This window comes from Rhinoraja longicauda, chromosome 26, assembly GCF_053455715.1.
Source record: "Rhinoraja longicauda isolate Sanriku21f chromosome 26, sRhiLon1.1, whole genome shotgun sequence".
In the NCBI taxonomy this organism is placed as follows: Eukaryota; Metazoa; Chordata; class Chondrichthyes; order Rajiformes; family Arhynchobatidae; genus Rhinoraja; species Rhinoraja longicauda.
In genome coordinates this window covers 5,503,948-5,644,265 of record NC_135978.1, presented here as the reverse complement: position 1 = coordinate 5,644,265, position 140,318 = coordinate 5,503,948, and the positions used below count along the sequence as shown (strand labels likewise).

Here is a 140,318-nt window from a genome sequence, read left to right as displayed (position 1 = left end):
CTCTGTGATTTCTCCTGCCCTCCTACTCTCCCTCTATCTTCCTGTCTCCACCTATATCCTTCCTTTGTCCCACCCCCGACATCAGTCTGAAGAAGGGTCTCGACCCGAAACGTCATCCATTCCTTCTCTCCCGAGATGCTGCCTGACCTGCTGAGTTACTCCAGCATTTTGTAAATAAATCGATTTGTACCAGCATCTGCAGTTATTTTCTTATACTACTGGTTGCTCCACTGCGATTTCTCTTCGAGGTATGTCCACTTTGAAGAAGTTCTCCTCCTCTCTTCGACGAGAGTTCAGTAACATGCTCTCTCGCTGCTCCCCCTCTGTGATTTCTCCTGCCCTCCTACTCTCCCTCTATCTTCCTGTCTCCACCTATATCCTTCCTTTGTCCCACCCCCGACATCAGTCTGAAGAAGGGTCTCGACCCGAAACGTCACCCATTCCTTCTCTCCCGAGATGCTGCCTGACCTGCTGAGTTACTCCAGCATTTTGTGAATAAATCGATTTGTACCAGCATCTGCAGTTATTTTCTTATAATATTGGATAAAATTGGAAATCCTTCGACACATTTGCTAAAAGTGTGTTCCTCAGATTTCACATGCATGTGCTTACAAAGGTCAAGACAAGAAGTCAAGAGAGGTTGTCATATACACCAGAATAGATCAATGAAATTCTTACCTGTTGGCACTTTGTAGGCACATTAACACAACAACATAACAAATAAGCATACAATGAACAATAACACAATAAATTATTGGTTATACCAGGTAACCTGACCATAATAGTGCAAATCGAAGTATGTGGTAGAACCTTTCTAAGTTCATAGTATTTCAGTTCTTGGTTGGGTTGTTATTTTTGTGCAGTGTAGTTCAAGAGCCTCATGGTTGATGGGAAGATGCTATTTTGTGAACCTGGAGGTAATGGTTCTCAGGCTCCTGTTCCTTCTTCCCTCTTCGCCTTGAGATGAAAGCGTAGCCAGGGTGCTGTGGGACAGCTGCCATCTTACTCCAACACTGCTGAGGGCCATTATCACTGCTTCAAAGCACTTCATTAAGGCTGATAATAGAGCTAATGCTCAGTAATTATTAAGATAGGTTGCTTTATTTTTCTTGGGGACTGGAATGATGGAGGTCGCCTTGAAGCAGATGGGGACTGTTTGAAGTGAAAGGTTGAAAATGTCTGTGAAAAAAGTGGCCATATAATATTTGTGTGTTGATTGATTTTCTTTTAATACTGTTAATTACGTATGTTTTTCAAAAATGAATTGATCATAGTTTTAATTGCGCTGCTACACAATACAATCCCAATTATTTTAATTGATCCAATGGAAAACACTTCGTTTAAACGTGAATGGACCATAAAATATGCGTTTATAACACAGATATAATTTCAAATTTGTAGGAAGGTTAGGAAACAATGATTAGTGAAGGGAGAAGCATGATGTAGAGGTTTTGAATAGTGGGGGTTGGTTGTGTTGATGGGTGGATTGGTCAATATTAAAGGCAGTAATGAACGATTATGGATTCTTATGAAAATGTTACTTTTTCCTGTAAACTATTGACATCCCTGACGTGTGTTTTTTCACTCATGTTTAATCAATTTAGGATATGATGCTGTCTGGGATTATTCATTTTTGATGTCCTTAAGTTTTTAGTAATTGTCGTCAGCAAATGCACAGCTTCTGCTTAATCTCTCTTCTATTTCTACTTTTATTCTTTCCTTGAGTCAAGGTGAAGAAACTGATTTTGTACTATTAGATGTATAAAACTGAAAGATTATTGCAGTATGAGTATCAAAAACAGGCTATCCAATACTGCAAAATTAGATAACTCCTTTTAAAATTCTATTAAATTACAGAAGATAAATTGACCAGTGGAAAGCAACCCGGTGGACAGGCCGCTGAGAGCAATGAGAGACCTGGCGGGGAGCTGCCGAGAGCAAAGAGGGATCCATTATGGGGCCACTGGGAACAAAGAGGGACCCGGGGGGGGGGAACTAAGTGGGACCTGCCGGGGGGCCACCGAGAACTAAGAGAGACCTGGTGGGAGCTGCCAAAAACTAAGAGGGACTCAACGGGGGGGCCGCCACAAGAAGATAACATTGTATTAAAAACCTTTGAAACTTTGTCGCACCCGAAACGTAGAGACTCCTTATGTACTGCCTAGGTGAAGTCTGCTGTGTGATTTTACTGGAATGTATGCAAAAACAAAGAATTTCACTGTACCTAGCTAGGTACATGTACCAATAAAATATAATTGAATCTCCACTTGAGTTGCTTTTCTGCAAAGTAATTGCAGAAGCTCAGGTATAATTCATTTCTTAACTGCTTCTTAAATGAGAGAATTTTTATTTTATTTGTTCCTTTAGACATTGCGAAACCATCCATGTGATCATTGATATAAAATATAGTTGGAATGGATCAATTATCTTCTCTGTTCAGTATGGAAAAATCCAGATCATTTAGTTAATTAAATATATCTTCCAGGAATGCAAAGCTGGAAAGACTTGAAGTCATGAAGACCTATGCTATGTCCTTTTTCTTATGGGAAATAGTCAACTTACTTTTTAATTCATAAATCTTCCACATTAGTATAGCAGTAGAGCCAAAGAACACCAAATAAATGCATGTGCTCAATATCTTTTCCCAACAAAAAGAAAACAAATGCATTGTCAAAATGCCGAGAATTCAAATGTTGTGTGAAGTTCAGTTATGACGCTGGTTTTAGCTGATACATCTTCCTGTGTAGAAATCAGTCATTTCTTGCTGTGTGCTTTTGAAAATATTATTTGCAAAATTCCTGAATGGTTTGTGTTATTCCAGTAACTCCTAACAGTTGTAATACAATTGTACCAGGTCAATCATGCAAATGCTAATTATGCGGTGCAACAAATATATCAGCAGTAATATTAGTTGGTAAATCTACACTAAAACAGATGTGTTCTTGAAAATCATGTGTGAATCACATTATCTCAAAAGATAAAGTGCTTTGATCTTTAGATTCATCTAAATGTAAAGCAAATCAGCCACTGCACATGTTTGCAGTTTGATTTCTCTTAGATATACATACTCGATTTTAAATCACTGAAACCAAAGGAACTGTTACGTTTTTTTAAGTGCTGGAGTAACACAGCAGGTCAGGCAGTATCTCCGGAGAACATCAATAGGTGATATTTCCGGTCATGACCCTTCTGTTATTTTTTTGTTGCTCATGACTATCCCAACAATTAATTCCACACACCTGCTGCTAACAGAATGTAAAATTTATCTTCTCTGTGAGAGTGTCAGCTTTTTAATACTTTGCAATGTAGAATATGATGAGTTAGGAATGATGCATAGTAAGGGAAAGAAAGCATTTACGTATTGAATTATTTTGCAGTGTCTCCAGATCATGAGATTTTTATTTTAAAAGTGAAACTGCTTGTCTTGATAGCAACATTGCCCCACATTTTTTTTGCAGACAGGACATCATTTGTGATTACCTAACTTTCAAGACGTTTTTGAAGACCTAGGTTGGTACTTGCAACTGCAATTGGAGAATTTAAGGATTTGTGTCTTTCATTGTCCATTGACTCATTGAGATTAAATTGCACATTTTACCCTGGAAGTACTTAATATTTCTACCATAACTCCAAAGTTCTTCCATTTCCCATTGTAATATTGTTTATGATTGGTTAATTGGAGGACATCTGCATGCTTAAATAAATTCATGAATGCACATATATTATCAAATCCATTTTTAACTTAAATGGAGCAATTAAAAACTTATAGTTTTAGCTCTACTTGAACTCCCTTTCTAGTAGAAGTTCCTTGTATTTACACATTAGTGAAGTTTGTTAGAAACTTCACAATTGATGAAGGAACTGACCTGATTCGGTTTCAAACATCCCCTTCCTCCTTTATCTGATTATTTGACAGAAGATAGACACAAAATGCTGAAGTAACTCAGCTGGACAGGCAGCTTCTCTGGATGAAAGGAATGTTTCAGGTCGAGACCTTTCGTCAGAAGTTACCTCTATCCAGAGATTCTGCCTGTCCCGCTGAGTTACTCTAGCATAATGTGTCTATTGTCAGTGTAAAACAGCATCTGCAGTTCCTTCCTACACAGATTTATTGACAGCTTCTACCTAGGCATTTTAGACAATCAGGCCAGCCAACACCTAAATGAGTATCTCAGGGCAATCAATTTTCCGTTTTTGTGAGTTTGAATAATAATTCATACTGGATTTATAAGCCTGATCCAAAACTAATGCAGGAATTCAAATAATCATCATTCTTTCTGCTGACTGGTTAGCACACAACAAAAGCTTTTCCCTGTATCACAGTATACATGACAATAAGCTAAACTAAACATCACTTTCAAATATGCCTTTTAAGGTATTTCTGATAGTTCAACAATATTTCAGTAATGTTTGAATACTGCATTTTTACATTCCAAAATTTGGCTAATTTTCTATGAAACTAAACATTCAATCAATTAATAACCTGAAACCTGTAAAATGAATTGACTACCAGCCTTTGTGGAATATCTTGAAACTATCTGTTGCCCACTAGTAGGTTACTTTCACATTGCTCAGGAAAACTGTACTTTTTTCCAATTTATGTGCATATTTTCTCATCATGCATGAAGTCATCTTACCATAACAATATTTTGGGTACAATAAACCTGTGACGTGGTAATATTGGTGTCTGTTTTGATTTACAGCACTGAGATTACTGTTGACACTGCTAAAGATTTTCCGTCTCCTGAGGAAGGGATGCTGACCCGAAGCTTTGGCTGGTTTCTCTTTCCACAGATGCTGCTCGACAGGCTGAGTTCTTCCAGCATTTCAGTTTTTGTTGATAATTGATAATTATTTCTTTATATGCCTATTAAACAGCTCCAACAATGGCTGCCTCACCAACATTCTATCTGTCCCTTCCTTCTTTTTATGTGATAGTATGTGTCAAATGTATGTTTTGGTGTTCTTTAGCTTGCATTATGTGGGGCGGTTAGGGGAAACTTTTTTGAATCCCTTACCTCGACGGAGATGCGATTTAAAAAAAAAATTAAAATTCTGTATATCTCCGTCTGCACTGCGGCCTAACATCGAGAGGTTGGCGGCCTCTGCTGAAGATTGACTTCGGGAGTTCCAACTGCGGGAGTCTGCGGGACTTGACATCGTGGAGCTGGCGGTCCCTGTCGAGGATCGATCTTGGAGCTCCAACCACGGGAGCCTGCGGACTTAACATCATGGAGCTAGTGTTCTCTGGTTAGAGACCGACTTCGGGAGCTCCAAGCCGCAGGAGCTTCCACCGCCCCCCGACACGGGAGCTTCGATCGCTGGGTGCGGGAGCGGATGGTTCGACTGCCCTGGCTGCAGGAGAATAAAGACGAAGATTACACTTTATTGCCTTCCATCACAGTGAGGAATGTGGCAAATCTGATGTGGTGGATGTTTATGTTAACTTTTATGTAGTTTTGCATCTTGTTGCTTTTTTTAGTATGGCTGTATGGTAAATCGAATTTCACTGGACCTTAATTGGTACATGTGACAATAAACTGACCTTGAAACAGCTGCAATGCCACCCTGTGATCATGCTGGTTTTCAAGATTTGCCCATTGCATTTCATGTACAAAATGGCCTTCCTTGGGTCTTTCACCGCAATCAAAATAAATTAGCAATAAGTATTTCAAGCAGATTTTTGAAGGTCCACATTTCTCTCGTTCCTCTGGTCAGTCTGAAGAAGGGTCCCGACCCATAACGCCGTCTGTCTATTCTCTCCACAGATACTATTTGACCCGCTGTTTCTCCAGCACTTTGTTCTTTGCTCAAGATTCCAGCATCTGTTGTTTTGTGTGTCTCCACCTCAGATTTTGTGTCTGAGAATGTTAATGCAACGTTTGCTGTAGAGTAGTCATCCTCCCAGAGGTGGAAACAATTAAACATCCTATTTAGTTTCCCCGAAACAGTTGATCCTGCATTTATCTCTTTGCTCTGCTCTAATATAACATGCTGCACACAGAAGACTTTTTACCTCAACCAAATAAAAGCTGCAGACAGTATTTTTTCTGATCTTTTGTCATTTCTTTGCTTGCATCATTAAGAGAAATGACATCCCAAACTAATGCATGCCTCATCTCCAGCTCACAAGAACCCTATCACTGTTGTCTCTGTGTGTAGAGCCATTGATCAAAAGCTGCCTCCTTGGAGTTACATTTTTGGAGGCTGTGTAACTATTTGCCAGAAATCTAGAAAAAAAACATATTCCCTCTGGATTGGAAGTTAAGACATTTATCAATGGGAAGGATTATTTTCAGGCTGGAGAAGTGACATTAGATTTCCAGCCTTTACTTGTCTGGAATAACTCGTCTTGCATGTATTGACTCATCTCTCTATAATTCTCTGTTGAAGTCATTCTATCTGCCTGAGTTCTCAATAAGGGGAATTCCAAAAAGGAATATCCTTGGTATTCACAAAGTTATCTCTCTCAGGCAACATGATTTCAGTGAGACCCAAGAGACTGCTGTTGCTAGAAACGTGAGCAATAAACAGACTGCTGGAGTAACTCAGTGGGTTAGACAGCTCATGTGGAGGGAAGTGGACAGCAATGTTTTGGGTCGGGGCATGCATGCTGCCTGACCCGCTGAATTCCTCCACCAGTTATTCTTTGGCACATAATTTTTATGATGCGGAGCTAAACTTCAGTTCAGTTTAGTTTATTGTCATGTGTACCGAGGTTCAGTGAAAAGCTTTTGTTGCATGCTAACCAGCCAGCGGAAAGACAATACATGTTTACAATCGACCCATTCGCAGTGTACAGATACACGATAAGTGAATAACGTTTAGTCCAAGATAAAGCCAGTAAAGTCTGATCAAAGATAGTTCGAGGGTCCCCGATGAGCTTGATAGTAGTTCAGGACTGCTCTCTGGTTGCGGTAGGATGGTTCAGTTGCCTGATAACAGTTGAGAAGAAACTGTTCCTGAATCTGGAGACTTCAACTATGCACATTTAAGAAATGTGTAATTGCACTGCTTTTCTTAGACTATCCTCGATCGTAATGCTGATAAGAATAGATAATGTAAACATTCTGGTAATGGGGAAGAGGAATATAATCAATCTTCAAGCAAAGAATTTGGAACAAAATTTGTATTAATTCTTCACAGATACTTCAATTAATATTGACTAGCAGAAATATATTTATAAAACATCAACAAATCTGAAATGAATAAGTGAACAAGCGATACAATGAACAATTAACAACATAAAACTTGCTTTCTCTATTCCAGAAATAGTAAATAATGCTTTTCTCATTATCCCCATGGATACGTTACAAGCTGAGTTGCATTTAAATTAATGCCTGTGTGGTTTTAGTTTATGTTGCTAATGTTTTATATCACTAAACATAAATAAGAGTGCAGCAAGGTGTGTCATGTAAAAGTTGAGATGTTGACATATCAAGAATCAAGATTGCTTAATTATCATATGCACCAGGAACAGAGCCATGTAATCCTTCCTGCTGTTTTACAGACATATTAATGCAACAACATAGCAAATAAATATACTATAAACAATATTACAATAAATTATCAATTATGTTGGTTAACTAGATGATAATAAGGCAAGCCAATTTATTTCACAAAATGCTGGAGTAACTCAGCAGGTCAGGCAGCATCTCAGGAGAGAAGGAATGGGTGACGTTTCGGGTCGAGACCCTTCTTCAGACTGAAGAAGGGTCTCGACCCGAAACGTCACCCATTCCTTCTCTCCTGAGATGCTGCCTGACCTGCTGAGTTACTCCAGCAATTTGTGAAATAAATACCTTCGATTTGTACCAGCATCTGTAGTTATTTTCTTACACATAATGCAAGCCAAAGTACATAGTCCACAGTAGTTTTGTGCTGAGGTAGGCTTGTGCAGTGTAGTTCAAGAGCTTGATTCTGCCAATTCAAAGAGTTTTCACATCTGGAAAAACAAACTTCAATTCAAGGCTTAATACAAAGGTAGATTCTAACTAATAAGGGTTATTAATGGCTTAAAAAGAAAAGTAATTTGTACCAAGAAGTTAAATTATTTTCTTGACATTATTACACAACTCGGAGCTTACGATTGAGTTAGACATTTTAAATTCTGCTGGTCAAACAACCGCCATACGACACACCAACCCTATAACTTTCCAATCGTGAAAATGACCATGATTAATTACAATATATGACATTAATAAAACAGCATAATGACATTAATAAACAGCATAAATCATCAATTTATTGATCCATTGGTCAACTTCTGCTTTACTCTGATGGTCAACAAGCTGTATGAGAGAAAGGTTGCAATCCTATCTAGCAGACAGTAGAACCTAATCTAAAACGACATTTCAGTAACCCAAATTCGACCCTCAGTAGTTTACCAATGATATTTTTAGGGTCAACATGGATAATTACATCCTGACTATAAGTCAGTAGCCTGAAAAATTAATCTTGTTTCTCTCCCTGTAGATGCAACCTGACCTGCTGAATATAGGATTCTTCAGATTTCTAATATATATATATATATATATATATATATATTTATACAAACACACACATATGTGTGTGTATATATATGTATATAACAATTTGCTTTCGTAGATAAAATTAACTAATTTGGACTACAAGAGAAACAACAGCAATATAATAAAAGCACACTAATTAAATGTTATATTCTTGTAAGCACAAAGGGTCCTGATCTGATAAGGGGACTAGAGGTAAAAGAGCCATTAGGAGGCAGTGATCACAACATGATAAGTTTTACTCTGCAAATGGAAAGGCAGAAGGGAAAATCGGAAGTGTCGGTATTACAGTATAGCAAAGGGGATTACAGAGGCATGAGGCAGGAGCTGGCCAAAATTGACTGGAAGGAGGCCCTAGCAGGGAAGACGGTAGAACAGCAATGGCAGGTATTCCTGGGAATAATGCAGAGGTTGCAGGATCAATTTATTCCAAAGAGGTGGAAAGACTCTAAGGGGAGTAAGAGACACCTGTGGCTGACAAGGGAAGTCAGGGACAGCATAAAAATTAAGGAGAGGAAGTATAACATAGCAAAGAAGAGTGGGAAGACAGAGGATTGGGACTCTTTTAAAGAGCAACAAAAGTTAACTAAAAAGGCAATACGGGGAGAAAAGATGAGGTACGAGGGTAAACTAGCCAATAATATAAAGGAGGATAGCAAAAGTTTTTTTAGGTACGTGAAGAGGAAAAAAATAGTCAAGGCAAATGTGGGTCCCTTGAAGACAGAAGCAGGGGAATTTATTATGGGGAACAAAGAAATGGCAGACGAGTTAAACCGTTACTTTGGATCTGTCTTCACTGAGGAAGATACACACAATCTCCCAAATGTTCTAGGGGCCGGAGAACCTAGGGTGATGGAGGAACTGAAGGAAATCCACATTAGGCAGGAAATGGTTTTGGGTAGACTGATGGGACTGAAGGCTGATAAATCCCCAGGGCCTGATGGTCTGCATCCCAGAGTACTTAAGGAGGTGGCTCTAGAAATAGTGGAAGCATTGGAGATCATTTTTCAATGTTCTATAGATTCAGGATCAGTTCCTGTGGATTGGAGGATAGCAAATGTTATCCCACTTTTTAAGAAAGGAGGGAGAGAGAAAACGGGTAATTATAGACCAGTTAGTCTGACATCAGTGGTGGGGAAGATGCTGGAGTCAATTATAAAAGACGAAATTGCTGAGCATTTGGATAGCAGTAACGGGATCATTCCGAGTCAGCATGGATTTACGAAGGGGAAATCATGCTTGACAAATCTACTGGATTTTTTTGAGGATGTAACTAGTAAAATTGACAAGGGAGAGTCAGTGGATGTGGTGTACCTCGACTTTCAGAAAGCCTTCGACAAGGTCCCACATAGGAGATTAGTGGGCAAAATTAGGGCACATGGTATTGGGGGTAGGGTACTGACATGGATAGAAAATTGATTGACAGACAGAAAGCAAAGAGTGGGGATAAATGGGTCCCTTTCGGAATGGCAGGCAGTGACCAGTGGGGTACCGCAAGGTTCGGTGCTGGGACCCCAGCTATTTACGATATACATTAATGACTTAGACGAAGGGATTAAAAGTACCATTAGCAAATTTGCAGATGATACTAAGTTGGGGGGTAGTGTGAATTGTGAGGAAGATGCAATAAGGCTGCAGGGTGACTTGGACAGGTTGTGTGAGTGGGCGGATACATGGCAGATGCAGTTTAATGTAGATAAGTGTGAGGTTATTCACTTTGGAAGTAAGAATAGAAAGGCAGATTATTATCTGAATGGTGTCAAGTTAGGAGGAGGGGGAGTTCAACGAGATCTGGGTGTCCTAGTGCATCAGTCAATGAAAGGAAGCATGCAGGTACAGCAGGCAGTGAAGAAAGCTAATGGAATGTTGGCCTTCGTAACAAGAGGAGTTGAGTATAGGAGCAAAGAGGTCCTTCTACAGTTGTACCGGGCCCTGGTGAGACCGCACCTGGAGTACTGTGTGCAGTTTTGGTCTCCAAATTTGAGGAAGGATATTCTTGCTATGGAGGGCGTGCAGCGTAGGTTCACTAGGTTAATTCCCGGAATGGCGGGACTGTCGTATGTTGAAAGGCTGGAGCGATTGGGCTTGTATACACTGGAATTTAGAAGGATGAGGGGGGATCTTATTGAAACATATAAGATAATTAGGGGATTGGACACATTAGAGGCAGATAACATGTTCCCAATGTTGGGGGAGTCCAGAACAAGGGGCCACAGTTTAAGAATAAGGGGTAGGCCATTTAGAACGGAGATGAGGAAGAACTTTTTTAGTCAGAGGGTGGTGAAGGTGTGGAATTCTCTGCCTCAGAAGGCAGTGGAGGCCAGTTCGTTGGATGCTTTCAAGAGAGAGCTGGATAGAGCTCTTAAGGATAGCGGAGTGAGGGGGTATGGGGAGAAGGCAGGAACGGGGTACTGATTGAGAGTGATCAGCCATGATCGCATTGAATGGCGGTGCTGGCTCGAAGGGCTGAATGGCCTACTCCTGCACCTATTGTCTATTGTCTATTGTCTATTGGGTCATAAAAGAGCAACAATGACTTTGGACCTTCTTGATCAATATCCAATCTTTGCACTGGAGACATTGCATGTGCCTGCTATCAAATTAATAGCACATTTAAATTAATTAAATAGATGTTTTTGTGCATTCTAGACTAAACATAAATCAAATTTTATTGCCGAAATTTTATTTTTATACTTGGCTTGATTTTAATCAACCAGTATATATTTTTCAATGGACTACTTTTCTTTTCACCCACTTTGATCCGTGCACTTTCCTTTAAACAATGGCAGGTAAAATACCATTCTTAATTTAATCACATTGAATATCTCCTCAGCTTGGAGGTTATCACAATTTGGCAGTCTTAAATTTCTAAATTAACAATCTATAAAGGTATTGAGTATTTATTTTATGTGATTACATTCACACAACCAACATAAATGAATATTCCCATCTTAGTTACTCTCTTTTGCCTTGCCATGCTCCCTGTTCTGAGGTATGTTTACAGAGGAACCACTACTTTTAGAAACTTTGCCCAATTTGCACTTTTCATATATTAGTGAGTTTGTCTATTTAATGTATTAGTCAGTTTGATGTAAAGGGCAACTCCTCTGTGTCCATGCATGTATTCCTGTCAGATCTAACTGGAATTGGAATGGAATATTATTACCAGGAATAACAAAGCAAATTGTATCCTCACTCAAATCAATTGGTTCAATACAAATCATATATGTTATATTCGAAAATACTGGAAATAATCAGCAAAATAGACAACATCTGCACACTTGGCGAGGTCAACATTTTGCATTGATATTTTTTTGCATAATATTTCAAAAGTATATCCCATTACCAGAATATACATTTTGATCATTTTGAAATTGATAATAGGGTGTTTGTGTGCAGTTAATGTTTATTGCTTTAAAGTCAATTTTCAGCGGTCTTAAAGATGCATTTACTAAACTATCAACCATCCAAGCATGAATAGTATTTTAAATGTTGTCAACCAGAAACTGGGAGTGAATGACAGTCATTAAAAATGGAGTGGCTGAAATATTTCAGGGACTGCCAGATCCTAATATTTATTTGCTATACCTTCCACCTTTCTTTGTATCCTAGGCTGAAGGCCAGCTGAAGTGGATTTAGAGGATGATGTGTGAGAGGTTGTGTGGAGATGTTGGGGAGGTGCAATGCGCTGAATTGAAGGAGACAGGGGAGATAGGGCATGGAAGTGGGAAAACACCCCAGGAACAGTGAGGGCAGCAAATTGGGTGAATGAGAGAAGATGATGGATGGGGGAAAGAAAAATAAAGCATATGAAATCACAATTAATGGGGTGAGATGACATGGGTAATAATAAGGTGACAATATAAACAGAGATATTTGAAAAACAAAGGTTGCCACTATCAGAATGAGGCCCAACTTAAATTGGAGGACAGCACCTCATATTTCGCTTGAGCAGCTTACAACCCAGTTGTATCACATTTGATTTCTCTAACTTCAAGTAACCCTTGCTTTCCCTCTCCTTCCCTCCCCCACTCTAGTCTCCAACTAGTTTCACCGTCCTTCTGGTTAATTTTACTGATTGTATGCCTCGTTGTCACCTTCCCCGTAGCTAACAATGAACCATTCTACATTTCCTTGATCAACATCTGCTTTGATCTGTCATTTTCACACCTGACCCTTCTGAAGAAGGTTTTGACACGAAACGTCACCCATTCCTTCTCTCCCGAGATGCTGCCTGACCCGCTGAGGTACTCTGGCATTTTGTGTCTACCTTACCCTTCCATATCTTTAGTCTCCCTCTCCTGGCCCTCAGTCTGAAGAAGGGTCTTGACCCGAAACGTCACCCATTCCTTCTCTCCAGAGATACTGCCTGTCCCGCTGAGTTACTCCAGCATTTTGTGTCTATTAAAAGTCACCATTGTTAGAGCTAGGTAGGTGGGAACAGGCTGCATGTGACTTTGATCCTTAATAACTAAGCGCCTGTCCATTTTGAAAAGCACCAAGATTATGAGAATTGTGCAGCGCCCTTCAATTTGCCACTTTGTTTCCTGCTCATGGCCCATAAAATGCAGGGAGCATCCAACCAAGGAGAAGACACAAAGGCGGAAAAGCCTGAAGCACAAGGGAAGAAAAATTAAACATTCAGACGAAAATGAATAACTTCACTGGAGAAGCTTCTCTAACGCAAAAATTGGTCAGCCATAGAGTCATAGATTGATACAGTGTGGAAACAGGCCCTTCGGCCCAACTCATCCACACCGGCTAACAATGTCCCAGCTACCCTAGTCCCACTTGCCTGCGCCTGGTCTATAACCCTCCAAACCTGTCCTATCCATGTACCTGTCCAACTATTTCTTAAACGATGGGATAGTTCCAACCTCATCTACCTCCTCTGGCAGCTTGTTCCATACACCCACCACCCTCTGTGTGAAAATGTTACCCCATCGGATTCCCATTAAATCTTTTCCCCTTCACCTTGAACCTATGTCCTCTGGTCCACGATTCCCCTACTCTGGGTAAAAGACTCTGTGCATTACCCGATCTATTCCCCTCATGATTTTATATACTTCTATAAGATCTCCCCTCATCCTCCTACGCTCCATGGAATAGAGACCTAGCCTACTTAACCTTTCCCTATAGCTCACACCCTCTAGTCCTGGCAACATCCTCGTAAATCTTTTCTGAACCCTTTCAAGCTTGACAATATCTTTCCTATAACATGGTGCCCAGAACTGAACACGATATTCTAAATGCAGTCTCACCAATGTCTCACCAACTGCAACATGACCTCCCAACTTCTATACTCAATACTCTGACTGATGAAGGCCAAAGTGCCAAAAGCCTTTTTGACCACCTTATCTACCTAGTGGTCTTCCACTAACCCATTTAGTGGTCGCATTTTCAATGTCTGCCTCATGAATTAGATTGTGATGTTTAACAATTATACAATAACAAATTCCAACCAGTGTGTACAGTAACCGACTAGTGAATAAACATAGGAGGCTATAAAAACTGCTCGGTCGGGGACGAGCTGTCTGTCCGTGGGCGTGGGGAAGAGAGTGGAAGTTTTGTTGCCTCCATCACAGTGAGGGGGTGTTTGGAGTCACTGTGATGGACGTTTGTGTTGGGGCTATGTGTCTTGTGTTCTTTTTTTTTTCTTTTTTTTCTATGACTGCTATGTAGTTTCGTTCGGTACTTCGGTACCGAACGACAAATAAAGCTCTGTTATGTTACTGTTATAAGTAAACTTTGCCGTTAAATTACAAGAATGAAAATCAGGTGAAATTTTCTTGAAGTATTCAACAAAACTGACACAAATCACTTTAATATATCAAGATTTCTGTGCTTGGCATTGGCAGTTACTTCATAGGAACATTATCAGTCAAAATATGATAAAGAGACACATAAAAAAATATTAAAAAGAAGATAGACATAAAATGCTGGAGTATCTCAGCGGGACACACAGCATATCTGGATAAAAGGAATGGGTGATGTTTCGGGTCGAGACCCTTCTTCAGACTCGGGAGAGGGAGCCAGAGAAATGGAAAAGTAAGGTGTGAAAAAGAGACATCAAAGGGGACGAAGGTTAAGGAAAATGTAGAATGGATCATTGTTAGCTAGGGGAAGGTGACAACGAAACATACAAAGATAAAATTTAATCAGGAGGACAGTCAGACTGGTCGGAGAATTAGGATGGGGGAGGGATGGAGAGAGGGAAAGCAAAGGTTACTTGAAGTTAGAGAAGTTAATATTCATACTGCTGGGTTGTAAGATGCCCAAGCGAAATATGAGGTGCTGTTCCTCCAATTTGTGTTGGGCCTCACTCTGACAATGGAGGAGGCCCCGGACAGAAGGGTCAGTGTGGGAATGGGAAGGGGAGTTAAATTGACTCAATCTCATTTTCAGCCACCATCTTCTTTTGTCAGTAAAATGAAGAAAAAGTCAACTGTATACTTGGTGGTCTAGAATAATGAAGGAGCAAGCTGTAGGTACTTCAGTTTCCTGTCTTTGACAATCTAAACCACTAGATGTCACATTTTACTAAAGCAAGTCATTGGATGTCAGGTTAAGCACTGTTTCATATATTAATGTATAGTGAGTCAAGCTGCCTGATATTTTAAACAAGGATATGGATCAAAACATTATCTTGTCTACTGTATCCCCTGATATTATCTAACTTGCTGAGGATCTGCAAGAGCTTCTGTTTTGATTTCTGTTTTGCAACATTTCCAGATTTTCAATGTATAAATCTGGAGTAGTACATTATCCTGACAGATAACAAACCAATCCTCTATACCATTCTAAAGTTATTTTCCGTTCTAGCATTGTTTTTTGGATTTAAATATGATCCATTGTATATTTCTTAGTCTAATTTATTCTTTCTAATGGGAAGAGAAATAGAATCGACCTTTTCAAGTTGTGGATTTCAGCAGAACTAGGTTTTCGGTCTGAAAGGTTCATTCTACTTCACTTCCCACAGATGAGGCCTGACCTGCTGAGTATTTCCAGCAATTTTTATATTTGCATTTTTTTAAACTTTCATTCTGTCTGATACTTCAAATGCAAAGAATTTCTCACTTCAATGAACCAGTTTCATTTTTAAAAACCTCCTTATATCATCTAAACGTTTTATCCTTTCATAAGCACTCAGGAAGTGGTGGCGCTGCGCAGCAGCTGCGGCTCACCTGCAGTCCGTTTGTCTTTTGTGTTTTTTGTTGTTTTTTGTCTTAATTGTAGTGTTTAGATGTGATGTAGTGTTTTTTGTGGTTGTGTACTATGTGTGGGGGGGAACTGTAAAATTGTCTCTTCCGAACGGAGACCCGACCTTTTTTTCTGGGCCGTGTCTCCGTTCCCGCTGCGGCTTACCATCGGCCAAACACCTGGAGCTGGCAGCCTCCAGCTGGGACCACCTGGACTCTGGTTCACAGAGCCCGCGGACCGGACTTTACCATCTGCGGAGCTGGCTGCCTTCGGAGGCTGTGGTGGCGCTGCAAGTGCGGCTGCGACTCGCCTTCGGAGGTTGCGGAGATATCAGAAGCTCTCAGGCCCCTGGGTGGGGGCCGACATCGGGAGCTCCAGCAGTGGGTCGGCCCGCTATGGGCCTTTCACCGTCTGGCACGGCCTGAAATAGGCCGCGGGATTTTTCTCCGCCCGGTGGGGGCTTCAATGTCGGGAGCCACGACCGCCCCGACATGCAGCGGCAGCATCTTCGCCCGTCCCGAATCACGGGGCTTGGGTCGGCCCGCTGCGGATCTTTCACCGTCCGGTGCGGCCTGGAACAGGCTGCGGGATTTTTCTCTGCCCGGCGGGGGCTTCAATGTCGGGAGCCCCGACCGCTCCGATGTGGCAACTTCAAACAGCCTGACCGCGGGAGAAGACAGCAGGGGAAGAGAAAAGACATTCTGGCCTTCCATCACAGTGAGGAGGTGACTGGAGGAGACTCACTATGATGGATGTTTCCTTTTTTTTTTTTGTGTTCTTTTGTGATTGTGTGTGTTATTGCCTATTTTCATTGCTCTTATTGTTGGAATGTGGGTAATGGAATTTCGTCCAAAAGACTTGTTTTTTTGGATGACAATAAAAGTTATTCTGATTCTGATGTTCTGTACTATATGCCTTGCTTCTGCAGCAAAGTTGCACTAAACGTTATTCCCTTTATCGTACACCTGTACACTGTGGATGAGTCAATTATAATCATGTATAGTTTTTTCTGCTGAATGGTTAGCACGCAAGAAAAGCTTTTCACTGTACCTTGGTACATGTGACAATAAACTAGGCTAACTAAAGTTTGTAACTGTGCAATTACATGTCAGATCACTTAATTTTGTCGATGCCATCAAATATATGGATTTATTATATAAATTCCCCCAAATTCAATTTGCATCAAATGTGACCAGCATCGAAGTTAATTTGTCACTTTCGGTATTATGCTGTTTTTGACATCAATTATCAAAATTGATTCAGTTAATAAACCGTACAACAGATTACAGAAGGATATTAATAAATGTAGAAAGGGTAAATAATTAGAAAATGAACATCAAAATACATTCTGAGTTCCATATTTCCTTTTGGCATAGAAAGAGGCCACTTAAGTTTATCAGTCCGTCAGCTCCCAGTAACCAATTCTTCCCAACTGCCTCCAGATTCTATTACCCACTATTACAGAGGCAGCACAGTGGCACAGCATTAGAGTTTCTGCCTTACAGCGGCAGAGACCCAGGTTCAATCCTGACTATGGATGCTGTCTGTACATGCTCCCTGTGACCACATGTGTTTTCTCCGCACATTGAAAAGACGTGCAGGTTTGTAAATTAATTGGCTCTGGAAACTGTCCCTGGTGCGTTGGATAGAATTAGTGTACGGGTGATTGTTGGTCAGCATGGACTCAGTGGGCCAAAGGGCATATTTCAAAGCGTACAGTCTAAACTAAACAAACCTAAGCCTACACGCTAAGGGCAATTTACAGTGGCTGATTAGTTTACCAACCAACAATTCTTAGGGATGTGGGAGGAAACTCACAGGGTCACAGAGAGAACATGTAAACTCCGCATGGACAGCAACAAAAGCTAGTATTACACCCAGTTCACCGGAGCTATGTGGCAATAGTTCTTCCATGTCTTCATAACTGCTTGCTATTCCTGCATGTTAGCTTTGTCACTTTTGCACAAGATCACCTATATCCCTTTGTACATTATTACCTAATCTATGTGTAAGAAAATAACTGCAGATGCTGGTATAAATCGAAGGTATTTATTCACAAAATGCTGGAGTAACTCAGCAGGTCAGGCAGCATCTCAGGAGAGAAGGAATGGGCGACGTTTTGGGTCGAAACCCTTCAGACTGTGTTCTTATGTTCTAACTAATTATGTTCTTTTAAATGTACTCCTTTTTTCTCTTTTATGTACCCAAGTTGAATAATGTTTACAATGTTATTTTGCATCAGTTTGTATCTCCTTGAAGCCTCTTTATATCTTCCTCCCATTTCTCCATCCCACCTAGTTTTGTATCATCAACAAATTTGTAAATATGATAGTTGGTGTCCTCAGCCAAATCCTTAATATAGGTATGAACGTCTGCAGCCCAAGCAGCAAACCCTCACCAGCATCTGCTTGCAACCTGATAAAGATTCATTTACAGACACAAAAAGCTGGGGTAACTCAGCGGGTCAGGCAGCATCGCAAGAGAAAAGGAATAGGTAACATATCGGGTCGAGACCCTTCTCCAGACTGCAAGTCAGGGGAAAGGGAAACAAAAGATTTAGATGGTGATTGACAGAGATATAGAACAAAGAAATGAAAGATATGCAACTTTCTCTTTCAATTAATTTCTTCAAGAACCAACAAAAAGACACAAAGTGCTGGAGTAACTCAGCGGGTGTGGCAGAATCTCTGGAAAACATGGGTAGGTGACCGGAACGCGCCCCGGTAGGCCCGACTCGCCCCACAGGCCGCCAAGGGGACTATGGTGAAGCCGGGCGGCGAGGCTGGTCTGAGCCGAAGGAGCCTCAGGTGGCGGCGATAGGAGACTCGGTGGCGGGACAGCGGGAGACACGGCGGCAGCGGGAGCCCCAGCCACAACATGGCGATCGATGAGCGTGAGGGGGGAGGGGAAGGCAATGGGGACCCGGCGTGGGGAGGACCACCGTGAAGAACAATGGAAGATGTGGTGTGCGGGGACCGCCTTGTCAAACAATGGGGACCCGGCATTGGGGGACCGCCGTGAGGGAGGGTAGGAGACCAAAGGTGGACCCGGATGGGGGGGGGGGACTCTAGAATCCTCTGCCCAGGGGATAAATCTGTGTTTATTTGTTCCGGTGAAGTCGCTGTGAACATGGCAGCCAGCCAACAGTCGCTTGTCTTTTTCTTTTTCTTTTCACTTTTAATTTCAAGTTTTTGTGCACCTTGTGCATTGTAAATATGATAGTTGGTGTCCTCAGCCAAATCCTTAATATAGGTGTGAACGTCTGCAGCCCAAGCAGCAAACCCTCACCAGCATCTGCTTGCAACCTGATAAAGATTCATTTACAGACACAAAAAGCTGGGGTAACTCAGCGGGTCAGGCAGCATCGCAAGAGAAAAGGAATAGGTAACATATCGGATCGAGACCCTTCTTCAGACTGCAAGTCAGGGGAAAGGGAAACAAAAGATGTAGATGGTGATATACAGAGATATAGAACAAAGAAATGAAAGATATGCAACTTTCTCTTTCAATTAATTTCTTCAAGAACCAACTTCTTAAATTGGTAACAAAAAGACACAAAGTGCTGGAGTAACTCAGCGGGTGTGGCAGAATCTCTGGAGAACATGGTTAGGTGAGCGGAACGCGCCCCGGTAGGCCCGACTCGCCCCACAGGCCTCCAAGGGGACTACGGTGAAGCCGGGCGACGAGGCCTGTCTGGGCTGAAGGAGCCTCACTCAGGTGGCGGCGATAGGAGACTCGGTGGCGGGACAGCGGGAGATTCGGCGGCAGCGGGAGCCCCAGCCACAACATGACGGTCGATGAGCGTGAGGGGAAGGCAATGGGAACCCGGCGTGGGGGGGACCACCGTGAAGAACAATGGAAGATGTGGTGTGCGGGGACCGCCTTGACAAACAATGGGGACCCGGTATTGGGGGACCGCCGTGAGGGACGGTAGGAGACCAAAGGTGGACCCGGAGGGTGGGGGGGGGGGACTCTAGAATCCTCTGCCCAGGGGATAAATCTGTGTTTGTTTGTTCATTTGTTCCGGTGAAGGCGCTGTGCACACGGCAGCCAGCCAACAGTCGCTTGTCTTTTTCTTTTTCTTTACACTTTTAATTTCAAGATTTTGTGCACCTTGTGCATTGTGACTGTCGGCAGGCCAATTTCCTTCCGGGGATGAATAAAGTTTTATCGGATCGTGAAGGGTCTCGACCCGAAACGTCACCCATTCCTTCTCTCCCGAGATGCTGCCTGACCCGCTGAGTTACTCCAGTACTTTGTCTCTTTTTTTTTAGACATCTGCAGTTCCTTGTTACTACATCTTGAGCTAATGTAGTTTTTCTGGTGAAGGTAATCTTGGTGTTATTGGGTAGAAACCTTCTGAATTAAGATCCAGCAAAGATGAAGGCATGGTGATATAATTCTAATGGCAGGGTAGGTAGTGTGTGACTTGGAAGGAAATGTTTAACAATGTTTAAAAACTGAAGATGCTGAAAATCTGAAATAAAGCAGAAATTTGCATATCACTGTACCTTAATTGGTACACGTGACAATAAAAGACCTTCGAAAATGCTGGACAAGCTCAGAATTAAAATGGCTAAAACGGTTTTGTAATTCTGTAAATTTATGACATAAATGTGTCTGAAGAAGGGTCCCAACCTGAACTGTCACCTGTTTATGTTCTCCAGGGACCAGCTGAGTTACTCCAGCACTTTGTATCTTCTTTTTGTAAACCAGCATCTCCTGTTCCTTGTTCCTATAACATAATTGTGAGGTCATATAAAAATTGACAACTAGAACTAATTTCTGAAAATAAATTAAGAAGTTTGCACAATTAAATGGCTAATTCTGTCTCCTGTGACGCCTTCCCTAGGCTCAGGATATTTGTATTTAAGAATTGAATTTGTAATGAAGGGTCACACGATGATGGAACAACAGGCTAAAGAAAAAGCAGTTGCAAAGAATATTTATTTTTCGGTGGGTTGGTTGGAAATAATACCATTACATAAGTAGATTTAAATGTTGGAAAACCAAACTAGGAACTTTTGCAGAATAAAGATGTTAAAATGCAGACATTTTAATATTAGCACATAATTATATTCTGGAAAAGAACCATTGTGATGGAATGTGCATTTATTATGTACAGTCATATAAGCACTATCACCCCTCGGTGTATTATGACAAACTGATGCAGTTGGTGCAGGCAAAATGTAGAAACAAAAAAACCCTGCAGAGGCTGGTTAATACACAAAAGGACTCAAAGTGCTGGAGTAACTCAGCGGGTCAGGCAGCATCCCTGGAGAACGTGGATAGGTGACGTTCCGGGTGGGGGGGACCCTTCTTCAGACCACACAGAACTTTCTGAAGGGGTCGCGACCAGAATCATCAGCTATTCGTGTTCTCCAAAAATGCTGCTTGACCGCTGTGAGTAACTCCAGTATGTGGAGCTGACGGTTCAGGACTCGAGTAACAGCCAAACAGGAGAACCAGAGGGCGTTCTGCTCCCTTGACTCCGCAGGACAAACAGAGGCAGAGAGACACAGATCACCGCTATGCAAATAACCCGTGGGTTGTGTTTTAAGGAGGCGGGTTCTGTCACTTCTCTTACTGCCTTATTATTTGGTTTTCCAACATTGACTGCAGCCACCCGCAATCTGCGAGGCTCAAATACGCTTTTTGTTCAGCGGATTAAGAGCCACAAATTAAATGCTTGGCGGGCAGGTGATTAAATCCGTCGGGTAATTGGATCCCAACCAATACATGTTAACGTTTCCTTTGCCTTAGCTCCTCACGCCGACAAATATGCGTTGGAGAGTTTTAGTTTATGTGCCAAACATTATCGGTGAGTGGATTTTTTTTCCTTCAGATTTATGACATTTCTATGTATTATATATATGTTGATAATATCTTTATTAATATGTAACAACGCGGATTTGATGTGTGTTTGCAGAGTGTGACTGAGGCGCTGTGGGAAGGAAATGAATGGGATTAATATTTCAGGCTGTGTGCTGTAACCTGACCTGCCGTTTCTGCACGTTTATGGGTTTATTATCACCTGGATTGTGCCCAGATAATTAACGTTTATTAATGTGCTGCAACACACAGTTTCCTGTTGGAAAATGTCTTTGCAAGAACCCCTTAATATGTTTTTTTCATCCCATATTCGAATGGAGTAGTGATTTAATTTGATGTCCACCGGTCAGCGATAAAAGTCTGTGTTCATGTTCTCTGGTTTGTTTTATGTGGGGTTGGGGTTGGGGGTTTGGAGTTGGGAGGGGGTCTGGGGATTTTTTTTTCAACCTCTTACCTTGCCGGAGATAGACAATAGGTGCAGGAGGAGGCCATTCGGCCCTTCGAGAAGCCAGCACCGCCATTCAATGTGACCATGGCTGATCATTCTCAATCAGATGCGATTTTTTTTGTTTCTCTCCGGGTCGTATCTCCCTTCGCTCTGCAGTCTAACATCATGAAGCTGGCGGCCCTCCCTTGCTCCAGACTGACTTTGAGCCCCACCGCGGGGCCATGGACTTACCATCGGATTCCCTTACCAGGCGACCCCTTGCCTGGGATCGACGCTACAACCGCGGCCTGCGTATTTCCAACATCGAGGAGCTCGCAGTCTCGGGTGGAGACTGATGTCGGGAAGCTCCAAAGTCGCAGGAGCCCCGACCCGGGGTCTGATCGCCCGGCGCTGGGGAGTAAATTGCTGCTCCCTCAATTTCTTGGCTAGTGAGACCTTAGTATGCGATTTAAAACAGAAGATGCAGAAATAGGATGAACAGACAAGTATAACCCATTAAGTTACATTTAAACGTGGTGTTTTTTGTACCGAGCAAACTACCTGGTGTGACAAGTGAAACATTTTGGTTTGATCCTCTAATTAAAAGTACATTGCAGCACATTTTAAAATCGCTTAGTCATTATTAGTTTTCCACTGCATTAGCTGGAAAAACCTGTTTGTACAAAGTGTCCTCGACTGTCCAGGTGGCAGTTACAAACTGTCAGCAAAATTCTACTAATAGATGAGGCACCAGCTCTGACACCTCATACCCACCCCCTGACCACGACTGTTAATTAGTACGGGTGTCGGGGGTTATGGGGAGGAGGCTTGAGAATGGGGTTGAAAGGGAAAGATAGATCAGCCATGATTGAATGGCGGACAGGACGATGGGCCGAATGTCCTAATTCTGCTCCCATGAACTTATGAACCACCAGTCACCATCTCCCAGATCATCACCAATCTCATCTTTGGCATCCTCTCTCCCACAGCCACTAACTTGGTTCCCTGACTGCCCATTTCTATCTCCCTCCCAACATTCACAAGCAGGATTGCCCTGGCAGATGCTTTGGGCAGCACAGTGGCACAGCGGTAGAGTTGCTGCCTTGCCGCACCAGAGACCCGGGTTCAATAGACAATAGGTGCAGGAGGAGGCCATTCGGCCCTTCGAACCAGCACCGCCATTCAATGTGATCATGGCTGATCATTCTCAATCAGTACCCCGTTCCTGCCTTCTCCCCATACCCCCTGGGTTCAATCCTTGTTACGGGTGCTGTCTGTGCGTTCTCCCCGTGGCCTCGTCGGTTTTCTCCGGGTGCTCCAATTTCCTACTGATTTTACAGGAGCCTGAGGGGTAACTGTTCCACACAGAGGGTGGTAGAACGAGATTCCAGAGTAAGTAGTTGAGCATATGCAATAACGACATTTATAGGCCGTTTGGAGACGTACTCGGATAGGAAAGGTTTGGAGCGATATGGGCCAAATGTGGGTAAATGCGACTGGTTTGGATGGGGCATCTTGGTCAGCATGGATGTTGGGCAAAAGGGCCTTTTTCCTTTCTGTATGACTGTGACACTGTTGAAAATACTCCACAATACTTCAAATGTGTGTCTATTAAATGGAGTTACTGCTTTAGCCAATGACCTTTCATCAGAACTGAGAGAAGTTGGATGAAAAGCAAGCTTTAAGTTGGAGGGTAGATCTAAAAGGGAGAAACAGAATATTTGCACTTCCCAGAAGAAAGAGGAATATAAAGAACTAAATATTTGGAATGTGACATAGTGAGATTTTATTGATAGCTGGTAAATTACACCTGAGTTTTGTACTCCCTTTTTTATAATAGTGAGCCAAACCGTGAATACCTTCTGTGAACAGGTTTTTGCAGCATAGGCAGTTGTTAATTAATAACAAGTGAGCTATTCTAAAGATGTTCAACAACATATTTTCCAAGAGAATCCAAAGCATGTTTTATTCTCATTTCACCATGTTTTTGATCAAAATTAAAAGGGTCACTCGTTTTTAAATTGGAGTCTTTAATTATCCATTTTCCCCATCCAATTTCTACATCTTCCATTGTTAAACTACATGCCTGGGTTCAACTTCTCAAGAAACAGCAGAACTAATTCAAACCACTTCTGCAAGAATGGAAATAAAAGGCAAAACCAATGAGGTTCTGAGGAAAGCTGCTTAATTGAAAATGTTGAACTCCATTTGGTTTAGTTTAGTTTAGCAGCATAGAAACAGGCCCTTCGGTCCATCAAGTCCACGTTGACCATCGATCACCCATTGACATTAGATCCACATTATCTCACTTTCTCATCCACTCCCTACACATTAGGGGCAATTTTGGAGGCTAATTAAGCTGCAAACCTGCACATCTTTGAGATGTGGGAGAAAACTGGAACACAAGGCCATAAGTGATAGGAGCAGAATTAGGCCATTCGGCCCATCAAGTCTGCTCCGCCATTCAATCATGGCTGATCTATCCCTCTCTCCTAACCCCCTTCTACCCTGATGCCCGTACATGAAGGAAACCCACATGGTCACAGGGAGAATGTGCAAACTTCACAGAGACAGTACCTGAGGTGAGTATCGAACCCAGGTCTCTGGCACTGTGAGGCAGCGGCTCTACCAGCTGCACTACAGCGTCACCCTGTAGAGTCCTGAAAGCTGCAATGTACTTGGTCATGCGAAATAATGTTTCCCAATCTACTTGTGGAGGTTCATTGGAACATCATTGGAAGTTGAGCGTAAGAATCAATGTGACAAGAACTGGGAGCTCAGGCTTGTATTCCAGGACTGAATGGAGGTGTTCTGCAGAACGATCACCCAATCTACATTTAGTTTTCCCAAAGTAGAGACTGTTGGACCATAAGCAGCAAATGCTCTAATAAATTGTAAGTTGTACATGTAAAACATGTGGACATGCAAATTAAAAATATTGTGGCAACTTTTAATTTTGATCAACTACACAAAGAAACATTATTCGCATTTGTGGATGGTGAGATGGAAGGAATGAAATTCCAGGTGTGGTATCTTCTGCAACTGCGCAGGGATGTGCCATGGGAAGACAGCGAGCAAATGTTGAAGGAGCTGGAAGTCGACTCTTGTACATTGGCGAGACCAAACGTAGATACAGCGATCATTTCGCTCAGTTCGCCCGGACCTACCTGACCTCTCCCGGTTGCCGAACACTTTAATTCCCATTCCCACACTGACCTTTCTGTCCTAGGCCTCCATTGTCAGAGTGAGGCCAAATACAAATTGGAGGAACAGCATCTCATTTCGCTTGGGCAGCTTACAACCCAGTGGTATGAATTTGATTTCTCCAACTTCAAGTAACCCTTGCATCCCCTCTCTATCCCTCACGCACCCAAGTCGTACCAGTTTCAAAGTCATCTTCTTGAGTCTCATTGTCTGTACTCGTTTTCACCTAGCACACAGCTAGCAATGGCCATTTTCCTTTATCATCGTTACTTTTTTGCATGTCTTTCATTCATTTGTTCTCTCTACATCATCTATATCTCTCGTTTCCCATTTACCTGACTCAGTCTGAAGAAGGGTCTCGACCCGAAACGTCACCTTTTCTCTAGAGATGCTGTCTGACCCGCTGAGTTACTCCAGCTTTTTGTGTCTATCTTCGGTTTCTTGAGAATGCTGGCCAGGGAGAGGAATGTGTGTCTGGTGGTGATGTGTCTAATCCAACTGTAATGAGGTATGGAGCAATGTGATTCTAGTGACAACAAAACTCTACCCTCCACCACTTTGATAAATTGAAAGCTGACTAGGCGGTAATTGTTGATCGCACAATGTTCAATTCCATTGGCAACTTCACAGTGAATAAAACAATCCATCCCTGTGTGCAAGACTCTTCTGGCACATTAGCTAGTTTTAGGATAATTGGCCTCTGTAAATTGATCCTAGAGTGTCGGGAGTAGATGCGAAGGTGGGATAATATAGAACTAGTGTGAACAGGTGATTGATGGTTGGCGTGGACACGGTGGTTCAAAGCACCTATTTCATTGTTTCAAACAATCAAGACCTAGACATCATTCGATCATGGCTGATAAATGGCCAATAACAATTTTGATACAATGGCCATCTCCAAAACAATAGTCTGATCACCTTTTCAAGACATGTGGCGGCATTGTGGCGCAACGGTTCTAGTTGTTGCCTTACAGCTCCAGAGACCCCGGTTCGATCCTGACTACGTGTGCTGCCTGTACAGAGTTTGTACGCTCTCCCCGTGACCTGCGCGGGTTTTCACTCCAAAATTCTGTGTTACTCTCCACAGGTTTGTAGACTAATTGGCCTGGTAACATTGCATGGTATAAATGGTTTGGGCTTGTGTAAGAGCAATGAATACTAAGTTTGGTCATGGCGTCAAATTTGGCAGTGTAGTCATTAGAAAGGAAGAATATTTGCTGCAGAAAGACATTAATGGACAGGTCAGGTGAGCAGAAGTGATGAATGGAATTTAATCCAAGGAAGTCTGAGGTAAAGCATTTGGAGCATACAACATGACAAAGTAAAATATCTGAAAAGTAAGATAGTCATGCAGCATGGAAACGTGCCCTTTGGCCTAACTTGCCATGCCAAACAAGATGTCCCACTTGCCCAAGTGTGGCACATATCCCTCCAAACCTTTCCTATCCATGTACCTGCCTGAATGTCTTTTAAATATTGTTGCAACACTTGCCTCAGCTACCTCCTCTGGCAGCTCGTTCCATACACCCACCACCCTCCATGTGAAAGGGAGCCAAGTGCAATGATACTTAGTATAGAGCGCATGTCCACAGATTCCAAGTTGGCAAGACTATTTATGTTAAGAAGGCACGAGAAATAGTGTCCTTTGTTTGATAAAGCAGAGGAGAGAGGTTAAACTGGAACCATACAAATGCATTAGTCAGGAAACATTAGGAGCATAATGGGCCATTCCAGTCAACACGTAACAGGCAGAATGTTACGAAATGAGAGCTTGCCGAACAGATTCATGATGATGATTTTGGGGGTGGCAAATGTTAGCTCAAAAATTAACATTGACGGGTTTATTATCTGATGTTCATAAGTTCATAAGAGCAGAATTAGGCCATTTGGCCCATCAAATGTACCCCGCCATTCAATCATTGGCTGATCTATCTTTCCTTCTTAATCACATTCTCTTGCCTTCTCCCCATAACCCCTGATACCTGTCCTAATCAAAAGTACAGGTGAGGTGGAGCCATAATCAACTGACGTATTCTGGGATGGCAACAGTCCAATGGGAGTAGGATCGCAGGTGGTTTGATTTGTGCACAAATTGGCATATCTCCCCAGACTCTGCTAATGAACCTTGAATTAGTTGCGTTTTGCTTGTAGAATCATTGAGTCTTGCAGCGTGGAAACAGGCCCTTTGGCCCAACTTGCCCACACAAGTCAACATGTTCTTTCTACACTAGTCCCACCTGCCTGCATTTGGCCCATATCCCTCTAAACCTGTCCTATCCTTGTACACATCCAAATGTTTCTTAAACATTGCGATAGTACCTGCTTCAACTATCTCTTCCGGCAGCTCGTTCCATACGCCCACCAACCTTTGTGTGAAAAAATTACCCCTCGGGTTCCTATTAAATCTTTCCCCCCTCACCTTAAACTTATGTCCTCTGGTTCTCGATTCCCCTACTATGGCCAAGATACTATACTTGATCAATTCCTTTCATGATTTCGTAATATAACTAATAAATAGTTAAACTTTTTTTAATGTCTGTGTGGTTTTACAAATGTTTTTGCGCTAATTCATGGACATTTTGTAAACATTTACCCTCGGTACAATTGGAGTGATCAAAGCATGAAGGACACATGCACTATGTTCTGATTATTCCGGTATCAGTATGCACTGTCTCCATACAAACAAGTTCTGGTTGTATTCATTAAAAAACAGTTTACAAGAACATTTGAAACCCAAATATATCTGTGGCCTTAAATTTAAAGTTCTGTCCTTGACAGAAATTGAGATTGTAACTAAGTCAGCTGTGCTTTGGAGAACAGAAATTTCTGCCTAACAATGTATACTACATTGGCAATGTTAGTCAAGAAAAACTAAGAGTGCAAATTGCATAAAACAAATGCTACAAATGGCATACTCCATTGCGGAAGAAAGAACTTTTAATCTGTAACTCAGTCGTGCTAATTTTAAACTGAAAACATTATTGCCACTTTATGAATTTAATGGCCTAGACTTAAGGGTATAAAGCTACAATTTCTAAATTTGTGGACAACACAAAACTTAGTAATACTGTGAACTGTGGAGAGGATTATGATAAATGGGTATTTTTAAAATTGAGATTGACAGATTCTTGATTAGTACGGGTATCCAAACTTTTGGGAGAAGGCAGGAGAATGGGATTGAGAGGGCAAGATAAATCAGCCATGATTGAATGGCGGAGTAGACTTAATGGGCCGAATGGCCTAATTCTGCTCCTTAATCTTTTCTAGAGGTGTACAAACTCATGAGAGAAATAGATCGGCTAGATGCACAGAGTCTTTTGCCCAGAATAGGGGAATCAAGAACCAGAGGACATAGATTTAAGGTGAGAGGTGACAGATTTAATAGGAACCTGAGGGGTAACTTTTTCACACAGAGGTGGTGGGTGTATGGAACGAGCTGCCGGAGGAGGTAGTTGAGGTAGGTACTGTGACTACTTTAAAAACATTTGGAGGGATATGGGCCAAACACGGGCAGGTGCGCATAGTGTAGATGGGACGTGTTTTTCGGTGTGGGTAAGATGGGCCGAAGGGCCTGTTTCAGCACTCAATGACTCTATCACTCTATGACTCCATCACTCTATGACTTATGAACTTAACAATGGAAGGAGATTAGAAAGGCTGTGAAACGGGCAAGAAAATGGCAGATAAAGTTGGAAAAAAGATAAATATAGATGTGATAAAAAGGGAGAGAGAATATAGAACAAGGGATATTTTTCTACAGGTGCCTGGAAGAGGTATGGGTACATAAGTCATTGGAGGTGGCAGAGCAGGTGGGAAACTGATTAATGAGCCACACACAAATCTGGGGATAGAGATGTAAATCTTCGGAGCGGCTAGTGGGGGAGTTGATCCACCAGGTGAAGGATCAAAGACTAAAGATCCTGGGGATAAAAACATTAAAGGAAATTAAATGTAATTTGAGTACGGAGCCAATGTGGACAAGATGTGATGAATGGGTTCAGGATAGGACACCATTCTGTAACTTGGCAGTCCTTTGGGAAGGTAGTAAAAAGTATATTTTAAAGCAAACTTGAGCAAGTGTTCAGGGAATATTGACTTTGCTTTGTTTTATTATGTAAAGTTCCAATAAAAGAATGTGGGATGGAACAGGGAGAAGTTTATTATGTTAACATTCTCCTCTTTATCTAAATCCAGGTGTTTCTTTTACATTTTCAGGTTACATAAGGCTATTTTTTCTACTGATTGGCTGGTGGACTTTCAATTATCCTATATTTTTTATTCCTTGCTATCTGACATCTGTTATTCTTGATGGTAAGTGTTCATCTTTAAAATGTATCCTTTGGAGGAAGGAGAAGCTTTAACATAACCTGAATTTGCTTCAATTTAGTTTAGTTAGAGATACAGTGTGGATACAGGCCCTTTGTCCCATGGAGTCCACACTGACCAGCGATCCTTGCATGTTTACGTTATCCTACACTAGGGACAATTAAAAAAAAAAAGTTTATACCAAGCCAATTAAACCTGTACGTCTTTGGAGCGTGGGAGAAAACTGATGTTCTTGGAGAAAACCCATGGGGAGGACAATAGACAATAGGTGCAGGAGGAGGCCATTCGGCCCTTCGAGCCAGCACCGCCATTCAATGTGATCATGGCTGATCATTCTCAATCAGTACCCCGTTCCTGCCTTCTCCCCATACCCCCTGACTCCGCTATCCTTAAGAACGTAGAAACTCTGTACAGACAAGCACCTGTAGCCAGGATTGAACCTGGGTGTCTAGTACTGTAGGACAGCAACTCTACCGCTGTGCCAAGATTTCTTATCTTGGGGTTATGTAGCTATCAGATGTTGCTAGTTCTCATAAATTGTGGGTTCTACCGCGTCTGTTGTTTTCTTGTTAGTAAAACACAAACTTCCTTTTATTAATAATGAAAATAAAACTTCCCTTTAGCTCTTAAAACACAAACTGCAGCTTAAACACTTCAAAATAGTGTATATAGTTTTTTTGTTCGTGGAGGGTTTTATTTTTTAAATAACACTTTTTTCAGTTTGAGACACGAGAGACTGCCGATGCTGAAATCTTAAGCAAAACACAAGATGCTGGAGGAACTCAGTAGGTCAGATAGCATCTTTAGTTTAGTTTCTTGTCTGGTGGACTGAGGCACAGTGAAAAGCTGCTTTTTGTTGCATTCTATCCAGTCAGTGGAAAGACCTCTGTGGTGGGAATGGACAGGAGAAAGGACAGGATGTCCCGACCTGAAACATCGCCTGTGCATTCCCTCTACTCTTTCAGCTCAGGTTTCACTAATTGAGGTATAATTCATTATCCAATCTTCATTTATTACTGAAGTTATCATTTGTTAATCCTGTGAACATTTAACTTTATGAACAGATATAATCTTTGGATGCTCATGATCAGTATGTTCACATTTGTTTTGTATTCTCCTCTGTTGCTCTTGTCCCTGGATTTAAGCTTGGGGTCTCTTCTAACACAGTTCCCAGTTAACCATGTTCACAAGAGGCATTGCACGATATGTCGGCATTGCATGGTATGTATTGCAAGGCCTGGATAGAGGGAATGTGGAGAGGATGTTTCCACTAGTGGGAGAATTTAGGACCAGAGGTCATAGCCTCAGAATTGAAGGACGTTCCATTAGGAAGGAGATGAGCAGGAATTTCTTTAGTCATTGGGTGGTCAATCTGTGGAATTCATTACCGCAGAAGGCTGTGGAGGCCAAGTTAATGGATATTTTTAAGGGATAGATAGATATATAGTGGATTAGTACGGATGTCAGGGGTTTTGGGGAGAAAGCAGGAGAATGGGGTTAGGCGGGAGAGATAGATCAGCCATGATTGAATGGCGGAGTAGACGATGGGTCGAATGGCCTAATTCTGCTCCTACTTATGAACTGTTATCAGTCAAACCACACTTTTTTCTTGTCCTAAGACTTTTAATCAAAGCTCCCCACGAAACTAAACTGCACTTGGATGGTAAACTAATACTAAACTATATCCAGTCACATTTTACAGAAACTAGAGCACTGGAAAGACAGTAAAACCTTTGCATGCAGGGGAAATTTATCATCAGTATGTGCTCCTAATGTGTCCAGCTGACTGCGTGAATTGGCATTATTTAACTAGATTTAAATAATTAATTGACATTTTTAATGGGTGTTTATACCAAATGTTGCCTTTTTCAGGATGATGGGGTAATTTAATATTCTGTAATTCCATATAAAGTTTGTCAATGTTGTATTCTCTTTCTATTATCACATTTTAAGTTATTAACATTGGGTCTTATCTCTCGGGAAACAACATTTAAGCTTCCCCAGTGGTTCAGTTTGAGTTGATGCATTAAGTTGCTCTTGCTATTTGAAACTCAGTCATAGTTGGTTTTTAATTTCTTTCTTACTCCCTATTCTTTTCCCTCTTCTCCCCTCTCCCATTGGGCAAAAAGTGCAGAACTGTGAAAACACAGCCTCCAGATTCAGGGAGTTTCTTCCCAGCTGTTTATCAGGCAACTGAACCATCCTACCACGTCCTGAACTACTAGCTACCTCATTGGTGACCCTCGGACTATCTTTGATCGGACTTTGCTGGCTTTATCCTGCACTTAACCTCATTCTCTTATCATGTATCTGTACCCTGTGAACGGCTCGATTGTAATCATGTATTGTCTTTCTGCTGACTGGGTAGCACGCAACAAAAGCCTTTCACTGCCCCTCGGTACATGTAACAATAAACTAAACTGAACTGATCGTTCAAAGATATTGTGCTCAAAATTTTACACAATATTCTGAATTATCTTGTGGTTTTGTTTTCCACAGAAACAATTTCAAATGTTAGGTTTGAGAGAAAAAAATATTTGAATATTGTTTTAAAGCACAGGACGGAGGAACAGTTTAAGTGCTAGGAATTTGGTGATGTAGTTTGTTCTCCAAAGTTTAAAAGTAAGCAATAGCAATTAGGTTCATAGGAAAATAACTGCAGATGCTGGTTGACACAAAATGCTGGAGTAACCTCAGCGGGTCAGGCAGCATCTCAGGAGAGAAGGAATGGGTGACGTTTCGGGTCAAGACCCTTCTTCAGCCAATTAGGTTAATAATCAATAACTGCCTCGAGCATTGAACCCAGAGGGCAGTGGTTCTGGGCACTTTACAGGATTGTCTGGCGTACTTTCTTACTTCTAGTTATTTACCACAGTGCTGCCCTAAGTGTGAATATATTTTTGCATTTAATTTACAAGCTGGACCAAATATTGGCTCGGCCGCGAGACGTTTCAGCGCCCGGTGTGGCTTGGCCGCAGGGACTTCCATCCCCTTGCGGGGACTGTGCGGGTCGGTCGGGGACGAGCTGTCTGTCCGTGGGGAAGAGAGTGGAAGTTTTGTTGCCTCCATCACAGTGAGGGGGTGTTTGGAGTCACTGTGATGGACGTTTGTGTTGGGGTCATGTGTCTTGTGTTTTTTTTGTTTTTTTTGTGTGACTGCTATGTAATTTCGTTCGGTACCTTGGTACCGAATGACAAATAAAGCTCTGTTAACTGTTGACTGTTGACAACTGCAAAACACTGTCATGCGAAATATTTTAATTGTGTGATTAATTATATAAAGGACATGATCATGATTGGAAGCTTGCAATTTTAGTGAAGTAGGATGTCATGAGGGAAGCCTGATTCTTTCTTTGTGCTCTTTTCAAAATTCTGAAGATGTCCCAATGAAACTTACTGGTCCTTTGACAACTGAAGACTTTCACTCAGATATCTTGCCCAGTGATCGTACAGAACGTTCAATTCATTCTGTGCCAGATGGTGTATTTTCATATTATTACTAATTAATCTAGCAAGGCTGGTTATCGGTAAAGATTTAAATGGAATATTTCAACGGGTGGCAAAAGGAGAGAAACTAAGTAGAGTACAGCAAGGAAAATCCAGGAGCCAAGTGGATTTACAGTGACAAATGTTTATAAATAGCTTCCATGCTGAGTACTGTATTAAACGTGGTATGGAATAAGGTCTATATGCCAACACTAACCCGGGTAATATGTGTGTACAAGATTGACTAGCTAATTTAACAGCCATAAATAGCACTCATCATCAGTCTTCCATATATTTACCATGAGATATTGATTTACAAAATGTTTCAACTATTGCAGGTTTTGATGGATTTGCAGCTCGCCGGTTAAACCAGGTATCTCAATTTGGAGCCTGGTTTGATGTGCTGATTGACAACATTGGGCGTAGCATGATGTGGAATTTGCTCTATAATGTAAGTGCACAACAGGTATTAGCTATGAAAACAACTGTGGGCAACAGAGCACAAAATTAGCCCATTTCAATTGACTTGCATGGCCATTTCTTCCAATATGCTTCAGGTGAAGGAAAAGGGGAACGATGCACATGTTAAATAAAGAGAGAACTTACCACAGTAGCTCTAGCAAGATCTCTCCTGAGGGTGGAAGCTGTAATAATGATGTGTGATTTTGCATAAATGAGATACTTCTACTGGAATAGAGAAAACCGTGCACTATTTAATGGAGATTGTAAAATTACCACCACAGAGACATTTATTCACTTCAGAGAGTCTCTAAGGCAACATCGATCACTTTAACATCCTGACTAGGAGTGAGGAGAGGTTGTAGGAAATGTAGTTTCAGAGTGGGTTGTTATATCAATGAACATCTTGATGCTAAGATTGGTTGAGATGGTGATAATTTTTTTTCTTTGATGGAAAAAGTAAACAAACACTAAGAAACTACAGAAGTTAGACTCAGCGACAGATCAAAGTAGTTTTGGAAATCAAAGTACCATGGCTGCTGTAGATTTAAATTAAGAAAAGCAGGAAATAGTGTGTCACAAAGCATTTATGAAAAGCGATTTAAAAATTAACGTTTCAGATTGATTTTTAGATTTAGATTATTTTTTTTTTTAGAAATTAGAGATACAGCGTGGAAACAGGCCCTTCGGCCCACCGAGTCCGCGCCGCCCAGCGATCCCCGCACATTAACACCATCCTACACACACTAGGGACAATTTTTATATTTACCCAGTCAATTAACCTACAAACCTGTACGTCTTTGGAGTGTGGGAGGAAACCGAAGATCTCGGAGAAAACCCACGCAGGTCACGGAGAGAACATACAAACTCCGTACAGACAGCGCCCGTAGTCAGGATCGAACCTGAGTCTCCGGTGCTACATTCGCTGTAAGGCAGCAACTCTACCGCTGCACCACCGTGCCGCCTATGATGATTTAGACTTTAGAGATACAGCATGGAAATAAACCTTTTGGCCCACTGAGTCTGCGCCGACCAGCGATCACCCTGTGCACTAACACTATCCTACAGAGTACCGTTGGTTTATAATTTACAGAAGCCAATTAACCTACAAACCTGTGTGTCTTTGGGGCTTGGGAGGAAACCAGGGCACCTGGGGAAAACCCACACGATCACAACGTACAAACTCCGTACAGACAGCACCCTTAGTCAGGAGCGAATCCAGGTCTCTGGTGATGTAAAGCAGCAACTCTACCACAACTCTACCCTGTTCATCATGAATGAAAATATAATTTTCATCATTTTCAATAAAAAAGAGCCACTTCACCTGTCCATTCCCTCCAGAGATGCTGCCTGACCTGCTGAGGTACTCCAGCACTTTGTGTGTTTTGTTATGGATATGGAAAATTGGTCACCTCCTTGTAAACTATCGATTGAATGAAAAAGATTGCAGATAACTGCTTGTTTTTATTTTATTTTCCAGTGGGGCCATTTTATGAGCAGCTTAGAGTGGTGTGTTTTCGTCTGTACACACTGCTCCATGGGCGCTGACTGGAAGAAGAAGTTTGAGAAGAGTCCTTGGTGGGTCCAGAAAACCATGTCAAAAGGTACCATGACTACTTTATTAATTTATTAGCAGATTTACATTTACATGGAAAATTACAATTTCAGTCTGGTTGTCAACTAGTAAAAAGGTTTGGTTTAGATATACAGCATGGAAGTAGGCCCTTCGGCCCACAGAGTCTATGCTGGCCAGCGATCCCCATACACTAACACAATCCTTTCCATTGGGAAAATTTACAATTTTTTAAAATCAAAACCAATTAACCTACAAACCTGTATGCCGTTGAAGTGTGGGAGGAAACCAGAACACCCGGAGAAAACCCACGTGGTCACTGGTAGAATGTACAAACTCCATACAAACAGCACCCATAGTCAGGATTGAACCTTGGTCTCTGGCGTTGTAAGGGAGCAACTCTGCCGCTGCTCCACCGTGCAGCCCTTTTAATTTTAATTAGGGATGCTTCAAACAAGAAGTTTAGACATACTCTATTTTTGCTATCATCGTGAAGGATTTTTTTTCTAGAAAGTTAGTCCGAAGAACAGCAGACGTTCGGATCATTTTAAATAAACAAGCCTTTAAGGGCATTTAAGAAGCTATTAGATAGGCACATGGATTTGCAGGGAATGGAGGGATATGGATACCGTAGAGGCAGAGATTATTTTAAATTAGCACCATGTTCAGCAGGGACATTGTGGGCTGATGGGCCTGTTCCTGTGCTGTATTGTTCAAAGTTCTTAATCAATTTGATACAATTGGGCGCACGGCAGTGCAGCGGGAGAGTTGCTGCCTTACAACCCCAGAGACCTGGGTTCGATCCTGACTACGGGTTCTGTCTGTACAGAGGTTGTACGTTCTCCCTCTGAGCGCTTGGGTTTTCTCCGGGTGCTCCGGTCTCCTCCCACACTCCAAAGACACAGGTTTGCAGGTTCATTGGCTTTGGTTAAAACAAATTGTAAATTGGCCCTAGTATGTAGGATAATGTATGGGGATCGCTGGTTGGCGTGGATTCGGTGGTCTGTAGGGCATGTTTTCGTGCTGTATCTCTGAACTAAACAATTTCTCATCGTGTTGTTATAAAACCTTTTAGGATCCTTGGTTCTGTACAATTGTTTCACCTGCCACAGATTGTTTAGCTTGCAGATGTTAGTCTGGTGAGCAGTTGTACTTCATGTCTGGGAGAGCACGATTGTGACCGATGTATCAGAACTAAGGATAGACACAAAATGCAGGAGTAACTCAATGGGACAGGCAGCACCTCTGGATAGAAGGAATGGGTGACATTTCGGGTCGAGACCCTTCTTCAGACTGATAGAAGGGTCTTGATCCAAAACATCACCCATTCCTTCTATCCAGTGATGCTGCCTGTCCTGCTGAGTTACTCCAGCATTTTGTGTCTATCTTCAGTGAAAACCAGCATCTGCAGTTCATTCCTACACTATCGGAACTAAGGGTTGATTGTTGAAGCTAAGCCTGTAAATCCATCCACAGATGGTTGACAGCATTTTGATTTAAAAGACACTATGTCAACATGTAGACTATTCAAACGGCATCCGTGAGTGGAGAACCTCTATCAGGCCTCCTGTGTTTGCTTGCAAACTGTGCTTGAGTTGAGATTTTCTTTTCAAGCAAAGCGCACATTCTCTCTTGTTTTATTTGCTTATTTTTAAAAAAGGGTTTAAAAGTATTCTCAATATGAATGTGTATCAATTACCTTGTAAGTTACTCTATTGAGTGTAGCCCTCTATTAACTTAATTGAGAAACCCTGCATTGTGGCAAAGTTACACTTTGAGTTGACAACCTTTCATTCAGAACTGGATATGTAGGAAAGCAAGTGTGTTTTCTCCTCTTCTCTTCAACTTGCAACAGAGGGATGTCTGTGAAGGGGTGCAGACCACAAGGACATAGGTGATGGAAAAGCTGCTGTCTAGAGGAGGTGGGTCAATGTTAATGGTAGATAGACTGTCTGAAGGAGGTTAAATGGAGGTCGGAAGAGGAAAGTAACATACTGGGACTGTGAAACAAAGAGCTCGTTGGAAATCTGAAGGGAATGCTCAAATCATGATGCGAGAGTGGGATAACATGACTGGTGATCGAAGACTTGCAGACTGAATGCACAACACCTCCTCTCTGGCACCCAATCTGGATTTTCCTAAGGGGAGATGCTATCACAATCTCTGAGTGCAGTACACACAATGGGAAGATGAGGAAGTAAATTGTTTTTTTTTACATGGAAGGACTGTTTAAGTCCCTGGAAGGTGGGAAAGGAGGATGTACAAGGGGCAGGTGTTGCATCTCTACTGATTGCATAGGAGAGTAGCATGCTGAAAGCAGAGAGGAGATGGGTCTGGTGGCAGCAACAGAGAATGACTCGCTGACTATGGAGGTTGGCAGGGTGGAGGTGAGGACAAGAGGAACCTCCCTCATGGGGCCAACAAGAACTTCCAATATTCTCTACTAGAAGGCACACAAATTACAATACTTCTTTCTAGATATCCTTAGCTGACAATAAAGACACACTTACTTATGAGAAAGGAAATCATTATACCCTTTAGTATTTTCCACTTTCTTCTCCCCCTGCACTCATCATGACAAGGTGCTTGGCCATGCGTAGTTATTGCTTTCCCAAGTGTTTGAGGTGCAAATTGTTTTTTTTTAATGTGTTATAGGTTGCAGTAACTTCCCTGACGGCTTTAGGCATATCTGCAAGTCTACAGATACTGGAATCTGTACATGGCCATACATTTTAATCTGTGTGCAGGCTAACTACTTATGAAGAGCATAGATGCCTTGCATTAGTTTTTCCAAATGGAGCATCTCGCAATTAACTCTTAATATATTGTCTCCATTTGCAGGTAAATTGCCAAACTAGCTAAAGGATTAAAAGTCTAAAAATGAATCACCTAAGAACTGTTAGGTTCTTATGATCGCTGATGAGCAGAAACGATTATTTTTAAATGATGAAACCCATGAAGGAAAACACATTTAATTTTTTTCTATCCCAAACCAATCTTTGACACATACTTTATGTCTCTCTACATTTCAACATTTTCATTTACCCTCCTGCATATTCCTTCCTCTTTCTTAAAAAATTCCCCTCAATCAAAAGCCACACATTTGGTTGATCTTGAAGTTCAGGATTCCCATTGGCTTTGCTCTGGCATTTAGGGTTTACCCTCCTGCCAATTTAAGAGCATAAATAGTTTTCTCTAAAGGCAATGGGTTAATAACTGAATGCATTTATAAGATTCCCTGCCTCAGGAGATACCAGTCAAGTTAATAATAAGTGCATATTTACTCGTTCTGAAACCGTAATCGTTTAGTAGAACAATGACAATGTGTTGTCTGAAGAAAAGTCTTGATTTGAAATGTCAGTCATCTACGTTCATCTGACCTGCTGAGTTACTCCAGCACTTAATGCCCTTTGGCGTTAGCGTATTGGAGAGACGGGAAATCTCAACAGAGTGCTGCATGAATCAAAGGGCAGGGGGTAGAATATTGTTTCTATGTTAAAGACAATTCTTCAACTGCATTGTTTCAAATTAAATGCTATTAAAACAAAAGGTTGAGTTTCACCACATGGAAGAAATGTCCTCTATGGGAGATTGAGAACGTTAATTTATAATTTAAACAGAGGAAAGCCATAGTAAAGAAGTGTTTCTAAACCCATTTTTGCAGTTAAGGAACAAAATTAATCCCAGTAATAGTTCACAAATAATAAGCTCAATGATAATGGGGAAATAGTGGTTAATTCTGCTTAGAATCTTAACTTGATCAATCTTACACAAATGTGTGAACTGATTTTATTTCATGTTATATTTAAAAAATTGATTCCAAATTTGCCTTTTAAACTTGGATTAAAATGATATCATAGTCTGAAGTTATTGGTTGGACTGCTTATCAGAGGAGGGGGAAAAAGTAGCCATTGGTAAACTTGAAGCTTGTCAAGTTTAAAATAGAAAAATGGTGAGTACATGATGGTGAATTATTTTTATATATGAAATCTGACCTTCGGACTATGGACTGTCTCGGTGCTGAACTCTTGGCCATGTTGATGTACATTTTTTTATATGTTTCACTTCTGTAGAACCAGTGTATATGAAGTAAAACATGTGGATAATTTTGTTGTTTGCACCTTGAGATGGAATTGGTATTGTGGTAAAATAAACCCTTTCTGCTGCAGAACTGAAAGTAGGCAGAATATAGAATATAGAAGTGGGTAAGTCCTTAGTCCCCAGGTACCGCATGCGTTATTGCTGAAATAAGCCGTTTCCTCTTTAGACGGGTTGTAGGAAGAAGTAACGCAACTAGTGGTTAGGTTCTCTTGCAGTTGTAATGCAGCTGAACCCCACAGGTGAAAATATGTACAATAGGGGAATGTGCTTGATCAACACAAAATACTGGAGTAACTCAGCAGGACAGGCAGCATCTCTGGGACAGGCAGTATCTCTGGATAGAAGGAATTGGTGATGTTTCAGGTCGAGACCCTTCTTCAGACTGAGAGTCGGGAGAGAGGGAGACGGAGATAAGGAAGGGTAAGGTGTGAGAATGAGACATTAAAAGAGATGGGGATCAAGGAAAATGTAGAGTAGAGCATTGTTAGTTAGGAGAAGGTGACAACAAAGATAAAATGTAATTGGGAATAGTCAGACTTGTCACAGAACTAGGAAGGGGGAGGGATGGAGAGAGAGGGATAGCAAGGGTTACTTGAAGTTAGAGAAGTCAATATTCATACCACTGGCTCTTGCTTCTAATAATAATAATAATAATAATATTCATTTATTGTCATTGCAACGAGTACAACGAAATTAAAAAATAGCCAATCCTGACGGTGCGTACAAACATATATGCAATAAATGCAAAAACAAATAAATACATAAATACAATTATATTAAGTACAAGATTTTTTAACGGTGTTGCCTAGTGCAAAGGTAGTGTTCAGTTCTCGTATGGCCCTGGGGTAAAAACTGTTCTTAAGTCTGTTTGTTCGGGATTTGATCGACCTGAAACGTCGACCAGAGGGCAGATGAACAAACAGACGGTGGCCGGGGTGGGATGGATCTTTTATTATTTTGCCTGCTCTACTGAGGCAGCGTAGGCTGAACAGGTGCTCCAGGGAGGGCAGTGAGCAGCCGATGATCTTCTGGGCCGTCGTGATGACCCTCTGAAGGGCCTTCCTGTCCTTTTCTGAGCAGCTGGCATACCATGTGGTTATACAGTATGCCAGCACACTCTCGATGGAGCAGCGATAGAAGGACAACATGAGCTTCTCCTGCAGGTTGGTTTTCCTGAGGATTCTCAGGAAGTGGAGTCTCTGCTGTGCCTTCTTTACTGTGGTGATGGTGTTGGTAGACCAGGTAAGATCCTCTGCGATGTGCGTACCCAGGAACCTGAAAGCTGGTACCCTTTCCACACAGACCCCATTGATGTAGAGTGGGTCGTAGTCTACACTGGTTTTTCTAAAGTCAATTATAAGTTCCTTTGTTTTGGAGGGGTTCAGGACCAGATTGTTCACTGAACACCATGCTGCCAACCTTTGGATTTCATCCCTATAGGCTGTCTCATCTCCTTCTGAGATGAGTCCAACCACAGTCGTGTCATCCGCGAACTTGATGATGGTGTTGGTGGGATGGGTGGGGGCGCAGTCGTGAGTGTAGAGGGAGTAAAGGATGGGGCTCAACACACAGCCCTGTGGTGAGCCGGTGCTCAGTGTAATGGTGGAGGAGAGGTGAGGGCCTATTTGCACTCCTGATGTAGGATGTCCATGGTTGAAAGTTTGACCCTGCATTGGCACCCTGGGATAAAAATGAGCCTTTGCAGATTGTATTTTGCATAATGGTCAAGATGCATTCAAAGGAGTGCTAACGTACTTGCTGATAACAATTCAATGTGGCATTGTGTATAGAGATCTGTGTTGCTGAGATTGTTGCATGAAACCTGTTATGCATCATCCCAAGGCATGATGTGGAGAGATCACTTGCGAGGGTGGGTATGTGGTGAGTGGTGTGGCCGCTCGGTGTTTAGAGCTTTGTCAGGACGGTGCGTGCATTTATGATTTGGGTTGGGCAATTGCATGGATATTGTTAGCACATATGTTCAGCGGCGCAGGTAAAGAAATGGAGAGGCAGCAATATCCAACTAGACATGATGAAAGAAATAGGATCCAGACAAACATTCATTGTACTGGTCAGTGCACAGACCTCACCCCTGTATCTCACTGCTAAGCAGTCACTCCACCAACACCAGTCCTGCTGGCAACCTCTCCTCCCCCACCCAAACAGTGGCTGATTCACTGCTGGGGAACATAATGGAGGGCAGGCATTCACTCCGGATTCCCAGCACAAACTGAGAGGCTACCAATGTGATCCACATTAGTAACACTTTCAAGAGGTTGAACAAATTAAAACTTTAAAGTGGAAAGGCGGGTCAGGCAGCATGTGTAGGAAGGAATGCAGATACTGGTTTATACCGAGGATAAACACAAAATGCAGGAGTAACTCAGCAGGTCAGGCAGCATCTCTGGAGGAAAAGGATGGTTGACGTTTCGGTTTGGAACCCTTCTTCAGACCTGTGACTGATTCGCTGAGTTACTTCTGAACTTTGTCCTTCCTTGGTAAACCAGCATCTGCAGTTCCTCGTTTCTGCAGAACTTTAAACCGACAGCTTTGCCAACCAACTCTCTCCAATGATGATAGTTTGAGTGTCAGGGGTTATGGGGAGAAGGCAGGGGAATGGGGTTAGGAGGGAGAGATAGGTCAGCCATGATTAAATGGCAGAGTAGACTTGATGGGCCAAATGGCCTAATTCTGCTCCTATCACTTATGACCTTAGTATCCGCTGAAGCATGCCCGTGGCCTGTAATGCTGAGTGCGTGGCAGAAGCCCAGGAGTCTATAGTGACAAAAATACTGCCTGGGCCAGGAGGGAGCTTTGCTCTCTCTCCTGCCCAAAGGCTGTGGAACATTATCATAATCTAGGGAATGGGTGCCGAAATATAGACCTACATTCAGGTTGGTTTTCTAATTTATTCAACTGAAATATTAAATATTTGAACTATTTGAGTTGTACTTTAACCTCACATGGTGGTTAAAAACTATATAAATTATTGTGGTTTTCTTTTTGAGATATGAGATTCTAATTTAATACTTCCAAAAATTGAAAAATTACTTCTGTATTTTGCAATTGTGTGGGGAGGAAAAAGAGTCAACTTTCTCTCTGGGAATTGACCTCTCTCATTACTGGCCACGATACAGGTTTTTACTGATCGGGGTGTAGTTGGCCGACAACTTGGCATTCCAATGCACTTTCGTGGAAGGATTCCTTCAAGCCACTCCCAGCCCTGCTGCCTTTTGGAACGAGCAGGGCAGGGCTCCCCGCGTGTGTCTGAGTGAGAGAGCAAGAGACCCAAGCACACACTAACAGTAGTTTCCACGCCCACGCTGAGGGACTGGGAAGTCATATCATATCATATCATATCTATACAGCCGGAAACAGGCCTATTCGGCCCTCCAAGTCCGTGCCGCCCAGCGATCCCCGCACATTAACACTATCCTACACCCACTAGGGACAATTTTTACATTTACCCAGCCAATTAACCTACATACCTGTACGTCTTTGGAGTGTGGGAGGAAACCGAAGATCTCGGAGAAAACCCACGCAGGTCACGGGGAGAACGTACAAACTCCTTACAGTGCAGCACCCGTAGTCAGGATCGAACCTGAGTCTCCGGCGCTGCATTCGCTGTAAAGCAGCAACTCTACCGCTGCGCTACCGTGCCGCCCTTAAAGTCGTCCAAAGAAATCTAATGCAACTTGGCTCAAGGACAATACTGTGGAAAAAAAAGTCAACACTATTTCTCCCAAGGATAGATTGGAAGGAATTTTGAACTAATTGATAAGATAAAATATGATAAAGGGGTGTATTGATATATAATTTTCTGATTTTGCTAGGTTGTACAATGTAACTTTTGGCAGATCTGGTGCCTTGTGTGAATGTCCGGTCCCTGTCTCACTGGCCGAGCTCCGATGATTTCCTGGCTCTGGACACCCAGTGAAATCCAATGACTGAGCGCGAGCCTGCTGAGATTCCCCAGCACTTAAACCCCATTAATGCACGACCTGTTCATTTCAGCAGGGAATCATAATATTGCATGGCAATTTAAAACAGGCCACTTTTCTCTTTAAATGTTCGATATGGTTAAATGTGTGGTTAAAGTTTTCAAAGCATTTCATTGTTACCTGTAACTTTGCAGACGTTTACAGTTTGGAGAGCAAAGCCAGGGGGTACGGCTTTACTGTACATCAAAGGTTTGCAAGGAATTTTTTGGGTGAGGTTTGTTGTGCTCTACCCTTGCCACATGTAACTAAAGGTCCCACCGCAACTTGAGGTGGGGGGATGACTGTACCTTACAGCTAGACTTCAGCAGCACCAAGCTAGCTTTACGCTACGGCCCTGGTCCTGCTGGTTTACTGGCTGTTCAGTTTAGAGAGATACAGCGCGGAATCAGGTCCTTCAGCCCACCGAGTCGATCAGCGATCCCCGCACATTAATGCTATCCTCCACCCACTAGGGATAATTTGCATTTACACCAAGCCGATTAACCTACTAACCTGTAGGAGGAAACTGAAGATCTGAGAAAAGGAACACAGGTCATTAATGCACATCCAGGTCCCTTTTAAACATGATGAGAGTCTCTACATCCATTGTCTCCACATCCAATGAGTTCCAGACCCATGCCCATCTGCATAGGATTTTTTTTTGTTGCAAATTTCCCTCAAGTCCTCCTGCCACTGAGGTTAAATCAATGTTCCACATTTACAGACCGAGTTAAGGGAGATATGCTCTTGCTCTGCACCTTATCTCAGCCTCAATTTCTCAACCTTCAATTACAACCTCCATCGGTCACTTTTTCCAATATTCATATCATCCAGTTAGCTTGGGAAAACTGCTGATGTTTCTTTGCTATTCCTGAGAGGAAGGAAGAAGCCAAGTAATTGTAGACCTATCAGTACACTAAGAGTTGTTGGAATGTACTTACCTAAAATACACCATGTGTTCACCAGGGTTTATAATTAAAAGCTCAAATTCACACTGCTTACGTAAAGTGGAGGCATAATCGACATATTTGGGTGAGAACATAGTGCAAGATTAGCAAGTTTGCTGATGATGCAAAAGTGAGTGGTTTTGCAGATAGTGAAGATGGTTGTGAAAGATTGCAGCAGGATCTGGATCGATTGGCCAGCGAAGTGTGAGGTGTTGCATTTTGGGACGTCTACCAAGGGCAGGACCTACACATTGAATGGTAGGCCTCTGGGGAGTGTTGTAGAGCAGAGGGATCTAGGAGTGCAGGTGCATGGTTCTTTGAAGGTCAAGTCGCAGGTAGATAAGGTGGTCAAAAAGGCTTTTGGTACATTGGCCTTCATCAGTCAGAGTATTGAGTATAGAAGTTGAGAGGTCATGTTGCAGTTGTATAAGATGTTGGTGAGACTGCATTTAGAGTATTGTGTTCAGTTCTGGGCACCATGCTATAGGAGAGATATTATCAAGCTTGAAAGGGGTTCAGCGAAGACTTACGAGGATGTTGCCAGGACTAGATGGTCTGAGCCATAGGGAGAGGTTGAGTAGACTGGGACTCTATTCCTTGGAGCGCTGTAGGATGAGGGGTGATCTTGTGTATAAGATCATGAAAGGAATAGATCGGGGAGATGCACAGAGTCTCTTGTCCAGAGGAAATAGGTTCAAGGTGAAGGGGAAAAGATTTAATAGAAATCTGAGGGGTTACTTTTTCACACAAAGGGTGGTATGCATATAGAACAAGCTGCCAGAGGAGGTAGTTGAGGCTGGGACTATCCCAACGTTTAAGAAACATTTAGACCCGTACATGGATAGGACACGTTTCGAGGGATATGGACCAAGCGCAGGCAGGTGGGATTAGTGTAGCTGGGACATGTTGGCCAGTGTGGGCAAGTTGGACCGCAGGGCCTGTTTCCACACTGTATCACTCTATGAAAAATATAAAGGGAAACGGAAGCAAAAAATCTATTCTGTATAAATGGGGAGCATGCCTTTCACCATCAAACTGGTTTGTTAATAATCCCTCATCCAATCCTTCAATATGCTGCCCCATTTTCCTTCCTTGATGAAGAGTTAAGGTGGTTTTGTTTTGATAGGCATTCACCAAATTTCAAGTAGTTGAAATTCAATCAAAAAATTAGATGCTCTTAATAAAATCAATATTAGATCTTTTAAGAACTGAGGAAAACAGGTGCGGTAATGCATTTGTTCAGGGAAGGACTGCTCATGCTGGTTTAAACCCAAGACAGACGCAAGTTGCTGGAGTAACTCAGTGGCTCAGGTAGCATCTCTGGAGAAAAGGAATAAAGAAGGGTCTCAACCCAAAACCTCACCTATTTCTTTTCTCCAGAGATGCTGCCTGATGTGCTGAGTTACTCCAGTCTATTGTGTCTGTCTCGGGTAAAGCAACTGTATTCTTGAAATCCATTTAGAAATTACCTTTCTAACAAAAAAATTATAACACCATGGTCAAATGTGTAAATGTTCTCTTCAGATTTCAAGTCTATTCTAGGAACATGGGCCATCTGTGGATTACACGTACTTCCCATTTGGTTGTATGGATACCAGAAACTGATTTTAACAGAAACACTACTGCTGCCTTTAACTGATGCCTCTGTCTACTGCCAGTGGTCTGTAACAGCATTACTCATTTCTGGAAGGCTACTTTGTATGGCTGTGGAGGTAAGAAAAACGCTGGCATTTAAAGATTAACAAGAAAAGCATATTTCTAGAGCAGTTAATTGAGAGATTTGTTTCCATTTACAGCTCTGGTGTATCTGGATCCATATTGTATTCCTTCTACAAAATGAAGACAAAGGAAAATAATGGACAGATTATCTATTCACTCAAGACTAGTTTACTCAGGAACTCGACTCTGTTGAATTAAGGTAGTTGGACACTGCAATACAATTACGCATAATCCAAGATTCAAAATGTTTTCACTGAACTTGTTTGTGTTAGTCCATTTGTTTGTGGGAGAGTTTAAAATTCTTGAACATTTTCACCAGGACAAACCAACATGTCAATAGCAGTATTTTCCACACTTCCAATTGAAACTTTCAAAAGATATTAAATGTTATTTGCTTTAATTTGCTTTCAACTGAAGATGTGTCTGAATGGTAGCAACATCACCTAGTGGTCACCCCCAAGAACAACACCAGTCAATTGTAGTGCAAACCTTAGGGATTGTAACATCTAGTCCTACTAATCAATTGCAAGTCTTGATTATGGATTAATACTAAGGTTACTGCATGATTCTATTTTTTAAGTAAATAGCTAGAAAAAGTGCAGAGATTTACAAGGATGTTGCCAGGACTTGAGAGTCTAAGTTAAAGGGAGAGGTTGGGCAGGCTAAGACTTTATTTATTGGAGTGTGGGAGAATGAAGGGGTAATTTGGGGGGTGTATAATGAGGGGCAGAAAGGGCGAATGCACGTAGTGTTTTTTCCCAGGTAGGGGAAAATCAAGAACTACAGGGCATTGGTTTCAAGTGAGAACTTTTTCCATACAGTGTGGTGGGTATGTGGAACGAAGTTGCAGAGGAAGTAGTTGAGGCAAGTACAAGGACATTTAAAAGATATTGGGAGGAAAGGTGGAATGGAGTCTTTTGGTCTCCACTTATCTCTTCTCCATCCTTCCCTGCTGCACTAGCTTTATCTGCCAATCAAGCCCTCCTCGCCTGTATCCACCTATCACTCATGAGCTCGTGTCAAACCTCCACCACTTTACACTGGCCACTCTCCAACTCCATACTCTGTGTAGATGAAGTGTCTCAACCCAAAACATTGATCAGGCAGCATCGGTGGAGGGAAATAGTTAAGAGTTCTCTAGCTGCTCTCCATCGCTTGCAACAGTTTCCAGCATTTGCAGTCTCCTGTACCTGCAACCACCTTGAGTCGAGTTTGAGCACTGGACATTTTGTTTTCAATTGATTAATGCAGTGTTCATTTCATTTTTTTCCCCCTTGAATTCAGCTAGGAAACCAAACTAGCTTTGCAGCTGTGAGTCATAGAAGAGTGTAAGGAAATAGGAGTAGTAAGCCACCTGTAATAAGGACATTCGTGTCCTTATATTTATAGGAAGGAACTCCAGATGCTGATTATACACTGAAGATGACACAAAATGCCAGATTAATTTAGCTGGACAGGCAGCATCTCTGGAGAGAAGGAATGCATGTTGTCTGCCTCATTGAGTTACTATCTGTAATAGCTGGACTGCTTCAGGTCTCATCATTGTTTCTGTCCCCGTTCCCCATGTCCCTCAATCTTCTACACTCCCAATGATATTGATCTAAAATTTTCAGCTGCTCCTAATGGGTGATTACATTCAATGAGAAATAATCTTCACTGCTCTCCTTCAGAATGCCAAGTACCCAGCGGGAAGTCTTCTAGAATGATTGGATTATCGCAATGCGTTTGCTGGTACGAGTGGGATAACAAGCACCAATGTAACTGGGGAAGTTGTTCCAATCTCCATTGTTTGTTTTACTGTCATCTCACTGCCTTGCAGGGGAATCAATGGGTGACCCTAGGTGCTTTCAGTTCGGAAGCTGTTATTGCCAATGTAACCATTTGGAACAGCAGCGGGGCTGCAAATGACAGAAAGTGGGAATTAGTGTAGAGAATCTACTCTCCTAAAATAAACCAGCTTGCCACTATAGTTAAAGGGGCATGTAATTTTCCTTTAAAAAATAATTCTATCTGTCCATTAGTTGTGAAATTCTTAGACCAGCTGGCATTTCAACACGCGAGGACGTACATGGAACAGTACAGCACAGGAATCGGCCTTCCAGCACACAATATCCACCCCGAACATGATGCCAAGTTAAATTAATCATGCATGCAATCCACATCTCTCCATTCCTTGCAAACTTTAGGGAAACTTTAGTGTTAGGCATTATCTTTGAATTAATATTGTTCACAATATATATTAACCAATGTATATTGTTGTTTTGAACTGAGTTAGTAATACTACATGTGTAGGAAAGAACTGCAGATGCTGGTTTTAAATCGAAGGTTGACCCAAAATGTAGGAGTAACTCAGCGGGACAGGCAGCATCTCTGGAGAGAAGGAATGGGTGACGTTTCGGGTCAAGACCCTTCTTCAGACTGATGGCAAAAGGGTCTCGATCCGAAACGTCACCCATTCCTTCTCTCCAGAGATGCTGCCTGTCCCGCTGAGTTACTCCAGTATTTTGTGTCTACCTAGTAATACTACATTTACCTTGTGATAGGAGAAACTATCAATTTTAAGTAAAACGCCACAGTGCTGGAGGAATTCAGCAGAACAGGCTGCATCTGTGGAGGGAATAGACAGGATTTTGGGTCAGAACTCCTCAGACCAAATAAGGGTCCCGTCCCCAAATGTCTGTCCATTCACTCCACCAATGCTGCCTGACCCACTGAATTACTCCAGTACTTTATGAATTGTTGAAGATTCCAGAATCTGCAGTGCCTCATGTATACATTTTAAGTCTGTTTCACTTATTCATGATTCATCTTAAAAGCAATTACATCACCAAACATTTTTATTTTTCCTCTTCAACAGCTAAGACTAAAAAGCAGCGTTTCATTATGTATTAAGCTTACGAGTTAGATATTCAATTCTAATAGCAGCACAGCAGATAGCTCTAATATTGCTTCTCATAGAAAGAAAAGGCAAACAAATCTATTTCCAGACTTTTGTTATTCACTGTTAGAAGCTGGCAGGACAAGACATTGTAGCTTATTCCAGAACAAGTTATAATCTGAAAATAAAGGGGAAATTTTAACAACAATAAATTATTTAACATGATAAACAATGTTTGCTCTTTGATCATCAAGTTTACTGGGGATTCAAATTGACTGCATTACTGCTGAATGTTTATTTATACTTCCTTGAACTGAAGCAAAAATGTCGGCCATGAGCATGTTAATAAAATCAGTTATTAAAACATTGTAGAAATGACAATGTTTATAAGATTCCCAACTTAAATCCTGGAGGTATATAACAGCGAGAGATATGTTCTTGAAGAATTGCAGATAATGAATTTATATCATCATGTTCTTAATTCGCACAAGTGTTCACAGAGCAAGTGCTGATTGACCAGGACCACTTGGTGAAAGCCAGGTTTGGGGTGAGACATACTACGATAAACCATGGGATCACCTGTCTACAATTAAACTCCCCAGTGCAAAAACTGTTCCAAGCAATTTTATGACAAAAAGACAGCAAAACAACTATGAACCATTCTGTAGGAACAACCACGGGATGATGCACCTCACTATAATTCCGTTTTTTAAAAAAGTGGGCCAAAATAGATGCTGCCTGACCTGCTGAGTTACTCCAGCATTTTGTGATACCTTCGATTTGTACCAGCATCTGCAGTTATTTTCCTACACCTGGCCAAATCATTAATATTGCTTTGACCCAAACTTAACATATTCGAAGGTCCTATACAGAAGGCACGATTGATAAAACACGTCTTAATAATTCATCTCCATTAGCTTTTAGTTTAGATACAGTGCGGAAATAGGCCCTTTCGGCCCACGCAGAGCAGCATTCCCCGTATATTAACACTATCCTACACCCACCAGGGACAATTTGCACATTTACCAAGCCAATGAACCTATATACTTGCAGGTCTTGAGTGTGGGAGGAAACCGAAGATCTCGCAGAAAACCCACGCAGGTCACGGGGAGAACGTACAAACTCCGTACAGACGGCACCCGTAGTCGGGAATGAACCCGGGTCTCCGGCGCTGCATTCGCTGTAAGGCAGCAACTCTACCGCTGCGCCACCGTGCCGCCCTTGTAGCTTGCAACAACTGAGTAACATAAACCTTTAAAGCTGTAAAGTAGGAAATAATTCTATGGTAGATAATCAGTAAAAGCACGATTAAGACTTGGGCCAATTAATCAAGACACCAGAAGAAAAAGTGTTTGCAATTGGTTCACTGTTAAACGATATAGCTCCAATTTATATCAACATTAAAAGGTATTCATCTTTGATAAATCAGCAATATTGCCAAAAAAAGTCCTTGGAACAACAAATAATATTACCTGTGCCCTTAGTGAAAGTCAGAAGCAGCAGGAGGACAAGGAACCTGGTGTACTTACTTTTTTTCATTTTAGATGTATATTTCTACTTGATGCATTAAGCATAGAAGGTACCCGAGAATACAATGCATATTTCTTTGCAGACGAAAATACTTTTGAGTATGCAGCAAATCTAAACTCTTGCTGCAAAACTCTCAACTTCAGTATCAAGACAATACGATTTCCTGGCTACTTAATTCCAAAATGTATTACCAGTGCTATTATTTGATGAATCAACACAAGCTTTTAACTTGCCATTAGGAAACAGTTAATGGAGCTTTAAATCCTAATAGGGTTTTTTTAATTCAGCAGTTTTATGCTAACCGCCCTAAATAAAACCTCAAACCTGCTTAAGACTATTTTCCAACCAACATGTGGCCATACCAACCAAACAATCTGCGGTAGAGGCAAAATGGTCTTCATTATCCACAAATATCTAGCAATTGTTGCACTTGCTGGGAATTAAGTGAGACTGTACTATCTTGTCCCAAACTCTTGTCATGCTACAAATACATTACTGTGGTTACATAATCTTGGAAGAAATGCCTTGGCAGCACATCACTAATGTCATTCTGACAATAAAGGTGTAAATAGTAATGGCTCCTTACAAGCACAGCAGCGGCAAGAGGACATTTGAGATAGCAATTTGAAGACCTGGTTTTATTCTGATTTTATAATGCCCTTTTCACTCAATACAAAACATGCTCGTAATCTTGCAATGCCCACCTCCCTTTAAAAAAACATGCACTGCTCTTAATTTCTTTGATGCAGATGTTTTGCATTTAAACATTTTCTAGGCACAATTTAGGAAAATCATTGCCATTTCATGTTGGTTTACCTCATGTATTCAAAAAGAGAACAAACTGGCAGATGCTGGAAATCTGAAAGAAAATGAAAAATAGCTGGAAACACTTAAGGGAGGACAAACAGCATCTGAGGGATGAGAAAGAGTTCCTGTGTCAGGTCAAGTACCTTTTGTGAGGACAATGCAAACTCAACACATGTAAGTACACGCACACTAGGAGCAAAAGGAATCCACTTCAATCGGTTTCACCAGTCTGCAAGGACATGACTGATCTGATTGTATTTCTAATTCTTCACCCTCTTGCTAATCAAGAATCTAGCCACTGCTGCCTTAAAAATATTCAAAGACCTCAGAAGGTGGTGCAAACAAAGTTCCAAAGACTTGGCATACCAAGAGGAAAATGTTCTGCCTCATGTTAAATTTGAAATTCAGTTTTAGTGACACTACACTTCCCAAGTTCTAGATTCTCACCATTCACCCTCACAACTCGTCAGGATCTTATATTCAATAAAATCACCCCTCACTCTTCTAAACTCAACAGATACAAAGTTTAGCCTGCCTTGTAACAGAACCCTGAAGGGTCACGACCCAATACGTCACCAATTCCTTCTCTCCAGAGATGCTGCCTGCCCCGCTGAGTTACTCCAACATTTTGTGTCTACCTTGTAAGTGAACCCATCCATTCCAGACCCTTTTCCGAACTGCTTCCAGTGGATTTACACCTATCCTTAAATCTGATGACCAATAACAAACACAGTACTGCAGAGGTGGTCTCATCAGCACATATGATAACTGGAGCACAACCTCCCTACTCAGGTATTTTGTTTTTGGTTTAGTTTAGATACAGCGTGGAAACAGGCCCTTAGGCCCACCGGGTCCGCGGCGACCAGCATTCCCTGCCCACGATCACGATCCTCTGGACAATTTACATTTATACCAAGCCAATTAGCCTACAAACCTGTACGTCTTTGGAGTGTGGGAGGAAACCGGAGCTTCCCAGAGAAAATCCACGCAGTTCACGGGGAGAAAGTACAGACAGCACCCGTAGTCAGGAACAAGTCGGGTCTCTGACGCTGGAAGGCTGCAGCTCTGCTGCTGCCCACATTGTTAGCAATAAAGAATAACACGGTTAGCTTTCCAAGTTCCTTCATCCTCACCATCTGAATCATCTTTGAAGACATCCTTTGATAGTAAAAGCTTTTTTAGGTATGTGAAGAGGAAAAAATAGTCAAGGCAAATGTGGGTCCCTTGAAGACAGAAGCAGGGGAATTTATTATGGGGAACAAGGAAATGGCAGAAGAGTTGAACCGGTACTTTGGATCTGTCTTCACTGAGGAGGATACAAACAATCTCCCAGATGGGACATAGATACAGGGTAAGGGGAGGGAGGTTTCGGGGGGATGTGAGAAAGAACTTTTTCACCCAGAGGGTGGTTGGAGTCTGGAACTCATTGCCTGGGGTGGTGGTGGAGGCGGGAACACTCACAACGTTTAAGAGGCATTTGGATGGGCACTTGAAATGCTAGAACATTCAGGACTACGGTCCAAATGCGGGAAAATGGGATTGAAATTAGACTGTGTTTGGTAACGGGCGGCGCGGACACGATGGGCCGAACGGCCTCTTTCTGTGCTGTAGGACTCTATGACTATGTTCTAGTGGCCAGAGATCCTAGGGTGACAGAGGAACTGGAGGAAATCCACATTAGGCAGGAAAAAGTTTTGGGTAGACTAATGGGACTCAAGGCCGATAAATCCCCAGGGCCTGATGGTCTGCATCCCAGGGTGCTTAAGGAGGTGGCTCTAGAAATTGTGGACGCATTAGTAATGATTTTCCAATGTTCTATAGATTCCGGGTTAGTTCTTGTGGATTGGAGGGTAGCTAATGTTATCCCACTTTTCAAGAAAGGAGGGGGAGAGAAAACGGGAAATTATAGACCAGTTAGTCTGACATCAGTGGTGGGGAAGATGCTGGAGTCAATTATAAAAGACGAAATTGCGGAGCATTTCGATCGCAGTAACAGGATCGTTCCGAGTCAGCATGGATTTACGAAGGGGAAATCGTGCTTGACTAATCGACTGGAATTTTTTGAGCATGTAACTAGGAAAATTGACAGGGGAGAGCCGGTGGATGTGGTGTACCTCGACTTTCAGAAAGCCTTCGACAAGGTCCCACATAGGAGATTGGTGGGCAAAATTAGAGCACATGGTATTGGAGGTAGGGTACTGACATGGATAGAAAGTTGGTTGACAGACAGAAAGCAAAGAGTGGGGATAAATGGGTCCCTTTCAGAATGGCAGGCAGTGACTAGTGGGGTACCGCAAGGCTCGGTGTTGGGACCGCAGCTATTTACAATATACATCAATGACTTGAATGAAGGGATTAAAAGTACCATTAGCAAATTTGCCGATGATACAAAGCTAGGTGGCAGTGTGAACTGTGAGGAAGATGCTATGAGGTTGCAGGGTGACTTGGACAGGTTGTGTGAGTGGGCGGATGCATGGCAGATGCAGTTTAATGTGGATAAGTGTGAGGTTATCCACTTTGGTGGTAAGAATAGGAAGGCAGATTATTATTTGAATGGTGTCAAGTTAGGAAAAGGGGACGTACAACGTGATCTGGGTGTCTTAGTGCATCAGTCACTGAAAGGAAGCATGCAGGTACAGCAGGCAGTGAAGAAAGCCAATGGAATGTTGGCATTCATAACAAGAGGAGTTGAGTATAGGAGCAAAGAGGTCCTTCTGCAGTTGTACAGGGCCCTAGTGAGACCGCACCTGGAGTACTGTGTGCAGTTTTGGTCTCCAAATTTGAGGAAGGATATTCTTGCTATTGAGGGCGTGCAGCGTAGGTTTACTAGGTTAATTCCCGGAATGGCGGGACTGTCATATGTTGAAAGACTGGAGCGACTAGGTTTGTATACACTGGAATTTAGAAGGATGAGAGGGGATCTTATCGAAACGTATAAGATTATTAAGGGGTTGGACATGTTAGAGGCAGGAAACATGTTCCCAATGTTGGGGGAGTCCAGAACCAGGGGCCACAGTTTAAGAATAAGGGGTAGGCCATTTAGAACAGAGATGAGGAAGAACCTTTTTAGTCAGAAAGTTGTGAATCTGTGGAATTCTCTGCCTCAGGGGGCAGTGGAGGCCAATTCTCTGAATACATTCAAGAGAGAGCTAGATAGAGTTCTTAAGGATAGCGGAGTCAGGGGGTATGGGGAGAAAGCAGGAACGGGGTACTGATTGAGAAGGGCCGAATGGCCTACTCCTGCACCTATTGTCTATTGTCGATTGTCCAGAACCTTCTGCAGCTTGGAGCTCTGGAATTTATCACCATTCAAATAATGCTTTTTCTTTATATTTTTTTCCTGCCAAACATGAAGAAATCTGCATTTTTCTACACTTGTATTCCATTTGCCAGATCTTTGTCCACTCATAACCTGCTTAAAATTCTTTGGTAGCCTCCCTCTCTCCTTTCCAGAATGCAACTTTTCCATCTATTTTTGTCAACAGCAAACTTAGCAACCACACCTTTGATACTTTCACCCAGGTCATTCATATAAATGGTAAATAGTAAAATAGATGGTAAAAAGTCAAGATGATTAATAGTAATAAATGGTGGAAAGTCAAGATCCTAGCAGATCCTGTTGCGCACCATACATTAAGTCCATTAATTACCATGTTCCCATGCTAACTGTAAGCAAACTAGTCTTATATCCTTGCCAATGTGCTACCTCCTACACCATAAGTATAATTTTACACAATTACCTTAAATACTGCACCATATCAATGATATCATGCATGTCCATTGGATTCCCTTCATCCACAATGAATGGATCATCCTCCAAGAACCGAACAAATTGGTTAAAACACATTCCCCTTCTTCACAATCACGTTGGCCTCGCCTAATTTTCTCGTTTTTCTAAATGTCCAACACTTTAATAACAGCTTTTAACAGTTTTAGCATTAGTTTAGTTTACTGTAATGCATACCGAGGTACAGTGAAAAACTTTTTTGTTGCATGTTATCCAGTCAGTGGAAAGAGTATACATGATTACAATCAGGTCATCCACAGTGTATGGCTCGATTATAATCATGTATAGTCTTTCCACTAACTGAATAGCACACAACAAAATAAAAAGCTTATCAGTGGTAGGTGTTAAGCTAATTGGCCTGTGATTTCCTGGTTTCTGGTTGCACTCTTTCTTGAATAAGTTATTGAGTCAGAGTCATACAACACGAAACTGATCCTTTGACCCAACTCGTCCATGCCGACTAGGCTGATCCCATTTGCCTGCATTTGGCCCATATCCCTCAAATTAAATTTGCTCCTCTCCAATTCCCACACCAACCATCTCACTAGCCACTTTTCGTTTTAAGCACAAGGTCCATCAGAACACGAGGACTGATCAGCCCAAGTTCCAATTCGTTGGTGGGAGCAATTTTTTCCTGAGTTTGCCCCATCCTTTAGTCTACAGCTCTCAACTTCCCCGTGGATTGTGTGGTGCCTGCAGTCATGTGAAAGAAAGGTACCATGTCTTGAAATACCAGTGATTGAACAATCAGCTGAGAAGCAAAGACTGAGGTTGTGCATGAACACTATATTTAGCAGATCAATAATATTTTGTAGTAGTAGACAGTTACAGAATATCACAATGTTTGTTACAAACAAGCAATACTGGCTTGATGGTTGCACATAATATTGGCCGCTGCAGCCTGTTACGTCGTTACACTAAAGGTTTCTGTACACAAATAATGAAATTAAAACAACAAAATTATGATGTTGTACAAATTCAGCGTGGCACCATTACAGGAGTTCCTGCTCAAGTATCAAGGAAGTGTCTGTCTGTGGTCTTGCTTTTAACAGCAGAGGCTGAATTTGGTAATAGTGTTTAGCAACTGCTGTCAACACAATTCAGGAAAATACAAAAATACTGTTTACTTAAATGTGCAATAAAATGAACACAGTTGACTTTTTTTTCATTTCCATGTCCACAAATGTTATCAAAACTTTATTTACTTAATGTGGAATATGGCAACATTATTCCCAATGAGGAATATAAATTGAATTTTAAAAATTGGATGACACAAATGGTACCTAAAAACATCAGTTAGTGATCTGACACTGAACGTGCACCACAAACCAACTTCTAGATATATTCCTTTAATACTTCAGTTTAAAAAAAAATGTGCACTTCAACAAATTCACTAAGGCCACCCATGCTATAGATACCTAGGAATATAATGACATACTGTAATGTACAGCAAACCTATCACTGTGCCCTTAAGGTTGTCATTTTGGAAATTGTGATGTAAGCAAAATAATGAGTCTTTGTGGAGACTCGCAGTGCAATGGCACCTGTTAGCATACTTGACATGGAAATGTGGTAACTTTCAAGATGCAAAACAAAAATAGGTAAAAAGGCCTGAATGTTTTAAATCCACTTGCACATCTTGAACTCTTATACAAAGAAATATTTGAATTATTATTCAAAAATTACTTTTGATCAGCAGCAAATGATTTGAAATATAATTAAAATATTAAAGGCTGCAGCTGCAAAAAAAATGTTCACTTGCTGAGACAAATCCTCCACCCCATCAGCATTTGCAAACTTTACGATACAATGACACGTCATGGCAACTGCTTCTGGTCAGATCGTTCCTAGTCTCGGATCCATTACATTAATTTTTTTTCTTCCCGTTGCCTTTACCTTGGAGCTTAACACCTAAAAGAAAATAATTACCCTAACGGTATTAAGTGTAGTTACTGGATTGTTTCACAGTATGCTTCTCCCTTTCAGTCCAGGGAACAAAGACTGCACGTGACCATTTATTCCTGTCATGATTCTCAGCATCCCTGTCCATTCGTAGGCTGAGCTAACAGAAATGATCGGACTACTTCCTCTGTGGACTGAGTACTGCCATTAACGTCCTCGAGGGCATCACTGATGGCAAACTGTCGATCTCGCAGTCGGTTCCAGTTGGACAGAATATTATGGTATTCAAATACCTTCTCAAAATTGCCAACAGAGTTGTAGAGTTTGATGAGACCTCTGTAATCATATTCCAGTCCGCTGTAACCTTCGCCAAATAACTTCTTTCCTGCAAGCAAACATAAAGAACTGTGTAAGAAAATAACTGCAGATGCTGGTACAAATCGAAGGTATTTATTCACAAAATGCTGGGGTAACTCAGCAGCTCAGGCAGCATCTCAGGAGAGAAGGAATTCTCTCCTGAGATGCTGCCTGACCTGCTGAGTTACTCCAGCATTTTGTGAATAAACATAAAGAACTTGTTATTTGCCGAGTAAAACAAGTTTGATTCTTTGAGAAACGAATCAAGACACTGTTCAATCTGAAATCAAAAAAGATGGTAATTTATATTTGAATCAGAGTAAGTGACCTTCAGTAATATGGACAATAAGAAACTCAAGAGCAAAGTTTTAGACTGGGTTACATCCAGATCCTGATCAACTTACAACCTGTACTAATGTAATAAAATATTCACAATATTTCACAGCTTAATGCTCAACTCAAATAAAAGAAAAATTAAGAAAGGTGACAACAGTAGGTAGAAATTAAGCAAAATCTTATTCTTTACATTGTTTTCTTTTCATTGAAAGTTATACATAGAGCTATACAGTACTGAACTAACCCTTCAGCCCACTATGAGATTATATTTCTTGTGACATAGGAGGCGGCAAATTGACTCACCGCCAGTTTCCACGATAATTCACACTTCTATATAGCCTATTCTCCCACATGCTCATCAACTTCATGATTATCCTACTGCCTATCTATATTTGGGATAATGTACTGGACTAACCAGCACATTTTTGGGATGTGTGAGGAAACCAGAGATCTTGGACAAAAGTCAGAATAAACTCCACAGACTGCAGCAAGCACACAGAGGTCAGGACTGAACCATGATCGCTGGAGTTGTGAGGCAGCAGCAATGCTCTTCTGTCACCGAGGAAGGTTAGTGCAAGAAAGAAATTTGGAGAAATTATCACAGTTAAGCATTGTTGCACTGCTGCAGAAAGCTTAGTGAGGCCCTAAATAAATTTAATCGAGGCTTGATGTGCATGCCATTATTGACATTGGATATCCAAATTATTACAACAAATATTGCCTCTCGTAGGATAAGACGACACAGAAAATTGATGCGGATGACTGACAAAATGAAAATGGAGTGCCACACTATGGTCATCGTGAGACAGAACAGCGTGCAACTTTTAACAGGATCCTTTCAGTGCTGTGGGGTGGACAAAAGCCAGATCCAGTGCAACAAAAAGATGAATCGATACAATTCAGTGCAGAGTTTGAGGAAAAGGGTTAAAACGAGTAATATTTTCACATAATGACCAATGACATTTCCTAACGTTTGGCCATGGCCATTTATTTCTTGCATTGCATTTCAAGGCAGAGCAACATAACTATTGGTGCCCTGTCCTTGAATGTTAATTTTCCATTGATAAACATCCTGAAGGGTAGTTAGTTTTAATAACAGTACAGATACAGAAATTAGTGAAAAGACAGAGTATTCAAAAGAGAAATGGTTGCAATGCAGGTGCGCTGTGGTGTGCAGGCAAACAAACTATCACAGATGCATGCCAGCCAAATGAATACACTTTTAATGCACAAACACCAGATAATATAGCTTACTAATATGAAACATAAAACTTCAGCAGTATTTTCTTTGTGGAAAAGGCAAGATAATTTATGCAACAGTTTAGACATGTTGGAAATAACACTGGCAGATTTTAATTTCAAACAAGACAGTGAGTTCCATTTCAGTGAAGGAAGCATAGGGCCACATTAAGCTTGGACAATTTACTGCATGTTTGGTGATTAGTCTTTTTAAAACAGTGCCTGTCTCTGGAATGTTTAACAAGTGGCTGAAAATAAAACTATTACAGCAGACGTATATTTGCCAATTAAACAAACTCGATGGGCTATATTAAAATTCACTGCTATAATGGTGGGAGATCAGAAAGACAAGTTTTAATATTTTAGCAGTAGTTTAGTAAGACTTCAGGAAAGCTCGGGAACACACTGGTGTGAATAAGAAACATTCTCAATGCGCATCAAAAACATCTAATTTATATAACATAGAGGTGGGAATGATGCGAGAGGAAAGGTTTTCATAGCTAATTTGTTCATCTGATTTTCATTTACTATTAATAATAATCTGCCACAAAGGATATTAAGCCTCAATACTACAAGAAAGCCCAGAGGCAGCATCTACTTGCCCACTTGCCTGGCAAAAACAAAGATATAAGGTGACTAAAAATCACAACTCAAGTATGAACAAAACTACATTAGAATCATCCACTGTCATTCAGGGCTAAATGAGCTGGTGAACAAGGATTACATAAGTTAAAGTCCTGATAGCAATCAACATCTGTGGAAAGAGAATAAGTTAATAGCGTAGGTCAAAAACCATTCATCAGTTCGAACGGTTAAGGAAAACACAAAAGTGCTGGTGTAACTCAGCGGGTCAGGCAGCATCCGTGGAAGGAATGGATAGGCGATGTTTCTGGTCAGGACCCTTCTTCTAATGGCCCATTCTGCCGAATGTTTCCAGCATTCTTTGCTTTTGTTTCAGATTTTCAGGACTGGCTTTTTAAAAAAACATTTACACATAAAGCAATTACCTTGCAGAAATTATACGGTGATATCTATTATCATTGGTAGAATGGCATTAACAAAGAAAATGCAGATGATAGTTTTGAACTAGCCAACCATTCATTCAAGGCATTGACAATGGTGAATTAGCTTGACAGAGTAACACTGGCACGAAATGCTTTGACTTGCATTTGCAGCACTGGCTGTGTAATAAACAAATCACTAGACAATTCAGACTTTCTAAATACACCTTTGCTTGCAAATTTCAAATCTGACTGGACACTGTGCTACACCATTTAGAAATCAGGCAATGCAGTTAAACTAGCCCAGTTAAAGCCTACTGGGCTACTCTGTACTTGCCTCTGGCTGGCAGATCCAGTTAACCAACCACCTCCTCAGCTCATCTCTGATACAAGTACCGCTGCACTGAAACACAGGTGGTCAGATACCGAAGCATTTGACCTCCTGGTGTCTTTGAAATCCCAGAGTCCAGCATTAACATGGTGTGCTAAGTGGCCAGATGCAGCCTCTCAATTCTGTGTTGGAATGGCCTCATTTATTTTAATATGAGTGCGACCTTCATTAATAACCGGTTCATTTACTTTACCATGTTCTTTTAATTTCTAGTACTTTAGGGCACTTCCAATAATTTCTTTAAAAATTACACAAGCCTATTGAACAGTTTTTGACTGTAGTTCAAAGTCCTTAGACAGCAGTAAATTCTGGAAACCACTTGATACTAGTTGTTCCTCATAATCCTCATAGCGGAGTCAGGGGGTATGGGGAGAAGGCAGGAACAAGGTACTGATTGAGAATGATCAGCCATGATCACATTGAATGGCGGTGCTGGCTCGAAGGGCCGAATGGCCTACTCCTGCACCTATTGTTTATAATCCATTCCATTTAGTTTAGAGATAGTGTGAAAATAGGCCCTTCGGCTCACCGAGTCAGTGCTGACCAGCAATCCCCACACATTAACACTATCCTACACACACTCGGGACAATTTATAATTGTACCAAACGAATTAACCTACAGACATGTATGTCTTTGGAGTGTGGGAGGAAACCGGAGCACCAAGAGAAATCCACGCAGGTCCCGGGGAAAACGAACAAACTCAGTACAGACAGCACCCCTAGTGAGGATCGAACCCGGGTCTCTGGCGCTGCAAGGCAGCTATGAAACAGCTGCGCCACAATGCCGCCCATTTCATGAGGAGTTTCTTAAATAAAGACCCTTCCACACTTGGATCAGTTTTATATTGGCACAGAGCTGGTGCAAAGCTGATCCACTCTACTTACTTTTGAGATAGGCAAGAATGCCAAAATATATCCTATTTGTGATAAAAGCACACAATCTGTCTTTTCTTCAACAGTATAACCTTTGGTTTCTAATCGTAGGTGAAACAGAAGTTATCTTCCTTAACAAAAGGCCATCAGAAGGATAAAATAAATAGAGGGCCAAAGTTGGTTTTTGTGATGATTAAATTTGTATGGACAATATTCAAATTAATATCAGTTTCAATTGCTGTCAGATGTCAAAATCAAACAAACTGATGGATGGTCAGGAGGCAATTTTCATCAAGCAAGTAAGCGAGTTTCATTGTTCTGTTGTTCGTATATACTTGTAGGTTAATTGGCTGGGTAAATGTAAAAATTGTCCCTAGTGGGTGTAGGATAGTGTTAATGTACGGGGATCACTGGGCGGCACGGACTTGGAGGGCCGAAAAGGCCTGTTTCCGGCTGTATATATATGATATGATATGATACTACAATTATTAAACACTCTTGATGTTTAACAATGGAAGCAACAGTCTTACTTGGTCACTTGCAATAATTCACTACTTGCAGCGGTGGCGTAGGGGTTTGGTTGTAAACAAATTTATTCATTCTGTCCTATACTCAACAATTAAATTGTACCATGTTTAGCGTTATTCAGAGAAAGCAAGAGAACTTGTCAGGTAATTCACATAAACTACAAGAATCAAAATATTAACATTAAACCTGGTCACGCTGCACTGAACATGCAGAGATGAAGTTACAGGTTTCATCGAATTTTTTAAAACAGCTATTTTAGCATGTGTGTAACAGTAAGAATTGTAACGCAGTACTTAATACTGCTGCCTCACAGCTCCAAACACAGATTGCATCCTGATCCTTGGTGCAGTGTATATGAAATTTGCATTTTCTCTGTGTGGATGCTCAGCTATTTCCCACATCCACAAGACAATCTGATGGCTTAATTAGTAACTTCAGTTAGTTCAGGTAAGTAGTAAAAGAATCATAGGAAAGTTAAGAACATCTGAGAGAGAATAAGTAGCATGTCCATAGGTTAAAGCAACTGATTTGCTTAGAGCTGTCATGGACACAATGGCCTGAATGGCCACTTCCCTTGTTGTACTAAGTAAATGTAGTAAGGTACTTCAAAAAAGCATTTTAAGTCAAACTTTGCTAACAATGTCAAGAATTTGAACACAGAGTTAGATTTTAATACAGTTTTAAAGGGGGGTTCGGAAGGAATTCATAAACCGACCTCAGAGGTTTAAGCAGATTTATCAAATGGAGTCTTTACACAGCTTAATTTTTAAATGTTCAAAGACTCCTAATAGAAAACCACTCAGAAAAGGAGGTATGAAATTACACAGGGAATAAAAAAAGGAAAAGGACGAGGACAAAAGTATATGCCAAAGACCTGGTGCCAGATGAGATATAGGAAGTAAAGTATAAGATGAGCCAGAGTTTGGGTTCCATGATTTGGAACACTGGAGCCCAGTACGACTAGAACTGGATTGGATTCATCTAGAGCTAGTAGGTCTCGGATGAGAATTTTGGCAGAGATGTTATACAGTGCAGGCTGAATTAAGGATATTACAAAGGTAGATTACCCGTACAAAATTCCACCGAGTCATTCAGCCAAAGAACTTCCCTTTGTGATGAAGTTATTCAATGATATAAATAGGTTGGGTTCATGCCTATTCAAGTCACCTTTACACTGATAGAGAAGACTGCAAACAGCCTTGCTTCTGGAATAGACATAAATTACTAACAGCACCTTCTGTGTCTTTGTATTAAACTTAGAAGTGGGGACTTGTCTTAAGTACTGAGGGCAAACGGCAATAGATTGGTAGTTATTATTTGTCAAAATCTGGCTGTGACTGGAGACTTCGTTAGAAGTTCAAATACAACAGCTTGAATGCCGATCTGTCCCTTATTTGTGAAACTAAGTGCAGGATTTTCAAAGATGAAAACAGAAAATGCAATAAACACCTGGCAGGTCAGGCAGCATCTGAGGAGAGAAAAAAATAATTGACTTTTCAGGTAATAATCCTGATTTAGGGTTGTTAACCTGAAATGTTATCATTTCTCTGCTGATGCTGTCTGATCTGCTTTATACTTCCAGCACTCTTATTGTTGGAGTCACTGCAGCTTTATTTTTCCTTTTCAGACTGCTTTATGGCGACAAATCTGTAAATAGGTTAGGTTCATGCCTATTGTAGTCACTTTCCTTCACAGTGATAGAGCAGCTGGCAAGAAGCCATGCTTGCATGCAGCACCTTTTGGGTCTTTGTATTAAACTCAAAAGCTGGGACAGGTCTCAAGTACTGAAGGCAAGCAGCAATAGATTTGCAATTATTACCTGTCAGAATCTTGGTCATGACTGGAACCTTCATTAGAAGTTCAAATACAAAAGCATGCAATAAAAATAGGATAGTTTGGCACCTTATCCTCAAATTGAAATTACACTTATACGTACCTATTGCTATAGATCTTAGATAAAGCTTCTCAGCATCATCATATTGATTCATATCATAGTTGTAGAGAGAAGCAAGATGTCCCACTGACAAAGCCACTTCATAATCTTCTTGGCCTAAGAGTTGCTCCTTAATTTGAATTGCTTTAATGTGCATTTCTTCTGCTTCCTACGAAAGCAACAGAAGTGTAACAAAGAATTGTTACAATTGAGATGATGACTTATCCTTCAAGGCAATGATTTTTCAGCATTGCCCCATCACAGATATTATGTCAACTAATACAAGTTACTGCTTTAAATACTTGGGACAAAACTGATTCAAATATTGTTCTGAAGAAAAACATTTTCAATAATAGAGAACATTCAATTTAATGTTTTTGTCATGTTATTCCAATTATTTAACATTACCATGACATCAGACGTTATTGATATACATCTCTTTTAACACCGTTTCCAATGAATTAGTAAAACACAATACAGTATGGCACAGGAATGGGTCCTTCGGTCCACAATGTTTATGGCAAACATGGTGCCAAGTTGAGCTGATTTTACCTGCCTGTACATGATCCATATCCCTCTATTTCCTGCACTCGATGTGTCTATCTAACGGCCTGTTAAACGCCACGATCGTATCTGCCTCCACGCCATCTCTGCTGATGCTTTCTCGGCCCCCACTACTATTTGCGTTTAACTAGTCCTGCACACTTCCATTAAACACTCTGTCTCATCTTATAGCCATGCTCTTGTTGGACCCGTTGGCCCTAGGGTTGGACATTTCCACCCTGGGAAAAAAGGCCTGTCTGTTTACATTATCTATGCCTCTCATAATTTTAAATGCTTCCCTTAATCTCAGGCATCCCCGTGAAAAGCCAATTAGTGTGCAAAACACCAATTAGTGTGCAATGGTAGGAGGTTTCCTGTCCACAAGACCTTTGCGATAGCTGCTATCAGGATCAGTAAGTAGTTCTGGACGTATTCTTTGCAAGGTTGCAGCACTTGGTTGCAGACAACACTTTGCTCGTTCCAGAATATCATTGGGTTTCAAGCCTACTGGAGGCAGTCTTTCACAATAATTACACTTTTTCCAGCAGCAATGAATATTTGTACCATTGGGAGTACCTGGTGACAGCCTATCCAACACTGAGTCCCAGGTTATGCAGCTGTTCAGAACGGGCTTTCACAAATACTTCAGCATCTATCCCTGATCTTCCTGACAACGTCACATTCTAGAAGGTGACAGGCAACGGAGTAATTTTCAGTACAGTCGTTACCAGGGCAGTGTGTTCACCATTCTGACCATAAATGAAAGAAACGACGCAAATAGCCACAAATAACCACTAACCAAGCAGCGTCTTGTGCTTCTTGAAATTTTTGGGATGAGATATTCTGCCAATGACGGTGGCAATTTGCTCAGAAAAACACTTGACAGGATCCACCATTTCCTTTTCCAGCTGGGCTCTGATGAACTGTTATGTAGCACACTGGTGTATGGATATGCGTGTTCAAAATTGTTATCATAGATAAAGTGTTCTGAGGACAGATGGTGCTGAATGGCATAACTGAAATGAACATCTTGAGGCAATGTGGGGAGACCCATTCTTCGCAGTAAAGGGATAGACAATAGACAATAGGTGCAGGAGTAGGCCATTCGGCCCTTCGAGCCAGCACCACCATTCAATGTGATTATGGCTGATCATTCTCAATCAGTACCCCGTTCCTGCCTTCTCCCCATACCCCCTGACTCCGCTATCCTTAAGAGCTCTATCTAGCTCTCTCTTGAATGCATTCAGAGAATTGGTCTCCACTGCCTTCTGAGGCAGAGAATTCCACAGATTTACAACTCTCTGACTGAAAAAGTTTTTCCTCATCTCCGTTCTAAATGGCCTACCCCTTATTCTTAAACTGTGGCCCCTGGTTCTGGACTCCCCCAACATTGGGAACATGTTTCCTGCCTCTAACGTATCCAACCCCTTAATAATCTTATATGTTTCGATAAGATCCCCTCTCATCCTTCTAAATTCCAGTGTATACAAGCCTAGTCGCTCCAGTCTTTCAACATATGACAGTCCCGCCATTCCGGGAATTAACCTAGTAAACCTACTCTGCACGCCCTCAATAGCAAGAATATCCTTCCTCAAATTTGGAGACCAAAACTGCACACAGTACTCCAGGTGCGGTCTCACTAGGGCCCTGTACAACTGTAGAAAGACTTCTTTGCTCCTATACGCAACTCCCCTTGTTATGAAGGCCAACATTCCATTGGCTTTCTTCACTGCCTGCTGTACCTGCATGCTTCCTTTCAGTGACTGATGCACTAAGACACCCAGATCTCGTTCTACGTCTCCTTTTCCTAACTTGATACCATTCAGATAATAATCTGCCTTCCTACTCTTACCACCAAAGTGGATAACCTCACACTTATCCACATTAAACTGCATCTGCAGTGCATCCGCCCACTCACACAATCTGTCCAAGTCACCCTGCAATCTCATAGCATCTTCCTCACAGTTCACATTACCACCCAGCTTTGTATCATCTGCAAATTTGCTAATGGTACTTTTAATCCCTTCATTCAAGTCATGAATGTATATTGTAAATAGCTGCGGTCCCAACCCCGAGCCTTGCGGTACCCCACTGCCTGCCATTCTGAAAGAGACCCATTTATCCCCACTCTTTGCTTTCTGTCTGCCAACCAATTTTCTATCCAGGTCAGTACCCTACCCGCAATACCATGTGCTCTAATTTTGCACACTAATCTCCTATGTGGGACCTTGTCGAAGGCTTTCTGAAAGTCGAGGTACACCACATCCACCGGCTCTCTCCTGTCAATTTTCCTAGTTACATCCTCAAAAATCAGAGATCAGTGTGAAGTAATCAATCACAAAAAGTAGCATCAAAGTGAAGGCTACATCGAGTATATTTTCTTGACAAAGACGTTTGTTACCAGTGTGCTGCCATTGCCTTCTGATGCTATATAAGTGATTCAAAGCTAAAGAACCTCAAGTCCTGAGATATGCTATTAAATTAACCTCAGCAGCATACTAACCTAATATCCTGGAACAATCCTGACCAATAGCACAGAACTTTGTTTCTATGAAAGCACCAGCATCATCTGCCGTCTATTGCAAGTTTCTCTTTCTCTTGTTGGAATTAAAGGGCAGAATTTTACGTTCGGCAAGGAGGTGAAGAAACAAAGATTTTCTGAAACAGGAATACTTCATTTGCAAGGTATGAACAAATCAACGTAAGTATTTGATAGAGGGTGGGTAGGAACGGAGACAATAAAATGGGCTCCGAAAATATTAATAATCCCCGAGTCAGAAAGCTCTGCATTAAGCACTACCTTGAACTTCCGCATTGATTGATAGAGTCTGCCCAAGTTTCCATAATGCTTTGCTGTCTGCACATTGAATTCTCCAAAGGCTTTCTTTGCTAACTGGAGTGAAGAAAGGTGCAAATCGTGGGCCTCCTGAAGGTATCGCTGCTCAGTTTCCTTGTTATGGCAGTCAATAGCAATCTCCTCCAATATAAGTGCTGCAAAATAAACAGGTTGCAATAAATGCTAACTTTTAGTATTCTGATAGAGCTTATGTTACAATTATCTACCTTCCCTATTTTTAAAAATATACAGCACCCCCCACTTGAATTTGCCAGCATAAAAAAAAGTAAGAATTTCATTGATTTGTTTGGGACATGAGACAATAAAACAATTTTGCCTCTCGACATTCACAAATACATACTTTGAAATCAGGATTTTTTTTTAAAAAGCACAACAAATGTCAAGAATATCACAAATCCATGTAGTACAATATTAAAATTGATCAGAAATATAAGCAAAGGCAATAATCATATTTGATATCAGTTTCACAAACTATTCACTCGTGAGCTGACTACTAACATTTCAGGACTTAGTGCTGTTTGTAGCAGAACCAATCTCCATTTGGACCCTTGACTTGTGGAGATGTCTGTTATACTGAGACAGCAGCTTGTCGCCACACCAAAACTAAATAATTCATCTTATTGCTAAATAAATGGCAAACCAAGGAAAAGTTAATGTTCAATATCTGAGGAAGGAGGTGACAAGGAAGCCAATACTGAAAGAGGGATGTGGACTCAATGATAGCAAGTAACTGCACTATCATCAGTACTTGACCACGCCTATTAAAATATTTCAAAGGAAATTGGAGAAAATACCACAGATCTAACATTACCTTCCATAGCTATTTATAATTAGAAAGCACTGTCTAAAATGCGAAAATGCATAATGTAATTTAAGGCGAGTGTGAGAAACCAATTAGTTTATTTTCTGTTATTTGGGAAGTTAATAGAATCAAGGACAGACTACTGAACACCTTCATTGTTTTAAGCTGATCAAGGACAGCCAGAATGTATTTATGAAGGCTATATTATGACTGAGTTTTTGTTTTGATGAGGTGACTGAAGTAGCAGACAGAGAATGTCAAAGTACATAATTTATGTTGCATTCCAGAAGGCATTTTACAAAGAATCTTATGGAATGCCATTAGCTGCAGCCAAAAACCGACGAGCAGATCTTCGGAGATTGTTCTGTATTAAAATGGGCAGTGTTGCAGATAACAAAGAAGGGTGTCTGAGGCTACACCAGTGTAAACCAGATGCAAAGTTGGGCAGAAAATGGCAATGGAATTTAACCTTGACAAATGTGTGGTGCTACATTTTGGGAGGGCAAGCAACGGTAGGACATACACAGTAAATGGTTGAACCTTTGGGGGGTGTTAATAGACAATAGGTGCAGGAGTAGGCCATTCGGCCCTTCGAGCCAGCACCGCCATTCAATGTGATCATGGCTGATCATTCTCAATCAGTACCCCGTTCCTGCCTTCTCCCCAAGTCAAGTCAAGTCAAGTCAAATTTATTTGTCACATACACATACTCGATGTGCAGTGAAATGAAAGTGGCAATGCCTGCGGGTTGTGCACAAAATGAATTACAGTTACAGCATATAAATAAAGTTAATAAGTTACTAAACATAGCACAAAAAGTGTCGACAAAAATTTAGTCTCTGGGGTTATAAAAGTTGACAGTCCTGATGGCCTGTGGGAAGAAGCTCCGTCTCATCCTCTCCGTTTTCACAGCGTGACAGCGGAGACGTTTGCCTGATCGTAGCATCTGGAACAGTCCGTTACTGGGGTGGCAGGGGTCCCTCATGATCTTGCTTGCTCTGGATCTGCACCTCCTGATGTATAGGTCCTGCAGGGGGACGAGTGTAGTTCCCATGGTGCGTTCTGCCGAACGCACTACTCTCTGCAGGGCCATCCTGTCCTGGGCAGAGCTGTTCCCAAACCAGACTATAATGTTGCCGGACAGGATGCTCTCTACAGCCCCAGAGTAGAAGCAATGAAGGATCCTCAGCGACACTCTGAATTTCCTCAGTTGTCTAAGGTGGTAAAGGCGCTGCTTAGCCTTACCCACCAGTGCGGCAATGTGCGTTGCCCACGTCAGATCCTCTGCGATGCGGACTCCCAAGTATTTGAAACTGCTCACCCTATCCACAATAGACCCATTTATCTCGAGTGGCGTGTACGTCCTTGGATGTTTAGCCCTTCTGAAGTCCACAATCAGCTCCTTTGTTTTAGTGACATTCAAGAGGAGGCTATTGTCCTGACACCAGAGTGCCAGATCAGCCACCTCCTCCCGGTAGGCCTTCTCATCGTTGTTGGAGATCCGGCCCACCACCAGTGTCATCAGCAAACTTGATGATGGAGTTTGAGCTGAACCTGGCCCCACAGTCATGTGTGTACAGGGAGTACAGTAGGGGGCTAAGGACGCAGCCCTGGGGGGATCCTATGTTCAGGGTGAGGGAGCTAGATGTGTGTTCCCCCATCCTGACCACTTGGGGCCTGGCAGTGAGAAAGTCCAGGACCCAGGCACACAGAGGGGTGCTAAGCCCCAGTTCCAGCAGCTTCTCAACCAGTCTGTTGGGGACTATTGTGTTGAATGCTGAACTAAAGTCAATGAACAGCATCCTCACATAGCCCCCCTGGCTGTCCAGATGAGAGAGAGCGGTGTGTAGAACCTGGGAGACCGCATCATCCGTGGACCTGTTCGGACGGTATGCGAACTGTAGTGGGTCCATGTTGCGAGGAAGGAGGGCGCAGATGTGCTTCTTGACTAGCCTCTCAAAGCATTTCATGACAACCGAGGTGAGGGCCACCGGTCGGTAGTCATTTAAACACGCTGGAGAGGCATTCTTTGGCACCGGTGCAATGATGGATCTTTTGAAGCATGCAGGGACCACGGACTTTGCCAAGGAGAGGTTGAATATTGTGGTGAGCACTGGAGCAAGCTGAGTAGCACAAGACTTTAGTACTCGCCCAGATATACCATCTGGGCCTCCAGCTTTCCTCGTGTTCACACGCGTCAGAGCCCACCTCACCTCATGCTCGGACACCGAGAATGTGTGCACATCCCCGGCGGTGGATCCCCCTCCAGCCTCGCTAGCCAGCGCCCCTTCGGTGCTGTTTTTAGACGGCGAGCTGGTGGTGTTACCCGTCTCAAACCGTGCGTAAAAAGAGTTCAGGTCATCAGCTGAGGAGGAGCCGGCACTTCCGGTTGAGGGGGTGCTGGACCTGTAGCTAGTTATAGTCCGTAGCCCCTGCCAAAGGCGCCTGGTGTCCTGCTGCTCCATCTGTGACTCCATCTTGTCCCGGTACCTCTTTTTTGCATCCTTCACTGCCCTTCGCAGTCGGTAGGACTCTCCCTTGTAGTCGTCCATGTTGCCGGATGCCAGGCCGGAGTTGTAAGCAGCGGTGCGAGCATTCAAGGCCACGCGAATAGACCTGTCCACCCAGGGTTTTTGGTTAGGGAAGATACTGACCCTTACCGTGGGGATGATGGTATCGGCTATTGTGGCAATGAAGTCCATAACCGCTTCCGCAAACTCATTTACATCTCTGGAACTTGCTTGGAACATGTTCCAGTCGACTTCGCTCAGTGCATCCTGCAGCATGGCCTCTGAATGGTCAGCCCACCGCTTTACGTCCCTCGTCACTGTCGCTTCCCGTACTATCCGTTGTTTGTACTCCGGCAGCAGGAAAATGGCAGCGTGGTCAGATTTCCCAAAAGGAGGGAGAGAAACGGCCTTGTAGCCTTTCCTGAACGGCGTGTAGCAGTGGTCCAATGTTCTTTCCCCCCTGGTGACACACGTGATGTGTTGGTAGAAGTTGGGCATGACCTTTTTGAGATTTCCCCTATTGAAGTCTCCAGCCACCAGCACAGCCGCATCAGGGTTCTTGTTTTGGTGTTGACACAACACATCGTGTAGGGTGGACAGTGCCACGTCGGTGTCCGCATGCAGTGGGATATAGACGGCTGTGATGATCACCGAGCTGAACTCCCGGGGTAGGTAGAATGGTCGGCATAGGATAGTTAGATGTTCCAGATCCGGCGAGCAGGAACGAGAAAGCGTCTTAATATTCCCAGGATTACACCAGTAATTATTGGTCAAGAAGCAGACTCCTCAGCCCTTGGATTTCCCGGATTCTTCCGTTCTGTCCGCCCGGAAAACAGTGAAGGACTCGGATGGGCAGATCACCTGGTCAGGCACCAGCGGGGTCAGCCATGTTTCGGTCAGACAAAGGATGTTACAGTTCTTTATGTCCCTCTGGAATCTGATCCTTGCCCTCAGGTCATCCAGCTTGTTCTCCAGGGACTGGACGTTGGCCAGAAGTATGCTGGGCAGAGGTGGACGTAAGGCTTGGGTTCTCAGCCTGTTCCGAATCCCCCCTCGCTTCCCTCGGTGTTTTTTCCGACTTTCCCACTGACCTGCGCTCCCACTGCTGCTGCCGCGGTGCGCTCCTTTGATGATCTCTATCGGTATATCGGTGAGTAGATTTCTGTTTAATAGTGCTCCTGTAGCGCTCGAGTTTAATTTTACGAGCGTTTCCCGGTCGTACATTGGTTAATGCTAAGTGCTAGCACACGCTAGAGCACTTAGGGATAATTTTAAAGTAAACATACCAGTTTAAAACGCACAGTTCCCGCAGAGCTACCACGACGGCGACTGGACTGGACCGCGCCATCATACCCCCTGACTCCGCTATCCTTAAGAGCTCTATCTAGCTCTCTCTTGAATGCATTTAGAGAATTGGCCTCCACTGCCTTCCGAGGCAAAGAATTCCACAGATTTACAACTCTCTGACTGAAAAAGTTTTTCCTCATCTCCGTTCTAAATGGCCTACCCCTTATTCTTAAACTGTGGCCCCTTGTTCTTGATGAAGAGTGCCCTTGAGGGTTCCAGTCCATAGATCCTTGAAGCACAGGTGGATAAAAAGTAGTGAAGAACTACTTGCCTTCATCAGCCTTGGTATAGAATATAAGAGCTGACATGTCCTGTTGCAATTTTATATAACATTGGTTAGGCGACATCTGGATTACTGTATGCAGTTCCGGATGCCTCATTACAGGAAGGATGCAATTGTACAGGAGAGAGTGAAGAGGATATTCTTCAGGATGCTTGCTGCCTGGATCGGAGCATTTGAGTTACCAGGAGAGAATGGATAGGCTGGGGTTTATTTCCCTTGAAGCAGAGGAGGCTGAAGAGCGAGTTAATAGTGGTATAAAAATATGAGGAGGATAGAAATAAACATTCAGTTTCATTACTATGCCATCACATATAAAAGCTATTAAGTTCGAAACACCAAGTTTTGTTCAAAATTTGCACATTTCTAAAGTATTGAATCTGAGCTTCATTAGTGTGTTGAATTGATTAGTGGAGACTGGAGATGACAAGGGGGACCAAGCTAATGCATTTGGCTGCTCTTGTGCACCACCTGCTGCAGAAATACTCTTGGAAAAATGCCAAGACTATTTCAAGGCTGTAGAGTTGCTGCCTTGTAGCACCAGTAGACCCAAGCTCGATTGTGACTACGGGTGTTGTCTGTACAGTTTGTACATTCTCCCCGTGACCGCATGGGTTTTCTCCGAGATCTTCAGTTTCCTTCCACATTCCAAAGACAGTGGAAGTTTGTAGGTTAATTGGCTTGGTATAAGTGTAAATTGTCCCTAGTGTGTGTAGTATAGTGTTAGTGTGCGGGGATCACTGGTGGGCCAAAGGGCCTGTTTCCATGCTGTATCTCTAAATTAAACTAAAACTAAACAAGAGTAAAAGCTTGACAGTATTATACTTTGGGAGTTTTGCTGAGAATTGTGTTTTGTGGGCTGTTCCTCCATTAACTTAATTAAAGTTGTCCAAAATGCTGAGTGGTTCCAGAAGTAGGTCTGGTTTTTTAAAAAACATTTCCAGCATGTGTAATTCTTTTTCATTTCAGTTCACAATTTTATCCAACGTTTGATAAAATGCATGACTTATGCATTCCTTTAAAAAGCTTAGCTTTTTGACTCAAGGTCTAAAGGGTCTAACAATATTGGATTATATGCACTGGAGTAAAACATTTGGGTCCAGATTTGATTAATCCATGCCCGCTCAGTACTTCAGCTGGGCCAAGACGATTTGTTATATATATATCATTATGCCCTTTTCTTCTTCATCAAGATCTAATGTTTCATCCTCATTAACTTCATGCTTGTGATTTTTATATTCATGATCAGACTGGTTCTGGAAGACAATTTTATGCATGGCTTGTTTTCAGAATGCCAGCGCCTGGGCATTGTTCTATAGCAGTCTTTATATTGGTAGTAGATGAGACTACTCAAAGCTTAAATAATAAAACTAAAATCACAATATTTTCTATACATGTGCTCAAAGGGATAAGTTGAAGGCATGTCTCAAAAGTACAATGAGTTTTGAACAAACGATTCATTTTAACATACAAACCTTTAACTCTTTTAGATGAAGCCAACAATAAGTGGTCTTCTGGGAGGATATGAGTGATGATCTCTATGGCACGCTCAGCATGAAATCTGTTGAGGAAAAGTACAGACCCAGCATTAAAACTGCAGACTGCTGCTTTTGTCAGGGGAGTGAGCCTTCAAACAAAAAGTATCAGATAATTCTAAAGAAAAGGGAGATGAGAAGGAAAATTGGAGAGCCAAACTAGTAAATGCAAGACATGAACACATCATATATAAACAATAGCAGTCATCTATAGTCGGAACACCTGACAGGTTAAGCATTAAATGTGGATAGATGGGTCATGTCAATGTCTGCAAATATATTTTCTTTATTTATAAAGTTAAAAATGTTCAAAACGTGTGAAAATATTTTATCTGCATGTATTGAGAGGATGTTCTACCTGAACATGAAGTTCCGAAAAGGATTTCTAAATCACCAGTTTTCTAATAACAAAAAACATTTTTAACATGCTACTAAATGACTTACCGTGCATTGTCAAACTTCCCAGAACTATAATGGTGTACATAAGAGGAATAAGCCAGGTCCTCATGAGCTGTTGCTACATGGATATTCTTGCCTCCAAACACAGACTGTCGGATGTTAAGCGCTGTCTAACAAACAAGAGTTAAAAGTCTACAATTATTAGCCTGTACATGCTGCACGCATCAACTACCTACAAACTTATTTTGAGTACTATGACCGATATCTAATCATGCAAATTAATCCATTATCAAAACTCCATTTTAGGCCACGTTATGCATGACTACACATAATGAAACTTAAGTAGTTTACAATGAGTGCATGGGCGCTGTGTCAGTGACCAGAATAGTCTCTGTTTAATTAGCCAATAAGTCTTTCCTCCTTTGCCAAAGTCTTCTATATTAACTTGCCATTAGCTTTCAACATGACCAAGGGCTAACTTATATAAAATGAATGCCCTTTAAATTCACACAAAAGACATTAAATACAACAAAACAGAATAAGAATGCAAAGCATAGTAGCATTCTTGCGCTTGCTGCAAAATTCAATAAGCTCAGAGCCGATCTTTTATTTTAACACTTTATTTCCTTCAAATCCTCCTACCGTTAAGATTGTCGTAAGATCAAAAACCTATGGATCAATGCTTGTCACATACTCTGCTATTGAAATTTTGTAACCTTCCAAAGATTCTCTACACACTGTGAAGAAAAATCTTTTTATCCCGGCCCTGAATGTACACTGTGATCCCTTATCTTGATATCTTAGCCGGAGAAAATACCATTCTTGCAACTAATTCAATCAAACCCTAAGAATTTTGTACATTTTGACAAGTTTGCCTCATTATTCTGGAGAGTATCGATGCAGCCTGCTTAATATCTCCTCAAATGACCAACTCACCATCCTGCAAAACAGGGTGGGAACATTTCACTCCACTCCCTCTATTGCACATATTTCATTGGTTAAGGAACCAAAAACATCTCCCAAAGAATATTTTTTGGATGAGAAAGAACTATGCTCTGGTGGAGGGAATTGCAGTTTTGGACACTGGAAACTAATGGTGTAACCAGTAATTAGACATAGAATAGTACAGCACAGGAACGGGCCATTTGGCCCACAGGGTTTGTGCCAAACATCATGCCAAGTTAAACTGATCTCATCTGCCCTCTACTCCCTACACTTCCATGTGCTTATCTAAAAGCCTCTTAAATGCCACCATTGGATCTGCCTCCACCTCCACCCCTGGCAATGCGTTCCAGGCCCCCACCACTCTTTGTGTAAAAAAAACTTGCCCTGCAAATCTCCGTTGAGCATTCCCCATCTCACTTTATAGCTATGCCTTCTGCTGTGGACATATCCATCCTGGGAAAATAGTTGATTGTCTATCCTAAGTATCTCATAAATTTTATATACTCTCGTCTTCCCTCAAACTCTGACATTCCAGGGAAAATAATCCAAATCTATCCAACCTCTCCCTGTAACTGAAACCCTCTCATCCAGTCAGGTCCTCTGCCCCCTCTCCAAAGCCTTCACCCTTCTCTGGAAGGGTGGAATGGTGAGACCAGAACTGCGTGCAATACCCCAAAAAATGGGACATCAGAGAAAGGAGACGTGACTTGATTAGTGTTGGTGGAATTAAGGGGAATGGAAAAGTGGAGTGGCACATGGTTCAGAAAGGATCTAAACATTATTTAAAATTGAGACTGAACAATAACAATTTGGGGCCTTAATTTTTTAGAGTCAACGTAGGCGCACAAGGAGAACCTGGTATACGGTTGGGAATTCTTGAAGTTGAGAATGAGTTAAATTATTGAGAAGCTGAAAGGCTAGGGAGGAAAGCACAGGCTTGAGTACACAGATGACAACTCAAGCACAAATTGCAGAACTGATAATCTAAAGTATAGGCGGAAACTAAGATAGTGGTCAAACTAAGCTTTTTATAATAACTACCTGATTGAATATAGTAAGCAAAAACTGTCTGGTTTAGTTTGAGAGTACAGGGAAGACTGCATGGTATTTGTCTCAGGTTCATAGATGTTTACTCTGATCTTCCAAAACTTTAGCCTGAGAAAATAACAGGTCATCTAATGCAGCATGTCTGAAAAAGTCCAATAATAGACTTCTTCTATTCAAATAAGCACATGCTTGAGAAAGCAAAGAGGATAAGTACAAATCTCAATGTTCCAACGTACCTGATAAATAGCCACTGATTGACAAATATTATCTACGTTCAGCAAGTAAAATCCATAATCTAAGAGGGTATCAGAATATTTGGGATGTTTAGGTCCAAAATGTTCCCTGAAAATAAATGTCTTTAGTTAATAATAGGTCATGTATTATCACAATTCAGACATTTTTACATTATACTGTTAAAATTTCAAATCCTCTTTTGGGGTAAATGTTGTTAAAATATTTCTTTAAAGGTTTTTGACCACTATAAAGAAAACATAACATGCTGTGTGGAAAGTCTTTTCTTCATTGTGCTGATTTTGTTCTGCGATACATTAAAAAAAATTCATCCCATAAGGAATGGAATAGTAATGCCTGAATTTTGGCCCAATTGTTACTTTGCACAATCTCATATCGAGTGTGATGCAGTGGGGTAGAAAAAGAACCGACAACAGCAAAAGTAAAACCAAAGTAAAATCAATATAAATATCAGCCTGCCTAAAATAATCCAGAAAATTGAACTTGCTCAAACTCTAACATAGAACAGTATTGCACCAGAACCGACCCTTTGGCCCACAATGTCTGTGCCAAACATGATGACAAGACCAGTTCCGATCTGCCTGCACACAATGTGTATCCCTCCATTGCCTGCACATCCATCTGCCTACCCAAAGGTCTCTTAAATGCCACTATCATAAATGCCTCAACCACCATCCCAGACAGTGCATTTCAGGCACTCACCACCCTCTATGTAAAACACTTGCCCTGAACATTTCCTTTAAACTTTGTCCCTCTCACCTTAAAGTTATGCCGTCTAATATTTTATTTCTCCATTCGGTGAAAAGGGTTCTAAACATCTACCCTATCTATGCCTCTCATAATTTTACCCACTTCTCTCAGGTCTCCCTGCAGCCCCCAACGTTCCAGAGAAAGCAATCTAAGTCAGTCCAACATCTCTCCGTAGCTCATACCCCCAATCCAGGCATCATTCTAGTAATCCTCCTCTGTACCCTTTCCAAAGCCTCCACATCCTTCCTGTAACAGTGTGACCAAAACAGCAGACAATACTCCAAATAGTCAAGTCAAGTCAAGTCAATTTATTTGTATAGCACATTTAAAAACAACCCACGTTGACCAAAGTGCTGCACATCTGACCAGGAAAAAAAAGAAACATACAGTGGCAGGCAGCCAAACACAACGGCGCGGCCATCTTGAACAAAATGTTAATTCAATCATAGGACCTAACCAATATAATGTTGCACCATGACTTCCCGACTCTTATACCAAATGTCCCAAACAATGAAAGCAAATATATCATATGCTTTCTTTACTACTTTATCTACCTGTGTTGCCACTTTCCGGGAGTTATGGACTTGGATCCCAAAATCCCTTTGTATATCAATGCTGTTAAGGGTCATGTCATTAATTTTATATTTTCCCCTTACATTTAACCTCCCAAAGTGGAACATCTCACACTTGCTCGGATTAAACTCCATCACCCATTTTTCTGCCCCTACCTGTAACAGATCTATATACTGCTGGATATCTTGACAGCCTTCTCCATAACCCACCACTACAGCAATCTTGGTGTCATCTATAAACTTACTAATCAACCTGTCTGCAGAACTCCACTGGTCACAGACCTCCAGCCTGAATATTGCCCTTCCACCTCAACCCTCTGTATCAGTAAGGCAGTTCTGAATCCACATGGCCAAATCACTGTTAATCCTGTGCATCTTAAATCTTCTGGATCACCCAATCATGGGGGGACCTTATGAAATGCCTTACTAAGATCCATGTAGACGACGTTCACCGCCCTACCCACAACGATCAACTTCATTACCTCCTTAAACAATTTGATCAAGTTAGAAAGACACGATCTGCCATGTAGGAAAAGGGGTAGGCAGCCGGCTCGGGCAGAGCCTATTCCGCCTGGCGCCATGACTCACTGATGGCCATCTTGGCCAGGCCTACCCATGTCCTTCTCCTTGGTGAAAACAGATGCAAAGCACTAGTTTAGCGCTTCACCCACATCCCCAGACTCCAGACACACATTCCAAGCATGAATCAACAGAGCTTGATACTTTTACACGAGAACTTACCGTGCTAAATACACTGCATGCTTTATTAACTGCTCTGCCTTCTTGAATTCTCGCTTCACCACACATGCCTGGAAAGCAAAAATAATTCAATTCCAAGCAACTTGATGACCCGAATACAATTTGGAGAATGTAATGATGACCAATTATAAAGTTAACGTTATTGTTATTCGGAATTTATTAACGATATCAGTATTGAGTACAGTTAAACAAAGCTGCACAAGAACAGACCCTTCATGATACCAATAATGCCAAATTAAACTAACCCCATCTGCCTGCACAATCCATATCTTTACAATCGTTGCCTCTTCACATGCCTATCTAAATGCCTCTCAAACATCACTAGGATATTGGCTTCCACGCCCTGTATCCCTGGCAGTGCCTTCCAGGCACCAACCACTGTAAAAAAAAAACATCCTGCACATCTCATTTAAACTTTTCCACTCACTTCAAAATACACTCTCTATAATGTTTAACATTTTATACCCTGGGAAACAAAACTCCGATTGGCTGAACTATTAATGCCTCATAATTTTATAAACCTCTATCAGGTCACCCCTCACCCTCCGAACGGCAGAGAAAACAATCCAAGTTTGTTCATCCTTTCCTTATAGTCAATAGACTCCAATCCGGGCAGCATTCCTGGAAGCAACTCAACTTCATCCTCTCGAAAGCCTTCGTAATAGAGTGGCGACCATGATTGCACACAATATTCCAAATGTTGCTGAACCAATGTCTTATACAGCTTCAATATGACTTCCTGACCCTTACACTTAATGCCTCAACCGATGTGGGTTAGGGATATGTAAATTTACACTATTAGATTTTGAATTTCGGTACAATTAGTTGGAGCAAGGCTTCAAGTTACCCTACTAACTTGCTATTTTACAATGATTGTACACTACAGATTAATTGAAAGAGTTAACGACTCGGCAATCCATTAATTCATTATAATCCTCATTATTTAAACAACATTTTTCTAGTTTTCTTCAAAATACATTAAACAAAATAAAAGAACTACTCACTTTTGAAGCTTGTCTCAAAACATCAACTGCTACTTTCACTGGCAAGCCAACAGTGATTTCCTTCATTGCTTCTACACACCATTTATAAGCCTATTAACAAAGATAAAGGCATTTTAATTGCATGCCTTTTAAACACCAGACGCAACAAGTTTAATTAATTCTTGCATGTAGTGCAATAAAAAAGTCCTTTTATGATAATGATTGCAATAATGTAGCAGGTTGACCATATTAAAGGTTATGCTACAATAATCATTCATATTTCATTAGGTGGATAAAACACAAGCAATTCAGTGCACATTTGGATGGTCACCAAAATATTTGAAAGATTTCAGCTCAATTAGGGTGGCAATGTGGCGCAGTGGTAGAGCTGCTGCCTTACAGTGCCAGAGACCCAGGTTCGATCCTGACTACGGGTGCTGTCTGTATGGTTTGTACTTTGCAGGGTTTCTCTGCGTGCTCCGGTTTCTTCCCACACTCAAAACATACAGGTTTGTAGGTTAATTGGCTTTGGTAAAATTGTAAATTGTCCATAATGTAGGATAGTGTTAGTGTAAGGTGAAGTGGACTCTGTGGGCTGAAATGCCCGCTTCCACGCTGTATCTCTAAAGTCTCTTATTTTTAACTGCTTAAATCTACATTACAAACCTAATGGTTGAAATGTACATTAAGTTCCTTGATGTACAGGAAATATCAATTCAGAATCAAAACTAACCTTTCCAAAAACGAGCAAAGTGCCCATTAGAAACAAAATTATCGGGTTTTCGAATGATTTTCGATTAAAACAATTTAGGCAAAGAAAATGTAACACAGTAGCAAAAGAGAACACAAAGCTTCTGGAAAAGCATGAACATATTTGCGCAATATTTTTAAGATGACCTGAATATGTGAAAGGAACCATATAAAATGAAGTCCCCCGTTTTTTCTGGTTCACATCTATTTATACCTTAATGATCTATGTTAGACTTTGTTCGGGCAGATGAGCGCTCAACAGATTAAAAGTCAACACCCATTTTAGCAACAAATCAACAAAGATGCACAAGTCAATGCAGCAGTGTCAAAGGTGCTCCTTTTCTAACAAACCCTGCCTTGTCTGGCAAGTTGAGACCCGGCAAACTTTCCCAGAGCCCTGACCAATATTTCACATACTGGAACGTAATTATTCGCTTCACTTCAATATTTGTGCACAGTTAGTTCACGGCACATTTTCAAGAGTGCTATTAGATTTCAAAAGTACTGCTGCTGTGGAGAACATATAGTGTTCCAATACATGAAAGAAAGCAGTTATTTCTTACAGGTATTTGTCAGTAGTCCTTGGATGTTTGCCTGTGTGCTACCGTTTTTCTTACCGTGTGCAAAAATTTGCAAATACACAATAAAAATAAATAAATGGTCATGAAACGACATGAAAAACATTATATAAACCTCATACATAAAAAGTAACAGAAACAAACTTTCAGGGATGTACCAAAGAGACATTTGTTGGGATACCTCACAGGCTAATTTCCCCATTATTGGAACAAGAAATCAGGATAATATTTGGTGAGCTCATGCATAGCAGAGATCGAGATCAGTTTATCATGAGCATGGAATTTGGACTATCATATTGCACATTATTTGCATACAATGACATTTTTAACAACGTTCAAACATTAGAAAAAAAACCTATTCAGATTTTCTGAGGTGCAATTAAAAGAATAAAATATGCAGCACTTTTTGGACAGAACTTACCTCATCATAATGACTTTTAGCAAAAAGTAGTGCACAGAGCTCTCCAAACAGTGCTGCTCTATTTGCCTGATGGCCATGTTTTGCCAGCTTTTCAATGTAGGTCTGAGCCAGTTTGTAAGTCTCTTCCCCCAAGTGGTATTTACAATTGCCATTACGCACATGGAGCAACCTTGAAAATAAATACATTAGAATTATAACAAATAATAACATTAAAACAAATCAATAATTTCCCACACTTTGTAGTTAAAGTTGCTTTTTGTAGATAATAGTTTGGAATTTCTTTGCACTCCTTTAGAAGGATGAGAGGGGATCTTATCGAAACGTATAAGATTATTAAGGGGTTGGACACATTAGAGGCAGGAAACATGTTCCCAATGTTGGGGGAGTCCAGAGCCAGGGGCCACAGTTTAAGAATAAGGGGTAGGCCATTTAGAACAGAGATGAGGAAAACTTTTTCAGTCAGAGTTGTGAATCTGTGGAATTCTCTGCCTCAGAGGGCAGTGGAGGCCAATTCTCTGAATACATTCAAGAGAGAGCTAGATAGAGCTCTTAAGGATAACGGAGTCAGGGGGTATGGGGAGAAAGCAGGAACGGGGTACTGATTGAGAATGATCAGCCATGATCACATTGAATGGCGGTGCTGGCTCGAAGGGCCGAATGGCCTACTCCTGCACCTATTGTCTATTGTCCTCGGTTCAATACTGCGTGCGCTGGAAACCCCAGAAATTCAAATGAAAGTCCTTGCATTAGAATACCGAGTGTAAAATTCCTCAGTAAATCTCCAGGTTACTCGGAATGCAAGTGCATACAATATCTACGTAGCCAAATTTCTTATTTCTGGCAGCACAGATGCAGCACCCATGCGGCATATACGATGTACTGTAATACTGAAATGTTATCTAACAGAGAATTAAAATTTGACATCAGCTCATTGTGCAAGAACATACAGAAAGTAATTTTTCTTTTCTTTTAGCAGAACAAAGCTAAAGCTTAATTCTACATCTTCTGATCCTATTTCATCTCTTGCTAAGGACTGAATTTCATTCCTTGCCAGCAGAGCCACCCCACCCCCTCTCCCCACCTGCCTGTCTTTTCCATAGAGTATGCATCCTTGGATTTGTTAGCTGGATGCCTGGGAATTTCCTGATCTAGAATTTATATAGAATACAGTCTTTGTTTGACACATTAAATGGAAGACGTTTTACAGACTTTTAACATGATGCTCTAATAACCAGCATCATTTCAATCAATTTTAAATTGATCCAAAAAGCACCACGCCAATTCCTAAAAAAAAGGCAACAAACAAAGGATAAAGTCTGGAGTAACTCAGCAGGACAGGCAGCATCTCTGGATAGAAGGAATTAGTGAAGTTTCGGGGCGAGACCGTTCTTCAGCCGATCCGAAAAGTCACCCATTCCTACTATCCAAAGATGCTGCCTGTCCCGCTGAGTTACTCCAGCATTTTGCGTCCATCTTCAGTGTAAACCAACATCTGCAGTTCCTTCCTACACAAAGGATAAAGTCTAACTACTACATTATTGATTTAAAGGATTTACCGTGCAATTAATCATACCCAAGAGTACAAGTTGATCCTTTTATTTGAAGTTGAAGCAGGACTTATTCACGATTTAACTAATTTATATCATGAACTAAAATAGACTGCTTAATCTGACTGGTGATGGCTAGTTAAGTCAAAATAGAACACCAATGGCCTTTAGCAGTAAATTTGATTATCCCTCGTGCCAAATTGCTGCATCCTGTAATCAAACTGCTTGTACTTTACAGTTAGCAAAGATCTTCCATCATAGGTAATTTTTGAAGTGGGTTTCATCCCCGCATAAAGAACCATAATCACTCAGCATTTTTGAATGAATCTACACCAAACATCAAGTGCTGATTTACACAAAGTATTTTTGCAAACAAAATATTTTAGTCAAGTTCCCAATTAGCTTATTAATCATTTTTGTAGAAAATGTATAATTCTCAGTTTTAAATTCATGACCATCGGATTTAATTATGTTTGCATTCATCCACTTGAGAGGCATGAGCATCTAATTAAGATGTAGCACAAAGAACTGTAGATGCTGGTTTATAACATTATATACAAAATACTGTAGTAATTCAGTGGGTCAGGCAGTACATCTGGAGAACATGGATAGGTGAAATTTCGGGCCGAGACCTTACTTCAGATTTATTATAGTTGAGGTGGGGGGGGGGGGGGGGGGGGGTGGAAGAGAAGCTGGAAGAGAAGGGGGGGGGGGGGGGGGGGAGGACAAAGTCTGGCAAATGTAACAGGCAAGGGCATTAAGCTGGATCATTCCTCTCTTCGCAAGTAATGCCTACCTATTGAATACTTCCAGCATTCATCAGCTACTAGTTTAAAAAAGTGTAGTAAACTATTACAGGTCTATCACCTATTTTTTGGCACTCTTGGTTCCAGGATATTTCTGGATTATCCAGACCAGAGGTCACGGTCTCCAACAGGAGTTCAACGGTACTGTAACAGTCCACCTCAGACGCAGGGGTGCCAAGATACCGCCTACAAAGTCGGCTAAGGAGGCAGATCTGCTGTCTCTGGCCAGGCCAGAGTCCCAGCCGCGATGAGCAAATTCGACCCGCTGATCAGCCGTGAAAGTCCTGGTGGGGTGGAGATTGGCCACCTCACCCTGCCTAGGCATCGATCTTTCAGGGTGGGGGGATTCGGGGGGAGGGGGAATTTCAACTGTGCTCTCGTATTTTTGGTAATTAAAGGAGGTGCCGGACCACCAGTTGCCGGAAAATCGTTGGTGGACCTGTATAATATTTAACTACTTTATAACGTAGACTACACCTCAAAAGTAAAGAATTGACTGAAGTTGCAAAACAAGCTATTGAAAAAGATGTTTCTGTCTACCACACACCTGACACAGCATTCCACGGCACGAAACCAATGAAGCACCTCATCGTGGAGCGAGCACAGCTGAAGACAGGAAAGGAACACCTTCTCAGCATCACTGTACCAGCCTGCATCAGAAAGAAACCCACCTGTGGAAATGTAAAACAAAAGTAAAATGATCAAGCATGGTCTTGCTTTACTGCTCCAATGCATTTCTTTGGCTTATGAATGGTGTTTTATGCAGCTTTCAAGTATATGTAGATAATCAGAGGCACGCCATCAAGCAATATTCCATTTAAATTCAGCTGACCTTTCATTATGCAATTACAAAAGGTTTTGGAACAGTTGCCTCAACTGTCCAAAAATAACTGAAACAACGTGCTGCGTTCTCATTTTAGTTTCCATAAATCGCAGCAGCAGACTTACAATAAATGAACTGGATTGTACAGTGAGTACTCATTCAGCTGATCATGAAGTTAAGCGCACAATTCAATTTCTAATGAACATCACGGCCATCAAACATCTAGTTTTGTTTATTATTGTTACGTCTACTGAGGTACAGTGAAAAGCTTTTGTTTGCGTGCTATCCAGTTACAAAAAGACTATACATGGATACAATCAAGCTGTCCACAGAGAACAGACAAAGGATAAAGGTTCAACATTTAGTGCAAAGATATCACATTGAAGTCCGACAATTTCCGATTAAAGATAGTTCCAGCTGATGAGGGCTGTTCAGATGCCTGATAACAGCTGCGAAGAAACTATCCCTGAATCTGGAGGTATATGTTTTCAAACCTCTGTACCTCTTGCCTGATGGGAGAGGGGAGAAGAGGGAGTGACTGAGATGAGACTCATCCTCGATGATGCTGGCGACATTGCAGAGGCAGTGTGAAGTGTAAATGCAGTTAATGGGAGGGAGGCTGGTTTGTCTGATGGCCTGGGCTACATATAGAACTCAATGCAATTTCTTTTGGTCTTGGATGGGGTGGTCTTGGAGCGTCAGATTAAAGTCTTGCATTAATCAAAGCTTTCACAGCTACTTTTCAGCTGATGATAAAAAATCACGCAACAGGCCATTTCTCCAGCTTGCATTCATACCTATAACTCCATCTTTTTTAAATTACTGAGAGCAAGATGGTAGGCCCTCGTCCATTTCAATAGAACATTATAATGTTCGAGGTCACAGTGGAAATAACTTTTTGGAATAAACAGATTTTCTTTGGATAAAACATCTAACTAAATATTAATCCCTCATCCCACTCCCACATCACCACTGAGGTGACTTTAAAAAGTACAAATTGTTTATTATGTCTTTGTTGATCACCAGAACAGCAGATGACACATGGATCAAGATAAATCAGCGAGTCAGGTGAAATATAATAATAATAATACATTTATATAGCACTTTTCATGCACATTAATGCAGCCCAAAGTGCTTTCCACAAAAACAAACATGAGTCTAAACAAAGATACAATATAAAACAGTTAGGACATAGGCATACAAAGCAGATATATATTTTAAAAATTAAAATTTAAAATTGGGAGTGTAAAATCAGTTAAAAGCTTGAGTAAAAACTATATATTTTTAACTGCCGTTTAAAAATCTCAATTGAGTCGGCATCCCTCATCACCCTAGGTAGGGTATTCCACAGCTTGGTGGCGTAGTTGAAAAAGGCTGCCTTGCCAATTTTCTTACTGCTGCAGCATTGAGTGGCTAACAGGCTGGCATCAGAAGACCTGAGTGCTCAAGTAGGATCATACGGAAGGAGGGACTCTAAGATATGCTGCTCCCAAATCATTTAGGGCTTAGGAGGACCTTATAGTCTATCCTGAATCTTACAGGGAGCCAATGAAGGGAGTATAATACTGGGGTGATACGTTCCCTTTTCTTGGTATTTGTTAAAAGCCGGGCTGCGGCATTTTGAATATAGCTCTGTTGTGGACTGGCATGGTTCTGATGGGCTAAATAGCTTCCTTATTTGTTAGTCACATGTGGAGAATCTTAGGGAATTCGCCACATTAATGTTATAAATGGTCACCCAGCTGACTTTTGTGAATGCTTCATCTTTGAATACAAAAGCATCTAGCAAAACGAAAGGATTTATGTAACCACACCGAGTTTTTCAAACGCTTGGCTGGTTCTGGAAGATTTTGCAAATCTTCTGAATCATCAGCTAAGCCCTATTCACCCCATCGATACAAGCAGACACTACCTACAAAATCTTCCATTTTCCTCCTACATATTTGTCCTCTGCAAGCTAATTCATGAGCCTCTCACTTTCCTTGATTTATTCAAATCTCTATACACTCAATTTGTTAAACATACTTCATTTGAAGTGTAAAATGTCAAGGAAACCAATTCAGCGGCAAAATATTTTTTGGCTTATGTTCCCCAGCATCATGTTTACACAAGAAATGTTAAGGAACAAAGAAAAACCTTTTGTAGAAATAAAACTGAGGCTTCATACTTCTGTGGCAGGCCTTAAAATTATGAATGCTTGTTTCTATGCAAATTCTGTGAGTTCCAAGATAACTGATGAGGCCGATAGAAAACTGTACATTTTGCTATGGGTGGGGCAAAAAGGGTGGGTCGCTTGGAAGTTGTTGCGCACATTCCTTATTTATATTGGGATCGATGTGCTCCTACACATAAACTCAAGATCCCAGTACCAACTCAAAAGTACAGCCATGGACGAGGAATTCCTAGGAGTCAATGGAAACATTGCATTTTTACCTCAAAGAGATTTTCAGAATATCATACAATCTTTAGCCTATCAATCGGGTCATTTCTTTTTGTGCCAGAACTGAGAATGGAAGTGTCCTTTTCAAAAGGTTTTTTTCCTCCTTAGAAATAATGAATCCTGCATGGCAGGATTGACAGTGTAAATAGGGCTGTAATGTCAAGGCAATTGGCCTAGGAGGGGACACTGGCAGAAGGGAGCTCCTGGCGAGCTCTGCGCGGCCGTGCTGGACCGGGCCCGCCCACCAGCCTGGAGCTGACCAGGAGCTGGCTCGGCTGCTGGCGGGTGAGAATGAAGGGCCATCGAGAGAGAAGTCATCTGCGTGAGTGTGCCGGTGGTTGGCCGAGGATGGGGCCGCGTGAGTCCCAACGCTGCCGAGAACAAAGAGGACCCTGTTTGGGGGGTGCCGAGAACAAAGAGGATCCGGTGCTGGGGAGGTCAACGGGAACAAAGAGGGTCGGGGGGTGGATGATGTTGTACTTCGTGGTTCGGTATCTGTTATACCATTGTGATGACTCTGGAATGACCACAAGTACATGTATTTAAGGGTTTAAAAGCTGGAGCATAAATCCAGGCTCAGTTTATTTCACGGCCACCTGGAACCAGAGTGCCCGCCAATATTACGTCATTCTCATATATACACGTTGCTACACGGGCAAACAAAATAGTCCTTGTGATATAACAAAATAGTCCTTGCAATATCACAACAGATGATGGAAGAGGAACTGCATTGAGCTTTGAAGGCACAGCTTTGTCTGCACCCTTTACGTGGCAACTCTTGCATACTTGTACTGTATGCAAATAAAGAATCCCACCGTATCCAGTACACTTGACAATAAAGCATCAATCAATCAATCATTGATTTGCTTATTCTTGATCCAGTTGAATAGGTAGCCTAGACATAGGTATAAAATAAGGCAGTGATCACTGATGCCTGGTAAGTCATGGGCGTTGTCCTGGGTTTTTCATGATGTTATAAACAGCCATATCCTCAGAACAACAAAGGCTGTGCTGGTGTATGGTGGGTGATGGCAAATTTCATTATTGCCGTCCATCTTTGCCGATGTTCCATCCGATATATAAGGAATGGTCAATATTTTTTCAGGGTCTAGCTAAGATGTTTATTATTTAGGATAGGTTGGCAAAAGACTTTTGCTTTTAGGATTTTGAGTGCAAGGATTTGCTCTCGTGCTTCACAGAATAAGTTGATGACTTGGTGATTGGCTTCAAAATGCATGGAGTGTGGTTGAGGGCAAATTTTGTGGTAGATCTTTAACATCAGCGGTAGGGGTGAAAATAACTAAGCACCCGTACCTCTCAGCTGTGATGCACTGGCTGAGTACTCAGCCCAACCTCTACAAATCTGTGCTCAAGTGTTAAATGATTTTAAATTTGGCAAACGTTCCCCATTTCTTTAAAATATTTCTTAATCAAGTTTATCATTCAAGTTTGCTTGATGGCTCAATAATGTAATGAACCAAATAATGCATTACACAGAACACAAATTTCCCCGAGTTCAATTCCTCATCCATCTGAATCAGTTGATGGGTTGTGATGTGAAATAGTGGATCATTATTGTTATATTAAATAGCAGAATAACTCTTCTGGTTTCTGACTTCAGATATTAAGACAGTCATTTCTGCTGAATGAACATGCAATAGAACAGCTTGGTTACAAATTGATCTTGAACCACCTTCAAAGGGAAAGCTCCAAGGACAAACAGAAACCCATCATTCAGGAAAACAGTGATTTATCAACTTATTCATTAGAATCAACAATATTTGTAAATTTGCAGAGGACACCACGGCAGTGGGCCCCAATCACAAACAATAACGAGATGGAGTAAATGAAGACAACAAGGAGCTTAGTAACATGGTGTCAAGTTAACACCTTAGCCGTCAATGTCATTTAAGATGGAGCTGGTTATTAACTTCAGGAAACAAGGTGGTAAACACTCCCCCGTTGGCAATGGTGCTGAAGTGGAAGTGGTTGAGAGTTCATAAATTCGAAGAGTAAAATTAGGCCATTCAGTCCATCAAGACTGTGCCATTCAATCATGGCTGATCTATATTTCCCTCTCAACCCCATTCTCATGCTTTCGCCCCACAACCCTTGACCCCTTGCTAATCAAGAATCTGTCAATTTCCACCTTAAAATATCCATTGACTTGAGACCATCAAGTTCCTCACCAACGATTTGTCCCAGAGCAACCACAAAGAAGCAACAACCAAGAAAGCACACTAACGCCTCTACTTTCTCAGAAGATGAAGGAAGTATGGCATGTCTACAACGATTCTTACCAACGTCTACAGATGCACCATAGAAAGCATCCTATCAGGATGCATCAGCTTGGTTTGGTAATAGCTCTGAGCAAGACAGCAAGAAATTGCAGAGTTGTAAACGTAACTCAGTCCAGCATACAAACCAGCCTCCCGCCCATCGACTCCATTTACACCACGTTACCTTGGTGAAACAGCCAACATAATCAAAGACTATTTGATTTATTCACAAAATGCTGGAGTAACTCAGCAGGTCAGGCAGCATCTCGGGAGAGAAGGAATGGGTGACGTTTCGGGTCGAGACCCTTCTTTTGTGAATAAATCGATTTGTACCAGCATCTGCAGTTATTTTCTTATAATCAAAGACTATGTTCACGCTGGCCATTTTCTTTCCTCTCCGTTGGGCAAAAGATAAAAAAGCTTGAAAGCACGCATCACCAAATTCAGGAACAGCTTCATCCCCGCTGTTATCGGACTACTGTGTGGCTCTCTCATATGTTAAGGGTACAGCCCTGATCTCCCAATTTACTGTATTGCAGCTCTTGCACATTCTTTTAATCTACACTTTCTCTGTAGCTGTAACACTATAATGTTGTACACCTTATTCTGCACTCTGGTATTTTTCTCTTTGCACTACCTGTTGTACTCAGGTATGGCTTGTCGTACTGATGTATATAGCTTGCTTTAACTGAATAGCACAGAGCATTTTTCACTGTATCTCAGTACAAATGACAATAGTACACAAATATCAATACATTTTTAAACCAAATATGACATTGCTGAACATGCCAAATTTGAAGTGTATTTAAAAAAAAACATTATTTTTAGAAGAGGCCCACACGACCTCTGGTTTCCCCTCAATTCAATACATTGCAAATTTTCAAGTGCAAATTATGCCCAGTGTTCCACAATAATTAGCCCTGATTTTATAAAATACTAGCAGTTGTCAAGAAATGACAAGAAAACATATTCTTAAAACTCCAGTTGTTAAGTGTACAAGTTACATTCATTTGTAGACCATTGAGGATCTAAATGGCCTGTTAATTTAAACTGATAAATTTTGGTGGAAAGAGTACCAAACATGTTTTAAAAGTTTCGACTATTGTATTAGACACAATATGCCTGATGAATATTTCTATATTTGTTTCTTTAAAATTATAGCCTGAGCATTTTATTTAACATGCTTTGTTGTATTTTTGTGTTGTAATTATGAAACTTTACCACTGCAAAAGGTATAGAAATAATCTTTTATTAATAGCAAAAACTTTAGAAGCACAGCCCAATTGAGAGCTGGTTTAATTACAAATGTTGTTTGCAGCAATAATTAAATGAGCATTTGTGGAAAATGCCAGTTGAGTAATTAAATTGAAGGCAAGATGAAACACTAAAATAAATATATCCAATTGAAGTGGTTTCTTATCACAATTATTATATTCAATCTTTCATAACAATGTCTACAAGATCCAAATAGATCTGTATGTCCCTACACAATGATCAAAATTAATGATTCCTAAAATTCCTGACAAAAAAGTGAGTTCATGCAGGGATCTTTTCCTGACAATTGCAAAATCAAATCTAATAGAATCACATATCGTTGTAGGAATCAGGTGGGGGAGGGGGGTGCTTGAACCGTGTTAAAAATTAAACATGAAATCTTAGAGACCAAATACAATTTAAGAGAGAGCATTATATATTAGCTCGGACAGTCAGCTCAAGATAAAGCAGTTGAGCATTTAATAAAAACTGCAGTGCCAATTTAAAAAATCTAAATGTCAGACCAAGTTACATATAATTTATAAGTTCAAAGACCTTTTAAACACAGCACTGATCTCATATTTAACAATCTAATTCTCACATTTAAGAAATTAGATCGAGCAACTGACATTTGTTTGAAAAATGTTATTGCTATATTTACTCACAGCACCTTCCAAAATAACTGCTGCAAAATCTCTAGTTAAATAATATCCGTCTTTCCCCAACTGTTAAAAATGGTGCATGAATATCTTCTAATAAATTATATTCAGCAAGAACTGTATTCGAGGCAATTTCATTTCTGACCATACGTGCATTTAATTCAATTTTTCAATATTGAATTGAATGGAATTTGTGTATTTTATTTAGAAGGTAACAAAAATTGTTTATCGTGAATATTTAAAGTCAAAGTTACAATTGCTAAAAAAAAATTAAAAAGTAGTAAATGACTTGTGTCCAATGTTAACGAAACAGAAGAGCTATCAGCAGAAACATTAGCTTACAAATTCATTGAATTTTGAACAACAGTTTAGCAATTATAAATAAATGATCAAACGGAGAACAAAGCAAGACCTGATACAGGGGAACTATCGTCAGGGAAGGGGAGGAGGATAGGGATGCAGAACAAAGGAGGACCTGGCGTGGGATACTGTAACTTTGTCAGCACCCTATGCATACCTTGGGTATGCAAAACAAAGACTTGTCACATGTGACCAAGTATTCATTCATTCAAGTCTAGAATTGCCACAACAACAAAAAAATCCACAGAATTCTTGGAAAAAAATTTTGAAAAAAAATAAAGGACTTATTGTTAAAGTCAATGGTCCAAAAAAATTTACGAAGAAATGAGAAAGTGATTAGAGAAAAAAAATAGACCAATGTATTTTTTAAACTCGTGGAGACAAATTCAAAATTAACAAGGGAGAACATCAAAATGCAATCCAAGATGAAGGGGCAGTATTGCCTTCAAGAACAACACAGCACAAGAACCTACCATCATACCATGATCCAAATACATATTTTTTCCTAGACTATACCTTTTACCTTACCAAGCAATTAAAAAAAAACCAATTTAAACACAGGGCTTACCTAAAACAAAGCCAAGTTGGATTGCTTTCTCTTTTACGTGGGCATCTGACTCTTCAATATAGGAACACCGCCTGCTGAAGGAATTTGCTAATACTGAAGCCACCTTTACTCCATGGTCCATTAAAGCTTGGAAACAGTGATGCAGGAGATGTCTAAAAGAGAGAACTTCTGCATTAGAGCCAATTTAATAAGATCCTTTGATACAAGCAAGTTGTATCTTTGTATATAATAATGATATGTAGGAAAACACAAAAAACACTCATTAGGTTAAGAAAAATGCACATTATGATGTTGATCAAACGGAAGACAGGCTGTCCCTGTGTTATGAACACACAACTTACTGACATACCCATATCAAGAATAACATCACATTTTGTTATAGGAAAATAACTGCAGATGCTGGTACAAATCGAAGGTATCACAAAATGCTGGAGTAACACTGCTTAGTTAATCCAGCATTTTGTGATACCGCACATTTTATTATGAACAATTAACAAATATTTAATTCAAAAGCCAAAAATAATTTCCCTCCCTCCCTGTTGTCAGGTAAGTAGAGGTAGAAGTAGACGAAGTAGAGGATCTAATCGCACAGAGAAAAGTAGAGACCCAGTTCTGAGTTTGACGATAGGTTTTGAAGAGATGGTGGCATTGAATACCAAGCTGGAGTCGACAGAAGCCCGACATGCATGTTCTAATTGGCCAAGAGGTGCATTTTGTCATAGGAAAATAACTGCAGATGCTGGTACAAATCGAAGGTATCACAAAATGCTGGAGTAACTCAGCAGGCCAGGCAGCATCTCAGGATAGAAGGAATGGGTGACGTTTTGGGTCGAGACCCTTCTTCAAGAAGTACAGACAGTAAGATTGCATCGCTGTCGGTCTGTTGTGGCGATTGGCGATACATAGTAATGGCTCTTCTATGCCAAAATCAAATTTGCACGTGGATGAATGTTTTTTCAAAAATGCTCACAGCCCTAGTACGTTGCATCCTGAATGCAGCCCCTCTTCAGATCACCCCAAAACTAATCTTGTAAGATAAGTACATAATGGGCAACAATTTTTCATACGAGGAGCAAATGGGAATATTGTATTTATAGGTCTGCGCAGGAGAGCCATAACAATTTTTTTTTTAAACTTCCGGTACATAAATGTTCCTCAACAGCTGAACTGGTCCAATGGACATATCAGGGAAGAATGGAAATCAATGTATTTTGTCCAAGTACTCTTTTAATATCAATTCAAATTCCACATGGACCAATGATCCCAGCACATATTAACACTACCCTACACACACTAGGGACAATTTTATATTTACACCAAGTCAATTAACCGACAAAGTTTAACGTCTTTGAAATGTGAGAGGAAACCGAAGATCTCAGAGAAAACGCACGCAGGTCACGGGGAGAATGTACAAACTCGGTACAGACAAGCACCCGTAGTCAGGATTGAACCAGGGTGTCTGGCACTGTAAGAGTGTAGCTCTACATCTATGCAACCGTGCCGCCCTTTAAGGGCTGATTGCCGAATTCAATTAATACATTTTATTTTATAAATCAGTTTTTTGGGTAATATTAAAAATTATTTATAAAAAATTAAAAGGCTCCCGGGATGTGCTGCAGAGCCAAACAAATAGGGAAGACCTGGCAGACTGCCCACTGCCGTGAAGAAGTACCCGACCAGCCGTGGCCTGCAGGGAGAAGCTCAGAGGCAGCCGAGCTCAGCCCCGAAGATTGGAGTCGAGGAGGGAGCCGCTTGCAACATTGGATGCGAAGAGTGAGCCGGTAGGAGAGGGACTGCGGTATTGCCTCTAGTGCCTTCAAGGACGAATGCAGGAAGTGCCCACGGGCAGAGGTGGTCATGCAAGGAGAGGAACATCGGTTTATGGTCTGAGCCAGCTTAAGGCGACTGAGGAAGCCTAGGGCTTACTTGAACTGAAATTATAAAAATATGAAAATCTAGTTTGTAAAGGTACCAATACTGGTGCCTGGTCACAAAAAAGCAATGTTAAAGAAAGAATTTAGTACACGAACATCACTGCAGATTTCATTCTCAAAACCCTATTACTCAGTCGTTGATTCCAGATGGAAACGGCGAGATAATACAAACCAATTAAATTGCAGCATAAATATCAACATGCACAAAGAAGGCTTACCTTTTGTCTGAAGCTCGTAGTACTTTAGCAAACACCTCAAGCTCACAAAATTCACCACCCAATTGGCAAAGACGTCCTTGTTGATAAAGCTGTAAAAAACAAGTAATTTTATTGAGGAAAAAAATAGTACTTTAATACTTTCACATAGAATATGCGCAGGGCTGGCAAAGTTAACATTTAATTCCCATTTTAATTTGCCCTCGAGAGTAATTAAAGAATATATAAATAGACTTTGTGTAGGAAAATAACTGCAGATGCTGGTACAAATCGAAGGTATTTATTCACAAAATGCTTGAGTAACTCAGCATGTCTGGCAGTATCTCAGGAGAGAAGGAATGGGTGACGTTTCGGGTTGAGACACTTCTTCAGACTGATGTCAGGGTTCCAACTATATTTAAGAGCAGGATGGAAATTGGTACTGAAGTGTATGAAGTCAGTGAGTTCTGCAATGGGTACAATGCAGTCGTCGATGTAGCGGAGATAGAGTTCGGGGATGGGGCCAGTGTATGTCTGGAACAGGGATTGTTCGACGTACCCGACAAAGAGGCAGGCATAGCTAGGGCCCATGCAAGTACCCTTAGCTACGTCTCTAGTTTGGAGGAAATGGGAGAAGTCAAAGGAGAAGTTGTTAAGGGTAAGAACCAGCTCTGCCAGGCGGAGGTTACAAGTATATTTAAGAGCAGGATGGAAATTAGTAGTGAAGTGCAGGAAGTCAGTGAGTTCTGCATGGATAGAAGAGGTAGCACCAATGCAGTCGTCGATGTAGTGGAGGTAGAGTTCAGGGATATGGCCAATATACGTCCGGAACAGGGATTCAAGTATATTTAAGAGCAGGATGGAAATTGGTAGTGAAAAGTATAAATACACTTTGGTTATTTTTAAGAAACTATGCAATTATGCCCATGTGATTTATCAAGGAATGTGAACTGCATTCAGGTAGTGAAATTGGAAATGTTGGAACATTCAATAACATTGGGTTCAGGAAGAGGTACAAGCTTTTCTAGGGTGCAGTGTACAAAGTACGTCTGTGAACAATGGTTTAACTAACTAATAATTTGGTTCTTATATTCTGCACTATACAGGTGCCAATCCCAAATGCATTCAGATCAATAATATTGAGGTTTAAGAGTCTCAAAAACACAGAACTTTATATATGCGTTTTTAATGTAAATAATCCACTCGTGGGGAAAAAGGTATGAAACACATATGGGTGAGGCTCCAAGAAAACTGCGCATGTCCTGATTTTCTCTAACACAAACCCGCATTATCTGCGCATGCATCAAGAAACACGCGTTGAGAAAATAATAATAATATAATACATTTTATTTGTCATATGTAGGTTGGCACAGGGTCAACGGTACAATGAAATGTATTTGACAAGACAACGGGTCACCTCATCAGTAATATTCCAAGGATAAATAAGATTTTAAAAATGACATTAGTAAGGTAAAAAGACAATATTAAAAATAGGTAAAAAGACAATATTTAAAAAAAACATACGATTTGAAATGTGTTTATGAGTTCAGAAGCCTGATGGCAGAAACTGTTCTTAAGTCTGGTGGTACGCGCAGCCATACTCCTGTATCGTCTGCCTGACGGTAACAAGGAGAACAGCCTGCGTGCTGGGTGGCTGTGGTCCTTGATGATGCTGCGTGTCTGCGTGTGCTGGTAGAAAATGTCCTGAATGGCCGGGAGACAGTTGCCAGTGATGTGCTGTGCCGTCTTCACCACTCTCTGGGGTTATAAAAGTTGACAGTCCTGATGGCCTGTGGGAAGAAGCTCCGTCTCATCCTCTCCGTTTTCACAGCGTGACAGCGGAGGCGTTTGCCTGATCGTAGCATCTGGAACAGTCCGTTACTGGGGTGGCAGGGGTCCCTCATGATCTTGCTTGCTCTGGATCTGCACCTCCTGATGTATAGGTCCTGCAGGGGGACGAGTGTAGTTCCCATGGTGCGTTCTGCCGAACGCACTACTCTCTGCAGGGCCATCCTGTCCTGGGCAGAGCTGTTCCCAAACCAGACTATAATGTTGCCGGACAGGATGCTCTCTACAGCCCCAGAATAGAAGCAATGAAGGATCCTCAGAGACACTCTGAATTTCCTCAGTTGTCTAAGGTGGTAAAGGCGCTGCTTAGCCTTACCCACCAGTGCGGCAATGTGCGTTGCCCACGTCAGATCCTCTGCGATGCGGACTCGCAAGTATTTAGTTTCCTGGCACCACCAATATTATTTTCCTGGCACCAGCTGTTTAGTGCCTTTACCTCCTCTCTGTAGGCCGTCTCATTGTTGTCTGTGATGAGGCCCAAGATGGTCGTGTCGTCAGCAAACTTTAGGATGCTGTTTGAGCTGTGCTTAGCAGTACAGTCGTGCGTGAACAGGGAGTACAGGAGAGGACTGAGCACACAGCCCTGTGGTGTGCCTGTGTTGAGGATCAGTGAGGAAGAGGTGTGGCTGCCAATTCTCACCACCTGGGGCCTGCCCGTCAGGAAATCGAATATCCATCCGCAGAGGGAGGTCTCCAGTCCAAGATCAAAGAGCTTGGGGACGAGTTTTGAGGGAATAATAGTGTTGAATGCTGAGCTGTAGTCAATAAAGAGCATTCTCACATATGTATTTCCTTTGTCCAGGTGCGTGAGCGCAGTATGTATTGCCATAGCGATGGCATCGTCCGTGGCCCTGTTTGGTCTATATGCAAACTGAAGAGGGTCCAAGGTGTCAGGGAGAGAGGAGCAGATGAGTTTTGACTAGTCGCTCGAAGCACTTCATGATGACTGATGTCAGTGCGACAGGACGGTAGTCATTTAAACAGGAGGTTACTGGTTTCTTTGGAACAGGAACGATGATGGATGCTTTGAAGGAGGTGGGAACCACAGACTGACTCAGAGAGGTTGAAGATGTTGGTGAACACCTCTGCCAGTTGATCAGCACACGCTCTGAGAGCCCGCCCTGGAATACCATCCGGCCCTGGAGCTTTGCGGTCGTTGACCTTTTTGAAAGACCGCCTCAAAGGACAGTGTGGTAGTCCCCCTGCACAACTGTGGACTCATGGTTGGCGCTGTGTTGTCTGCATGGAACCGGGCGTAAAAGGTGTTAAGCTCGTCCGATAGTGATGCGGTAGGCTGCACAGTGCTCCTGTTTTTCCCTTTGTAGTCTGTGACGCAGCGTAATCCAGTGTAGTAGTTAGATTCCACTTTGTTTCTGTAGTCTCTCTTGGCTTTCCTGATGGACCTCCGGAGGTCATATCTGGCTACCTTGTAGGCGTTGAGGTCGCCTGAGTTGAAGGCAGTAGTCCGTGCTTTAAGTTTAGCACGGATTTCCCGTCCGACCAGGGTTTCTGATTTGGGTAAGTGCAGATGGTGGCTTTTGGAACCACATCATCGATGCACTTACTTATGTAGCCTAAGACAGTCTGTGTATTCGTTGACATTGCCTTCTGCTGCGTCTTCAAACATCTGCCAGTCAGTTGTGTCAAAGCAGTCCTGTAAGGCCTTATCAACCTCATTGTTCCATTTATATATGACCCTGGAAACCGGTTTTTCCTGTTTTAGTTTCTGCCTGTATGCAGGCAGCAGTAGAATGGAACAATGATCTGCCTTACCAAAAGCAGGGTGAGGGAGGGGCTTATAACAGTCTCTGAATGGGGTGTAACAATGGTCCAGGGTTTGCTCTGCCCTAGTGGGAAATGTGATGTGTTGGAAGTATTTTGGGAGAACCTTCTTCATATTGGCTCGGTTGAAGTCTCCTAGAACAATGAACGCAGCTCAGGATGGGACTTCTCCAGCTCATTTACAATCCCATACAGTTTGTCCAGGGCTAGAGATTTATCAGCCTGTGGGGGGATGTAAGCAGCAGTAAGGAGGACCGAACTGAACTCTCTGGGGAGGTAGAAAGGTCTAGCTTTAATGGTCAACAGCTCCGGAACCGGGGAGCAGTGTATAGTTAAAACGCAGATATCCATGGCCCACGAAGAGATAACCATAAAGCACACTCCCCCTCCTCTCGACTTGCCCGAGTCCTTCGTTCTGTCTTGTCGGTAGACGGAAAAACTCTCCGGAGTGACGGCACAGTCGGGTACGCTGGTCTCCAGCCACGTCTCCGTGAACGCCAGAACACACCAGTTCTTAATGTCCCGATGGTGTTCGATCCGTGCGCGCAACTCGTCTAATTTATTGTCCAGGGATTGTACATTAGCTAACAGAATGCTGGGCAGAGTTTTTTTTAAAACTTCTTCGCCGGCTTCTGCACAGAGCGCCAGCACGCTTCCCTCTCTTTGCTTTCCTCCTCCGCCGTGCAGATAGACAAAACACCCAGGGGAGGCCGTCGTCTGTGTTATCAATAGCTGGCTTAAAGTCCGCGTTGGCTGACGTTCCTATCTCCAAAAGTGTTTGTCGATCATACTAAACATGTGATAGTACAGTATGTGCAGAAAGAGCAAGTAGTAAAAAAGTAAATAATTTTGTGTTAATTTATTTTACCCGCACAAATTGCATGAGAGCAAATCTTATTTTGTATCTCAAATTAATGATTTGCGAGAGGCTAATTGCAGTTCATAAGTTATAGGAGCAGAATTAGGCCAATCTGCTCATTGGTTCTACTCCATCATTCAACCATGGCTGATCTATCAATCCCTCTCAACTCCATTCTCCTGCCTTTTCCTTGTAACCCATGACACCTTTAATAAGCAAGAATCTGTCAATCTCCATTTTAAAAATACCTAATGACTTGGCCACCACATGAATTTCACAGAGACGGAGTCTTTGCAACACCTGGCCACACCTTTGGACAAATGATGTTGTCAAGACATGAAGCTTGGTCAGATACTGATTTGCTAGTGTTGCAAGATGTTTCGAATTTACAGAATTCATTGCGAAATAGAATAATTTATTCTGCAAAGTTCATTGCAGAATAGAAGAATGTATGTTGTGCAACAAACTGAAATAAGTTGCATTCTGGTCTTCTTGAGGCGAGAATACTTTATTCCTTACATTTCCATCGAATTGATTCAGAATAGATTATAAGCTGCGATTTACAAAATTTGTCCCTTTGGATATCCAATAATCTTATTTCTACAGTGGAGGTTTCGATAACCGTTATTTACAGAATAAAATTTCCACTTCCACAATTTTTCAAAACTTGAGTGAAAGTCATGAAGTAGTCTTTGTGGTTTATCGTAATAATCCTGGAGTGTATGGTCATATAGACAATAGACAATAGACAATAGGTGCAGGAGTAGGCCATTCAGCCCTTCGAGCCAGCACCGCCATTCAATGCGATCATGGCTGATCACTCTCAATCAGTACCCCGTTCCTGCCTTCTCCCCATACCCCCTCACTCCGCTATCCTTAAGAGCTCTATCCAGCTCTCTCTTGAAAGCATCCAACGAACTGGCCTCCACTGCCTTCTGAGGCAGAGAATTCCACACCTTCACCACCCTCTGACTGAAAAAGTTCTTCCTCATCTCCGTTCTAAATGGCCTACCCCTTATTCTCAAACTGTGGCCCCTTGTTCTGGACTCCCCCAACATTGGGAACATGTTATCTGCCTCTAATGTGTCCAATCCCCTAATTATCTTATATGTTTCAATAAGATCCCCCCTCATCCTTCTAAATTCCAGTGTATACAAGCCCAATCGCTCCAGCCTTTCAACATACGACAGTCCCGCCATTCCGGGAATTAACCTAGTGAACCTACGCTGCACGCCCTCCATAGCAAGAACATCCTTCCTCAAATTTGGAGACCAAAACTGCACACAGTACTCCAGGTGCGGTCTCACCAGGGCCCGGTACAACTGTAGAAGGACCTCTTTGCTCCTATACTCAACTCCTCTTGTTACGAAGGCCAACATTCCATTGGCTTTCTTCACTGCCTGCTGAACCTGCATGCTTCCTTTCATTGACTGATGCACTAGGACACCCAGATCTCGTTGAACTCCCCCTCCTCCTAACTTGACACCATTCAGATAATAATCTGCCTTTCTATTCTTACTTCCAAAGTGAATAACCTCACACTTATCTACATTAAACTGCATCTGCCATGTATCTGCCCACTCACACAACCTGTCCAAGTCACCCTGCAGCCTTATTGCATCTTCCTCACAATTCACACTACCCCCCAACTTAGTATCATCTGCAAATTTGCTAATGGTACTTTTAATCCCTTCGTCTAAGTCATTAATGTATATCGTAAATAGCTGGGGTCCCAGCACCGAACCTTGCGGTACCCCACTGGTCACTGCCTGCCATTCCGAAAGGGACCCATTTATCCCCACTCTTTGCTTTCTGTCTGTCAACCAATTTTCTATCCTATACTTGGACTGCCAGAAATATACTAGGATTTCTGGTAATTCACCTTCCATTTAAGATGATTGAAATGTTTAAACCTGCACTGCAAGGTGAAGACCGTATAAGATATAATGTTATTTTACCCTAATGATAAAGGTCGTGGGTCTGCAGATAAGCATGATATCAGTTGAGAAATCAATATTTTCCAACTTTTGCTCATGTTGTAATAAAGGACTCTCATTTTCTTGAAGGCCAATCCCAGTAGTTGAACAAACATAAAATATCACCAACACAAAGAGGTTATATTTCTCTTAAGTTCCAGCACTTTGATTATTTTTTCCTAAAATGTTGATCATCTTCCCAGTTGAGATGAAGGTGACAATTTCTGAAACAGTATTTGAAACATTTTGCGCTTCAACTAATTGTCTGTGAGATATCCTTGATGGATGATGAAATGAAATGGGGGGAATATTTTAATTCATCCATTGCACCATTGGGAGGCTCATTTTTGCATGAACTTTTTACGCCGCAGTTTTTCAAAGTAGTCAAGTGCACTTTTTATCCTGATTACTTCAGATAGTTTTTTGTAACGCTGCTAAATTTGTATTTCACAAATATTTCTAGTTGTGCGTTTTCTTCTATGTCCCCTGACTTGTCAAGAGTGAAGCAGAATGCTAGTAAAACGTTCAAAGCGTATTGCAGATCCTACTAGCAACATCAGCATTGCTTGGGGAATACTTTTCTTTGAACTGTGGCACAACATGGGATTTATTTATTAGTCGCTGCATCTTTGTTGGTCGGCACGGACTCAGTGTGCCGAAGGGCCTATTTCTCTAAACTAAACTGATTTCCCAATCCGAGAACAAGAAAACCTGTGAAATTTGGCTCTGCCTTATTGTGCTCCAGGAGTCCATAAGTACAGTACAAGACGTCTTGGGGCTGGTGCTCTGCCAAACAGAAAAATGTACTCCAGTCACAAGCTTATCTGCTGGCAGACACAAGCGGATCTGTTGACGATCCAGCCCACTGCATTCTACACACAACTGTTTTACAAAATACACTGAAAATACACTGAAAACCAAATATCTCCAGCAACTCCATTTAAAATTATATGATTACATTTTTTAAATACATTTCAGTAAAAACTGTTATGCTAAAGTGTTTTCTTAGAGGTATCAATTCAAATATCTTCGTAATTAACACTTTACATAAAGTCAGTCAGATTTCAAATAATTAGTACAAAATATCAAGATTCCACCTGGAAAGAAACGACATAATTATTGCTGACCTTGTCTCCTGCAAATAAGTTGATGAGAGTAAACCTGTCATTCTCTGTTTGATTATTGCTTCAAAAGCATTTCATAAGCGATTAAAGTGGTGTGGAGTGCCCATAAGATGTTCACTGACACCGCATTTATAAAAAAAAATTCAATAGGTAGGCTGGTGAGGTATACTGTTTTGTCATGAAAGTAATCACTGGATTCTATTTGCATTGTAAAGTGTAGGCTCTCTAGACCTTTGAGCCTTTTCCATCAATCTAAGAATTTAACCCTTTTCCCCTAGTCCAAACCCCAACAGCAGAAACAATTTCTCCATCTCTACCACCTTAATATTCGGAACATTAATCAGGTTCTCAAATTCTAGCAAAAGCAATCCTTGTTTGGCTCACCATCCCCTATAATTTAAGTCTTGGAGTCTAGGTTTCAATTAGGTTAATCTACATTGCATTTATTTCAAGAATAATAGCCGGGCATAGACATGCTGGAGTAATTCAGCGGGACAGGCAGCATCTCTGGAGAGAAGGAATGGGCGACGTTTTGGGTCGAGACCCGTCTTCAGGGTCTGAAGAAGGGTCTCGATCTGAAACGTCACCCATTCCTCTCTCCAGAGATGCTGCCTGTCCCACTGGGTTACTCCAGGATCTTGTGTCGATCTTCGGTTTAAACCAGCATCTGCAGTTCCTTCCTACACAATAATAGCTGGGCATTGCTTTGAACAGTAAGCTATCCATCTAAGGTGATCTCCTACCAGCAAAGACAGCACTGCATGGATCTTCAAGCAATAACTTGGTCCATATCAACACCTCCAATCAAAAAATTGGGCCTTTTGGGCATACAATTCATTATATGGAGGCCTGCAAACACCCATGCAGCCTGAAAATGCTTAGAAGTAAAAATCTTAAAAATCATAAAGCAAACATTTTGTTTTGTGAATTTAAACTTACTCAATCAAAAATATGAATTATCCACAACATCTCTCTTTCTTACAGTTATTCCTTTTAATTGAAATGAACATAGGCTGGCCTGAAACAAGTTTAACAAGCAAACATCTAGCATAACTGCTGAGAAAGAGCAGGAAGTTATTGCTTCATTCCTGGACTCTATGAGCAGGGAAGGGGAGAGGGTGTCACTGAGTGAGCCCTGGACCCAAAGCCTCTCCTGTATTGTAGCACCCTCAACCCCCCCACTCAATCCCCCTCACCCCCCCCTCCTCCCACCACTGACCCACTCCATCCCCCCTACCAACCCCCACTTGCCCCTCCCCTGCCCCCACCTCCACTCCCCCTAGTCCTGCCTCCACCCCCATTTCCCCCTCCCCTACCTTCCTCCCCACCCCTACCCCCACTCTCACTGCCCGCACACCACTCTCCCCCCACCCCAATCTTCCCTCCTCCTCACCCCCACTCTTCCCTTCTCCCCATCCTGCCCTCCTCCCCAATACCACTCTCCCCACCACCCCCACTCTCCTTCCTTCCCCCCCGATCTGAGGAATGTCAGGAGCAAGGCATGTCAGGACGGGGGGCGGGGGGAGCATTAGTTAAAGGTCCCGGGGGGGGGGGGAGCGCATTAGTTAAACGTCCGGGGGGGGGGGGGGGGGGGAGCACATTAGTTAAAGGTCTCCGGGGGGGGGGGGGGGCGCGCGAGAGCGAGCTAATCTCTCACAGCCACACGGGTGCCATTGTGACGTCACACGCTGAAGACCTTCAAGAAATGGGTTAGAAAGGAAAATTTTAAACTTTAAAATCTCTCTAGCTTTAAAGATATAGTTTCAATTTGAATGAGAGTTGTTCGACATTACGCCCAGGATAATGGTGAGTAGTGTGGGCCAAACATTGTGGCGCTATGGTGTACCGTTTTGGCTGTGCGAACCAAAAAAGGTGGAGACAGACGGACGGATGGAAAGAAAATACTGGTTACTCCTTCAGTGATCCAATGTTATCCACAACAAAATGTATTTGTCATTATTTCTGCCCATTCAGGTAATCTATTCATTGTAATTGAATGCTTGCCAACATTGCTTATAATACTGCTTATCTGTGTCATCAGAAATCATTGATATAAATCTTCCTACCCAAAACATTTATAAAAATAGTGGATAATTGCAGGCCTAACACTGGTCCTTGTGGATATTACCAATCACAGCATGACAACAGTGGACAGGACTATTACCCCAATTCTCTACTTCCTGACACTTATTTTCTAGCCAAGTCAATTGTCAGCAGTCAATTCTATGAGCATCAACTTTAATTTCATGTGAAGAATTTCATCGAATATATCTCGAAGTCTACAAGGCTGAAATATCTACACGTAATATCTTCGAAGTCTATACTGCAATTGCACAATAAACAGTAATCCCTGGAAACACTCAGATCAGGCAGCATTTGTGGAGAGAAAATGTTTAATAGAATACAATCATTGGTATTGTGATCAGAGGTCGCTGACACAAAATCTTAACTATTTTCCTCTCTACAGATGCTTCTTCAATAATTGAGCATTTCCAAAATTTTCTGTGTATATTTAGATTTGCAGCACCTGCAGTTTATTTTTTGCTGTCAGTTATACTTGCTCTTTCTGATAGAGGTGTTTGGTTGCTCTATCCTTCACAAAATCCTAACAGAAATTATGCTGATTGTTTGATATTTCCTGGTTTCTTCCTCTCACTTTTTTAAAGTGGCATAATGACATGCAATTTCTAAGTGTAAGAAAATAACTGCAGATGCTGGTACAAATCGAAGGTATTTATTTCACAAAATGCTGGAGTAACTCAGTAGGTCAGGCAGCATCTCAGGAGAGAAGGAATGGGTGACGTTTCGGGTCGAGACCCTTCTTCAGACTGATGTCGGGGGCGGGACAAAGGAAGGATATAGGTGGATATAGATAGATATAGATATAGGTGGATATAGATAGATAGAGAACTGGGAAGGGGAGGGGAAGAGAGGGACAGAGGAACTATCTAAAGTTGGAGAGGTCAATGTTCATACCGCTGGGCTGCAAGCTGCCCAAGCGAAATATGAGGTGCTGTTCCTCCAATTTCCGGTGGGCCTCATTATGGCACTGGAGGAGGCCCATGACAGAAAGGTCAGACTGGTCAGACATTTTTCTAATGTAAAGCTTTGCTGATGTTCCTTGCAAATAATTGTACCAGTGAATAGGATGACCTAACTGAACAAGCAATGGGAAACCTACAAGAGGTCTTAGGGAGGACAAATGAGTATTTATCTCAAAAATGCCTTCTGTTTCCAAATGAGCTAAGAAATGAAAGCAAGGAATCCAATTATACATTCAATCTTGCTTGTGCAAATGATATCTTTTACTTCAGGTGGGAATAGAACCATCTTTCTATTAGTGAAATTGCACTTTTAACATTTACTAGACCAAGTGGACCCGTTGGGCCCAAACCTCTCCTGCATTGGTGCCGCACCCTGTCCTCCCCCCTGTCCTCCCCCCTCTCCTCAACCCCTCCTCCCCGCTCCCTTCTCCACCCTTCCCTCCTCTTAAACTTAAAAATGTGAATAACTTAAAAAATATAAGACCGATTTCAATAAAACTACTTGCATTATCACTAAAGTGACAATGGTGAGTAAGGTGGGCCTAAAATTGTCACGCTATCGGGTACCGTTTTGGCTGAAGTTCAGTCACAAACAAGATAACAAACGAGAATTTTAGTAGATTCCAAAACCTTAGGCAAAGTAGCAACAATATGGATACAATTCAGCCACAAGGACATATGGTTCTCCAATTTAAAAAAAAACACTGGAATTTGCATTGTTTAATTAACTGAATCTGTGACAGTGTCACGAGGCAGAAACTATGAAACTACTTCAAATACATTTGCAACAAAGTAACAGCAAATGCATTCAGTTACAAGGGAATTTAAAAACTCTTATGCCAAAAACCAGCCTAATAATTTGTAATACGCATAAATGTGAAATATTTCAGTTTATTGCCAAATTGACAACAAACATATATACATTGACGATATTCTATTCCTATAGGGAAAATTTGGCACGCATCAAAGGAATGCCAAATAGTATCCAAAAGCCAGACCACTTGCTGGTTTTTAAAAATTGAACTTAGAATGATGGAAGTTGGAAGAAATTCAGAAGGGGCATTTGGATCACTGGGACTGTATAACAGAAGAAGCAATCAGCAACAGCAAACCAAATGGACGTTAGTAAAAAGAGAGCTGGTATATGACAAAAAGATTACAGTGGCAGTAAAAACAGAAATAACGAGGGGATTTAAAATGGTGAGGACATCTGAGGCACTGTGATCTGTACAACAGTGGAAGCTGGCTTTAAACAATGTGATTGACCTTAATAAACTCAATTTCTTTCAAAGTTTGGCTACATGAAGTATGCATTAGAATCAGAATAATACATCACAGAAAGAGATTCTTCCACCCAAATCGTCATGCTTTCCTGAACTCGACCCATATTCCTGCTGCTGGCCCATATCCCTCTATATTCCTATCCATGTACCTGTTTAAATTACATAACTATCTGCTTCTACCTCGTTCTCTGGCAGCTCATTCCACATATGTACCATCCAGTGTGGAAAAACATGCCCCTTAGGTCCCCTTTAAATTATTCCCCTCATCACAAATCTATGCTCTCTAGTTTCAACTTACCTACCCTGGGAAAAATACTGTGACCATCCATCGTATCTATGCTCCTCAATTTCTTCAAGATCACTGCTCAATCTCCTACACACCAGGGAAACACAGTTCCAGCCTATCCAGTCTCTCCTTGCAGCTAAAGCCCTCCAGTAGTTTTAGTTTAGTTTACAGACAACATGGAAACAAGCCTTTGGCCCACTGATTCCACGCCAACTATCTATCACTCTTTCACACTAGTTCCATGTTATCTCACTCTCGCATCCACTCCCTACACACTAGGACAATTTGCAGAGGCCAATTAACCTGAAAACCCGCATGTTTAGTTTAGAGATACAGCGTGGCAACGCACGCCCTTTGGCCCACCGAGTCCACACTGACCAACAACTCTACACTAATTCTATGCTATCCTCTTGGTCACCTCTTCAAAAAGCTCTAATACTTAGTAATTTCACATACACAAAGGCATGTAGACTATTCCTAACACTTACCTTTCCTGACACAGATAGATCCTGTTTCTCAGAATCCCTTCCTGTAACTTTCCCACCACTGATGTTACGCTCAGCATCCGATGAATCCCTGGCTTGTCCTTGCAGCCCTTCTTAAATAAATACCAGAACTGACATGGAGGGAATTAATTCACATTTGGCACTTTAGCATTGCACAAGCAAAACAATTGGCATGTGGGTTTCTTGAAAAGGACATTTTCTTTGAGCATAAAAGATTGGAGGAAATGTGCGAGTGCAAAGTATTTGGACTGTCAGAAGGCCTTCGATAGGATGCCATACAAAAGGTCATGAAAATAATTAGAGCACATGAGATTGGGGACAATATATTGCAGTGGATTGAGGATTGGTTCACTTACACAAACCGACAGGAACAAAATGAAGACCGAGTGCTGGAGTAACTCAGCAGGCCAGGCAGCATCCCTGGAGAACATGGATGGGTGACATTTCGAGTTGGGACCCTTCTTCAGAGACAAAGCAAAATGACTTTTGTTAGATTAAGAGGTTGCCATCAATGGGGGTGTTGCAGACACTGGTATTGCTGGCCCAGTCCCCAGTGAGAGGAGAGAGAAGGCAAAGTACATTGTGGGTGGAATATAAAGTGCATAATTGCAGTAATCCACTGGTGGAAAATATTTTAAAAGGAATACAGTAAAGCTGTGTCTTCTTAAGGTTGAAACCATTTGTGATACACTGAAAATTATGGTTCACCAGTTCATCTGCTGGGATGAGAGCTGTAATGTGAAGAGATATTAAGCAAACTGGACCAAAACACTTGTTTAGAAAGACAAAAGATAGTGTCCTTGAAGCATACAAAATTCTAATAGGGGTTGACAAGGTAGATGAGGGGTAATGTTTCCTCTGACTGGGTTGCAATTTCAAGATAAAGGGGTTGGACATTCAAGACAGAGAAGAAATTTCCTCACCCCGAGGATGGTGGAATCTTCATAATTCACTCATGTTTAAAAACTGTCACCAAGTATATTCAAGACATTTGGACAGGTTCATGGACAGGAAAGTTTTACATAGATATAGACCAAATGTAAGCAAATGAAGCTAACTCAGGAAGGCACTTTAGTAGTGTATGGACAAGGTAGGCCAAATGACATATGTCTGTGCTGTATATGACGTAATTCGATTTTTGGATATTATAAGGGAATCTAGGGATGTGGGGTTATTGTAGGAAAATGACAAGAGGGAAATGATCATCCAGAATGATATTGAATGGTGGAGCACCTCTGGGGTGCTGAAAAACCCTATTCTTATTTTTGTTTCTTATTCTATGTAACAAAAGTGGATAGTGATCCATTTAGTTAGCATATGAAGGGTCTCGACCCGAAACGTCACCCATTCCTTCTCTCCTGAGATGCTGCCTGACCTGCTGAATTACTCCAGCATTTTGTGAAATAAATAACTGATTTGTACCAGCATCTGCAGTTATTTTCTTACATTTAGTTAACATAAATTAGCACCTCTCAACGCAAGTTAAATATATCTAACTTCCAAAAGGAAATACAAAATTTTAGGTGGTTTACCACTTTTTCGTTATAAAGTCAAATTTGAACAAGGTAAAGCAGAAGAGTGATGAAGTTCTCTTTATCAGTTCTCAGCAAGCATCGCCTAGCAAAACCAATCATTTTTTTGCAATTGGGGCTATTAAGTCCACAAAATTTGAAATTGTAACTATTAAAGTATGTATTTTCGCCAAATGAAGATTTTCTCCATATCTGAAACACTTCCCGTTATCATCTAATGGGTCAGGCAGCATCTCTACAGTTCCTTGTTTCTGACCATCTCTGAAGTTCTTCGTTTCTAAAGGAAATGCAGATGCTGGTTTGACAAAAAAGACACAAAATGTTCGATTAACAGCTGGTCAGGCAGCAACGTGGATAGGTGACATTTTGGATTAGAACCCTTTATCGGACATCGAATCCATAGACTTTGCCTATCCATGTTATCTGGAGATGCTGCCTGACCTGCAGAATTACTCAAGAGCTCAGTGTCTTTTTTGAATAAGCTACTGTCACTTCCCATTTGGTTAACTATATTTCTCCTGTGCTGCAGATATTACATTGCCAAGTGACAAGGGCATTTCAAGGCTATTGTCTCCGTTAATCTTTCATTAAAAAATGCTGACGCTATTTCGCAGTTTAGGATGAACAAGACTCTAACTTTCCTTCCCTATAGGGGAAACCCCCCCCACCATGCCTGCTCTTAATAGTGTGCATCAAGATAGGGAACATACCACAAGAGAAAGTACATAGCATCACATTTGGAAAGCAGTGACAGGATCGGTCAAAGTCACCATGGATTTATGATTGGGAAATCATGCTTGATTAATCTTCTGGAATTTTTTGAGGAAGTAACAAATGGAATGGATAAGGGAGAGCCAGTGGATGTGGTGTACCTGGACTTTCAAAGACCCTTTGACTCCCACAAAAGAGATTAGTGTGCAAAATTAGAGCACATGGTATTGGCGGTAGGGTATTGACATGGATAGAGAACTGGTTGGTAGACAGGAAGCAACGAGTAGGAAATAACAGGTTCTTTTCAGAATAGCAGGCAGTGACCAGTGGGGTGCTGCAAGGCTCAGTGCTGGGACCCCAGTTGTTTACAATATATATTAACGATTTAAATGTGGGAATTAAATGTGACATCTCGAAGTTTGCGGATGTCACAAAGCTGGGTGGCAGTGTGAGCTGCAAGGAGGATGCTATGAGGCTGCAGGGTGACGAATAGGTTGGCTGAGTGGGCAGATGCAGTATCATGTGGATAAAAGTCAGTTTATCTGACATAAGGAAGGCAGATTATCTGAAGGGTGTCAGATTAGGAAAGGGAGAGGTGCAACGAGACCTGGGTGTGCTTGTACACCAGTCACTGAAAGTAAGCATGCAGGTATAGCAGGTGGTGAAGAAAGCTAATAGCATGTTGGCCTTCATTGCAAGAAGATTTGCGTTTAGGAGCAAGGAGGTCCTACCTCAGTTATACAGGGCCCTGGTGTGACCGCACCTGGAGTATTGTGTGCAGTTTTGGTCTCCTAATTTGAGGAAGGACATTATTGTTATAGAGGGAGTGCAGCATAGGTTCACCAGGTTAATTCTGAGGATGGCGGGACTGACATATGATGAAAGAATGGCTCGACTGGGCTTGTATTCACTGGAATTTAGATGGATGAGAGGGGATCTTATAGAAACATATTAAATTCTTAAAGGATTGGACAGGCTAGATGCAGGAAAAATATTCCCGATGTTGGGGGAGTCCAGACCAGGGATCACAGTTGAGAATAAGGGGTAGGCCATTTAGGACTGAGATGAGGAACAACTTTTTCACCCAGAGAGTTGTGAATCTGTGGAATTCTCTGCCACAATTCAATTCACTGGATGTTTTCAAGAGAGAGTTAGATTTAGCTCTTAGGGCTAAAGGAATCAAGGGATATGGGGAAAAAGCAGGAACGGGATACTGATTTTGGATGATCAATCATGGTCATATTGAATGGCTCAAAGGGCCGAATGGCCTACTCCTGCGCCTATTTTCTATGTTTCTACATGGACAATCCTGCTATTTTATGATAAACATGTTGTCTGTCCATCACTGTGTAATGTATGTCATTACTTTTGAGTTCCAATCGTGATAGCAAAACTGAGCAGAGTATCCTATCCCAGCACAGACAAAATGCTATTATATCTAATGTACAAAAGTGAATATCATGGCATTCAGAGCTTATTTCAATGAATTAATTTGCCTGAACTGCATAGTATTTCCAGCATCTGCAGGTTTAATTTGGCTTTTCAATTCACTGAATATTTCACTAAAGGTACAATAAAACATGGTTTTGTCCTCAGTTACAGCATTATAAGTTTGTCAGAAGGTAGACACAAAATGCTGGAGTAACTCAGCAGGACAGGCAGCATCTTCTGGAGAAGGAATGGATGACATTTCAGGTCAAGACCCTTCTTCAGACTCTGTAGGTTTGTCACTTCTATTATTCACAGAACAATTGGAAGGTAGCAACATCTAATAAATGTTTTTAAAAGCCTACCTAGTAGGAATCTGAACAGTGTGCGAGATTTATCTGGATTACAATAAATAATAAATCAACAATACTTTTTATCAAAAAAAAAAGAATTGAAAGGATAAAACAACATAGACAAAAGGGCCTGCAGATGCTAGATTCTGGAGCAAAACACAAAATGCTGGAATAACAGCGGATGAGGCCGCATTCAGGATATTGTGAGCAAAAACACAAAGTGCTAGAGTCCAGAGATGCTGTCTGACCAGCTGAGTTATTCCAGCACGTTTGAAACAACACTGTGTACACAGCAGTAGATATGCCGAGGTATTCATTGTTCAAAACATTATTTCTTAAACCTAGAATCTCACAAAAATGACATTGCCGTGTCCTTAACTACAACAATCACACGACGTTGTACAAATCATCCCCCATAGATATACCACATAGCCCGCAGTGATGGGACTTGTCTTGATTGCAAATGACGGATTGCATCTGCGGCAAACGTGTCCTTAGATTTTTTTAAAACACACACACAAAAATAAAAGCATTGCAACCAAGTGTCTGGTGACAATAACATTTAGCTCGTTCTCGTTGCAACGCAATGTGAGAGCGGAGACGACAAAATGAGAGAGAGTGAGAATGAAGGAAAAAAACCCCAACTTCACACTCCAGAGAGAGAGCTTCAATGCAGAAAGAAAAACAGCAGCGCCCGGGGTGAAACATACCTTGTAATAAACGTCAAACTGGATGTTTTCGGGCAGCGATCGGATCTCCCTGCGGGAGCGGGTGTAGCTGTCCACCACGGCGGAGATCGCAGTGTTGTACAGGGTTTCGGGAATCCATTCCAGCTCCACGGCCGCCATGTTGTTGATGCCCCGTCCCCCTCCCGCCGCCCGCAGCCGCAGCCGCCGCCGCCGCCTACCTCAGCTCAGAGTGGTCGTCGGTCACCCGGCCGAGCCGCCAAACCACCCCTCACCCAACCCTTGTCTCTTCTCGACGAATATCCCCAAACCGTCAGACGGCCATCTCACTCAGAACGGGGGGGGGGAGGAGGAGGGGGGAGAGAGAGAGAGAAAACAACACAAACACACACACAACGTCCACCGCCTTTCCCTTTCCTCCCATTTCATTTTCGGTCACAAGCAGAACACGGCCATCTCAACCTCACGACCTGCGCGCTGACGTCATCGGGCGAGGGGCACCCGCCCGGCGCAGCCCGACGCGTCGCGTCACGCGTCACGCGTCACACGTCACGGGAGGGGGTGGGAGGTTGTGCAGACGCGAAGGCGACGTGAAAACTCCCGCAGCAGCCGCGAGGGAGGAGTTAAATTCTCAGGTTAGCGTGCCGAGCGAGGTTGAGGCAGCAGGTGCGGGCGGGAGGAGATCACAAACATTTTGTCACCCATTCATGATTCTAGATAGCTTTATTTGTCATCCAAATTGGACGAAATTCAGTCATTGGGCGAGGGGCTTCTCTCCTGAGATGCTGCCTGACCTGCTGAATTACTCCAGCATTTTGTGACCCATCCCTTCTCTCCTGAGATGCTGCCTGACCTGCTGAGTTACTCCAGCATTTTGTGACCCATCCCTTCTCTCCTGAGATGCTGCCTGACCTGCTGAGTTACTCCAGCATTTTGTCACCCATCCCTTCTCTCCTGAGATGCTGCCTGACCTGCTGAGTTACTCCAGCATTTTGTCACCCATCCCTTCTCTCCTGAGATGCTGCCTGACCTGCTGAGTTACGCCAGCATTTTGTGAAATAAATACCTTCGATTTGTACCAGCATCTGCAGTTATTTTCTTACACAAACATTTTAGAAGTTCTCTGACTTTCCAGGGGCAGTGCAATTAAAATAAGACTGAGGATGCTCAGCAGATGAGGAAAAACGTTTTCAGTCAGAGAGTTGAAAATCTGTGGAATTCTCTGCCTCAGAAGGCAGTGGAGGCCAATTCTCTGAATGCATTCAAGAGAGAGTTAGATAGAGCTCTTAAAGATAGCGGAGTCAGGGGGGTATGGGGAGAAGGCAGGAACGGGGTACTGATTGTGGATGATCAGCCATGATCACATTGAATGGGGGTGCTGGCTCAAATGGCTGAATTGGCTACTCCTGCACCTATTGTCTATTGCCCATTGTCAGATTGGGTCTTGCACAGAATTTGGACAGGGAAGGTTTATAGGAATGTTGCCAAATGTTTACAAAGATTTTATTGCTAGGAATCTATTCCCTGGAGCTCAGGAGATTATAGAAAATAGACAATAGATACAGGAGTAGGCCATTCAGCCCTTCGAGCCAACACCGCCATTCACTGTGATCATGGCTGACCATCCACAATCAGTACCCCATTCATGCCTTCTCCCCATATCCATTGACTCCGCTATCTTTAAGAGCTCTATCTAACTCTCCCTTGAAAGCATCCAGAGAATTGGCCTCCACTGCCTTCTGAGGCAGAGAATTCCACAGATTCACAACTCTCTGAGTGAAGGTATCACAAAAAGCTGGAGTAACTCAGCGGGTCAGGCAGCATCTCAGGAGAGAAGGATTGGGTGACGTTTTGGGTCGAGACCCAGATAATAATCTGCCTTCCTGTTCTTGCCACCAAAGTGGATAACTTCACATTTATCCACATTAAACAGCATCTGCCATGCATCGGCCCACTCACACAACCTGTCCAAGTCACCCTGCATCCTCATAGCATCCTCCTCACAGTTCACACTGCCACCCAGCTTTGTGTCATCTGCAAAGTTGCGAATGTCACTTTTAATCCCTTCATCTAAGTCATTAATGTATATTGTAAATAGCTGTAGTCCTAGCACCGAGCCTTGCGGTACCCCACTAGTCACTGCCTGCCATTCTGAAAGGGACCCGTTAATCCCTACTCTTTGTTTCCTGTCTGCCAACCAATTTTCTATCCATGTCAGTACCCTATCCCAATACCATGTGGTCTAATTTTGCTCACTGATCTCCCATGTGGACCCTTATCAAATGCTTTCTGAAAGTCCAGGTACACTACATCCACTGGCTCTCCCTTGTCCATTTTCCTAGTTACATCCTCAAAAAATTCTAGAAGATTAGTCAAGCATGATTTCCCCTTCGTAAATCCATGCTGACTCAGACCGATCCTGTTACTGCTATCCAAATGTTCCGCTATTTCATCTTGTATAATTGACTCCAGCATCTTCCCCACCACTGATGTCAGGCTAACTGGTCTATAATTCAGTTTTCTCTCTCCCTTCTTTCTTAAAAAGTGGGATAACATTAGCTACCCACCAATCCACAGAAACTGATACTGAATCTATAGAACATTGGAAAATGATTACCAATGCGTCCACGATTTATAGAGCCATTTCCTTAAGTACCCTGGGATACAGACCATCAGGCCCTGGGGATTTATCCCATCAGTCTACCCAACACCATTTCCTGCTTAATGTGAATTTCCTTCAGTTCCTCCGTCACCCTGGAACCTCTGGCCACTAGTACATCTGGGAGATTGTTTTGTGTCTTCCCTAGTGAAGACAGTTCCAAAGTACCTGTTCAAATCGTCTGCCATTTCCTTGTTCCCCATAATAAATTCACCTGCTTCTGTCTTCAATGGACCCACATTTGTCTTAACTATTTTTTTCCTCTTCACATTCCTAAACAAGCTTTTACTATCCTCCTTTATTTTCTTGGCTTGCTTACCTTCGTACCTCATCTTTTCTCCCCGTATTGCCTTTTTAGATATCTTCTGGTGCACTTGAAATGTTTCCCAATCCTCTGGCTTCCCATCTCATCTTTGCTATGTTATACCTCTCTTTTATTTTTATACTGTCCTTGACTTCCCTTGGCAGCCACTGTCGCCTCTTACTTTGTATTATGTATTTTGTTACTGGGCGTCTATACCTAATTATTCTCATGAAGTATATATTTTATCTATCTACGTGGATAATTTCTCGAATAAATGCATAAGTTCAAATGGTAAAATTGAAACAAAGTTAGAGGAAAAAAATATTCACCCAGTGTTATAAAATTGGCACTATTATTTTTCAATAGGGTCACAGAGTTATACAGCTTGGAAAAAGATCCTTCGGTCCAACTAGCCCACACTGACTAACATGACCCATCTACACTAGTCCCACCTGCCTGCTTTTGGCCCAAGGGGGAGTGAAGGGAGGGGGAGAGGGGAGGGGGAGACGGAGGAGGGAGGAGAGGGTGCCGCATCAATGCAGGAGAGGTTTGGGCCCAATGCTTCCGCTTGGTCTAGTGTACCCTTATATTTCTCTATAGACTCTTTATCACTGACACACAGAGAGATCACAAATAATTTCCTTCCTGTTTCTCTCTGTATTTTTAGCTCTCTCACTTAATTATCCGGAATATTTGTTTTTCCATTTCTTTCTTTGCCAGTGCAATTCCTACTACAAATTTGCAACTGGTAGAAAATTGATGAAATTTTCTCCCAAATACTGGGTGAACAATTGTGGAGTTTTGTTGACCTCAGTACATTGAATTAAGTGTTCAGAATATAGACACAAAATGCTGGAGCAACTCAGCGGGACAGGCAGCGTCTCTGGAGAGAAGGAATGGGTGACGTTTCGGGTCGAGAGGCTTCTTGGGACTGAGAGTATTCAGGGTATGTTTGTGGTACCAGTGACATGGCACCACCTAGTGGTTAATCGGTGATCCATCGGTTACGTGAGCATTGGGACTGGATGGATTGATTGAAAGATACAGCATGGAAACAGGCCCTTCAGCCCACCGAGTACACACCAGCCATCGATCATGCATTCACACTAGTTCTCACTTGGCATCCACTCCCAACACAATCAGGCTAAATTTACAGCGGCCAATTGACCCACAAACCCTCACGTCTTTGGGTCTCGGGAGAAAAGCAGAGCAGCGGGAGGAAGTCACGCGGTGCCAGAGAGAACGTGCAAACTCCACACAGACAGCACAGCAGATTAGGATTGAACCCATGTCTCTGGCGCTCTGTGGTTCCCAAACTTGCTCAGTTTACAAATTTCCTCCAGGAATCAAGTATTTTAACAGACATTTAGCGGGAATGCTATCTGGGCAAAACAGCGGGAGAGCAATGACTGAAGGCATTCGGTTGAGGCAGTGCAGTGAGGGAGGGGGTTGAAGGGGGTCAATAGATGATGGACTTCAGTTCTAGTCTAAGCAGCCCTAGTGGAGAGTAATATCTTATCAATAATATCAATACAATCTTGTTGCATAAGACATTGGTGAGGCCACATTTGGAGTATTATGTTCAGTTCTGGAGACCGTGTTATCGCAAAGATGTTGTCAAGCTGGAAAGGGTACAGAGAAGATTTACGAGGATGTTGCCAGGACTGGAGGGTCTGAGCTGTAGGCAGAGGTTGAGCAGGCTGGGTCTCGCGCAGGAAGATGAGGGGTGATCTTATCGAGGTGTGTAAGATCATGAGAAGATAGATCGGGTAGATGCACAGAGTCTCTTGCCCAGAGTGGGTGAATCGAGGACCAGAAGACACAGGTTTAGGGTGAAGGGGAAAAGATGTAATAGGAATCTGAGGGGTAACTTTTTCACGCAAAGGTTGGTGGGTGTATGGAGCAAGCTGCCAGAGGAGATTGTTGAGGCAGGGACTATCCCAACATTTAAGAAACAGTTGGACAGGTACATGGATAGGACAGATTTGGAGGGATATGGGCCAAATGCTGACAGGTGGGACTAGTGTAGATGGGGTAAGTTGGTCAGTGTGGGCTAGTTGGGCCGAAGGGCCTGTTTCCCTACTGTATCACTCTATGACTCTAATTGCAAAACGTTTTACCATTTGAGTGATAATTTGTATTATTGTAACATTGGCAGATTTAAACTCTGACCATAATTACATTTATATTAGTTTGGAAAGCTGAAATCAATGGGAAGATGGTGAATATTTTATAGTTAATGAGATGTTGGTTAGATTATAAATCCTATTGGAATCTCCCTGATTAAGAAGGTCTGTAAGATTGCCTCATCAGTCACATTCTCCTGCATTCACTGCAACAAGTAGATAAAATTTGACCCGTTGTTTTGTTGGATCAGAGCAGAAATTCTACTCCCAATAAATTCGAGCATTTGTGCCTTCAAATAAATGTCAAAAATATCAAAGATATCTGTCCATGTGTGCTAAAAATAAAACTTGCTTCACACGAGTGGCTTTCAGATATGATTTGAATTGTCAGTCTGTCCTTCTGCACAAAATCACTGATTTATAGCTTGGGGTACAATCTGTGTACAGAAACTGCAGGTGTTGGTTTATGCCGAAGATAGACACCAAATGCTGGAGTAACTCAGCAGGTCAGGCAGCATCTCTGGAGAAAAGGAATAGGTGACGTTTCGGGTCGGGGCCTTTCTTCAGGCTGAAAAATAGAGGTGGTGGAACTGGAGGTGAGAAAAGGCCAGAACAAAACAGGGCTAGAGTGTATGTGTTTGATGGATGTGTGGGGAAATCTGCCTCATGTTGCTGCCTACACTGGTTCACTGTCAAAGGAGAATAATATCCCTGTGAGGACCAACATTGGGATCAAGTAACTTCAGTGGTTATGGGGAGAAGACAGGAAAATGGGGTTGAGAGGGATAGATAGATCAGCCATGATTGAATGGCGGAGTAGGCCCGATGGTCCGAATGACCTTTTTCTGCTCCTAGAACTTATGAGCTTCTGGTCCAGGCCCAGTGTAATCTTTGGAGCTTGAACTTATGCAGAATTTAAAATGGTTGTAAAACCGGGTAAATGTTGGAAAACTGAGCTCTCTCAGTATTTTCTGGAAGATTGTTATAACTCCACAGAGCACAGTGTTTTTCACATCAGTGTCTTTCCTACCCTGTTTCTGATGCTGTTGGAAATTACTACATTAAGAAAATGATCTATCTTTCACATACTGCACAAAGAACAATACATTTAAACAGAATTTATTCTTATTGCTCCCATTTCTCCCCTAAAATTTCACAGGTCACTGTCTTCATCATAGATTTTTTTTTTCAAAGCGTGTTGTGTGCTACCTATAAAATATGGTGTGTTGGTGAGTATTATTAATGAAAAGTATAAGAGTGGAGAAAGAAGCATTCGACACGTCTGGGTGGAAGCAGTAATGTAATTCTAAAGTTTAAGAATTAAGAAGAAATGTATTTCTAACTGGCTGGCCCTTCATATATCATGTGGACTATCTCTTTAATATTATTCCTGCAAGGAGAGAGATGGAAATATTTTAAACATTTATCATTCTCTAGTTTCAGCACCAGAGCCATAAATACACCATGGCTGTTTCAGCAAGGAAATGTTTTTTCCATGAATCCACATTTTCAACATGATCTAGCATGCCATCCTCATTATTAGCAATATTTTTTATGTTCAGAAATATTATTGTTTTAAAGTATAAAAGTGGCGAATGTTAGCATTAATGTTAAAAATGTTCGTTTAGTTTAGGTTAGAGATACAGTGCAAAAACAGGCCCTTCGGCCCAGCGATTCTGCACTGACCAGTGACCCCGTGCATTAACACTACCCTACACACACTCAGGACGATTTTACATTTACACCAAGCCAATTAACCTACCAACCTGTACTTGTTTGGAGTGCTTGAGGAAACCGAAGATCTCGGGAAAAACCCATGCAGGTCACAGGGAGAAGGTGCAAACTCCGTGCAGACAAACACCCGTAGGCAGGATCGAACCCGGGTCTCTGGCGCTGTGAGGCAGCAACTCTCCCGCTGCGCCACCGTGCCACCCACGGTGGCACTCGTTGTAGGAGTCACTCATTGTGTACGTCTACTACAGCCCTGGACAGAGAGCGTCCCTCATCTTCTCCACTAGTCCTGCATCACAAAAACTAAAACCTGGGGTCCAGGTGGGTCCAGAAACTCATGAAATAGCATCCAAATAAACTCCACCACCGGTTCCACAGCCAAAACCTCTCTGCTGCTCTGCTCTATAAAATACAACCATTATTTAATCCACACAAATCACCTTGAAAGGTGACTAGGCTTTCTAGAACTTCTACAGATGCACCATAGAATCAGGATGCATCGCAGCTTGGTTTGGGAACAGCTCCATCCAAGACCGCAGGAAATTGCAGCAAATTGTGGACGCAGCCCAGACTATCACACAAACCAACCTCCCTTCCATTGACTCCATTTATACCTCACACTGCCTCGGCAAGGCCAGCAGCATTATCAACGACGAGTCTCACCCCGGCCACTCCCTCTTCTCCCCTCTCCCATCAGGCAAAAGGTATAGAAGCGTGAAAACGCACACCTCCAGATTCAGGGACAGTTTCTTCCCAGCTGTTACCAGGCAACTTAATCATCCTACCACAACCAGAGAGCAGTGCTGAACTACGATCTACCTCTTTGATGACCCTTGGTCTATCCTTGATCGGACTTTGCTGGCTTTATCTTACACTAAATGTTATTTCCATGTATCTATACACTGTAAATGGATCGATTGTAATTGTGTATTGTCTTTCTGCAACAAAAGCTATTCACTGTACCTCGGTACACGTGGCAATAAACTAAACTGAACTGAGAAGATCGGATTTGTGGTGATAGAAAGTCAGTGAAAGTTTATGTTCATGGGTCACTGGTACTAACATTGCAGAACAAATCTTGTTGTAGAACAAACCTGCACTGGGCTAAAAAAGTGTGACTTGATTGAACATTGCAATCTCATATATGTTTTTCAGCAATCTCTAAACTCTTCTCCAATTTTTTTTTGGAGATACAGCGTAGAAACAGGCTCTTCAGCCCACTGAGTCTGCACCGACCAGTGATCCCCACACACTAACACTATCCTACACACACTAGGGACAATTTAGCATTTACACCAAGCCAATTAACCTACATGCCTGTATGTCTTTGGAGTGTGGGAGGAAACCGAACATCTTGGAGAAAAGCCACACAGGTCACGGGGAGAAAGTACAAACACCGTACAGACAATCACCCGTAGTCAGGATCAAACCTTGGTCTCTGGCGCTGTGAGGCAGTAGCTCTAGCGCTACGGCACCTTCTTGCAAACGCAAAATACTGTGGATACAGGGGTTCTAAAACAATGATTTTTTTGGTTAAATGCTGTTTTCTTTCGTTGTAGTAACATGAATTTAGTATATTTTTGAGTTCCTATATTTGCATTTGCTTATTTACACTATGTGTTGACATGCTCCTGAATTTAAAGCAATTTACTTTTCCGTGTTCCACTCAAATGGAGAACAAATGACATTGTATATTAATGTAGCTATAAATAGGCTGCCTTCAGGCTAATGTCAGAATACTACTCACAAATCTTTCATTCATAGATCTGCTAATACGGATGCATTTAAGGAGATAAAATTGGCGTGTCAAAAATGTAATGCTACGGTGGTTATGGGAGATTTCAACATGCAGGTAGACTGGGAAAATCAGGTTGGAAATGGACCCCAGGAAAGAGAGTTTGTAGAGTGCCTTCGAGATGGATTCTTAGAACAGCTTGTACTGGAGCCTACCAGGGAGAAGGCAATTCTGGATTTAGTGTTGTGTAATGATCCTGATCTGATAAGGGGACTAGAGGTAAAAGAGCCATTAGGAGGCAGTGATGGAAATCTGCCACTCTGCAAATGGAAAGGCAGAAGGGAAAATCGGAAGTGTCGGTATTACAGTATAGCAAAGGGGATTACAGAGGCATGAGGCGGGAGCTGGCCAAAATTGATTGGAAGGAGGCCCTAGCAGGGAAGACGGTAGAACAGCAATGGCAGGTATTCCTGGGAATAATGCAGAGGTTGCAGGATCAATTTATTCCAAAGAGGTGGAAAGACTCTAAGGGGAGTAAGAGACACCTGTGGCTGACGAGGGAAGTCAGGGACAGCATAAAAATTAAGGAGAGGAAGTATAACATAGCAAAGAAGAGTGGGAAGACAGAGGATTGGGACTCTTTTAAAGAGCAACAAAAGTTAACTAAAAAGGCAATACGGGGAGAAAAGATGAGGTACGAGGGTAAACTAGCCAATAATATAAAGGAGGATAGCAAAAGTTTTTTTAGGTACGTGAAGAGGAAAAAAATAGTCAAGGCAAATGTGGGTCCCTTGAAGACAGAAGCAGGGGAATTTATTATGGGGAACAAAGAAATGGCAGACGAGTTAAACCGTTACTTTGGATCTGTCTTCACTGAGGAAGATACACACAATCTCCCAAATGTTCTAGGGGCCGGAGAACCTAGGGTGATGGAGGAACTGAAGGAAATCCACATTAGGCAGGAAATGGTTTTGGGTAGACTGATGGGACTGAAGGCTGATAAATCCCCAGGGCCTGATGGTCTGCATCCCAGAGTACTTAAGGAGGTGGCTCTAGAAATAGTGGAAGCATTGGAGATCATTTTTCAATGTTCTATAGATTCAGGATCAGTTCCTGTGGATTGGAGGATAGCAAATGTTATCCCACTTTTTAAGAAAGGAGGGAGAGAGAAAACGGGTAATTATAGACCAGTTAGTCTGACATCAGTGGTGGGGAAGATGCTGGAGTCAATTATAAAAGACGAAATTGCTGAGCATTTGGATAGCAGTAACGGGATCATTCCGAGTCAGCATGGATTTACGAAGGGGAAATCATGCTTGACAAATCTACTGGAATTTTTTGAGGATGTAACTAGGAAAATTGACAAGGGAGAGTCAGTGGATGTGGTGTACCTCGACTTTCAGAAAGCCTTCGACAAGGTCCCACATAGGAGATTAGTGGGCAAAATTAGGGCACATGGTATTGGGGGTAGGGTACTGACATGGATAGAAAATTGGTTGACAGACAGAAAGCAAAGAGTGGGGATAAATGGGTCCCTTTCGGAATGGCAGGCAGTGACCAGTGGGGTACCGCAAGGTTCGGTGCTGGGACCCCAGCTATTTACGATATACATTAATGACTTAGACGAAGGGATTAAAAGTACCATTAGCAAATTTGCAGATGATACTAAGTTGGGGGGTAGTGTGAATTGTGAGGAAGATGCAATAACGCTGCAGGGTGACTTGGACAGGTTGTGTGAGTGGGCGGATACATGGCAGATGCAGTTTAATGTAGGTAAGTGTGAGGTTATTCACTTTGGAAGTAAGAATAGAAAGGCAGATTATTATCTGAATGGTGTCAAGTTAGGAGGAGGGGGAGTTCAACGAGATCTGGGTGTCCTAGTGCATCAGTCAATGAAAGGAAGCATGCAGGTTCAGCAGGCAGTGAAGAAAGCCAATGGAATGTTGGCCTTCGTAACAAGAGGAGTTGAGTATAGGAGCAAAGAGGTCCTTCTACAGTTGTACCGGGCCCTGGTGAGACCGCACCTGGAGTACTGTGTGCAGTTTTGGTCTCCAAATTTGAGGAAGGATATTCTTGCTATGGAGGGCGTGCAGCGTAGGTTCACTAGGTTAATTCCCGGAATGGCGGGACTGTCGTATGTTGAAAGGCTGGAGCGATTGGGCTTGTATACACTGGAATTTAGAAGGATGAGGGGGGATCTTATTGAAACATATAAGATAATTAGGGGATTGGACACATTAGAGGCAGATAACATGTTCCCAATGTTGGGGGAGTCCAGAACAAGGGGCCACAGTTTGAGAATAAGGGGTAGGCCATTTAGAACGGAGATGAGGAAGAACTTTTTCAGTCAGAGGGTGGTGAAGGTGTGGAATTCTCTGCCTCAGAAGGCAGTGGAGGCCAGTTCGTTGGATGCTTTCAAGAGAGAGCTGGATAGAGCTCTTAAGGATAGCGGAGTGAGGGGGTATGGGGAGAAGGCAGGAACGGGGTACTGATTGAGAGTGATCAGCCATGATCGCATTGAATGGCGGTGCTGGCTCGAAGGGCTGAATGGCCTACTCCTGCACCTATTGTCTATTGTCTATTGTCTATTGTAATTTAGTTTCTACTCTTCGCTTCCTGTCTGCCAACCAATTCTCTATCCATGTCAATATCCTACCCCCAATACCGTGTGCTCTAATTTTGCTCACTAATCACTTGTGTGGGACCTTGTCAAAGGCTTTTTGAAAGTCCAGATACACCACATCCATTGGTTCTCCCCCATTCATTCTACTTGCTACATCCTCAAAAAATTCCAGAAGATTAGTCAAGCATGATTTCCCCTTCATAAATCCATGCTGACTTTGACTGATCCTGTTACTGCTTTACAAATGTGCTGCTATAATAATAATAATAATAATAAACATTTATTTTATATAGCGATTTTCCAAGTGCTCAAATACGCTTTACAAAAACAGTCATGACATAAAAACAAACAGACGAACTATCCTGACGGAGAAGCGGCGAACAAATAGCGCCAGCGTCCTCTCACGTCAGGGTCCGGCAGTAGACAATAAAAACACAAGACACACAATTACAATTTTAACACAAACAGCCATCACAGTGATTGCTCCAGGCACACCCTCACTGTGATGGAAGGCAAAGAAAAGTCTTATCTCCTCCTCATCCTTCTCCCGTGGTGCCTCGAGGCGATCGAGGCTCCTGACTTTTGAAGCCCCCACCGGGCGATGGAAAGTCCCAGGCCGAGCCGAGCAGGCCGATGAAGGTCCTGAGCCCCCACCGTCGATGGAAAGTGCCGCGGCCAGGCCACGCAGGGCGATGAGGGGCCTGCGAGCGGGTCGATCAAACCTCGCGCTCCGGGGGCGGTCGATGCTGCTACGGCTGGAGCTCCCAAAAGCTGGTCGCCAGCCAGGGACCTGCGAACTCCTGATGTTGCGGTCTGCAGGGCCCACGGCCGAAGCCTCTGAGATGGTAAGTCCAGGCCCTGCGACCGGAGTCTTCAATGTCGATCCCAGCTGGAGGCCGCCGACTCCACGGTGCTAGGCCGTAGCGTGAACGGAGACACAACACGGTAAAGGTCGCATCTCCGTTGAGGAGGAGATTAGAAGAAAAGGTTTCCCCCACTCCCCCACCAACCCCCACATATACAGAGTTAAAAATAAATCAAAACATACATTTAAACGATAACAAAAGACAAAAACAAAAAAAAGACAGAGAGACTGCCGGTGAGCCGCAGCAGCAGAACGCAGCCACGCCCCCACATTACTAACATCTTTAGTAATTGACTCAAGCATCTTCCCTACTACCGATGTAGGGCCAACCGGTCTATAATTCCCCGTTTTCTCTCTCCCTCCTTTCTTAAAAAGCGGTGTTACATTAGCTACCATCAGTCCACAGGAACTGATCCAGAATCAAGAGAACATTGGAAAATGATCACCAATGTATCCACGATTTCTAGGGCCACCTCCTTGAGTACTCTGGGATGCAGACCATCAGGCAGTGGGGATTTATCTGCCTTCAGTCCCAACAGTTTACCTAACACCATTTCCTAACTAATGTGGATTCCCTTCAGTTCCTCCCTCCCACTAGATCCTCGGTCCCCTGGTATTTCTGGGAGATTGCAAGAAACCCATCCTGTCACAGGGAGAACATGCAAACTCCAGACAGACAGCAGCGAAGGATAGTATTAAATGCAGGCTGTTGGCGATGTGAGGCAGCAGCTCTGTTAACCTCACCACAGCAGTTTCGCGACTTTGCTTTTATTGGTACAGTGTGGAAACAGGCCCTTCGGCCCACCGAGTCCATGCTGACCAGTGTAGAACTAGCATCATTTTACACACCAGGGACAATTTACAGTAGCCAATTAACCTACAAACTTGCACATCTTTGGAGTGTGGGAGAAAATTCACGCAGTCACAGGCAAACTCCGTACAAACAGCACCTGTAGTCAGGATCGAACCCGGGTCTCGGCCGCTGTAAGGCAGCAGCTCGGCCGCTGCGCCACTGTGACTCCCCTAATGTGATTTGGGGCATGCGGTTAATGTCAGTATCGCTGACTACGAGATTTTCTTATTGGTTTTTTATCACTTCCTTACGTCAATTGGAATCCATTATGCCTAAACTTAATTGGAATGAAAGCTCAGAGTTAAATAGCTGCTATGATAACGTAGTTGCAAGCCAGCCGAAGACAGAACGTAATTCATTTCTGAATTTTCAGCAGCCAAAACTTTGGTAGCTTAAATAAAGTTTCAAGTAATAGAAAATCATTAACATGCACCAAATGCCAACTTAAAAAAACCCACTCATATTGCATCAAAATACCAATGTCAAACTAAATTAGACTTCATCAGAGGTTTCTTAGAATAGTAGAAACAAGGAACTACAGATGCTGGTTTATATCAAAGATAGACACAAAGTGCTGGAGTAACTCAGCGGGTCAGGCAGCATCTCTGGAGAAAAAGGAATAGGTGATCTTTCGGGTCGAGACCCTTCTCAATCTGACCCATTGAGTTACTCCAGCACGTTGTATCGATCTTCCACACCTCATTAATGTATCTAAGAAAGACAATCGTCACCCATCCTTTTTCCTCTAGACTTCTTCTTGCGTTTGAGGCAGCAGAAATTATGTAACGCCCTCCAGGCGTTGTAGCCAGTGCAATGTGCTGTTGTCGAGGGCCGTGAGGTCTACCCCTCCACCAGGGGGACGGAGGAAAGTGCAGTCGAAAATGCCATGCTGCGCTGTTTGCTGGTCTGCTCCACACACGCAGGCTGCTGATGGACGCAACCCACCAACGATGCACGTTGGCGTTGAACCGGCCGACCCCTGTGCGGAGCCGGTTCAGGGCGACCCACTCTTTGCGGGGCATGTCTGAGCCGGGTGGGGCTGTGGTGTTTGGTGCGACAGTGATTTGAGGAGGTCCTCTCGAGATGCTGCCTGACCCACTGAGTAACTCCAGCGCTTTGTATCTTAGAATAGGTTACTGGAAGCTTCAGTTTAGTTGAGTCGACTTCCGCGGCTGATGTTGTGGGCCAGTATCTCGGCCTCCCAAGGCTGTGACCTCTGTGGGTCCGGCAAAACGCACAATATGGCACGACTCTGGAAGTGTGAGTGCCGGAAAATCGGTGGTGGATCTGCATTTGGTTACCTTGTGTTGCTGTTATTAATTTATTGCATTATTGATTAATATATAGTTATCTGCGTGTTTTTGCATTTACAGGCCTGTTCTGCTGCAGCAAGTAAGAATTTTATTGTGATCCACATGACAATTAAACATTTCTGACTCTCTCAATGAGTTGTAAATGCCAACTTGAATAAAACCCTCCATTGCACTAAAGCTCCATACCAGGGCAATCATAATGCATCGGACACATCAGGGCAAAACACAATTAAACTCAGTAATTGTGCCAGTACTCTTGTTGTATTCATAAACTCTTGAGGAACTTCAGAAACAATGTAATGGAGAAGTAGCAGTTTTTATACTTTTCAGTATTTATTCGAATTAAGTGCCAACAATGAATACATTTCTGATTTTCTGTTGATTCTTCCACCTTAAGACAAATCTATGCAGCAAAATGGAAATTATTTGATTATTAGGAGTGACAAGGGCAACGCAGCGGTAGAGTTGCTGCCTCACAGCGCCAGAGACCTGGGTTCGATCCTAGCTATGGGTGCTGCCTGTGCTGAGTTTGTACGATCTCCCCATGACCACGTGGGTTTTCTCCGGGTGATCCGGTTTCCTCACACACTCCAAACACATGTGGGTTCGTAGGTTAATTGGCTTCTGTAAATTGCTCCTAGTGTGTAGGATGCGAGACTGGGATAACATAGAACCAGTGTGAACGGGTGATCGATGGTCGGTGTGGACTCGGTGGGCAGAAGGGCCTGTTTCCATGCTATATCTCTAAACGAAAATAAAAAGAGGCAAGATAGAGTCTCTAGTCGTCAAAGTGTGCACTCCATACCAGATCCCAGAGCTGATTTCATTTCGCTCTGAATTTTCAACATGCAGTAACGGTTCAGGTGCCACAGAAAAAGATAAATACTCTGAAAACAGTTCCAGGATGGATTAGCAAATTGGTCAAAGGTGAAAGAAGACACACATGGATGTCATATATAACTTTTGGCTAATTAAATGCGCATTAATCATGATCCAAGTGTTATTTCTGCTATCCTTTATTTTGCCATAGCAGAATACAGCACTGATATAACCCAGGACCAGGGGTGAAGCCATACTTTATGCTTCAGATGATTAGTCACAGTATAACAAATGATCGCATGTCGTCTCCAAACCAAATTAACAGGCATAGATTTCTGGCTGAAGGAAGCTGTCACATCTGAATTAAATACAAAGTTTACAAAGGAAACGCTGAAATAAAATAGATTTTCATTTCCCTTGCTGATCCGCTCTGAGTTGACAGGATCTCAACTATATCAAGATATCTACAGGAACAACGCTGGATTATTAAATCACGGCAGTCTGGTAAGCATCCATTTTAAACAAAAGAACATCGATGTCTTTTAGTTTAGGTTTTTTTTGGCTTTAGCTTTAGAAATATGGCACAGAAACAGGCCCCTCGGCCCACCGGGTCTGTGCCGACCAGCGATCCCTGCGCACTGACAATATCCCACACACACTAGGGACAATTTTTACATTTACCAAAACCAATTTTACCTACAAACCTGTACGTCTTTGGAGTGTGGGAGGAAACCGAAGATCTCGGAGAAAACCCACGCGGTCATGGGGAGAACGTACAAACTCCGTACAGACAGCGCCCGTAGTCGGGATCGAACCCCGGTCTCCGAAGCTGCAAGTGCTGTAAGGCAGCAACTCTACCGCTGCACCACCATGCTGCCATGTTAAATGTTGCGATTGTACCTGCCTCAACTACCTTCTCTGGCAGCTCATTCCATATACATACCACTCTTTGTGTGAAAAAGTTAACCCTCAGGTTCTTATAAAATGTATGCCCTCTCACCTCAAAGTTATCTCCTCTGGTTCTTGATTCCCCTACTCTGAGTAAAAGACTCTGTACATCAACCCTATCTATTCTTCTTATGATCCAATACACCACTAAAAGATCACTTCTCATCCACCTGCACCTCCAAGGAATAAAGTCCCAGCCTGCTCAACCTCTCGCTATAACTTAGGCCCTCGACTCCTGGCAACATCCTCACAAATCTTCTCTGCACCTTTTCCAGCTTAACAACATCTTTCCTACAATGGGGGGTGACCAAAATACTCCAACAATATTATTGAACACAATACTCCAAGTGTGGCCTCATCAATGTCTTGTGTCAGCCAGTCTGAAGAAGGCCACCTATCCATGTTCTCCAGAGATGCTGCCTGACCCGCTGAGTTACTCCAGCACTTTGTGTCCTTCGGCTTATACAAGACTTCTCAGTTCCTTTCTTGAGCATATTTTGAGTTCTTACTTTTCTTCCCGTTTTCACTTCCCAACTGAACTTTCTGTCGTCAGTCTGGTTCTCACGTGCTGCCCACCTGCCATGGGTTTTTATTCTTTTCAGCTCTATTTTAATCTCTGTATTTTTTGTCATCTAGAGAGCACCGGCTTCAATTCCCTGCTCTCCTTCCTCATGGGGATAAACCCATTTTGCAGTTTAAAGTCTTTCTAATGCTCAATTACTTTTACCAATTCCAGGGTTCAAATTTACTAGTATGGACCTGCCCTCATTCCATTGAGATGAATCTCTCTGCAATTGACTTTTTTAAAACTGGGATCCTTTAAATCCCTTTCCACAAATCTTTTAAAACCTAACGATGGAGCCACAAGGAACTGTGGATGCTGGTTTACAACAAAAAAAACACACACACACACAAAGTGCCGGAGTAACTCAACAGGTCAGGATTTTTACCTGGTCTGGTCTGCCTGTGACAGCAGATTCACTTTGTACTCTTAGACACATCAGGAAACCAACCGCTACTAATACCGCCAATACTCGATGATAAACCACATTTTCGCTTATGCAATAACAATTAAGTTCCAACGTTAATATTTCCTATAGAACACAGCCAGAGATACTTATTTAGTAACTGAAACAAGCCGTGCTTGTGCTGGATTCCATTGAGTACAACATCAAGATGTCCCTCCCCCTAATTACAGAGCAACCTCACAAATTATTGATACCTGAGGTAAATCAAAACCAAGTGTACGCCAGACCAGATCCCAACCAGAAACGCTGTCCATCCATGTCCTCCAGAGATGCTGCTTGACCGGTTGAGTTAAACCTTCAGATAGCAGAAACTATCCAAAGGGTTGCCACCGTGCAGGATGAAGTAGCCGGTTCGATTGGCAACTTATCCACCACCATAAACGGTCATTCACTCCATTATTTGTGCACTATGACAGGAGTGTGTATCATCCAGAACCAGGAGCCTCCAGTTTAAGAATAAGGGGCAGGTCATTTGGAACGGAGATGAGGAAAAACATTTTCACCCAGAGAGTTGTGAATCTGTGGAATTCTCTGCCTCAGGAGGCAGTGGAGGCCAATTCTCTGAATGCATTCAAGAGAGAGTTAGATAGAGCTCTTAAAGATAGCGGAGTCAAGAGATATGGGGAAAAGGCAGGAACGGGGTACTGATTGTGGACGATCAGCCATCATAACAGTGAATGGCGGTGCTGGCGCGAAGGGCCGAATGGCCTACTCCTGCACCTATTGTCTATTGTTTATCCACAAAATGGAAGCAATTATTTGCCTTCAGTTACTCTTGCAGTGTCTTTCACAACTCACAACCTCTGCTGTGAGGATGTGAGTTTGAAAGAGACTGTAAGAGAAGGTTGAAAGCACATTGCAGCATCACCACCCGTAAGTCCTACCAAGTTGCGCACCATATGGGCATGGACTATATAACCATTCTTCACCACCGTTGGGTGCACAGCCTGAAATTCCATATTCAGAAGCACAAAATGAACAAAACTCGACTCGGTCTATTGATGCAGTGAGCAGTTGAGTTACACAGATAATGATCGCTCATTGGTTTGATATTTGGACAGTGCTGCATTAGTTGTTCTGAGCAAGAGCCACAGTAGGGGAGGGAGTTGGTGAAATCTTCCATGAACATAAATTTGCCAGCTGTCCGATGACCCAAGCTGGACCTAGAGCGTTTTGTTATTGAGCTAGGACACACCAAGTAATTCTCCCTGGATTCAGAACCATACTCATACTAATTATTCAAGCTTCCACACAAAGAATGGTTTTACTGGCTGAGTAATTGGAAGATGGGAATTGAATGGCAACCAAGGAGACAGAACTTCAAGGAAACAGAGGGAAGTAAATAGAAACCATTGAAGTTAGTATTGGTGAAGAGAGAAAGGAGTGTATACAACATGAAAGAAATCATATGAATCAAGATGTTGGATACATTTTTCCAATTAAATCTATATACATTTAGGGCGGCACGGTGGCGCAGCGGTAGAGTTGCTGCCTTACAGCGCCAGAGACTCTGGTTCGATCCTGACTACGGGTGCTTGTCTGTACAGAGTTTGTACGTTCTCCCCGTGACCTGCGTGGGTTTTCTCCGAGAACTTCGGTTTCCTCCCACACTCCAAAGACGTACAGGTTTGTAGGTTAATTGGCTTGGTGTAAATGTAAAAATTGTCCCTAGTGTCGGATGGTGTTAGTGTGCGGGGATCGCTGGTCGGTGCGGACCCGGTGGGCCGAAGGGCCTGTTTCCGCGCGGTATTTCTAAACTAAACTAAACTAAACATTAGTCATGCTTTGCACAATGCGTTGACACAATTTAGAATCTCAGTGGTCTTTGAGAAATATAAACCGTTGGATTTAAAAATTTCCTGAAATATCAATATTAAAATTTCTATACTTTGACATGAGTTTTCATTGCATATCCCTCTAAACCTTTCCTATTCATGTACCTGTCCAGATGTCTTTTAAATGTTAGACACAAAAAGCTGGAGTAACTCAGCGGGTCAAACACCATCTCTGGAGAAAAGGAACAGGGGTCGTTTTGGGTGGAGACGCTTTTAAATGTTGTTATAGCACCTCTGTCAACTACCGCCTCTGGCAGCTCATGTCCTATATCCACCATGCTTTGTAAGAAAATGTTGCCCTTCACTTTCCTTTTATATCTTTCCCCTCTCACCTTAAACCTGTGTCCTCTGGATCTTGAATCCCCGACTGTGGGTGGAAGATTCTGAACATTCTATTCCTCTCATGATCTTATACACCTCCGTAAGATCACCTCTCATCCTCCTGTGCTCCAAGGAATAAAGTCCTAGCCTGTTCAACCTCTCACTTTTGCTCAAGCCCTCAAATCCTGGCAACATCCCCGTAAATCTAAATCCAGTGTAAATCACGAGCTGGTAGAACTACGAGCTCTACATAGGAGAAAACTAGGGTTTCGTGTTCATTGATTCTGAATAAACTGCACGCTAAGCTAAATAAGTGTTTGATGATCCAGCATTAACACAATGTGCTGAATATTTCAGATCGCCATCTGTTACATACCAATAATCCCAACTAAAAGGTTGTAATGGGTCCATATGGACAATGGAAGGTGTCCATTTCAGTTATTAAAACCGCACCTTAACGTGACATTTACACAAGAGGACAGAGTAATGCTATTAGTCACAGAGTTTCTCATAAAGATGCAAAGAATTAGGATTTGTGGAGCAGCTGATTTAGCACAAACAGAAAGCAATTACCAAGCCAGTGTTAAACTATCACCGTGCTGTCTTATGTAAGGTGCAGATTGTGTGTTCACTGCAATTGACAAGACCTAGTTCACAGCCCTGTGGAAAAGAACATGTACAAATAATTAGTTTAGAGATACAGCGCGGAAACAGTCCCTTCGGCCCGCCGAGACCACGCTGACCAGCAAGCACCCCGTACACTAGCACTATCCTGCACATAAGGGACAATTTACAATTTTACCAAAGTCAATTAACCTACAAACCTGTGGGAAGGAGCTGCTGATGCTGGTTTACACCGAAGATAGACACAAAATGGTGGAGTAACTCAGCGGGACAGGCAGCAACTCTTCAGACATCAGTCTGAAGAAGGGTCTCGAGCCGAAACGTCACCCGTTCCTTCTATCCAGAGATGCTGCCTGTCTCCCTTAGTTACTTCAGCATTTTGTGTCTAACCGACAAACCTGTATGTCTTTGGAGTGTGGGAGGAAACTGGAGCACCCAGAGTAAAGAACAAGGGGCCACAGTTTAAGAATAAGGGGTAGGCCATTTAGAACCGAGATGAGGAAAAACTTTTTCAGTCAGAGTTGTGAATCTGTGGAATTCTCTGCCTCAGAAGGCAGTGGAGGCCAATTCTCTGAATGCATTCAAGAGAGAGCTGGATAGAGCTCTTAAGGATAGCTGAGTCAGGGGGTATGGGGAGAAGGCAGGAACGGGGTACTGATTGAGAATGATCAGCCATGATCACATTGAATGGCGGTCTGGCTCGAAGGGCCGAATGGCCTCCTCCTGCACCTATTGTCTATTGTCTATTGTCTATTGTCTAAACCCACGCAGGTCATGGGGAGAATGTACAAATTCCGTACAGACAAGCACCCGTGTCAGGATTGAACCCGGGACTCAGGCGTTGTAAGGCAGCAACTCTACCACTGCGCCACCGTGCCCAACCGTAAAGTTAATAGAGAGAAGGGCTGTCCCAAAATGAAGTGTTATTTTTGGAAATAGTATACTGGAAATTTCCTTTCAAGACTCCCATGATTTTTCTTGGGTAGCCCAATCCCTTCCACCCTAGTGTTTGAATAAAACTATATTCATCAGAAACTCCTGAGGGGATAAATTCCTAACAGAAAGGTTCATTCACAAATCCCAAATAATTTCTCTTTTTTTATTTACACATTAACCTGCTCATTTGAAGCAAGTTATTTCATATGCGTTCAGCCAGTGTAAACATTTCCCAGATAGGAATCTATCAAAAACCATATTAAGAGTACTTACTGTATTTAAACTTGCTTCTTTAAATTTAAATCTTTGCTATAAGGAGATGAAAGTAAAGTTTCCATGATGACGATGAAACAAATCAGCTGTAGAAGGAGGGAGAAATTTTAAGACTCAACCATTTCACGTTGAGCAGGTTTCATGGAATTGCCTTGGATCAAAGCAATATCAATGTACTTAAATTCACATTTTATTTTTTACTTAGATTTTAGAGATAGACCCTTTGGCCCACCGAGTCCATGCCAACCATCGCTCACTCATAGAAACATAGAAAATAGGTGCAGGAGGAGGCCATTTGGCCCTTCGAGCCGGCACCGCCATTCATTGTGATCATGGCTGATCATCCACAATCAGTTACCTGTGCCTGCCTTCTCCCCATATCCCTTGATTCCACTAGCCTCTCGAGCTCTATCTAACTCTCTTTTAAATTCATCCAGTGAATTGGCCTCCAATGCCTTCTGTGGCAGAGAATTCCACAAATTCACAACTCTCTGGGTGAAATAGTTTTTTTCTCACTTCAGTTTTAAATGGCCTCCCCTTTGTTCTTAGACTGTGGCCCCTGGTTCTGGACTCCCCCATTGGGAACATTTTTCCTGCATCTAGCTTGTCCAGTCCTTTCGTAGATGCACTCGTTCACACTAGTTCTCTGTTATCCCACTTTTTCATCCACTCCCTACAAATTAGGGCTAATTTACAGAGGCCAATTAACTGCCAAACCCAATATTATAACTGGGAAATAAATGGAAAATATTGCAACCATATTTCTCAGTTTAGTTTAGTTTAGTTTCTTGTCACGTGTACCGAGATGCAGTGAAAAGCTTTCGTTGCGTGCTGACCAGTCAGCAGAAAGACAATACATGACTACAATCGAGCTGTCCACAGTGTACAGATACATGACAGAGAGAATAACGTTTAGTGCAAGATAGAATCCAGTAAAGTCCGATCAAAGATAGTTTGAGGATCTACAATGAGCCATCAATTGTAGTAAGATACACAGAGGTGTTCATGAAATACCTGAGTGACCAACTTCAGAAGCTATTTCAATGACTAGGTCATTTATCTTTTTGGCTTAATGCCTCCAAATACTTTGCTTCAATGAAGGTCGAGCATGCTTGGACTGTGTTCCTTGGAGTCCATGAGGTTAAGGGATGATCTTATCGAGGTGTACAAAATCGTGAGAGGAATAGATAGGTAGACACACAGAGTCTCTTGCCCAGAGAGTGGTATCAATAACCAGAGGACAACTTTTTCACAGAAAGGTTGGTGGATGCATTGAACGAGCTGCCGGAGGAGGTAGTTGAGGCAGGTACTATCGCAACGTTTAAGAAACATTTAGGTACGTACATGGATAGGACAGGTTTAGAGGGATATGGGCCAAATGCAGGCAGGTAGGACTAGTGTAGATGGGACATGTTGGCCGGTGTGGGCAAGTTGGGCCGAAGGGCCTGTTTCCATGCTATATGACTGTATGAAGTATTTTTGAAATATATGATTCTACTGAAATCCTTCTTGTGCAAGGCTGCTCTTCCCAAGTATGGTATTAGCCGCTCCTTTTCAAGCAATGTATCGAGGAGGCAGTTCAGATATCAAATGAGGAATTTTGCATTATTTTGACAGGTTTGCAAAGTCAACAAGAATGCGGGCGAACACTTTGAAGTGTGATCAGAGCAATTAGATTCTTATCTTGTGGATGCAGGCAAGAATAATTGCAAGACCTGGAGTAACTACAACAAGATCGTCTCACACAAACCAGCGCTGTTATTATTTCTGGTAATTACTAATCTTCCAGCATGTTCTTTGGCTGAATGCATATTTATAAGGAAGATTATTTCAAGTGGAAAATTTCAAGCCTGCGAGCTTTCAGGCAAACATGCCCAGCTGACAGATGCAGAAATAGACTTAAACCCTTTGGGAACACTCAGAGCGACGTACCTGCCTTTTAAGGTTGTGATATTTGCACAGTTTGCCAGTGTGGAAGGCTGGTGGGAGATTTTGAGCTATTGTTTAGGTATGAAAAATATCGTCAGTGCATCAGTAGTATTTGGGTCTTCACTTTCCAGCACTTTGTTAGCGTAGAACATAGAACGGTACAGTGTGTGGGAAAGAACTGTGCAGATGCTGGTTTAAATCGAAGATGGACACAAGATGCCGGAGCAACTCAGCGGGATAGGCAGCATCTGCGGAGACAAGAGAATAGAAGAGTGCAGCACAGGAACTGTGGCCCACAATGTTTGCACCAAACATGATGCCAAGTTAACCTGACCTCATCCACCTGTACACGATCCATATCCCTCTATTCCTTGCACTTCCATCTACCTATCTACGAGCCTCCTAATAACCACTATCGCATCTGCTTCCACTACCACCCAAAGCAGTGCATTCCACCCTCCCCTCTCCCCCATCGCTCTGTGTAAAAAACTTGCCCGCACATTTCCATGAAGCTTTCCCCCTGTCGCCTGATTGCTGTGCCCTCTCGTGTTGAAATTTCCATCCTGTGAAAAAGGTTCTGACAGCCTACCCCACGTGCCTCTCATAACTTTATACACTTCCACCGAGTCTCCCCTCAACTTCCGACATTCCACAGGAAGCATTCCAAGTTTATCCAACCTCTCCATGTGGCTGAAACCCTCCAATGTAGGCAGCATTCTGGTCAACCTCCTCTACACCCTCTCCAAAGCCTCCACATACAATAGAATAGCCTCCTATTCACATACAAAGCCCTAAACGGGCTTGCCCCCCCCCCCCCCCCCTATATCAAAAATCTTCTAACCCACCACTCTATCTCCAGGTCCCTTAGGTCGGCCGACTTGGGGCTACTCACTATCCCGCGGTCTAGGCTTAAGCTCAGGGGTGACCGCGCTTTTGCGGTTGCAGCTCCTAGACTGTGGAACAGCATCCCTCTCCCCATCAGAACTGCCCCCTCCATCGACTCCTTTAAGTCCAGGCTCAAAACCTATTTCTATTCCCTAGTGTTTGAGGCCCTCTGAGGGGGCGCTGTGAACTGTTTATGTATGTGCTGTTATGTTTGTGTGCCATTGTATGTTCGTTCTTAGTACCTGAACTGATGTACAGCACTTTGGTCAACGTGGGTTGTTTTTAAATGTGCTATACAAATAAAATTGACTTGACTTGACTTGACATGCTCCCTGCAACAGAGCGACCAGAACAGCATGCAATACACCTAAGCAAATTCTTATCGAGCTTGTTGTGCTGTAAAACTAAATAACCACGTACAACCTCCAAGAATCAGTACTGAGATGCCTATTTGTGCAATGATGCATACTGATTTGTTGACAGCTGTGATATTTTCTCTAGTTTATATAACATACAAATTCAACACATTCCCATGGCAACTGGACTGAAGTTGAATACACATATATAACAACAGAAGGAAATGTCGATGACTAAATTCATTAGGTCCTGAACGCAGGCCAGGGATCGAGATGTGCAGGTCATCGGTGCCTCTAGATTGTGAAGAATGTACCCGTGGAACATAATGTCTCTTCATTTCAATGACAATGCTGTTGACGAGATGGAACAGTAATGACCTAATGCCCTGAGTAGCCACCTCCATTTAAAGGATCAAGTGCAATAAATGGGTCCGATATTGGAAAAACTGTGAGCAGTTTTGGGCCCCATATCTGAGGCCGGATGTGCTGGCATTGGAGAGGGCCCAGAGGAGGTCCACGAAAATGATCCCAGGAATGATTGGGTCAACAAATGTTTGAAGGCACTGGGCCTGTACTCGCTGGAGTTTAGAAGAATGAGGGGGGACCTCATTGACACTTACCGAATGGTGAAAGGCCTGGATAGAGTGGATGTGGAGAGGATGTTTCTACTAGTGGGAGAGTCTAGGACCGTAGGCCACAGCCGCAGAATAAAAGGACGTTCCTTTGGAAAGGAGATGAGGAGGAATTTCTTTAGTTAGAGGTGGTGAATCTGTGGAATTTGTTGCAACAGACGGCTGTGGAGGCCAAGTCAATGGGGATTTCTAAGGCAAAGATTGAGAGATTCTTGATTGGTGCGGGTGTCAGAGGTCATGGGGAGAAGGCAGGAGAATGGGGTTGAGCGGGAAAGATAGATCAGCCATGATTGAATGGCGGAGTAGACATGAAGGGCCGAAAGGCCTAATTCTGTTCCTAGAACTTATGAACTTATGAAAATAGGAGAGTGCACTCTATATATCAATGGCTATGAAGGTGCAATGTGAGGAAGAGCAAGGTGAAAGAGCTGTCCTAACCCTTCTCCCCCTTCCTTTCCCCCCTCTCTTCCCTGTTCCCCATCTGGATTCACAACCATTTATCTCCTTACGCCTTCCTGCCCCCCCCCCTCCCCTTCCAGTTATATTCCTTCCTCTCACTTCACAATTCACACCTCTTCTATCCTTCTATCTCACACCTTTTGGCTTTTCATCTCTGACCTTTGTCCAACCATCTGCCGATCAACCCCACCCCCCCACCTCCTGTATCCACCTATCACTCGCCAGGAGTTGTCCTGCCCCCACCCCTCTTCCAGCTTTATCATCTTCTACGACAATCAGCATGAAGAAAGGTCCCGACCCGAAACATCACTTTTCATGTTCTCCAGAGGTGCTGCCTGACCGACTGAGTCACTCGAGCACTTTGTGTCTTCTTTCGTAAACCAGCATGTGCAGTTCCTTGTGTCTCCAGAATCCTGTTTTCTCTTTAAGGTGGTCTCTCCTAAAGTAGAAACTAGGAACGGCAGATGCTAATGAAGGGGGAGAATTTCTTGTAAGTAGGCATACCTTGAGGAAATTTCACAAGTGAGTTACGAAATAAAATTTGGAGCTGAGCCTCCTTTACGGGATATTAGAGGGAATGTTTTAAGGAAGCTATTAAAAACATGAAGAGGTTTAGGAAGGGGGATTTCAGATATTACATCTGAAATGAGTTATTACATTTGAAATGATCAAGAGGCAAAAAGGAGAGAAGCAGAGATATCTTCGAGAGTCACACACCAATTATTACATTTACCAAGCCAATTAACCTACAAGCCTGTACGTCTTTGGAGTGTGGGAGGAAACCGGAGATCTCGGAGAAAAACCCACGCAGGTCACGGGGAGAACGTACAATACAATACAATATATTATGGCGAGTCCGAAAACTTGTTGGTTGTAGAAGAAGTTTATTGCAGCCACAATATTCGAATACAGAGTTAAACAACAAGGTAAAGGACAACCATCAAAAACTTACTGTCTTCTTCGAAGACTTCGCCGAACTAACTATTTCGGGCGCCAAAAGCGCACATGACCACGCTGGCCAATCAGCGATGTCGCTCTCTGGACCAATCCCCACGGTCGCGTTCACACGTGACCTCGCTGGCCAATCTGAGGGTTCGACGACCCGGACCATTCTCTATGGTCGCTACATGACCCCCCCCAGAACCCGAGGTACGGAACCTAGCAGGGAGCCGGATTTCGCGACCATAACGAGTACGGAGAGGGGCAGCCTGAACCACAGGAGCCGGGGGTTCCGGACTTGGAGGAACTGCCGGAACGGGGGGTCCTGGAGGAACTGCCGGAACGGGGGGTTATGGAGGAACTGCCGGAACGGGGGGTCCTGGACTGAGGGGAACTAACGGAGGTCGGCCTCTCCTAGGGGTTTGGCCGACCAGGACTGGTTGATCCGGATCCAAGTGTGCAGGTTTGAGCCGGGACACCGAGACGAGCTCACTCTTGCCGCACATGTCTAAGGTGAAGGTAGCCGTTCCCTTACGCAAAACCCGGAACGGCCCTTGATAGACCCTCTGCAACGGGGCACGATGGGAATCTTTTCGCAGAAACACAAACTCACAGTCCTTCAGGGAAGGCGGTTCATGTACCATGGGACACCCATGACGTGAAGTCGGAACTGGAGCCAGGGAACCCACCCGTGCCCGGAGAGATGCTAACACTGATGGGACTGTAGGCAGCTGGTCTGAGGGGTCCGGAAACAAATCTCCGGGTACTCGAAGTGTCGAGCCATATACTAGCTCCGCGGACGACGCACCGAGATCTAGCTTAGGAGCAGTCCGGATGCCCAGAAGAACCCAGGGGAGTTGGTCTACCCAGTCCGGGCCTTCAAGCCTTGCACTGAGGGACGCCTTAAGTTGACGGTGGAACCTTTCTACAAGTCCATTTGCCTGGGGGTGATATGCAGTAGTGGGTTGTAACTTGGAACCGTACAGTTCTGCGAGCGCGGCCCAGAGGGACGAAGTGAACTGCGGCCCCCTGTCAGTGATAATAACTGCCGGGACCCCGAAACGAGCTACCCAATGGAGGGCCAAAGTCCTGGCACAAGACGCTGACGAAATATAAGACAATGGGAAAGCCTCTGGCCACCGGGTGAACCGATCCACCACCGTGAGGAGGTGGGTGTAGCCCCGGGAGGAAGGCAAAGGCCCGACTAAATCCACGTGGATGTGGAAAAAACGAACTGCTGGGACCTCGAACTCCTGTACGGGGGGCTGGACATGGCGCTGGACTTTAGCGGTCTGACAGGGAACGCGCCCAACCCGCTACCTGTTTCCGTAGGCCATGCCAGACAAACCGAGCTGCTACCAAAGCAGAGGTGGAGCAGATGGACGGGTGCGCCAGCCCATGAATGGCATCAAAAACCCGGCGCTGAAGGGATGGCGGTACTACCGGCCTGGGACGGGGAAGGGAAACATCACACCAGACTTTCGTGCCTTCCGACCCGCAGGCTACCTGAGCCAACTTCAATCCCGAAGTGGTGGACTGGTATGCCGAGGCGGTATCCGCTAGAAGCTGTGCCTCCGCAAGCTCCTGGGGATCCACCTCGCAGTCCACCGCCGAAATAGGGGAAAAAGCAGGTCTAGACAGGGCGTCAGCAATGGCATTAAGCTTACCCGCGACATGACGGACATCGGTGGTAAATTCGGAGATAGCAGTCAGGTGCCGCTGCTGGCGGGCCGACCATGGGTCAGACAATTTGAAAAATGCAAATGTTAAAGGTTTGTGGTCCGTAAAGGCCACAAATGGGCGGCCCTCAAGGAAATACCTGAAATGACGAACAGCTAAATAGAGAGCCAGAAGCTCTCGGTCAAATGCGCTATACTTCAGCTCAGCCGAATTTAGTTGCCGGCTGAAAAACGCCAAGGGCTGCCAACGGCCACCGACCTGCTGCTCCAAGACCCCGCCCACCGCCACGTCAGAGGCGTCAACCGTCAGGGCCGTGGGGGCGGAGGGGCTCGGGTGGACCAACATGGTGGCGTCTGCTAATGCTGCCTTAGCTGCTGTAAAAGCCGACTCTGCGGCCGGGGACCATATCAACTCTACAGGTTTTCCCGCAAGGCACTGGAAGAGTGGGCGCATGACCCACGCAGCTGCCGGAACGAACCTATGGTAGAAGTTAACCATGCCTACGAACTCCTGTAGACCTTTTACTGTGGTGGGCCTGGGAAATGCCCGGATAGCCTCCACCTTCTCGGGCAAAGGGGAGGCGCCGGCAGGGGTAATTCTGTGCCCTAGAAAATCAAGAGAAGGGAGGCCGAATTGACACTTGGAGGGTTGGATAATGAGTCCGTGGTCTTGGAGCCGCTGGAACACAGTCCGCAAGTGGACCTGGTGTTCCTGCACTGAGGGGCTGGCGACCAGGATGTCGTCTAAATAAATAAACAAAAAGGGTAAACCCCGACCCACACGGTCCATCAGTCGTTGGAAAGCCTGTGCCGCGTTCTTTAAACCGAAAGGCATACGCAACCATTCAAACAACCCGAACGGAGTAATCGTGGCGGTTTTCTGTATGTCCTCCGGACGCACCGGAATCTGGTGGTATCCTCGCACCAAATCGATTTTGGAGAACACCACCGCTCCTTCCAGCCCAGACGAAAAGTCCTGTAGGTGCGGTATGGGGTAGCGATCAGCCGTGGTGACAGCATTGAGACGCCGATAATCGCCACATGGTCTCCACCCCCCAGATGCCTTGGAGACCATATGCAACGGCGAGGCCCACGGGCTGTCGGACTGACGGTCAATGCCCATTTCCTCCATCTTCCTAAATTCCGCCCGTGCCACCACCAGTTTGTCTGGCGGTAGTCTCCTGGCCCGAGCGAAAACGGGAGGGCCCTCGGTGCGGATGTGATGGACCACGCCGTGCTTGGCCGAAGGCGTGTCAAAACGTTGGATGAGCAGCTCTGGAAACTCCGCCAGGATCTCAGCATACGAGTCAGGGGCCGCGACGACGGCCTGGACAGTAGGGCTGGGCGGGGAGGCGATTGTCGGAGCGACGGGCTCCTCGCCGGCGGAGGGTCGGAGGTCGTTACCGCGGACATCAGGGACCAGTGAAAAAGCCCAGAGAAAATCTGCGCCCAGGATCGCTTGTCTGACGTCGGCTATGATGAATGGCCATT

The 140,318-nt window shown here is 42.6% G+C and overlaps 2 protein-coding genes across 2 annotated transcripts; one reads left to right on the top strand and one right to left on the bottom strand.

Moving 5' to 3' along the window:
• The first annotated feature begins 21,100 nt into the window (after nt 1-21,100).
• Nucleotides 21,101-46,463, top strand: LOC144606276 (uncharacterized). The gene is made up of 6 exons (XM_078422212.1): nt 21,101-21,549; nt 29,407-29,502; nt 33,341-33,453; nt 34,942-35,065; nt 45,587-45,774; nt 45,859-46,463. The coding sequence occupies exons 1-6, from the start codon at nt 21,510-21,512 to the stop codon at nt 45,916-45,918; spliced, it is 621 nt and encodes a 206-aa protein (XP_078278338.1). The 5' UTR covers nt 21,101-21,509; the 3' UTR covers nt 45,919-46,463.
• Nucleotides 46,464-55,542: 9,079 nt separating this feature from the next.
• appbp2 (amyloid beta precursor protein (cytoplasmic tail) binding protein 2) lies at nt 55,543-111,465 on the bottom strand. Its single transcript, XM_078422204.1, has 13 exons — nt 110,980-111,465; nt 93,562-93,650; nt 91,410-91,561; nt 83,574-83,697; nt 80,674-80,842; nt 78,946-79,035; nt 77,924-77,991; nt 75,845-75,950; nt 73,662-73,786; nt 73,158-73,243; nt 66,687-66,877; nt 63,347-63,512; nt 55,543-57,070 (listed from the first exon to the last, which is right to left on the bottom strand). The coding sequence occupies exons 1-13, from the start codon at nt 111,115-111,117 to the stop codon at nt 56,817-56,819; spliced, it is 1,758 nt and encodes a 585-aa protein (XP_078278330.1). The 5' UTR covers nt 111,118-111,465; the 3' UTR covers nt 55,543-56,816.
• Between the last annotated feature and the right edge of the window lie 28,853 nt (nt 111,466-140,318).

What these genes read in the sequence shown, in the direction of transcription:
- LOC144606276 (XM_078422212.1), top strand. Translation starts at nt 21,510, where the DNA reads ATGCGTTGGAGAGTTTTAGTTTATGTGCCAAACATTATCG. An exon ending in TGTGGAATTTGCTCTATAAT is followed by an intron (nt 33,454 to 34,941) that starts GTAAGTGCACAA and finishes TTTATTTTCCAG; the next exon opens with TGGGGCCATTTTATGAGCAG. An exon ending in CCAGAAAACCATGTCAAAAG is followed by an intron (nt 35,066 to 45,586) that starts GTACCATGACTA and finishes TGTTCTCTTCAG; the next exon opens with ATTTCAAGTCTATTCTAGGA.
- appbp2 (XM_078422204.1), bottom strand. Translation starts at nt 111,117, where the DNA reads ATGGCGGCCGTGGAGCTGGAATGGATTCCCGAAACCCTGTACAACACT. An exon ending in AATCAATGCGGAAGTTCAAG is followed by an intron (nt 63,513 to 66,686) that starts GTAGTGCTTAAT and finishes TTGCTTTCGTAG; the next exon opens with GAAGCAGAAGAAATGCACAT. An exon ending in TCTAAGATCTATAGCAATAG is followed by an intron (nt 57,071 to 63,346) that starts GTACGTATAAGT and finishes GTTTGCTTGCAG; the next exon opens with GAAAGAAGTTATTTGGCGAA.